Here is a 120083-nt window from a genome sequence, read left to right on the forward strand (position 1 = left end):
AAAAAATAAAGGAAAGCAGGAAGACACTCTGTCCTGGGCTTCTCCTTCGCTATGGAAGGCCTTTTTCTGCTGTCTCAGGTACACGAAATCCCTCTAGGACAGACCTAGTAGTGAAGCCATCTAAAAAGCTCCTCATGGGCACCCAGTGCTGAGCACAGGGAGAAAGATGCACAGCAGCCACTTGACTGTTCACCTGGCTGAGATGTCCTGGCTGCATCTGAAGATGGTTCTACCATCCTAGCTGGTCTCCTACAGCACTTTCTGATCCAGTTTACACTGCCTCAGTACCAAGCACACAGAGGCAGATACGCTGTACCTCCCCGTGCTGCTGCAGCTTCTCCTTGACATCACAAAACAGAGACAAAAATAACATGAAAAGTGCCTGAGCACTTCACTCTTGCTGCTGTCATATCCTCTTCCCATAACAAAGCAGCAGCCAAAATTAGATGCCTTTTAAGGGATTACAAGTAGCAAAAAAGTTCACCAGAAGAAAAATAGCCCAGATCACATTAAAGGCCAAAATTACGTCACTGAGTCAGTTATTAGTCCAAAACTCTTCCCTTTACAAGTCATGGGGGACAGCCCAGCAGCCTTGTGGAAAACATCACCAGCAGGCAGCCAGTCTGACAGCAGCCAGGCCTGGCCTCATCCCTCACAGGGGAGAGAACAAGGAAGGCTGATTTTTGGATGATGCAAGTCGCTCTCCTACTGTGCATAAGCTCATTCAAACAAGAACCATGGAATGGCTCTGGGTAAATTCACCAGCAAAAAAGATGCAGGGAGGAAAAATGAAATATGTCTTTGTGTATTAATTAAACAAAATTGTGGGGGCTGGGGGGGGGGGGAGGGAGAGCAGAGTAGAAATATGAACGCAATGAAGGTCAAGGTATTGAAGTGCTTTCACAAATCCTCCTGGTGTAGAAAATAGTTCCTTTTCACCTCATAGGAAATTTTGTCATTAGTTTGTGCTGCTCCCACTGCAGCCATGCATCTTTCCAGCTACTTGGTAGGAGCAGCAGCTGCACAAAGGAAACCAAAGGGTGGATGAAAGAGAAAGGCGCAGGGTCCCTTTCCAGGAAGGATTTTGCCAAATTTGCAATCCCTTTGAAAACTGGAAGGCAGCATTTTTAGAGCCTTATGAGTTCCCTTCTCACTCTGTCGTGCCTAGAAAGGAAGGGCTGAAACCTGGATTTTATTCCTTGGGGAGACAGCATGGGAAGGGTTTGCAGGGATGTGGCAAGTCATCCTTAGCACACCAAACCTGACCCACTAAGCCCTGCTCTCCTCCCCTGGGCATCAAGCAGCCCTGTTGGCCTCAGAAACAAAACACAGGGGTAAAAACGAAGAGCCCTGCAAAAGCAAAATTAAAAAAAAATAACCCAGAGCCCAGCTGCCCCTATGCGAGGGACGGCGGCGATGGCGGCGCCGTGAGCTCACATCCTGCACCGCCCCTTCCCCGCCCGCCTCATGGTGCCGGTTCCGCCGCCCTGAGTCCCGCCTCGCTCCATCCCGCGGCCGGGGAGGGGGGTCCCGGCTCTGCCTGGCCAGGGCGAGCCGTGCCGGGCCGTGCCGAGCCGTGCCGGGCCGGTGAGTGCTGGGGAAGGGGCTCGGCTGATGGTGGGGGACCGCTGTGGGGGACAGCCCCCAGTGGCGCAGCCCGCAGCGGGGCCGGAGCGGCGGCGGCGGGGCCCGCTTGGGGTGGGGGGGGACACGGTGGCCGCCCCGGGGCTCCGTGGGGGGAAAGGAGCAAAGTTGTGAATGCTGCCGATGTGGGCCAGGTCTGTTTGGTGTGAAATAGTGTGAATTGTGTTTTGTTTTTATTTCCTGAGGCTGGGAGGTGCCGCCCGCCTGTGCGCCGTCATGGGGAACCAGCTGGCTGGCATCGCCCCGTCGCAGATCCTGTCGGTGGACAGCTATTTCTCCGACATCCACGACTTCGAGTACGACAAGAGCCTGGGCAGCACCCGCTTCTTCAAGGTTGCCCGAGCCAAGCACCGGGAGGGCCTGGTGGTCGTGAAGGTGTTTGCCATCCAGGATCCCACCTTACCCCTGACCAGCTACAAGCAAGAGCTGGAGGAGCTGAAGATAAGGTTGCACTCGGCGCAGAACTGCCTCCCCTTTCAGAAAGCGACTTTGTCCGAAAAAGCTGCCATGCTTTTCAGGCAGTACGTACGGGACAACCTTTACGATCGGATTAGCACCAGGCCATTCCTCAATAACATTGAAAAAAGGTGGATCGCTTTCCAGATCCTTACCGCGGTGGACCAAGCCCACAAATCTGGAGTCCGCCACGGGGACATTAAAACTGAGAACATCATGGTGACCAGCTGGAACTGGGTTCTTCTCACCGACTTTGCCAGTTTTAAGCCAACCTATCTCCCCGAAGACAATCCCGCTGACTTCAATTATTTCTTTGACACGTCGCGGAGGAGAACGTGCTACATCGCTCCCGAGCGCTTTGTCGATGGAAGTATGTTTGCTACGGAGCTGGAGAATATTCGGGATCCTTCGACCCCTTTGGTGGACTTGGCAAATAGCAATCAGCGAACGAGAGGGGAGTTAAAACGGGCAATGGATATCTTTTCTGCAGGTATTTGATCCGGAGAGATCAGTGTGTTCTTCATGGCTCTGTGTCAGGGGTGCACAAAAAGTTTTGTGTGTTTTTCTTTTATTTTTTTGGTTGTTTTTAACCAATTTTTAACTTCTTTTTTTTTATTATTATTATTTTTTCTACAGTGGGCTTAAGAGAACAGCATATGGGAAAAACTTGCTTCTTTTAAGCATTAAGACTGAATGCCAAACCTTTCATTCACAGAAAAAAGTATAGACACAATAGAGTAAGCCACAAAACTTAAGCACATCATGCTGAGGTGGCTGAGGTCCCAGGGATGCATACTGTATGTCTCATGGGACCCAAGAGGTGGAACCAGTCAGTGGCACACCTAAGATCCACCTGCCTGGGGACTGTCCCAGTTTTCAGTGCAATTTGGCGATGTTGTTTTTCAAAGCCCCTTCTTGTTTGATTTTTTTCCCACAAGTACGAAGCTGGATAACTCAGTAAGCTCCTCTCATGGTGCTTCTCACAAATATTTGATAGAGCCCCATTGTAGGAGCCTGTCCTGAGTCTTGGGCTTGTCTTGAGTAACTTGAAAGCCATATGTTTGGCCTATTTAAAATAATAATAATAATAAAAAAATAAATTAATAATAATAATAATAATAATAATAATAATAATAATAATCTGGATGTAAAGGTAAAGGTAACTGCATTTTCACCAGCTGCTCTTATGGCCAAACTTCCAGGCTGCTCCACTGATACAGCAGGATGCTGACCATTGGGAGTAAACTGCAGGAATGGGACACGAGCCTTTGAAGAAGACATGTATCATATACACAACAGGGGGGATGTGTTTGGCAATCTTGTCACTTCTGACTGAGCTTTTGAGCTTGTTTGAGTGAATGCACGCTGTCCCCCAGCATCACTGCAGAAGTAGAGGTTATTCCTTTGCCTTCTGTAAAAGGGCCACTTAGTTTTGACCTCCTGCCTGGTCCACACTTGATTTACTGCAAGACTTCTTCCATGTGACAGTGATGTGCATTCCTTTTCTGGTGTTGTATTTTCCAGCTGGCAGGTGGTTGAAATCAGTGCCTCATGTTTCCTAATTGCAAACTCCACTGCTGTTGGCAGGTTTGAAATAGAATACCTGGGAGATGTTTCAGGGATCAAGTGCAAAAGCCAGGTTTTAGAGGTGGAAATGCTGTCCTACTTCCACGAGCTAATTTGTCAGTTCCTTTGCCTCATTTTTAACTGAGTTAAGATTCACGTAGGTTCTGAGCTTATCCACATATAGGAAACAAAGTTAAAATGTCTGCTTATAATCCTCTGATATCTTTGACTATTTTTTTCCAGGCTGTGTAATAGCAGAGCTCTTCACAGAAGGTGTACCCATGTTTGATTTATCTCAACTTTTGGCTTACAGAAATGGCCACTTCTCCCCTGATCAAGTTCTAAACAAAATCGAAGACCGCAGTATCAGAGAACTGGTAAGGATGGACTACAGCAGTAGAATCATTTGTGTAATCTGTGTGTATTTTTTCACCTACATTGGTGACAAATTGTTTGTTGATTTTTTTATTTTTTTTTTTTCATTACAAATGTCTAAACCTTTAATCTTTCTCTCCCACTTCCTCCTGCTTCTGCCTTTCTCAAGGTCACTCAGATGGTCCATCGTGAGCCAGATAAACGTTTAGCAGCTGAAGATTATTTGAAACAGCAACGTAACAATGCATTTCCTGAAATATTTTACACTTTCCTTCAGCCTTACATGGCCCAGTTTGCCAAGGAAACGTTTGTATCGGCAGATGAGCGTATATTGGTCATACGTAAAGATCTGGACAACATCATTCACAATCTCTGTGGGCATGATCGCACAGAGAAAGCCGAGGGAGAGACAAAAGAGAATGGGCTGGTTATTCTAGTGTCTGTGATAACTTCCTGTTTACAGACTCTCAAATATTGTGATTCAAAACTGGCTGCTTTGGAACTGATCCTTCATTTAGCACCAAGATTAAGTGTAGAGATTCTTCTGGATCGTATTACTCCTTATCTGTTACATTTCAGCAACGACTCTGTGCCCAGGGTGAGGGCAGAATCTGTGAGGACACTAACTAAAGTTCTTGCTCTTGTCAAAGAAGTGCCACGCAATGATATTAACATTTATCCAGAATACATCCTGCCGGGCATTGCACACTTGGCCCAAGATGAAGCCACTATCGTCAGACTTGCATATGCTGGTAAGAGGAAATCCAGTCACAACTCCAAATCTTTTTTTTTATTATTTTATTTATTTTTTTCCCTGTATTTCCTTAACTGTCTTCTGGGCTACTCAAAATGATCCCACAGCTTGCTGTTTCTGTTTCAGTAAATCTCCCCAGAAGTTTCAGAAATTCCTGCAGGTAAAGATACCCATATTCACCTAAGCTAACTGATTCAGGGGGTGGCAGCAACTTAATAATTTCTGTGAGTTGGCTTGTATTATCAAATGAGTTTCTAGTGTAGGTCTGTGCCCAAAGTGAATAATTACATGTAAAATAATTGGCAAAACTCATTTGCTCTTTGCTAGATTATTTTTTTGTTATATGTATAAATTAACATTCATTCTCCTCCGTGGTTCTGCATGTGAAAAGAACTTGCAGAATGTGTATATTCATTTTGGGTTAGGGCCTGAATGTAGCACATGGCAAGTCTGCTCACAGCTAAGGGAAGGAGTCAGAGTTTAGATCCTCATGCTTAGGGAAGCAGCTCTGCATCTCTTCCCTAAATAAAAAAGAATGTAACAAGTAAAGCCACGTGTCCAAGCAGCCATGTGTATCTAAGTATGTGAACTGGGCTTTCTGAGCTTACCCACCCTTTGCAGCTTTTATAAATTTATTTTAGTTGATGTTTCATTAGCTCAAACTGTTTGCTTGGAGCAGCCCAACTGGAACGAATAAATATGAAACTCGATTTAAAGCATCAGTTTGTTATTATGTTTCAGACTTATTTTCCCACAGAGTGAAATTTGATATCTGGAGCTGAAATCATATTATTTTTTATGTAATAGATTGACTTAGACCTTAGCAGATGTATTCTTCATATTTTATTTAGATATCTGATTTCTGGTGGTTCAGGAAAAGTTTTGTAATACCTGCATTTTCTATTTACTAATTACCCTTATTTGCTATGACTAGCATGTTTTTACTTTTTTTTTTTAATTTACAAATCCATACTTCAGTTGAGGATGATGGCTGGCTGGTTTTTTTTGTTTGTTTTTTTTTGTTTCGTTTTGTTTCTTTTTTTAACTAAATAAACTGATAAAGCTCGTTATTGAAGGCAATGTATAGTAGTGAATAGAACCAGATGATTTTGTTCACCTTGGTCTTCCGCATTTAGGGCTTTATAAAAGAAACATTTTTCTCAAGCCTCACTTTTATTTGTAGACTAGGAAAAAAAAAACAACAACACAACAAAACCAAATCTTGTAAAATTCCAGTCTATTCATAATAAAATTCCAATTTAACTAATGTAAAGCTGAGCTTGTTAAATAAACTGAAATGGACAAAACCAAAATGCTATCTCTTTTCCTACAATTGCAAAAAGGCTGCAGATCTCACTGCTCAATAGATTCCAAATGCATTTGCTTAAACAGTTTCTCTTTTTATGTTAAGTGTATTGCCTTTATTTTCAATGCAGCTAGAATATTTTCTGAAATTTGACAGTTATTTGAATTGTAGATGGATATCTGGCTAAGTTGCCTTCAATTCAAGTGGCTTTTCTTTTAAGAAAGCAATTATCTTTCAATAAGTAAATAACAAAATATGTTTTTAAAGGCAGCTTAATGCTTGAGCTAACTTGTGTTACCATCGGCCACTGTTTGAAAGTGGTCAGACTGGTGACTTACCGGATTTGATCTGGGCTGTGTACAGTCTCCATCAGCATGCTGGTGTTGTCTTGGATGAGACTCAGAATGACTGCTTAAGTGGGACTAAAGCCTTGACGGGATTATTCCTGTGCCAGCAGCGGCCTGACCCATATAGCTTGGGTTGCTTCAGCAGCTTCCAAACACAGCAGAATGGTGCCAAATCCTGTGGATAAATATGGGTACGAATGTCCTAACATTGGAATCCAGCCCTCGAGGGTAGCCCTGTTGTTATTCCCTAGGGTACATGTCCTGGCGTGCTGGTTTCTTGTTTGTTTGGGTTGTTGATTTGGGTTAATTGGCCTTTAAGTTCTATCAAGTAACTGAGTCATTAGCCTGAGATTAGGTAGTGGTTAGGGCTACTTCTAGAAGACTAAAATTAGTTGTTACATTTGATATCCTTACAGTTTTTCCACTTGCTTACATGGCATTACTGTGTGATGTACTCAGTAGCTTCTCTGTGGTCAGGGACACGAGTCCCTGAAGTGGGTTAACAGAACATGTTGTGTAATTTCAGTGCTGTTTGCCTATTGTGACTGGTGTTCTGAGTGGTTTTAGTCTCTTGTAAGGGATCATCAGAAGGGTGTAAATTGGCAAAACAGAACAATTCTTAACCAAAATGTTTTCCTCTGCAGAAAACATAGCGTTGTTGGCAGAAACAGCTCTGAGATTTCTGGAGTTAGTCCAGCTGAAAAACCTGAATATGGAAAATGAACCAAATGGTGAAGAAATGGATGAAACATCTCAGCCTAGTGATAACTATGACACAGGTACTGTCACGCCTGCTTACCTTGCCTGCTTATAACAGCAAATCATAGGCCAAAGCTCCTGCTTAGTACTGATTTCACTCAACGCTTGAAGCTTTGCTTTCCTATTAGATGAGAAGAGTGCTTTGCCTCGACCAGTATCAAAGTGTGTCTGATACAGCTTCATGCAGAAACTGACACCTCTGTCCTGAACACTGTGAAAGACAAAAATAAATAAACTAGCACACTTTTCTTCTCCAGAAATTCTCAAGGTATTTGGCTCTGATGCTGACTGACTGGCTGAATATCCTGCTTCACTCATGGCCCCATAAATAAGTTAGATGCGTAAAGGTGGCTGTGTTCCAAATACCACTTCCTTTGAAGCGCCAGGCAGGGTTAGCTTTGAAAAATCTGACAAGTTCTAGCGTAATCATAGTACTGTATTGTTCAGTCATTCTTCCCCTTCTATTCATACGCCTGGCAATTTTTGTCTGTCTTTTGTCTGAAGATGCTGAAGATGTTGATGTCATTGGACAGTAACATGGCAATCTGTGGTATAGCACAGAAAATGAATTAAAATTCTAAGGATGGCTTTTTTTTATTTCTCTTGGAAAGGAGGGTTAAGAAATAAGTGGCCTTTGTGTCAGCTTCAATGCCTTTTAGTGATACATAGTTTTCTTGAATAATGCTGGGCAACTTTTCTAAATTGGGAAGAGCTTTTTGGTTAAAAACGTGTCATTTTAATCTACTTAGTCCAGAATAGATCTGTGACTAATTGTAATGATAAATGTCTCGTGCATACTCCATTTGTCAGGGAAAAATATGTGCTTCAATTATCTTTTAAATAGTTGCAGAACAATGCCTTTAAAAAAAAAAAAAAGGGCTCCTTTCAGTTCTTCATGTAAGCCATTCCGTGTTGAGAATTGCTTAAGTGTGAAAGAAAGGTAGGTCCATCTCACAGGCTACGTTTCTAAGAGATACTGTCCTCTATTCCTCAAAATAGCTTGGAGATAAAAGAAGTAATGCAAGGAAGAAAAGTTTGATTAGTTCTATTCTTTTCATGCTTGCAGAAACTGAGCCTGAGAAATCTGAACCCAGAAGGCAACTTTTCTATGTGACTGACAGTGTTGTAGAAAGCAAATTAACTGGTCTTGTGACTGCCTGTGGGCAAATGGTAATTACTCCTGCAAAGCTGGGATAGCTATCAGAAAATTTTGTGCTATATGCTTGAAAACCTCCCTTGTATGGTTTTCAGTATTAGCTTATGCATTAACAGTATTATTACTGCCACTTAATGGAGGTGGTTCATTTTTCAGTTGCATCATGGAATAGAAGCCAGGGGTGAGGTCACTTTCAAAGTGTTTTGTCAGTGTTGTTAGGGTGACTGCTAGTATTGAATGAAATTGGAAGTACTTTTTGGAGTATTGTTTATTTCTCTCTGACCTTAATGAAGCTAATCTACACACCTAAGTAAAAATATAGCCTTGATCTGTTGTCAGTTCACAAATTTGGAAACTGACAGTCAAATAAACGTGTAAAGCCAGAATTGTCTTGAAGTACTTTGTTTACTGTTGTAACATTGCTGCTAACTTGTTCTAATGATTCTTCACATCTGCATTTCACCTATATGTGAGATGAGTTGGTTCATCCGAGTTGAAGTTATGACAAATTTAGAATTACGTTTTTCTGGGAAGAATGTCTCTCTTTTCTGGGAAGAATATCTCTTTTCTATAGTCTTTGACTTTACCCTCACTCTATTGCTTAATCTGAAGGTTTTTGTATGCCAGTCCTTGGAACTGTTGGGATCCCGTGGCATTGTCGATCTCAGCAAGTTCTTCAGGGAGTTTTTCAGGATGGTGTATCAGTGTAACTCCTTTAACAACAGGCAGTATATGTGCACATGCTGTTTCTCACCAATCCAAATGTTCGCTCTTGCAGAGTTACAAGCGTTGCATGAAATGGTGCAGCAGAAAGTCGTGACTTTGCTGAGCGACCCAGAGAATATTGTGAAACAAACACTAATGGAAAATGGAATAACACGTCTCTGTGTCTTTTTTGGACGTCAAAAAGCCAATGATGTTCTTCTGTCTCATATGATCACTTTCTTAAACGATAAGAATGACTGGCATCTTCGAGGAGCTTTCTTCGACAGCATTGTAGGTAAGTGTATGTTTTCAGCCAGCATAGAGAGGTAAAATGTAAATTTTATTTCTGCATATCTTGGAAACTGTTAAGTCATTTCTTATTAAAGATTAATTGTTAGGAAAGATTTAGATTTAGATTAAAGATTAATTCTTAGGAAAGATTTAGATTAATTAAAGATTAATTCTTAGGAAAGGACCTGCTGCATTATTGTGTGTAAATGTTTCTTGATGGAGTTCACAAGAGACAATGTAAATATAATTATACTTTTTTTTGGTCCAAATATTTCATACAAATGAGACTGACACATTTAAGGCTAGGTTAGATTAACATTAAAAATAAACTTTATTTTTTAAAAATCCTTTCTAAAGCCACTAAGTGAAAAATTAAAATTACAACAAATAAATGCTAGATTTCTGAAAGCCTTCGAGTGGATGCATTTCTTTACATGTGTGCACGGTCCAATTAACCTCAATAGACCTGTTCATTTGATGAAAACTATGAACTGTTACAGGTTAAAATTATAATTTGAAAACTTTTGCGCTTTAAAACATCAATGAAAGATTTTAATCAGTTCATACAAATTAACAATTTTAAAAACCTTGCCAGTGACATGATGGTTTTTGTATCAACTGTCTAGTGTATTTAATATTCCACTTATGTTGGAAATTATTCCATATAACTATTGTTCAGGATTTTCAGGCCAGGAAAACTTTGCCACAGCAGACTACAGTATTTGAGTTTAAAAAAAAAAAAAAAATGGTAGTGCTGGTGCATGGCAAGAAAAAGGAGCACAGCCAAACTTCCAGCAGGGCCATTATGATATGCACATGTTCCATTACAAACAGAAGCTACAGAATGCTGCACCGGCAAACCCTGCCAAGATGTGATGCTGATAGCTTGTCAGAATTAGTTTAGAGGGACCAATGGGGTAGCCAAAGCACAGGTCACAGTGCCCTGGTTTCTTGCAAAAGGCATGTAGAGAGATGTAGTACAACTGAGTGTAAAAACCAAGACATGCAGCCTGCATTTTTAACCCCTCTTATTTCCAGTATCTCTTCAAAATCTCCACAGACGTGTTCTAAATTTGTATTTTTGTCTTATGCTGTGTTACCCAAAGTTTGTGCACTTTTAAAAAAGTGAACTAACTCATGTTTAATTATGTGCAGCCAGTGCATATAAGAGTTTAGAAGCCCTTTTTTTTTTTTAACTTGGGGTTAGTAGAAGATGTAGATTTAGTAATGTTAAATCATTTAACTTCCCATGTTATATTGTGTTATTGCAAGGTGGTGCTGGTCAACCTAAAAGACTGAAATAAGATTAGAAATAAGTATGCGTCCTTCCTAGTCTTTAACACTTTTTTTTTTTTTTAAATCTCTGATTATAATCTGTGTCCCCGGTCTTATAAAAAATTTTAATGCACATCCTGCGTTTTGCACATTCACGGTTTTGTAGGACTGAGGCCTTGATGTTTGTTTTCTGCATTGCTGTCTCAATATATGCACATATTTCTTGTTTTGATAACTTTCTGGAAAATGCCCTTGCCTTCCAGAGAATCAAGATTTCAACTTTGGTGAGGAAAGGCAAGGAAATGCTACTTTGGATTTTTATGTGTTTTCTTTTTGTTTTGTTAATGTTTCAGGTGTTGCTGCTTACGTTGGCTGGCAAAGCTCATCAATATTGAAACCTCTGCTTCAGCAAGGTCTCAGTGATGCTGAAGAATTTGTCATTTATAAGGCCCTCAATGCTCTTACTTGTATGTGCCAGTTAGGCCTCTTGCAAAAGCCCCATATTTATGAATTTGCTTGTGATATTGGTAAGTTGGAATACTGGAGATTACCTTGTTTTGATATTAAAGAAAATTTAGTACTGCATAAAGCTTCACAGTCAGCTTAGCTGTCCAATATGCAAACCTGTTGTACTCTTTTAGAGTCTACTTGAAATTAAGTTAATAAATTGTTGCTTGTTGGACTCTGTTAGTGCTCAGAACTCTTTAAAAAATAAAAAAAATCATTTTGGTGGAACAAATGGAAAACATCTTCTCTGACTTTATATAGGATGGCAAAAAAAAAAAAAACAATACTCAAACCTTAAGTCTGAAAACTTTCTGCTTTAAGATCTTTTCTTCTTCATGTCAACCTCAGATCACTAGTTCCTTTCTGAAAGTTGGTCAGGCACATATCTGGCAAACTGTCTTACCCATTGGCCTTTGATGAACAGGGGAATCCAGTCTTTCAGACAATACATGATCCCTTCTCATCCTGTTTTGAAGACCATAAAATTCCATCTCACTCATTTACAATTTATTATAGAACTTTAAAAAATGAGTTGGCCTCTACTTCCTCATCAGGCTTTTCAGCTTAATTTGAGCATCCACCAGCTATTTGTAGAAAAGAAAAGACCAACTCATCTTTGAAACTGTGTGCTTCTTCCTGTTACGACTTTTCAAAAGCATTCAGAATTTGAGGCAGATGATCCGTGGTTATATCTCATGACTGGATACTGTCCCTTGATTATAACTTCTTAAAACCCACGTAATTGAGACAGACTTTTTAGTCTAACAAGGGAACTGAGAAGTAATCTTATGATATAAACAGTGACTGCGCAAGGAAAAAAGTGGAAGAAGGAAGGAATAAAGTATTTACTTAAAAATTTAAAAATTTAAAAAAATAAATCACTGTTATTTCAGTTCTCTGTAACTGCCCAGATTAAGGTTAGCATTTATTTTTGGCTTAGTCTCCTTTCCAAATCTAGAGTTGACAATTAGGAAGTGAAATGAATAAACAGGAAAATCAAGCTTTTTGGCAACAGCAAGGAAGCTGAGCACCACAAGCCCAGTAAACTCTCTGAAATAGTCTTCTCAATCCATTTGTCAACGTTGGTGCTCTGCAGGACAAAGGGTTGAATTTGGGGGGTGATTCTAGGGAAGGAAATCATATCACAGACTGCCATATACATGATGATCCTCTCTCTTTAATTTGAATGATGTATTCTAACAGCTTAATTTTCTTTCAGCGCCTTTCCTGTGCCATCCTAATCTGTGGATACGTTACGGTGCAGTGGGCTTTATCACTGTGGTAGCACAGTATCTAAATATTGCTGATGTCTACTGCAAGCTAATGCCATACCTCAATCCTTTTATCACACAACCAATAATACAGGTAATATTTCAACTATTAATATGAATGTACCCCAAGCAGTCATAATTCTTAGGTCTGTCATTCTCATGCTTCTGGTTACTAGATTTATTTATTTTTTTCTAGTAAGTGTAGAGGTGATACAGTTTTTTGATCTCAGCAAACGTTGACTGAATGGCCGTTGCCATGCATGTTTGAAAGGCTTGTCTCAAATTTGTTGTTTGCAGTAACACTGCTGCGATGTTGCACTACTCTGCAGAAGTCTAAAAGGCATGGAAAGTTGGCTATGACCCAAGTGTTTCTGTGCTCTGTGCTTTCATCTACAAGAGTAGTTTGCCCCGCTGGCTGAAAACATGAACAGTCTGCTAGTGTTGCTAGCTTGTGGTTTTCACAGTGCTACTTGTGTGCTTTGCCCAAGACTAAGAGCAGAGTGCTCAGCATGAGTAAGTTGAGCCATTTCCTAACACAGTATGTCTTGGAATGACCTGCGTGATGCTGGTAACGTGAATTACCTTGACATCTTTGTGTACAACTTTAGGACCTGTAGATTTCCTCTCAGGTCTTTAAATAGATAAGAAACAGTCACAGTACTTGCATTGAAAAGTGCATCATGTGTTTAACCTTTTTTTTTTTTTTTTTTGAAATCATGGAGCTGGCACCTTAATTAAAATAATATTTTTCTCTGTTTACCTCTCCTTGACCAGCTTTTGCTGTGTTTTAGGCATGGGTTGATAAATATCTGTCTTGTTCGTTACTTGCTTCATTTCTACTGTACGAATCTTTTCTTTGCTACGCAGTACTAAATATAGTAAGCAAGCAGGGAGTTGGGTTGTAATGAAGAAATCCTCACTTTGGACTAATGTTGAATTTGTATTTCGTATAGACAGCCTGTTATGAGGAGTAAGTCCCAGACGTTGAATCACCACCTGTCAGAATCGAAAGTTGTTGTTCTCTGTCTTAATAGTAACGAGCAGTCTTTATAAGGACTTCCACAGTTAATGATTCTAAATTATGCCCCAGCCCATTGGTTTCTTGTGACTTTACTAAATTCGCAACATGCTTTTGATTATTACATAATTACATTCTTGTGCATCCTTATGCCATTGTATACACTGAAGGAAAGTCAGTAATCTGACTGATCCGGGAGCTCTTCTATTTAATACTTTTAGAGGGTAAATGTAAGACAAAGAGTGACACAGTTTGAAATAGTGTTGCACTACTAGTGGAATTCTTAATTCCACTTAGCAATGCCAAACAAAAATTCTGAGACTGCTGGGAGAACAGGGAAAGAGAATTGAGAAAATCTGATATATCTGGAATGAACAACACAGGGAGAGATTTTATTTTTGAGAAAGGAGAGAAGTTGAATTTAGATTATTGGCATAATCATGTGCAATAATTTTGATGTGCTATGTGATCATTGTGTTGTTGTTATTGTAAGCTTAAAAGTATCTCTTCAGGACAGAGTTTAAAAGTAACTTTTAGAGCAAGCCTTCATAGGAAGATATTTTTATTAATATTTGTACTTGTCCAGTTACCGATTTGTGAGTTAGGGAAAAAAAAACAAACATAAACTACTGTAGACATGAAACTACAGCACTTACTGTTAGATTTCTCCATATCTATATGGATATCCTCCGTGTTGACTGGTTTCTCTTTTTGAATTGCAGATAGATAAAGAAATAGTTCTGCTAAGTGTACTTAAAGAGCCTGTCAGCCGTTCCATATTCGATTATGTCTTAAGATCAAAGGATATCACAAGCCTCTTTCGACACCTTCAGATGCGTCAGAAGAAGAGGAATGGTGCTCTCCCTGACTGTCCACCCCCCGAGGACCCTGCCATTGCACAGCTGCTGAAGAAGCTACTTTCACAAGTGATTGTTTTTCATTTGTAATATGAGAGTCTTGGGCTCTGTATGTCTCTACAGTAACCCTGCAGTTGCTCTTAGAGGCTTCTGGTCTGAGGTTCTGATCCTTGAAACTATTGACTTCTCTGATTTCAGTATACGCTTGCAGGACAAAGAGTTCAGGAGTCATGGAAGTGTCTTACAAGATCTACCAGAAATAGGGCGGCCTTATGTCTGGATTTCCCAAATATATCCTCTTTTTATAGACTTCAGTTGTATGTCTCAATTTCTGACGTACACAATATGTCAGTATTACAGAGTACGGGCTGTGTAGAGTGCTGTAGAGAAGAGTATGCATTTGTTGAAAAGACAGACATGCAAATAACAGTGCCAAAGCCAAAGGGAACTGAAAAGTTTTGAGGTTTACATGTGAAGAGGGGAATGCTAAGAATCACCCACATAAAGTAGTGAGAAGTGGGAAGAGGAAGAACTGCAGCTAAGTGTGTGTGGTTGGGTTTTGTTTGTTTTTCCTATGTTTTGTGGGCTGTAAGAATAGCTGAGGTGGCAAGTAAGCAGATTGCACCAGACAGTGATCCAATATTAAATGCAATTCTGCTTTTTCACCATTCCTAGGCATTTACCTGAAGAAGAAAGATGTACTACAGCAACTTACCCAAAGCTCGTATCATATGAATGATAGACTGGTGTCTTGAGTTCTGGGGATGTGCTGCTCTATCCCTTTGCATCTGAGCCAGTCATTAGTCTTGCTGCTGCTTGCATCTTCATGCCTTGATTCATGTTCTTGCTCAAAAAAGAAATAACATCTTTTCTCTCATTCTGCAGGGGATGACTGAGGAGGAAGAAGACAAACTGTTAGCACTGAAAGACTTTATGTTAAAATCAAATAAAGCTAAAGCCAACATAGTGGATCAGAGCCACCTACATGACAGCAGTCAGAAAGGAGTGATCGACTTGTCAGCTCTGGGAATAACTGGCAGACAAGTGGATCTTGTTAAAACAAAACAGGAGCCTGATGACAAACGTGGTTGGTATATTTTGTGGTCTATATAGATAAAGTATTGTTTTTCCTTCAGAGAACGAAGTCTTTAGTTTACTCAGCAATTCATCCTACATAACTTTCACCATCCTTACAGTTTGCAATAAGGAAATCTAGTGAAATTTCTCTGTAGTTTGCTGCTATTTGAAACATGAGGGGCTGGAATGCTCTCTGCAACAGTGAAAGATAAGAATATTTTGCTTTTAAGAGTACTTAAATAACATTACATTTGCAGTAGCAATATGCACAGGTTGTATGTGCTGATTGCAACAAACAGGACTAGAGACCCGTGGTAAGTGTAAATTGTGAAGGATACAATTCTACTATCTTTGTTTCCTCTTAAGAAGTGATGAGATCTTTAAAGTTGAAAATCCAGGATGCTTTCTTGAGGTGGTATGGGGAAGACTGAAGCATAGGTGTGAAACAGGCTAGCACTGAGGAGTGTTGTCATTCATCCAATTACATACTTTTTTTGCTTTAGAGTTCATCTCCCTCTCCACCCTCATTTTACTTTGTTTCCTGCTTTCCTTTATGCTTAAAAAATAACAACAAAAATAAACACACAGAAAAACGCCTCTCGTATTCCCTGGCTCACCTTTTAAATCCACTTTCTGCTAACCTTTTTCCAGTTGTCTGTATCCTCAAAAGTTTTTCTTCTAAGTGGTGTTTGATCTTCCTCTTAGCTCTTTCAAACTTGTAGGTCCCTTCTCTGTATGCCACTGTTAAGTTCTGTGGTTTTAGATGTAAAATACAGAAATATCTGCAAACCATGTAACTATTGCCATCTTATTTCCATAACTAAGAAACTCTCTGCAAACGTTTTGCATCTAATTTTAAAGGAAAGTACATGAGTACAGGATTTTTAATTTTTGTGCATCCTCTGGAGTCAGGAGTGGGCAGGATTTAAAAGTTAGTAGGTGGAGCATGTGCTTGGTGTGATTTCTTTTATGCAAAACTCTTGTCTGCAAAGTCTTTGTGCCTTCAACTTTCCTTCACTGATTTCATCCAAATCTAATTTGTCATGTTTTCATTTCACTTTCTGTATTTTACAATTTTAAGTGACTCCAAAAGAATGATGAAAATACATTTCCTGTTTACAGATAACATTCTTGAATCTACAGATGATGTGATTTTGATAGAAAACTGATTGTATTTGATTTATTTACTGTTCTATTACAAACTTATCCCAGACTTATGCCAGTAAAGGAGTAACACTTGCAAGGAAGCATTTTTCACGTGGAGTCTAATTTTGCAGCTTTATAAATAGAAAATTTCATGATACTGGAATGAGTCAACTCTAGGTTTAATAAGGTGTAAACAGAGCACTTGTCACATGTTCTGTTTGCTTCATAAAGCTCTGTTAGCCAACTTAAACCACCTACCAGTGGTTTTTCTCCATTAACTATATACGTAATAAATTGGCATGCAGACATTAGTCTCACATGTAGTCTGAAAGCAATGACCAGCCTAAATGAATGTTGTCATCATTGCATTTATTCTCTCTCTTCCCTCCCTCATGCCCCAACTGCTTATAGCTAGAAAACACGTAAAGCAAGATTCAAATGTAAATGAAGAATGGAAAAGCATGTTTGGGTCCCTGGAACCATCTAACATCTCCCAGCCAATACCCAAAGGACACGGGCAAACAACTGATCCGGAGTCTATCCAAGCTGGGAAACCGCTTCGTTCAGAGTCCTCAGCTGGCATTTGTGCTGCTTTATCGTCCTCTCCACAGGTACTGCTGAAAAACACCATCTTTGCATCTTTCATCTTAAACTGCAATGATTCAGTTGTTTTAACGTGGAGTGGGACTACGGGGAAGTGGAATTCTTGTTTTGTTTGGAACTCACTTTAAACTGTTGCTGTTCTCTGGTGTTTTTCTCCAGCAGAGTAGCAGACTTTAAGCTTCTTATATTAAGCTTCATATTTAAAATATGAATCAAAAGAGGAGGGAAATAAGTTTAGTGACTTGAACAGAAAAGCTTTGCTAACAAATGCATGCTTTGCATGAAGGCATGGAGCTTTGCATAACAGCCAATTGTTAGATAAGCTGTTCTGCCAGGAAAGACTTCTCCTCAAGTTGTATGCTTGGGTACATGTTGCGAGGAAGAGATGAGATACCATGACTTTAACTTGGAAAATAGGAACTGGTGTATCACATCATAGCTGCCTTTAGACATCCTGTACCTGTAATACTTGATACTGGCTACAGAAGGATGGGTAGGGAGCCTTGCAAGCTGGGGAAGCATCTCTTGAAACTGAGCTCTGCTTTCTATTCAGTTTCTAGTTGGAAATTAACTTCTGCTAGCTTTAAATGAGTGTCCGCTCTGAACTGAGGTGGAAACACTTCACACTTTTATTTTTCAAGCCAAATATAAGCATTTAATCATTTGGGAGCTAATCTGTAATTCTGTCAGTCTTAAGAATGATAACTGTTCCTGTAGTCATCACATGGAGGTGTGTACAGCACATTAGCTTCCACAAGTAGAACACAGAACAGACTAGGCAAATGGGGTAGGGTAACTGAATGATTATGTTTTTCTATAATTTTCACTCTTTAATTGTTTTCAAAAGTGATATGTTTGATTGAGTTCATATCATGATGGATCTGAAATATGAAACTGTCAGTAATGTTGTTGCAATTGTATATTTGTATTAAAACCAATCACTTCTGCAAACATTTACCATTGTAAAATGTAAGGCATATACTTTTAAGTGCTTATCTGTTACAGACGTCCGATGGAACAGTTGTTCAACCCAGGAAACCAACGATACAGGTACCGAGCAGTTCAGTGTCCCCATCTGCATACCAGCTACGTATCACCACTTGCAAAACCGAGCTTCAGCAGCTGATCCAGCAAAAGCGAGAACAGTGTAATGCAGAAAGAATTGCCAAGCAGATGATGGAGAATGCTGAGTGGGAGAGCAAGCCTCCACCTCCAGGTAAATCACAGGTCACCGAGGTCATTAGGCAAATAAAGAAAAAAAAAAGACAAAAAAGAAGAGTTAAAACCTATTAATCTCAAGGAAAAACACAAAACATTAAGAAAACAGGAAATTTTAGGCAATATGCCTGCTATGCAGAACAGCTATTTAGCAAAATGTATCTGTGACCTATGGAAGAGGATATGGACCCTAGATCTTTACTTTTCCAGTAATGGACCCAAACCACTGTTGTAAAGCCCAGGGTGTGCTACCTCTTCCAGAGAGTTTTATGAAGCAGGATGTTTACAACAGGGTTGGTGGCAGATAACTTGCCATCCTTTAGCAGCCTGTAGCTTGGTTTCAGGAAGGGGAGAAATGCTGTTGGAAGGTGAGAACTGTGAGTATTTTTACCCAGGGAGTGACTCCAGATTTTCAGCCATCCTGTGTGAAAGTTTTAAACTCTCAGCCAGGTTTTCTTAACCAGTGGCACACATACTGGAGTGAGCTGTTTGAGCTGCCCTTGTTTACAAAGGAACCTGTCACTTTCCATGGTTGTAATGGTGATACAGGTGCCTAGCCATAAACAGATGTGTTCCCTCACTACACTTGCTTTCAGAGAGGAAGGAAAGCCGTTTTTACCTCTTCTTCCTTTTTCTTTACCAGAAAGGAGCAACGCCCAGGTTTTGCTGAACAGGGTTTTGGCGGCAACTGTGGAGGAAATGTGCACAGTTTTAAATTTGCCACCTTCCTATGACCCCAACTTAAATTTTGATGCTCCAAATTAAGTTTGTAATTTACCCAGATTAGCCCTCAGAATTTTCTGCTGGTATTGTCCACTCCATGTGCTTGTTACTGGGTATCCCTTATGGAGATTCCAGGCTAAGGGGAATTCATGTGCTTAAATTCCAGATGTTAGCAGAGTCTGTACTAGCTAGCCGTGCAGTGATCAACACTATGATGCTAAAGTCTCTTGGTAAATCTAGCATTAAGGTACATAGCTAGGTGTATACAGCTTCCACATCAATTTAAGGGAAGTTGTTGAAAATTACAAGGAAACTGATCAAGCCAGATAGCATTTTAACTTAGCTAACCTTGACTGAGCTTGGTTATGTTATGTGTTTGTCTTTTGAAGGGAGTTTTAGGACTTATGAAATAATGTGTCCTAATACAAGCAGCTGATTTGCTCAGCCACAGAAGGGATTGAGTGCCAGAATCATAAAATCATCAAATGGTTTGTGCTGGAAGGGACCTAGAAGATCACCTCATTCCAACTCCACTGCCATGGGCAGGGTTGCCACCCACTAGATTGGGTTGCCCAAAGCCTCATCCAACCTGGCCTTGAACACATCCAAGGGTGGGGCATCCACAGCTTCTCTGGGCAACCTCTTCCAGTGGCTGCCACCCTCATAGTGAAGAATTTCCTCCTAATATCTGATCTAGATCTCCCCTCTTTTAGTTTAAAACCATTCTCCTTGTCCTATCATTATCTGACTGAGCAAAAATGTTGCTCTCCATCTTTTTATAAGTCCCCTTTAAGTACTGAAGGGCTATGATGAGGTCTCACCAGAGCCTTCTCTTCTCCAGCCTGAACGTCCCCAGCTCTCTCAGCCCTTCTTCACAGGAGAGGTGCTCCAGCCTTCTGATCATCTTTGTTGGCCTCCCCTGGATCCTCTCTAACAGCTCCACATCCTTCTTGTGCTGGGGGCCCCAGACCTGGACGCAGCACTCCAGGTGGGGCCTCACGAGGTCAGAGCAGAGGGGCACAATCCCCTCCCTCACCCTGCTGCCCACCCCTCTGCTGAGCCCAGACTCAGCCCAGACTCCGTTGACTGCAGGCTTATGTCGAGCTTCTCATCCACCAGAGCCCCCAAGTCCTTCTCTGCAGGGCTGCTCTCAATGAGTTCTTCTCCCAGTCTGTCCTCATGTCTGGGATTGCCCCAACCCAGGTGCAGCACCTTGCACTTGGCCTTGTTGAACCTCATTAGGTTCACGTGGGCCCACTTCTCCAGCTTGTCCAGGTCCCTGGATGGCGTCCTGTTGTATCGACTGACCATTCACCGTGGTGTCATCTCCAAACTTGCTGAGGGTGCACACAATCCCAACAACTTCCAAATGTTTAATCTAAGCTAAATCTTTAGTTTAGTCTAAAGCCACTACCCTTGCCCTATCCCTACACTCCCTGACAAAGAGTCCCTCCCCAGCTTTCCTGTAGGCCCCCTTTAGGTACTAGAAGTTCTCTATAAGGTCTCCCCAGAGCCTTCTCTTCTCCAAGCTGAACAACCCCAACGCCCTCAGCCTGTCCTCACAGGGAGGTGCTCCAGCTCTTATCGTCCTCATGGCCTGCCTCCGTACTTTCTCTAACAGGTCTATGTCTGTTAATAATTTTTATATTTAAAGTTTCTGTGTTACTCTAAAATTTGCTGTTTCTGTGTTACTCTAAAATTTGCTGTAGTGTCTACTTCATTAATCTTCACCTGTTGTTAATCCTTCACTGAAGCAGACACCTGTTAGCAATGAAGCTCGATATGTCTCCTTTGCTTATGTCAGAGGAGGAAACATCACACAGATCTTGACAATTGCCTGGCAAGAGTTACTGCATGGCTGCTCAAGTCCTCAATTTCTTTTTGAAGGACTTGAATAAAGTTTCCTTGGGATTTAGTAGAGCTGTAACTTTGTTTTATTAGGTACATAAAGCTGATGTGTAGCATGTGCTGCAATTCTGAGCCTGTCACTTCAAGCACTACATAGACAATCATAAGCCTGCTTAGATGTGTTGCTCACTATGTGCATTTGGGGCATTTAAGGGATTTCATTTCAGAGCACAGAAGTATGCATAGGCTGATTACAGGTGATCTGTGCACTAGTTTCTTTTTATAAAGAAACCACTTGCTCAGTTCTGCCCATAGACTTCAGTTCAGAATTGAAAAAGCTTTTGCCTTGAACTTTTAAAATGCATTTCCTGTGTGTTTTCAGTGCCTTCTATACTTTGGAACTATAATGACTATCATCCACCAGAAGACATACTGGGATAGATCAGGGAAATTTTCTTGTTCCTATTAGGTTACAAAATTAACCCCAAACTTTCTGGTTTTGTGTTTTCCCTGTAGGATGGCGTCCCAAAGGGTTATTGGTAGCTCACCTCCATGAACACAAGTCTGCAGTGAACCGCATTCGGGTCTCTGATGAACATTCCATTTTTGCTACTTGTTCAAATGATGGCACAGTGAAAATCTGGAACAGCCAAAAAATGGAAGGAAAAACCACTACAACCAGGTAGTTTTAAAACTCATAGGACTATGGGGGCTACTATTTAGAATAAAAAATGGAGTAGAGCTCAGAGGAAATACGAATCACTTGTTGCTATGTTGGAGATTTTATTATTGAAATATACTGGTGTTTTTCTTGGCATGCAAGCCTAAGATAATAGTTTGCATTTGCAAACCTTTTTCTTTCATTATTTAATTGAAACAGCAGAGGGAGTGCTTCACAGTTGTAATTACAGGCTCTTCATTTCTAAGCATAAACAAAAATATTTTGGTGGTGCTGTTTAAAGCCATCTGAGTTTGTTTGGCGTTTTTGTTTGTTTGTTTGTTTTGTATTGTTTTGTTTTCAACAAATTAGCTTTATTCTAAACTGTCTCATCCAGATACGTGATGCGGGAAAGCTGTATTGTTGATTGAAACAGAGATAGGAGGATATGAGGCTGACAGGCTCTGCAAGAAGTTATCTTTGGAAGAAGAGGATATGCCTGAAAATACTTTTGAAAAAGAGGCAGTAGACAGCAGTATCAGTTACGTAACAGTAACTACAGTATGCTACTTTGATACAGATCTAGGTTAGACTGTTATTTTTTAGTAGACAAATGTGTGCTGCTGCAATTGGAGAGACTGTCATAGCCTAAAGGGTCAAAGATGGACAGTTAAGCTTGCAGAAGCAACTCTGGCTTTGTTGCTCTCTAGTTTTGCAACACTTAGTAAACATTCTCAGAGCTCTCTCAGGAGCCAGTGGTTTTAAATAGGTATTTGTGGTAATGTAAATAAAAATTACTTCTCTTAAAATACATTTCCTCTCTTTCTCCCCCTCCTCATTTCCTGTTCAGATCAATTCTGACATACTCTCGAATTGGAGGACATGTCAAGACGCTTACGTTCTGCCAAGGCTCGCATTATTTGGCTATAGCTTCAGATAATGGGGCCATCCAGCTTCTTGGTATTGAGGCTTCAAAGCTCCCTAAATCTCCTAAAATTCATCCAATACAAAGCAGGTATGTACTTACAGCATTTAAATCTCACCACGCAGCTCAAGCTGTTAGTTTATTCCTCACTTAACGCGTCTTTGCTCTGTGCTTCTTGCTGGCTGATCAATCCTAGGCTGTCCTGGAAGGCTGTAAGCAGTGATCATATCCTGCTTTGTAAAGACAGGTTGAAAAGCAACAGTGGAGGGATGAGGATTTACAGCTCTAGGCTATTCGTATCTCCCGTGTCACCGGTCTCATTATGAGCTTCAACCAGTCACTCAGTCTGAATATTTCTCAGTTCTTTTATTTATGCACTGGGATTGGTAGTTTCTTACCTCCGCCATTATAATGTTAACATTTATAAAGTAATTTTGGAGATTCTTTTTAGAGGTCATCAGATGGTTATTCACAAATGAGCAATAAATGCTTTGGCCTTAGGCCTGCAGTGTTTTGTCCCAGGCTTTTAAGGTGAATAAGGTCACAAATATATGAGGGATTAGATACTATTTAGCAGAATGTTTGGGGATGATTTAGACCTTTCTTACCTGTCTCCATGTACGTGATTTTGAATAGTTGGCACTCATTCAGCAGCTTAATCTTCCAGCATGAGTGAGGAACACATCCAGGCTCCATCAAATCTAGCCTTTGTCTCAAAGACTGTTTTTTGTCCAAAGTAAGGTTTTTGTTTCAAATGTCTTCTCTTACTGGGATTAAGTTTGTAAATGAAGTAAGCAAAATCTAACGGAGATGTAAACTACAGACCAGAGACATGTTTCCCTTTTGGTGTACGCTGTGTTTGTGCCTGAAGAAGGTCCCATTTGCACACACAGTGCGTGGCTGAGTACAATTCTGGCAGTATGACAGTGGAGAGGAAAAAAATAAAAAAGGTATGCGTTCCTGCCTGTAGACTCTGGGTAGATTCATATCTGATAAGCATGGAACGTGAATCTGAGAGAAATATCTGAAACAAAGAGAGCCAGAGCACTGCAAAGAACATGCAAAGAGCTCTTGACAGTATTTTACTAGCCTGCAAAAGACTTGCAGGTTCTTCGAGCAGAGAGTTTTCAGAGAGTGTAAGCATCCGTTGCACTAAGAGTGGAAAGTTGATCCCAAGGCAGATGCCTTGAAGTAATGTGAAGACAATGCTGGTTGGCCTCAGCTACCAAAAGGAGTCTTAAACTTGGGAGTAATATTTTTGGCAGGGGGGTTGGACCAGATGATCTTTCGAGGTCCCTTCCAACCCCTTCAATTCTGTGATTCTGTGATCTGTTTCTAATTTATTTATTTATATTTTTAACCCAGGTCTCTTGATTTGAAGGATGATGGCTGCGTGGTAGACATGCATCACTTCAATTCCGGAGCGCAGTCAGTGCTGGCTTATGGCACAGTTAATGGGTCTCTGGTTGGATGGGATTTGCGATCTAGCAGCAATGCTTGGACGCTGAAACATGATTTGAAGTTAGGCCTCATAACTTCATTTGCTGTGGACATACACCAATGCTGGCTGTGTATTGGTAAGCCTGTATTTCTTATGAGCTGCTTTTTGTGTCCCCACTTTGGTTTTCTTTTACAATAACTGTAGCTCAAGTTTCTGCTTGATTTGATTGACTAGAATATGTTGTTCTCTAAGGGGAAGGAAATACCTCCTGATCTAATTGTGGGAAGTATTTTGTTCTATGATTATTTGAGGGTGAGGTCCCATCTCTCTAGAAACAGAGCACAACAAAGATGTTAAAACTGTGTAAAAACGCGTGTAATTGTCCCTCTGACTGTAGACAGCTGTCTCTCACCAGGCACAAGCAATGGTACCATGGCGTGCTGGGACATGAGGTTTCAGTTACCAATCTCCAGCCATTCTCATCCTTCCAAGGCCCGAATCAGACGCCTGCTCATGCATCCTGTCTATCAGTCCTGGGTAATTGCAGGTAAAAGATCTTAAACTTACCCTCATAGTTGCCATGGGTTGTTATTAAAGAAGCTTCTGTTACAACTTCTGCTTCAATCCCTGGGTCTTCTTTTTTTGTTTGTTTGTTTTCTTCTCTTGTAGTTTTTCTTGTGCTTTGCTTGGGGAAAGGAAAAAGGGGAAGTTCATACTTGTATTCTACCACTGTGCCCTTCTTGGCTTTTTAAATTTAAAAAAGAGAGAGGAAAAAATAATAATTAGTGCTAAACCATTATGAAAACGACAGCCTTTCCAATTCTCATCTTCTGGAGCATTACAACTCTTGTGAGTGTCCCTCCCTGTGTGCTAACACATCACTCTTTGTGGACAAAATGCAATAAAAGACAAAACCCAATCTTGTGCCATACATCGAAGTTGATGGGAATTCTGCCACTGCCTTCAGTGCCTTTGTACAGCAGAGACTGGAAGGTTGTTCCATGTCCAACTGCCTATCGAATCAGATCCAGCTGTGTCATGGGTTAGAGCTTTCTAAAAACTTCTGAGAGTCTTCATCTGGTGTACTCACAGCTGCTTCATCCTCACCGCATGTAGCCCCATCATACGCTGTGCGTAAGGAAAGGGCTTTTAAGTGTTTGTGTCAGGAACATTCTGAAGTGGATAAGTAGCTGAAACTAATCCTACAATAACAAAGCTGATGAAGTTGCTACAAAATGAGAGTGATTTGAGTTTCATATCTTACTTAAACTTGCTTCTTAGGTTTGACTACTTTTAGTAATGAATCACCCTGGGACCTAAACAAATTTCTTTAAAAACATGTAAATAAAGGAAGCTACTCTGTGCTTTCTATTTTTATTTTTTTTTCTTCTCTGCTAAAAAATAACTTAGTGACAAAATTAATCATTTTGGAATATTATTCAAAATCCTTGCCTGCTAAGTTGATGCCAAGCATGTAAATAGTCCCTTTAGCAGGATTCTTTGCCTGTCTACACTAAACGTGGGTGTGAAACTTCATTGTAGTTACTGAACTTGATAACTTTGGATTGCTGTCTTAACTGCCCAGGAGTAATCTCCGAAATCAGCAGTGCTGAACAGATCATCTGTCATTCCTAAAGAAGTGTGTGAAGTTATCTAGGGAGGAAACAATGAATTTTTAATACCTTTTTTAAAGGGTTGGAGATTAAAGTTCTCTTAAGGGAGGCACTGTAGTGCTATCAAGGGATGAAATCGACAAAATGCATGCATGGCTGATAAAGCAAGACTAACAAATGCTGCAGAGAGCAAGTGAAGAGCATCTCTGTGCCATCCTCTCTGTCATGTTAGTAAAGTGAGTAGTGAGAGCCAAGCCACATGTTTTATTTGTATGCATTGGCATTATCTTCCCTGTAGCTGTTCAAGGCAACAATGAAGTCTCCATGTGGGATATGGAAACTGGTGATCGACGCTTCACTTTGTGGGCCAGCAGCGCACCGCCTCTTTCAGAACTGCAGGTCAGGTCTTTTTCTCTTCCCACTTCTGTTCTGTAGCTGGGGCCAGAACAACCTCAGACTCCGTGCTGTGCGTCAGTACGGTTACCTGTCTCCATGGCCTTGCCAGTTGCACCAGCAACTTGCCCTGGTATTTATTTTGGCACCACAATTGTTTTGCTGTCAAAATTAAATCCCCTTTGTAAAACAGTAGTGTAACTTGAATCTTCATTGGTATCTTCCCCTCTCTGTGGAATGTACTTGTGACATTCTCTTTTTATATCCAGTCACATTCTCACAAAACCAGTGAGCCAGGCAGGCCTGTATAGATTTTTAGCAAAGCCAAAATTTATGGTATGGCATTTTGTACGTACTTTTACTTGTAGTTTCTGGGATAGTGGGTACCTCCATAAGCATGTGTTCTTTTCTATGTTCATTTTGTAATATAATGCCACTGCTACGCTTAACTGGCAGTTTAGAGTGTGAAGTTCCTCTGCTTCCAGGAGTTAATTGGGGAAGGATCAGTCTGGGAGATCTTTATGTACACAAAAATAACCCCATGTTCTTCTATAAGCATAGTAAATGCAGATCTGGAATCCACCTAAACTTGAATTTGTATGTACTAGAAGGACTGCAAGTTCAGTTCATTTTGGTCACCCACTTTGCAAAACCAAACAGGAAACTTTGTGATTCAGGCTAGTTTTCTGCTGTTATATTCCTTCCTTAACGCCTTCATCATGTAAAAGTTTGAGCATCCATATGCTTCTCGATATGATTCACCTGCCTGATTTTGTTAGAAATATTCTTTCTTATTTGCCATCATTGAGAATACTTCTTGGTATCTTGGAAATTACATTATGAAGGATTTAATCCATTGCATTGATCTGTGAACTGTAAGAAACAAAATGAAGCAATTTACTTTAATATTTTAAGATGTGGCCTGTTAACAAGGTAACTTGGCATTTGTCACAAATATTTGGAAATTGTATGGATGAATATGGTAAAGAATGCATTTACTTTGTGAAACACAGCAACAGCTTTTGATAGTACTTTTTTATATGTTCCTTTTTCCTAATAGCCTTCCCCTCACAGTATCCATGGAATATACTGTAGTCCAGCATCTGGTAATCCTATATTACTGACAGCAGGCTCAGACATGAAAATAAGGTAATGAAACCTACACCATTTTTGTTTGACACTCCCCCTTCTACCCTTGCCAGTGTATTAAGTTCTGCAAAGCATTTCCAGTAAGCTCCAAGAAGCCAAAACAATAATGCTGAAGATGCATTCACTAGCAAGCATCAGTGAGCAGCAAAAATTGTTCTCAACAAAAGCAGTGCAAAACTGTGCTTCCCTGAGATGCAGTGTGTACCATTCTGTAAATTAGTTGATAGGCTGCATGTCAAGAAACAGAAAAATAGCATGTCTAAGCATGATATGAATATTGATTTCTCTACGTCTTTGTTCCACCAGTTGTGGAAAGCATGCAGTATTTGGTCTCACTCATTTTCACCATAAGAGTAAGACGGGTTTCAAACAGCCATATTGAGTTGATTAAAAATTTTAACAGCTTTTTTTTCTTCTTTCTGTTTAGGTTTTGGGATCTAGCTTACCCTGAGAGATCATACGTTGTTGCAGGAAGTTCTAATTGCCCGTCTGTTTCCTACTACAGAAAGATAATTGAGGGCACAGAGGTGGTTCAGGTATTTTTGCTTTGTTTGATAGATACCTATTCAGTTTGCCTTTGGGTTGGCCCTCTGGGTTACATTAATTTCATGATGCCTTTAACTACAGCTCTCTCTTAATTTTTATGGATGGTGTCAGCATTGGATTTTGACATAGTTAGGAAGAAGTTATTTTAAAAGAAAAAAAACAGTTGTTTCTGAGAAAATTAGGCTTACTAAATAACGCATGCAGGAGCCACATCATATGTTTCTTTTCTTATTTTCCTTCTGTTGAACAGGCTTTTATAAAAACTATTGGAAAGCTCAGATGTATGTGTTGCTGTAACCTTTTTTTTCCCTTGAGGAACATCAAATCTTATTAGTTTGTGTCATTGAAATAAATATGACAAATGACCATGATTTTCCCTAATGAGCTGTTATGTCAGTTCAAATCAAGACTTGGGTTGTGTATTATGAAAAGAAATGAACCAAGGAATAATCATAAGAGAACCATCAAAAGGTGGAAGGTTTTGGGGTTTTTTTGTTATTTGAAGAGGGGTTTTTTGGTCTTCATATGCTGACAAACTACTATAAGGGACAATAACTCTTTGCAAATCTCACCTTTCTCTAAATATATATATTTTTTTTACTTTACAGGAAATTCAAAACAAGCAAAAAATGGGGCCCACTGATGAGACCCCTCGGAAGGGTCCAGAGTCTCTACCAGTTGGACATCATGATATTATCACAGATATAGCAACTTTCCAGACCACTCAAGGGTTTATAGTAACTGCATCAAGGGATGGGATTGTTAAAGTGTGGAAATAAAAGTTGTACTAATATATAGTATGTAAATATTTGTAATAAAGAAATAGTGTTATAATGAAGTTTTCAAGGACTACTTCCAGATCATGGAATAGAATGGACTTTAAAAGACTGTAAAGGGGGTGATAAAATCAGTTACCAGTGTCCTACCACCCTGTTAAAAGCACTTCTTAATCACTTTTTTATTAAAGGTGTTTAGTATCTATGGCATTTGCTTGAAAGGCTGAGCAGTTTTTGAAGAAATTGTTTAGCCTAGTTTGTCACCGTTCTTCAAGGATCTTTCAGAAGATGATTGAAAGAAGTCCCACACATCTAAATGCACAAAAAGGAAACAGCTGGTACAATATTTCAACATCTGACTGCTGCTGCATTGAATCTGAGAAATGAAATACCAACCAGTGCACTAATGTCCCTGTATATTCTAATAACTATAATAAAGTCCACTTGAGCTTCCCTGTTTGGTACTCGGTTCTGTTCATATCCATTGTTCCTCTGCAGTAATTCTGTTATATTGTGGCTACAGTATAAAAAGAATTTGTGTTATAAGATCCATCTCTACAGTGTTAAAACACTTTACGGTGATCATTAGAAGGTTAAAAACTGGGGCAAGCAATGATGCTTCAAAACCTGTTAAGCATAAACTCTATGTCTGTGTGTGGCTCTTGGTAGTATATAGTAATGTGGGATGACAAAATCACGGTGGCCATTTTCATAAGAAAACTTGTTGGATTTCATCAGCGCTACTTGTAGGGAAAATGAGCTTTGGCCCAGCCTTTAGAAACGTCACAATTGTCAGGCAGCACAGCTGTCCCAGTAGTTCCTCTTTTGTAGATGCTGTAACATGTCTTCTATAGACTTCTGATTTTTCCTTTTTACTTTCATTTCGTTTCATTCAGTGAATCAACTCATAACATGTGAGCCAGCTGCAAGTATTTGGAAACCTGGGTCAAAGCAATGAGAGCCTGTGTTCTCTCAAGGTGATAGCTTTTACCACTAGTGATTGGGGGGCGGGGAGGGGGAGGTGTGATTATTTAACACTTTCCATCTGCAACACAAATACACAGAAGAAATTGTGTCTCACAGAAAACACAAAGTCAAGTAGCTTCTCGTCACAGCAGCAGCTATGTACTGAAGTGAGGAAGGAATTTTTATTACTTCCTATCTGGTAGCAGTTTGCTGAATGAAATAAGACAAGATACTGCAGTATGGGAACACTTTGTTCTTCCCTTTTTTGTATGTTTACCAAAGGGAACATTCATATATTATATTGGGGAACATTCATATATTATATTGTTAATTATTATATATTATATTGTTAATTGCTAACCACTTGAAATCAGAGTCTTTGTCTTACTAGAGTGGGGTGTGCATATATAAAATCACTAACTATTCCACTAAGACTATACAAAAATCCAAATAACTAGAAGCTATGGAGCAGCTCCGAAGGGGTTATATAGATCAAAACTCCCACTGTGTCTTAGTACTGTCAAACAATATTTCAAGAACAAAAATTTGTAAGTTCACTGTTTTTAAGTTAGCACCTCTGCTTGTTACTGCCTGCTGCAGTCCAGCTAACTCACCCAGCTTGGTCTTTGGCTGAGTCAGCAGGTTCTACGAAATAATGATTGATCTGAATGGAAACATCTTTCTCAAAGGAAAAAAGGGTTCCTACTACAAAAAGATTTCAGCTTTATCCTAGTATTTTTATACGCCTGTGCATGTTTCAGCAAAATGTTGGGCAAACAACATTTAAGACAAGGGGGTACTTAGATAGACATGGTCTCTGTGTCTAAGAACGATGAGGAGAAAATAATTTTTCTCCTAGTATTTCCCCCCATATCACTCACTACCAGTTTCACTCATCGTTACGCATTATTTGTCATAAAATTAGATTTGAAAGGTGGCCCAATGTTTTCCTTGGATGCTTTGTGGTAAACAATTGTCTTCCAGTATCAGATACTGGGGCTTCTTCATAGCGTCGTTCCTTGTGTAGTTCACTCAGATTTTTAGAGGTTGATCTTTCAGACTACAAATTTTGTAACCACAAAACTTGCAAAATGTCTCTCTGTTTCTGATGTAACATTGTTACTTCATATTGTTTTTATTCTAGTCCAGCTATTTTTGAAGCAGTTCATGTAACCTACCTTTATAGAAGAGTTAAGAGTGTACTACTTGCCCTGGTTTGGGGCCCAGGAGGAAAGAAGGATACCATGAAACAAGTAAATTAAGGGATAATACTTTAAAACATGCATGATTGAGGAGAACTAGTTTAGGAGAGATCTAATCAGCAAAGCAAATGACCCAAAATGGTCATTTTCACTGTCCTACGATTCCACAGATACAAAAGCTACATGAAATACAGCTGTTCTGGGCTTCGAGTTTCAACACTAGCCTAATGGTTCAGTATGCAGTAAGCCTTGCTGCACAGAACAGAGGATAAGAGAGAGCATTCTTTCAAATGTGCAAATATGCTTCATAGGCCAAAAAGAAGCGCTGATTCCACTCAGTATTGTTTTGAGTGTGAAAATCTAGTCAGAGAAAGCAGCCACCGAATTGAATTCTGAGATAGGTCCTCGTGTGAGTAGCAGTTGTGTTTTTTTTTTTCGGAGTACCTACAGTATGCTCCCAGGCAGGGTAAGTGCTGACCCTGGCACAATATTTTGTGAGAGCATTGTGGAAAGTGGAAAGCCTTCATGTTTACTCTCTGTTGTGAGAGGGAAGGCTAAAAAGAGAGACACGACAGCACCACCACCAATTTTTTCCTACTTCATCAGCCACACTTCAAAGCATTACTCTGGGAAAAAAAAATGTTTTGTATTTCGTCTTTTAGAGCTGCAAAGGTTGTTATGGTTCTGAATTGAGGCTGTGAGGAGCAGTTCCTTCTACGACCACTAAGTTCCTGCAGAAGATCACAGCATTAAGCAAAACACCAGCTCTCAGGTTTTGTGCTGGCAGGTGCGGGAGGCTGTGAGCTGCTCTGTCAAGGCAGAAGGCCACCGTCTGGCCTGGTGGTGTTAGAAATGGAATCTGGGTATAGCTGTCATGTTGGTGCACCTGCAAACCTATCTGTGATGCACCTTGGACTTGTCTGGATGTTTGTAAGGAAAGAAGAGCCAGGGGAGAAGAGATGCTGTGCAGGGTACAAGGTAATGAGCATGTAAATACTCAAAGAGTCTTTCCTTCAGGAGAAGCAAAGAGTCAGAGGACAAAATAAAGCTATGGCTGCTCAAAAACTTTAGGTGAACTAGCACTCCAAAAACATGAGCTGCCCATTTAGTTAGCTGTTAGAGGCCTCCAGCATCAGTGTTGATAGCTGCTGAAAAAGGCAGATGAGAAGCAACATTCATTAATGAGTGACCACTCAAGGTGTTTATCCGCAAGGGCTGGAAACATCAGGACTGTATATGAAGTAATGTTTCATTTACTTAAGGGACATTCTTTCCACCATACGTGAATGCCTGGTGGTTGCAAAAATGTCTGTGTGATAGAGAATGTTTTATTTAGAATCAGTGTACACATTTGATAGAACTCCCTCAATTATGAAAGTTAACAAAACAAGTTTACTTAAAATTAATTAGAATTAAATATTACACTACTTAACTACAGCACAGAATTTCTTTTTTTTTTTTTTTTAATTTTTAATTTTTATTTTTCACATAGGAGAGAGATGATTGTTCCATAACAGAGCTCTCAACTAGGATGACAATAACTGTAGGGACTGAAACACAGAGAATTTAGTTTGCTGCATTGCCTTTCTCTTCTAGAGCCATCATATAGTCAGATACTGCAACTGTCGAGAAATGAGACTTTCAAAAAAAGTCTGAACCTCAGCTAAGTTTGCCAGTGACCACATATCTAGAAAAGGGATGCCTGCACATAGGGAAATCTCTGCAGTTGATTGTACGAGGCCAGAGCTAACCAGATATTCCAGCAAGTGTAATTCCACTTAGCAACATAAAAATGAAGGAGAGAGGGACTAAGATATAACCTCTATCTTGCTGCTTTGCCTGCTTACACCTACGTCACTCTCTCCTGCACATGAGGCTGTTATGTAGTTAACATTTTCCAAGAATGTGAGAGATTACTGTTAGATGAAAAACATGGAGTAACGGGCTAGCAGGTAGACTGCCAGCATAGGAAATTCAGCAGGAAGTGCCACAGGAAATCATGTTGACAGGAACTGTATAAACAGGGCATGACTGGCAGCTACACAGCCTCCTGGCATATCTGTGGGCAGGGGCTGCAAGGCAGGCTCATGGCAGCTCCCAGTCTCCTGCACCCTATTCCCAGGGAAGGCTGCACTCTGGAAAACAGCCAGCCTTGCCTCGTCTGCCCTCTCCTTAGCTCACACCGCGCTTCATACCTCACCTCACACCTCACACTTCCATACCTTGCACTTCACACTTCAGCTCACATCTCATTCTTCACCTCACCCCAAAACCTGACCTCATACCTCATACTTAACTCACCTTCATACTTCATACTCACCTCATCTTTCATACCTCACCTAAGCACTCACTCCTTAAACCTTGCCTCACACTTCACACCTCAACTCAGACTTCTTCTCAGCCCTCACCTTATCACTTACACTTCACCTCAACTTTCCTTACCTCACGCTTCACCTCACACATAACCTCACTGCTCACCCCACCTCCCACCTCCAACTTCACCTGTTCACATCCAAATCAGCTTCAGCTACTATGCACAGATATACCGTGCACTAAATACTGAGTGTGTTTACTGCAAAGATGTTGAGCAAAGATTTTTTTCCTGTTAACATTTGCATTAAAAAAAGAAAATAAAATAGCAGTATGCTGGGGCAGAGACGTGTATGTCTAGATAAAGAGGGTGATGAACAAAGTCAGCAGATTCTTCATCTCAAGGCAAAGTACTCTGTGCATACTCAGTGAGGGAGGTGAAAAAAATGTGGTAGTCAGAAAGTCAAATAAGTGTTTTTTTTAAACATACTTGTCCATGAAGAAAAGCCAGATCTTCTGAGGTGTAAATACATTCTGCAGTTGTTTTGTTTTGTTTTGGGAGGGGATACTGGAAAGCATGTAACTAGTCATCCATTAATCAAATGATAATTATTATTAAAATCAAGAGAAAAGGGAAAAAAAAAAAAAGGACTGAATTCTGAACAGCTATTTACCTTTAATGAAAGGGCATGACTGTATATTAGGAATGCTGGGTAGATTATATTTAACTGATACCATTTCCCATAAAAGATTTTAATCTTTTATTTTTGTTCTCTTTTTAGTAAACTGTGGTGAAAAGATGTTCACACAATACTAATAGATAATCTAACTTCTGATTTCAGAAGAGGTATTATGAATTAACCTGAAAGACAGTGAACCACCTTGCAGCCACTTGTTCACTCCTTTAACCTCACAGTGGGATGGGGGAGAAAACTGAAGAAAAAAGTGCAAGAACTCATGGGCTGAGATAAGGACAGTATAAGAAAGAAAGAGACAGAGAGACAGAGAGAGAGAGATGGGTGATGCAGTTAGAAAGTTACATCACTTTTTGCATTTCACTGTTGATGAGGACACAACAAGAAACTGAGGAACTACTTATCACCCGGAAAGGTGGAAAATGGCCAGAGACAGTGGGAACGTGACTGAGAAATCTAGGGTTGTTTAGAGACAATCAAGAAACTTTCCCACCTCATGGCTGTTTCAGAAAGACGATGGAAATGAGCAGCGCCTCATAGGTTATGTGAAGTGGTGGCGTCCTACGCCATCTTCTGTGTCCGTGGTACAAGAAGGGCCAGTTTTTGACTCAGAAGGAGGCTCACGGAAGGGATGGGAAGGAAGGGACCTCTTGAGGTCCTTCCTGAAGGAGCTTCCTTAAGTCCCATCCTAAAGGATGCTGCAGGTTGCAAGGCCCGGTTCCGCAGCTGGCAAGCATTCTCTGCTGCCAGGCTTTTAGGAGACTTTTGCTGTCAGCTTTTTTTCCAGTCGGGCCAGGTCACCTTTGTGGCTGCTCCCATCCCCAACACTTTCCCATTACCATGACAACTCCTCACCCCCCAAATGACTTCTCACCCCCATGTCTCCCTCAGGGACCTGCCACCCACAGCTGCTCCCCATCAGGAGCAGACATCCCCAAACTAATTCATGGCGGGGACAGCAGGAGAGGGCTACATTCAGCCCCCGCTGCCCAGCGATGCGGGAAGAAGTGCAGGCAGAGGCTTTGCAGGGTGGAAGAGTGGTAATTTATTCTTCCTGGGGGAATCGTGGCTGCCACCCCCAGCCCATCCCCAGGCGAGGCCCGGCCGCCTGCTCAGGCGGGGGGCCCGTCCTGCCGGCCCGCGTGGTCCCCGCTTCCCGGCTCCTCCTGCCGCACCCTGTGCAGCCAGGATGTGTCCCCGACTTCGGCGTCCTGCGGGGAGCTTGGCAGTCTGCGCCCGACCTGCCCCGCGTGCCAGGAGAAGCTTCTCTCCAGTCTGCGCCCCGTGGAGGGGCTGCGCGCCCTGCGCCGGGGTGAGACGCTGCGGGAGCGGTAGTTGGAGGGGCTCCTCCCCCGCTGCCCCCTCTGCTGCTGCTGCTGCTGCCGCCGCCCCAGCCGCGCATTCCGCTGGAACCTTCCCCGGGGTCTTCGGGCCAGGCGCACCACTGCTACGATGGGCCCGCGGCACATCGGGCAGGTGTCCCTTCCCTCTGCCCAGAGGTGGATGCACTCCAGGCAAAAGGAGTGCCTGCAGGGGTCCACACGAGCTGCGCTGGACAGCGGGCCCAGGCAGATGGGGCACTCCTCGGGCTGCTCCTGCCGCCAGCTCATGGTTCCTGCAGCTGCCGCAAGGTGCAGATGGTCGTCCTGTGGGGGAGGCTGCCCTGGTGCCGGGCGCTCAGCAGCAGCCCAGGGTCTTCAGCACCTCGATGTCTCGCGGGTCGCCGGCAGGAACTTGACGCCTCACGTGCCACCAGGAGGACAACTGCAGAGAGAAGCAGGAAGAAAATATTGTATAAGCAGCAGACATTCGCTTTCTAGGTTCAACCAAGTTGTCTAGAGCACTGTAGCAGTAACTTTTCTGTGTATGGATTGGAAACATGGCTGTTAGAGCAGCAAATATGCTTATGATCGGTTATACTTGGCAAGACTACGCTGAGGCCAGATGAGGTACATGGATGTCTGTGGATTGGAGAACGTTACCGGAGGCCCTTGATGATGGCTTGCGTACAAAAAGATTGGCTTCGCGAATGCCTCTAGCACCAGTTCCGCCCGTCTCTCTCTTTCCAGCCGTGGAGACTCGAGCTCTCGCCTACCACCAGCTGGACTGGCCGCAGGCGCCCCGCGCAGGGCATTTATAGGCAGCCCCCTTCTGTGAGGCCAGAGGTGACATCAGCAGGGTCTGGGGTGTCCTCACAAAAGGGGGCTGCCTATAAAAGCCCTGCGCGGGGCGCCTGCGGCCAGTCCGGCTGGTGGTAGGCGTGAGCTCGAGTCTCCACGGCCGGAAGGAGAGAGAGAGGCGGAGCTAGTGCTATAGGCATTCGCGAAGCCATTGTTGTTGCACGCGAGCCATCAAGGGCCTTCGGTAATGCTCTCACACCTACAGACATCCATGTACCTCATCTGGCCTAAGCCTAGTCTGTGTTTGCAATCCATGCACAGACTGCTGACAGCTACAGCACTCTAGACAACGTGGTAGAACCTAGAAAGCGAATGTCTGCTTGCTGATACAACATTTTCTTCCTGCTTCTCTCTGCAGTAGTCCTCCTGGTGGCACGTGAGGCGTCAAGTTCCTGCCGGCGACCCGCAAGACATCGAGGTGCTGAAGACCCTGGGCAGCTGCTGAGCACCCAGCACCAGGGCAGCCTCCCCCACAGGACGACCGGTTCCACATCGCGGCAGCTGCAGGAACCATGAGCTGGCGGCAGGAGCAGCCCGAGGAGTGCCCCATCTGCCTGGGCCCGCTTGCCAGCGCAGCTCGCGTGGACCCCTGCAGGCACTCCTTTTGCCTGGAGTGCATCCACCTCTGGGCAGAGGGAAGGGACACCTGCCCGATGTGCCGCGGGCCCATCGTAGCAGTGGTGCGCCTGGCCCGAAGACCCCGTGGAAGGTTCCAACGGAATGAGCGGCTGGGGCGGCGGCAGCAGCAGCAGCAGCAGAGGGGGCAGCGGGGGAGGAGCCCCTCCAACTACCGCTCCCGCAGCGTCTCGCCCCGGCGCAGGGCGCGCAGCCCCTCCACGGGGCGCAGACTGGAGAGAAGCTTCTCCTGGCACGCGGGGCAGGTCGGGCGCAGACTGCCAAGCTCCCCGCAGGACGCCGAAGTCGGGGACACATCCTGGCTGCACAGGGTGCGGCAGGAGGAGCCGGGAAGCGGGGACCACGTGGGCCGGCAGGACGGGCCCCCCGCCTGAGCAGGCGGCCGGGCCTCGCCTGGGGATGGGCTGGGGGTGGCAGCCACGATTCCCCCAGGAAGAATAAATTACCACTCTTCCACCCTGCAAAGCCTCTGCCTGCACTTCTTCCTGCATCGCTCAGCAGGAGAGTGGTTGTTGGGGGGGGAAAGGGGCTGGACACAGCCCTCCCCTGCTGTCCCCGCCATGAATTGGTTTGGGGATGTCTGCTCCTGATGGGGAATGGCTGTGGGTGGCGGGTCCCCAAGGGATACGTGGGGGTGAGAAGTCATTTGGGGGGTGAGGAGTCGTCATGGGAATGGGAAAGTGTTGGGGATGGGAGCAGCCACAAATATTTAAATTGCTTAGAATCAGCCTCACATTATAAGACGATTTATCTCTACCCATCAAATCCAGGCTGAAAAGAACACGGTGCCTAAAGTAGAACTTAATTAAGTTAGCTGAATTTGTATAAGATCGAAAGTGTTGAAGCAGTTAAACCATGACTGAGCATGCGCAAAACAGAAAGAAGTACAAGATGAAGAAGACGATGAACCTGCATCAGAAAGCCCCGAAGTGCAACCACCAGAGGTTACCTGACCTGCAACAGCAGGAGGGACAATATGATAATTAGTTCTGAGAAACCATTAGCATAAATCCTGCCTTTTCTTGTGAACTGCATAAATATGGATATCCCCGTACCATAAATAAGTACTCCTTGTCTTGCTTAGCTGTCCGTGTTGGGTGGAATTATCCCCCACATACCCAGTGTTGTTCATAAAGAATACCTGCTTTTTAATTCTCCCAAAGGAGTCTTGGAAAGTTGCATTGCGTTTTGTGTTTCACCGTTGATGGGGACACAACGAGAAACTGAGGAACAACTTATCAGCTGGGAAAGTGGAAATTGGCCAGGGACAGAGGGAATATGCATGAGAAACCTAGTGTTGTTTAGAGAAAATCAGGAGCATTGCCAACTCTTGGCTGTCTCAGGAGGATGATAGAAATGAGCAGTGCCTCATTGGTTATGTGGTGGTGTCCTACGTCATCTTCTGTGTCAGTGGTATAAAAGGGCCCTGTTTTTTACCCAGAAGGAAGCTCCCAGAAGGGCTGGGGATGGAAGGGACCTCTGGAGGTCATCTGCTCCAAGCCCCTGCTGAAGCAGGGCCACCTAGAGCTGTCCGGCCGCTGGGCACCGCTGACAAGAGCCTGGCTCCGTCTTCTTTGCATCCTCCCTTTGGGGATGTCAAGATGTTGCTAAGATCCCTCCAGCCTTATGTCTTCCCTGATAAAGAGTCGGAGCTCTCTTAGTCCTTCCTTTTTGGCGAAATTCTCCAGGCCTTCCACCAGCTCATCAGCTGTTCACTAGACCCTCTTCAGTATGGCTTTGGATGGGGGAGCTCAGGACTGGACATGGTCCTTCAGGTATTGTCTATCCTAGTCTCAGGAAAGGAGAAGGATCACCTCAAGATGCTGGTAACGTCTTTCCTAATGCAGACTGGGGAAGAGTGATTGCCAGTTAAAACTGAGGCCAAAATGTTGTTGAGTACCTCTGACTTCTCCATGTCTGTTGTCACTAGTTCTCCTGTCTTATTTAGTGGTGGGCTGGGTGTGTGCACTGCCTTTAATCTCACTTTTCTCACCAATTTATCTGTAGAAGCCCTTCTTACCATTCCTCACCTTCCTTGCCAAAGTCACCTCCTAGGGCACTTTGGAGAGCATTGTTGGCCCAGGGCCTTTTGTGCAGAGCTGTTTTCCAGCTGGACACTCCCAGCTTGCCCTGCAGCCTCTGGCTGATCCTTCCCAGGGGCAGGACATTGTGCTTCCCCTTGTTGGACTGCATGAGGTTCCTGTCAGTCTGTAGAGGTGCCAACAGCAGAGCAAGAAGATGTGACCAGAAGGAAGCTGCAGCCTGTGAAGTGGACCCACAGGATCTGATTCTTGGAAGTGCGGCCTATGGAGAGGAGCCCATGCCAGCGCTGTTCTTGAGAAACTGCCGTTTGTGGGAAGCCAGAAAGAATCATGCATTGGAGAAATGCTGCTGAGGGTTAGAACAACTGTAGGTGTCTGCAGATGATCGATAAATTCCAAAACAGAGGAGAAGAAGGAAAGAGGAGCAGTAATTAATTGTAAAGTTGTGGTGGTCAGGGTGTTCCCCCATTCAAGGGCCATGTCAGCCCCTTATCCTGAATATGTCTGAATGGGGAACCCGAGTTTATAGAAAAAGCAAAAAGATGCAAGTCCAGGCAGAGCCTTTCCTGATCAGAAGAGACCTGAGTCTCTTCTAAGCCTCTCTGCCACCAAGTGACCCAGTTTCCAGGTGTCCACCAGACAGGTACACACCTCCAGCCATTCGCTACACACCCCCAGCCAGGTGGAGGGAGGGGACGACCAGGTTTATCTGACTGCGTGGATTTGATGGCCTGGCACATCAGACCCACAGAAGTATAAGGCTCTAGTGGGCACTGGTGTATAGTGTGCCCTGAGGCTACCAAGGGGCAGAACCCACCTCCAGTGTTTATGGAGTGACACGGGGATCCCAACAGCTAATGGTATTGGAGGCCGAAGTGAGCCCAGCTGGGAAGGAGTGTCAAAAGCACCTCACAGTGACTGGCCTGGAGGTTCCGTGCATCCTTGGCACAGATTGCCTCAGGAGACAATATTTCAAAGACCCCAAAAAGGAACCAGTGGGCTTTTGGCATAGCTGCCTTGGAGATGGAGGGCATTAAACAGTTGTCTGCCTTGCCCAGTCTCTCAGTGAAGTCTCCCCTTCTCTTGTGGGGTTGCTGGGGGTCAAAGAACAGCAGGTACCAATTGCTACCATGACGGTGCATCGGTGGCAATATCATACCAAGTGAGATTCCCCAGTTCCCCTCCACAAGCAGATTCACTAACTGGAGAGCCAAGGAGTGATCAGCAGGACTCGCTCGCCCTTTGACAGTCCCATATGGCCAGTGCAAATGTCTAGTAGCAAGTGGATCCTCAGGATCAGTGTCCTGGGGGTATCAGCTCCATCTGCATGAGTGATATGCACTCTGAGGCTTGGTTTGTGTGAGCATTTTTAGCTGATATTCATTGTCCAACATTCAAACGATGTGTGTTTATGTTAATAAACTAACAACCAAAGGAACCAGTGCAGTCCTGAATGTTGGAACTTCTTTTGATAGCCAGTATAATAGGAGAAGGAAATATCCCACTTAAGAGAGAAGTTTTCTATTTGTACTACACTGAATTTGAAGAGTTGCCAGGCTAAGCCTATGCCAAATAAAGGCTATTTCCACATGGGCTGTGTTGTGCTTCCAGCCATCTACGGGAAATGGCTCTTAAAATGTCTCTGCGAGTGATGATTCACTGCTGGCCCTGTCTATAAAGTTAAGTCCTCCACATACCAGTGGAAAATACAGATAGTTAAAGAATCAGGACTGGGTGGAGGTCTGGATGTTCTCAGGAACTCACAAGTCGTACTGTCACAATGCAATGTGGTTTAGGAAACCTTTGGCCTTTTTCTCCGTAATGAGGGGGTGTAAGGTGAGAGTTTTTACAGAGACATAGAGTGATAGGGCAAGGGGTAATGGCTTTAAACTAAAAGAAGGTAGGTTTAGATTAGAGATTAGAAAGAAATTCTTCACTCAGAAGGTGGTGAGGAACTGGAGCAGGCTGCCCAGAGAGATTGTGGATACCCTATCCCTGGAGGTGTTCAAGGCCAGGCTGGATGGGGCTTTGGGCTACCTGATCTGGTGGGAGGTGTCCCTGCCCATGGTAGGGGGTTGAAACGAAGTGAGCCTTAAGGTCCCTTCCAACCCAACCCATTCTCTGATTTTCTGATTCTGTAATACTCAGAAACACAAACATCATGTCAAAAAGTGACAGATAATACATGCTTTATGTGTCCAGATATTTTATATAAGAACTGATGGATATATATATGGCTTCAGACAAAAGAGACTGATTTTCAGTTGTAGGCTTGGTCCACCACAATAACAGAAAACAGTATTACCCATTATTTTATTTAAATAAGAACCATAACTGCCTTCTTGGGACAAAGATGCTGACTTTACTGAAAGTAATATGAAAAGTTTTTCCCCTCCAGGTAAATAAACTAAAAAATTGGTATGTTCACAAAAGCTATTGATTTAATTGACGTCTATGGCAACTGAAAAGAAACTTGAAGGATACAGGGAAGTACTGCTCTCAGAGAGGAAGATACTCAGGAAAAGAGGCTGACAAAGTAGTGCTGTCTGTCTTTACAACTTTGTCTATATGTATTAGATGGGATCCCTCAAACCTCTCACCATAGTTTAAAACTAAAGTGAGAGACCTGCCTTGTCCAACAAACTTCCAGCTTTGTCTTGCCTGTATGCTCAAATCATCAAGCTGAACAACATGACTGCCCCATGTTAAACATTTTCATCATTCATGAAGTTTAGGTGGTAATGTAGATTAGGAAAATGTGTTTCTTTACAACAAGAATCATAGAGCACTAAGTATATTGTTAGCTGCTGTGCCTGGGGCTTCTGTAGGAAATTTGTGATGGAAGACAAGCTTCTATACACATCTGGAGGAAAAGCCACTCCTGTGGTGGCAGGCTGGTACCTTCCAGAGCTGACATCTCTCACTTGGGCATAGAAGGCAGAAAGAAAACAGTTGACACAGTGGTCAACCGTCAAAAAACACTTTCCAGCTCATCCTGAGAAGTAAGTTAATTATTTAAGTTCAAAATCCACCACCATTTAAAATTTTCTCCAGTACTAATTAAGTTTAGATTTGCCTATTATATAAATACTATATATACTATGAAGCAGGAAAAGGAAAAGGAAAAGGAAAAGGAAAAGGAAAAGGAAAAGGAAAAGGAAAAGGAAAAGGAAAAGGAAAAGGAAAAGGAAAAAAGGGAAAAGGGAAAAAGGGAAAGGGAAAAGGAAAAGGAAAAAAGGGAAAAGGAAAAGGAAAAGGAAAAGGAAAAGGAAAAGGAAAAGGAAAAGGAAAAGGAAAAGGAAAAGGAAAAGGAAAAAAGGGAAAAGGAAAAGGAAAATAGGGAAAAGGAAATGGAAACAGAAATGAAAAGGAAAAGGAAAAGGAAAAGGAAAAGGAAAAGGAAAAGGAAAAGGAAAAGGAAAAGGAAAAGGAAAAGGAAAAGGAAAAGAAAAAGAAGAAAAAAAGAATTAAACCCTGTGTTCTTCCTTCATCCCTTACTGTTGGCCTCTCTTACTCCCTTGCACAAGAAACAATAATGAATAATGAATAGTGAATAATATTGCAAGCTTAGAATTACAGGACTTTAAAGTTTTTGTCCACATTATCATTTGGCTTTCACTTTATCCTTTAGGAACTGAGTGCAAAAAAGCACAAGCTGAAAACATCACTAAAAGAGATTTTTACGTATCTGAACTCCTAATTTGAATAACCATAGGAGTTCAGAAAACAATATTTTTGTATTTCATCTTTGATATTTTTGTAGAAGTTCATTGCTTGCTGAATACAACATAGCTCCAATGAAAGTCTGCAATTTCTAGATACATGAGCACTCTAGAGAAGGTTAGATAATCAGTTTCTGTCTCTTGATCTCTAAGCATTAAAAAAAGTTTAAAAAGGTATGCAACCTTTTACAGCATGACTGGGATCCAAAAGATGTTGTGCAGCTCTTTCATGCAGAGATTACCTCATGAATGTTCGTGACTGGGAGATCAAGAATGCTTCAGTGCCTCAACCAGCATGAATTAGCACTGAATTTGTGAAATGACACCCTCTGATCTGCTCTTCACCTTCCTTCTCAGTTCTTGGAGAGCCAAAGGTGACATAAATGTGCCACAGGCTTCAAGAGCAAGATACTGAATTAGGAAGGGCCATGCCAATGCCAAGGGTTGGGCTGGAGAAGGTGAAATGTCACAGACAGCAGAGAAGACAGTTTTCAGTCTTGCGACTTGCAGAGTGAAATTTCATTTTGCAAACAGTTTAACTGAGCTAAATTCAATGGTAGTTGCTAATGATGTCCCTTTTACTGTATGTCACTCCAAAAAATACAACTGCAAGAGTTATATCATGTTTGCAAACAGTTTTTGTATGCTATGGAACCAGTAATGCTAACACCACATACAAATGACCTTAATTGTTGATGTCTCTTCATCATTAGTCTCAGAACACAATGTGAAAGAGAATTAAAGTCAAGTTTAGTTGCCAGTTGGCAGAAATACTTCCCAGTCGTTCTTAAGAAATGTTATGCTATGTTTTATATATTCCCTCCACATTTTTATGCTATGATCTGTCCATGCCAGTAAATGTCCCATTTGATGGAAATGCTACATTCCAGCAATTCTGCAGTTTCTCCCATGCCAACAGCTGTCCTTGCTTGGAGTTGGAGCTGGTGTCCACATCTCAGCCACTCAGGCTTCTGGGAAAACAGCTCAGCTGCAAGGAAGAGCCAAGTAAGAAATGTCTTGGAGAAGCCTTGCCTGGATCTTCTGCCCTTTCCTTCAGGGGGCTGCACTGCAGCATGGTCTCTTGCTCTCAGAGAGCTAGTTCTCAGTCCCTGTCTCCTAAAGCAGATCATTGAAAAAACTGATATTGACCAATCTCTTTAAAATTCATGGCAGTAGTCACTGCCCAGCACCAGCAGAAAATGGGCATCTTTGAGTGCCAAGTACAAAAAGTTTTAGCAAGTGGCTCTGTAGAAGATCTTTGTCAATTCAGATAGCTGAAACGGGGTATTGTGTTTTATGTAACTTGTTATTTGTCTTTTACAGCTATTCCACTCAAGCAGCAAAATTCCAGTGTTTCTCCAGCTTTCTCTGTAGATCTGCTCTTGATTCACAGCATAACTGATAAAGTTGCTTAGGCCAAGCTTACTCTAAGAGTGTTCTTAGTATCAATGAAACCTGTAGTAATAGCTGAAATCATGACTATAAAAAGGGCTTGATTTCCTTTGCTTTCATTCTATCTGACAAGTCATAAATGTTCCATTTATTTCATCTAGAGCAATTAGTTTACTTATTAAATAACTGAATTGAAATTCTCCCACACATAGCAGAAGCGTAGCAACTGCAAGACTTTTAGAAAGAACTTTAAATTTTCTCTTCTGTGAGCTAAGCTAATAATCAAAGTATTCAATAAATAATGTTACTGAAAAACTTCAAAATAATTGTGCACAAGTGGCTAAAAAGTGTAATTAATTAGGAGTGTCTGCCTCTCTCAATGGACACAGAAAGAGCATTAATTCTATTGCTCTTTCAAAAGACTGGTGAAGGAGAAATTCTGTATTACTGAGCAATGTTTTTAGAGACTATGAAAATAAGTATAAAGTTAGTTTTCTTATAAAAGTAGGCTGTTTATAAAACCCTAGTTAATTCTGATGAACAAGGTTTTAATAAAAGTTATGTGAACTTCAGAGGAAAGACACAGAAGCATGCACATGGCACACCACAACAACCTTGTTCAATAACAAACCCACAGAAACCTGCTCTGAGTTGGCAGCAGACAACAAATGAAAAACAGCCCACACAAAGGGAAAAAAAGTTGTCATGGAACAACAGCTGTGTCTCTTGGTCAGGCAGTTGGACTCAATGATCTTTCTAAGTCCCGTCCAACTATCCTATCCTGTCCCATTCTGTCCCGTCCCGTCCTGTCCTGTTTCTTTGTAATTCTATATTTGGGAGTGCCCACGTCCCCTTCCTTGGTTAACCATAAAGGATCACATGTACAGTATTTCTGCACAACCAAGATGAACTTCCCCATAGTTTTTGCATGAGGAATTTCAGAGAGCTGTGGGACTGCATTCAAGATGCTTCTTCCAGTAACAGAGAGGAAGAGAAACAAGAAGCACCACACCAATGCTGCTTTGTGCCCCTGCTGGGACTGGATCCATCTTCCAGGACTGGAGTTAGCAAGCCATCCAGAGAGGTAAAGAAGCTTGGGATTGCTCTTCTGAAGATCACAGCAAGCAGGTAGCTGTTCAAACAAACAAACAAACAAAACACCTAACCCAATATTTCTGAAGCCCTATCAGTCACAAGAGAACACAAGTCTCTATTAGGCATATTCAGGAGGACATGGTCAACATATTGTATTTATTTCACTGCTACTTGTAAGTCTAAGGTTCATTGATCAGTTACATTTCTTTTACACTTTTTTCATTCAACTGTCTTGGAAAGTGGAACTCAAAATTGATTTTCAGGCATTAACACAAATATGTTGATTATATCTTGTTCCTCCCACTCACAGAACTAAATTTTTTCCATTTATCAAATCCAGTTGACTTGGCTTTTAGTTAGATTTTAAATATGTGAATTTCAAGAAAAGGATCACCCAGCATAGTCCTCATGCCTAAGTCTTGACAGTAAACACAATTAATACCAGTAGGAATAATACTGTTAGAGAAGATCAGGTTTAAGACCATCTAAGGAATCTGAAGGTGCACAAGTCCATGGGACCTGATGAGATATGTCCACAGGTCCTGATGGAACTGGCAGATAAAGTTGCTAAGCCACTATCTATCATATTTGAGAAGTCGTGGCAGTCTGGTGAAGTTCCCACTGACAGGAGAGTTAAGAAAACTAAGTCTTATATATCTTAACATATATTTGTGTATACATGCATATATATATTAATGTGTATGCATATATTATAATATGTGAAAAGTATATGCATGACTGAGGTGTTCTGCACAGGATTTTGTTGATTTTGTTGTTGTTGTTGTTGTTGTTTTTTACATTGGGGATACTGGAAAGCATGTAACTAGTCATCCATTAATCAAATGATAATTATTATTAAAATCCAGAGAAAAGGGAAAAAAAAAAAAGACAGAACTGAATTCTGAACAGCTATTTACCTTTAATGAAAGGGCATGACTGTATATTAGGAATGCTGAGTAGATATATTTAACTGATACCATTTCCCATAAAAGATTTTAATCTTTTATTTTTGTTCTCTTTTTAGTAAACTGTGGTGAAAAGATGTTCACACAATACTAATAATAGATAATCTAACTTCTGATTTCAGAAGAGGTATTATGGATTAACCTGAAAGACAGTGAACCACCATGCAGCCACTTGTTCACTCCTTTAACCTCACAGTGGGATGGGGGAGAAAACTGAAGAAAAAAGTGCAAGAACTCATGGGCTGAGATAAGGACAGTATAAGAAAGAAAGAGACAGAGAGACAGAGAGAGAGAGATGGGTGATGCAGTTAGAAAGTTACATCACTTTTTGCATTTCACTGTTGATGAGGACACAACAAGAAACTGAGGAACTACTTATCACCCGGAAAGGTGGAAAATGGCCAGAGACAGTGGGAACGTGACTGAGAAATCTAGGGTTGTTTAGAGACAATCAAGAAACTTTCCCACCTCATGGCTGTTTCAGAAAGACGATGGAAATGAGCAGCGCCTCATAGGTTATGTGAAGTGGTGGCGTCCTACGCCATCTTCTGTGTCCGTAGTACAAGAAGGGCCTGTTTTTGACTCAGAAGGAGGCTCACGGAAGGGATGGGAAGGAAGGGACCTCTTGAGGTCCTTCCTGAAGGAGCTTCCTTAAGTCCCATCCTAAAGGATGCTGCAGGTTGCCAGGCCTGGTTCCGCATCTGGCAGGCATTCTGTGCTGCCAGGCTTTTAGGAGACTTTTGCTGTCAGCCTTTTTTCCAGTCGGGCTAGGTCACCTTTGTGGCTGCTTGCATTTGAGCCATTCCTCATCAGGAGCAGACATCCCCAAACTAATTAGTGGCACAGGTGGTGGGAGAGGGCTGTGTTCAGCTCCCTCCCTCCCTCCCACCCTCGCCCTCCCCCCCAGTTAACCGATGCAGGAAGAAGTGCAGGCAGAGGCTGTGCAGGGTGGAAGAGTGGTAATTTATTCTTCCTGGGGGAATCGTGGCTGCCACCCCCAGCCCGTCCCCAGGTGAGGCCCGGCCGCCTGCTCAGGCGGGGGGCCCGTCCTGCTGGCCCGCGTGGTCCCTGTTTACCAGCTGCCGCCGCCCCAGCCACGCGTTGCGCTGGAACCTTCCGCGGGGTCTTCGGGTCAGGTTCACAATGGCAATGATGTGTCTGCGGCACATCGGGCAGGTGTTTCTTGCCTCCGCCCAGAGGTGGATGCACTCCAGGCAAAAGGAGTGCCTGCAGGGGTCCACGCGAGCTGCGCTGGACAGCGGGCCCAGGCAGATGGGGCACTCCTCGTCCCCGGGGGCCTCCTCGGGCTGCTCCTGCCGCCAGCTCATGGTTCCTGCAGCTGCCGCGATGTGGAACCGGTCGTCCTGTGGGGAAGGCTGCCCTGGTGCCAGGTGCTCAGCAGCAGCCCAGGGTCTTCAGCACCTTCCTCGCCTCGCGGGTTGCCGGCAGCACCTCGACGACTCACATGTCGCTGGCTGGATCTTGACGCCTCGCGGGACACCAGCAGGATGACTGCAAAAAGAATCAGAAAGAAAATCTTCTAGCAGCAAGTAGACATTAGCTCTTTGTGTTCAACCAGTTGTTTGGGGGCACTGTAGCAGTAACTTTCGGTGTATGGATTGCAAACATGGCTGTTAGAATGGCAAATCTGCTTGTGATAGCTTCTACTTGGCAGGGCCACGCTGAGGCCAGATGAGGTACATGGATGTCTGTAGATTGGAGAACATTACAGAAGGCCCTTGATGATGGCTTGTGTACAACAAGATTGGCTTCGCATGTGCCTATAGCACCAGCTCCGCCTGTCGCTCTCCTTCCAACCGTGGAGACTCGAGCTCTCGCCTACCACCAGCCGGACTGGCCACATGTGCCCCGCACAGGGCATTTATAGGTAACCCCCTTCTGTGAGCAAAGTTACATTGTTTTTTGTGTTCCACCACTGACAAGGACACAACAAGAAAATGAAGAACAACTTGTCACTTGGGAAGGCAGAAATTAGCCAGGGACAGTGGGAACATGCATAAAAATGTGATGTCATTTAGAGAAAATCAGGAACATCGCCACCTCTTGGCTGTCTCAGGATGATAGAAATGAGCTGCGCCTCACTGGTTACTTGAAGTGGTGACCAGTCCCAGTCCCAGTCCCAGTCTTCAGCACGACCCCATAGGGTATGGGACATGGCTCTGGCCAGTTTGGGCCAGCTGTCCTGGCTGCGTCCCCTCCCAGCTCCTGGTGCACCCGCAGCCTCCTGGCTGGCAGGGCGGTGTGGGCAGCTGGAACGGCCTTGGCTCTGTGTAAGCAGTGCTCTGTGACAACTAAAAGATCGGTGTGTTGTCAGCATCACTCTCTTCTGAAATCCAGAACCCAGCTCCATACCAGCTACTGGGAAGACAACAAACTCTGTCCCAGCTGAAACCAGGACAGCCTCATGCACATCCCAGTGTTCTTCTACCACCTTCTCAAAAGCATCCCGGAGTGCACGTTTTACAGAATCCCGCTTCTGACAACAACGAAGTTCATGCCGTGACCTTCCAAAGGGTTGAGCCCTTCAGGGATGCCCCCCTGCCTGCGGGTGTGGAGAGACGGCAACTGGGAGTTGGTAGGGTGCTGCAATACACGGAGGCTTTCTTTGCTGTAAAGTTCTCGTTATTACACGTGGCCACAAACCACTCCTGGGCAATATTCTGTGATTCAAGGCAAGCATGGAGAGAGGTGTCGGGCTAATTAAGAAAAGCCATCTTGGAAGAGACCAAACCCAGGAGTGGGCCCGGGGGTGGGCCCCAAGGAATCAAGAACAAAGTGTCACTGCAAAGACGTGAGGCTCCCATCAGAGAGTTCAGAGTCATCCGGGCATCCCCAGCACAGGTTCACTGGATTAAGGATGTCATGTAGGCAAGAACCATTTGTGCAGCACAAGAAGTTCTGAGGGGGAGAGGCGCTCCATTTAGGGTGGAGAAGGAGTCCTTTTTCTATTAAGAGAGACAGAAGAGAGCAGAGGACACCACCTCCTTAGAGCAGCCAAAAGCTGCTGCTAATTTCTGTGTTTCACCTGAGACGAGTGATAGACACCGATGCTTCCTAGTCTCTGGGAACGGCGCCTTTCCCAGAGCCGTTCCTCCTTCTCAGACAGCCCATTGCTCTTGTAGTTCCCTGCTTTTGCCCTTGGTGGTGGCACCTGGAGACAGTCTCTGGTCCTCAGGTACCCTTAGGCTGCACTTGCAGGAGGCCAGCAGCGCCTTCCAGGGATGCTGCAGGTTGCCAGGCCCGCTTCCGCAGATGGCAGGCATTCTCTGCTGCCAGGCTTTTAGGAGACTTGGGCTGCCAGCCTTTTTTGAGTTGGGCTACGTCACCATGCGTCTGCTCCCGTTCCCAACACCTTTGCACTCCCATGTTGACTTCCCATCCCCCAAATGACTTCTCACCCCTAAGTCTCACTCACGGACCCGCCACCCACAGCCATTCCCCATCAGGAGCAGACACCCCCAAACCAATTCATGGTGGGGACAGCAGGGGGGGGCTGTGTCCAGCCCCCTTCCCCCCCCTCAACCCCCCTCCTGCCGAGCGATGCGGGAAGAAGTGCAGGCAGAGGCTGTGCAGGGTGGAAGAGTGGTAATTTATTCTTCCTGGGGGAATCGTGGCTGCCACCCCCAGCCCATCCCCAGGCGAGGCCCGGCCGCCTGCTCAGGCGGGGGGCCCGTCCTGCCGGCCCGCGTGGTCCCCGCTTCCCGGCTCCTCCTGCCGCACCCTGTGCAGCCAGGATGTGTCCCCGACTTCGGCGTCCTGCGGGGAGCTTGGCAGTCTGCGCCCGACCTGCCCCGCGTGCCAGGAGAAGCTTCTCTCCAGTCTGCGCCCCGTGGAGGGGCTGCGCGCCCTGCGCCGGGGCGAGACGCTGCGGGAGCGGTAGTTGGAGGGGCTCCTCCCCCGCGGCCCCCTCTGCTGCTGCTGCTGCTGCCGCCGCCCCAGCCGCTCATTCCGCTGGAACCTTCTGCGGGGTCTTCGGGCCAGGCGCACCACTGCTACGATGGGCCCGCGGCACATCGGGCAGGTGTCTCTTCCCTCTGCCCAGAGGTGGATGCACTCCAGGCAAAAGGAGTGCCTGCAGGGGTCCACGCGAGCTGCGCTGGCAAGCGGGCCCAGGCAGATGGGGCACTCCTCGGGCTGCTCCTGCCGCCAGCTCATGGTTCCTGCAGCTGCCGCAAGGTGCAGATGGTCGTCCTGTGGGGGAGGCTGCCCTGGTGCCGGGCGCTCAGCAGCAGCCCAGGGTCTTCAGCACCTCGATGTCTCGCGGGTCGCCGGCAGGAACTTGACGCCTCACGTGCCACCAGGAGGACAACTGCAGAGAGAAGCAGGAAGAAAATATTGTATAAGCAGCAGACATTCGCTTTCTAGGTTCAACCAAGTTGTCTAGAGTGCTGTAGCAGTAACTGTTCTGTGTATGGATTGCAAACATGGCTGTTAGAGCAGCAAATATGCTTATGATCGGTTATACTTGGCAAGACTACGCTGAGGCCAGATGAGGTACATGGATGTCTGTGGATTGGAGAACATTACCGGAGGCCCTTGATGATGGCTTGCGTACAAAAAGATTGGCTTCGCGAATGCCTCTAGCACCAGCTCCGCCTGTCTATCTCCTTCCAGCCGTGGAGACTCGAGCTCTCGCCTACCACCAGCCGGACTGGCCGCAGGCGCCCCGCGCAGGGCATTTATAGGCAGCCCCCTTCTGTGAGGCCAGAGGTGACATCAGCAGGGTCTGGGGTGTCCTCACAAAAGGGGGCTGCCTATAAATGCCCTGCGCGGGGCGCCTGCGGCCAGTCCGGCTGGTGGTAGGCGAGAGCTCGAGTCTCCACGGCCGGAAGGAGAGAGAGAGGCGGAGCTAGTGCTATAGGCATTCGCGAAGCCATTGTTGTTGCACGCGAGCCATCAAGGGCCTTCGGTAATGCTCTCACACCTACAGACATCCATGTACCTCATCTGGCCTAAGCCTAGTCTGTGTTTGCAATCCATGCACAGACTGCTGACAGCTACAGCACTCTAGACAACTTGGTTGAACCTATAAAGCTAATGTCTGCTTGCTGATTCAATATTTTCTTCCTGCTTTTCTCTGCAGTTGTCCTCCTGGTGGCACGTGAGGCGTCAAGTTCCTGCCGGCGACCCGCGAGACATCGAGGTGCTGAAGACCCTGGGCTGCTGCTGAGCGCCCGGCAGCAGGGCAGCCTCCCCCACAGGACGACCATCTGCACCTTGCGGCAGCTGCAGGAACCATGAGCTGGCGGCAGGAGCAGCCCGAGGAGTGCCCCATCTGCCTGGGCCCGCTTGCCAGCGCAGCTCGCGTGGACCCCTGCAGGCACTCCTTTTGCCTGGAGTGCATCCACCTCTGGGCAGAGGGAAGGGACACCTGCCCGATGTGCCGCGGGCCCATCGTAGCAGTGGTGCGCCTGGCCCGAAGACCCCGCGGAAGGTTCCAGCGGAATGAGCGGCTGGGGCGGCGGCAGCAGCAGCAGCAGCAGAGGGGGCCGCGGGGGAGGAGCCCCTCCAACTACCGCTCCCGCAGCGTCTCGCCCCGGCGCAGGGCGCGCAGCCCCTCCACGGGGCGCAGACTGGAGAGAAGCTTCTCCTGGCACGCGGGGCAGGTCGGGCGCAGACTGCCAAGCTCCCCGCAGGACGCCGAAGTCGGGGACACATCCTGGCTGCACAGGGTGCGGCAGGAGGAGCCGGGAAGCGGGGACCACGTGGGCCGGCAGGACGGGCCCCCCGCCTGAGCAGGCGGCCGGGCCTCGCCTGGGGATGGGCTGGGGGTGGCAGCCACGATTCCCCCAGGAAGAATAAATTACCACTCTTCCACCCTGCAAAGCCTCTGCCTGCACTTCTTCCCGCATCGCTCGGCAGGAGGGGGGTTGAGGGGGGGGAAGGGGGCTGGACACAGCCCTCCCCTGCTGTCCCCGCCATGAATTGGTTTGGGGGTGTCTGCTCCTGATGGGGAATGGCTGTGGGTGGCGGGTCCGTGAGTGAGACTTAGGGGTGAGAAGTCATTTGGGGGATGGGAAGTCAACATGGGAGTGCAAAGGTGTTGGGAACGGGAGCAGCCCAAAAGTTTAAATTGCTCGGTTGTTGTATCGGCCTCACGTGGTAAGAAGATTCAGCTCTATGCACAAAATCCAGGCTGAAGAAGGAACATGGTGCCCAAAGTAGAACTTAATTAAGTTAGCTGAGTTTTTCAAAGACTGAAAGTGCTGAAGCAGTTAAACAATGACTGTACTGGGTCTGGCCGGAATGTTAACTTTCCCGGCAGCAGCCCATACAGTGCCGTACTCTGTACTTGTAGCTGGAACAGCAGTGTTATCACACCAGTGTTGTGTCTACTGCTAAGCAGCAGTGGCACAGCATTGGGCCTTTCTCTAACCCTCCTAGGGGGTGGGCAAAAAGTGAGGAGAGAAACATCACTAGGGCAGCTGACCTAAACCAATCAAAGGGATATTCCATACCATGTGATGTCACACTCAGCAATAAAAGGTGGAAACAGGAAGAAGAGGGGAGGGGTGGGCACTCGTTGAGAAGACGTCGGTCCTCCTCTCGAACACTGGCTGCGTGCGTTGAGGCCCTGCTTCAAGGACGTGGTCAATCATCGCTCATGAGTGGGAAGTAGAGAGTAATTTCTTTCCTCTGCACTTCCATATAGCTTTCATTTATTTTGTTTGTTTGTTTTCCTCCCTTCTTTTTATTTTCCCTTTTCCCCTCCCTTTTCCCCTTTCCCTTTTTATTTCCCCTTAGTTAAATTGTTTAGTTCATGGTAGTCTTTATTTAATTATTATAATTATTTCCCTTTAATTAAATTATCCTTATCTCAACCCATGAGTTGTTCTTTGCTTTACTTCTCCCCCTCCTCATCTAAAGGAGGGGGAGTGAGAGAGCGGTTGTGGGGTTTAGCTGCCCAGCACGGTAAAACCACCACAATGACTGAGCATGCACAAAACAGAAAGAAGTACAAGATGAAGAAGACGATGAGCCTTCATCAGAAAGCCCCGAAGTGCAACCACCAGAGGTTACCTGACCTGCAACAGCAGGAGGGACAATATGATAATTAGTTCTGAGAAACCATTAGCATAAATCCTGCCTTTTCTTGTGAACTGCATAAATATGGATATCCCCGTACCATAAATAAGTACTCCTTGTCTTGCTTAGCTGTACGTGTTGGGTGGAATTATCCCCCACATACCCAGCGTTCTTCATAAAGAATACCTACTTCCTAATTCTCCCAAAGGAGTCTTGGAAAGTGACACTGCTTTTTGCGTTCCACCATTGATGAGGACGCATCAAGAAACTGAGGAACAACTTTCCACCTGGGAAGGTGGAAATTGGCCAGGGACAGTGGGAATATGCATGAGAAACCTAGGATTGTTTAGAGAAAACCAGGAGCACCGCAACCTCTTGGCTGTCTCAGGTGGAAGATAGAATTGAGCAGTACCTCACTTGTTACGTGGTGGCATCCTACGCCATCTTCTGTGTCAGTGGTATAAAAGGGCCCTGTTTTTTACCCAGAAGGAAGCTCCCAGAAGGGCTGGGGATGGAAGGGACCTCTGGAGGTCATCTGCTCCAACCCCCTGCTGAAGCAGGGCCACCTAGAGCTGTCCGGCCGCTGGGCACCGCTGCCAAGAGCCTGGCTCCGTCTTCTTTGCATCCTCCCTTTGGGGATGTCTAGACACTGCTACGATCCCGCCGAGCTTTCTCTCCTCCAGGATGAATGCACGGTGACGCACAATGCAATTGCTCACTGCCCACTGAGTGATGATGCCCAGACAGACCCCGCGCGGCAGTAGCCACACTCTGGCCAACCTGCTCAGTCCCAGTCTTCAGCACGACCCCATAGGGTATGGGACATGGCTCTGGCCAGTTTGGGCCAGCTGTCCTGGCTGCGTCCCCTCCCAGCTCCTGGTGCACCCACAGCCTCCTGGCTGGCAGGGCGGTGTGGGCAGCTGGAACGGCCTTGGCTCTGTGTAAGCAGTGCTCTGTGACAACTAAAAGATCGGTGTGTTGTCAGCATCACTCTCTTCTGAAATCCAGAACCCAGCTCCATACCAGCTACTGGGAAGACAACAAACTCTGTCCCAGCTGAAACCAGGACAGCCTCATGCACCTCCCAGTGGTCTTCTACCACCTCCTCAAAAGCATCCCGGAGTGCACGTTTTACAGAATCCCGCTTCTGACAACAACGAAGTTCATGCCGTGACCTTCCAAAGGGTTGAGCCCTTCAGGGATGCCCCCCTGCCTGCGGGTGTGGAGAGACGGCAACTGGGAGTTGGTAGGGTGCTGCAATACACGGAGGCTTTCTTTGCTGTAAAGTTCTCGTTATTACACGTGGCTACAAACCACCCCTGGGCAATATTCTGTGATTCAAGGCAAGCATGGAGAGAGGTGTCGGGCTAATTAAGAAAAGCCATCTTGGAAGAGACCAAACCCAGGAGTGGGCCCGGGGGTGGGCCCCAAGGAATCAAGAACAAAGTGTCACTGCAAAGACGTGAGGCTCCCATCAGAGAGTTCAGAGTCATCCGGGCATCCCCAGCACAGGTTCACTGGATTAAGGATGTCATGTAGGCAAGAACCATTTGTGCAGCACAAGAAGTTCTGAGGGGGAGAGGCGCTCCATTTAGGGTCGAGAAGGAGTCCTTTTTCTATTAAGAGAGACAGAAGAGAGCAGAGGACACCACCTCCTTAGAGCAGCCAAAAGCTGCTGCTAATTTCTGTGTTTCACCTGAGACGAGTGATAGACACCGATGCTTCCTAGTCTCTGGGAATGGCGCCTTTCCCAGAGCCGTTCCTCCTTCTCAGACAGCCCATTGCTCTTGTAGTTCCCTGCTTTTGCCCTTGGTGGTGGCACCTGGAGACAGTCTCTGGTCCTCAGGTACCCTTAGGCTGCACTTGCAGGAGGCCAGCAGCGCCTTCCAGGGATGCTGCAGGTTGCCAGGCCCGGTTCCGCAGCTGGCAGGCATTTTCTGCTGCCAGGCTTTTAGGAGACTTGGGCTGTCAGCCTTTTTTGCAGTTGGGCTACGTCACCATGCGTCTGCTCCCGTTCCCAACACCTTTGCACTCCCATGTTGACTTCCCATCCCCCAAATGACTTCTCACCCCTAAGTCTCACTCACGGACCCGCCACCCACAGCCATTCCCCATCAGGAGCAGACACCCCCAAACCAATTCATGGTGGGGACAGCAGGGGGGGGCTGTGTCCAGCCCCCTTCCCCCCCCTCAACCCCCCTCCTGCCGAGCGATGCGGGAAGAAGTGCAGGCAGAGGCTGTGCAGGGTGGAAGAGTGGTAATTTATTCTTCCTGGGGGAATCGTGGCTGCCACCCCCAGCCCATCCCCAGGCGAGGCCCGGCCGCCTGCTCAGGCGGGGGGCCCGTCCTGCCGGCCCGCGTGGTCCCCGCTTCCCGGCTCCTCCTGCCGCACCCTGTGCAGCCAGGATGTGTCCCCGACTTCGGCGTCCTGCGGGGAGCTTGGCAGTCTGCGCCCGACCTGCCCCGCGTGCCAGGAGAAGCTTCTCTCCAGTCTGCGCCCCGTGGAGGGGCTGCGCGCCCTGCGCCGGGGCGAGACGCTGCGGGAGCGGTAGTTGGAGGGGCTCCTCCCCCGCTGCCCCCTCTGCTGCTGCTGCTGCTGCCGCCGCCCCAGCCGCTCATTCCGCTGGAACCTTCTGCGGGGTCTTCGGGCCAGGCGCACCACTGCTACGATGGGCCCGCGGCACATCGGGCAGGTGTCTCTTCCCTCTGCCCAGAGGTGGATGCACTCCAGGCAAAAGGAGTGCCTGCAGGGGTCCACGCGAGCTGCGCTGGCAAGCGGGCCCAGGCAGATGGGGCACTCCTCGGGCTGCTCCTGCCGCCAGCTCATGGTTCCTGCAGCTGCCGCAAGGTGCAGATGGTCGTCCTGTGGGGGAGGCTGCCCTGGTGCCGGGCGCTCAGCAGCAGCCCAGGGTCTTCAGCACCTCGATGTCTCGCGGGTCGCCGGCAGGAACTTGACGCCTCACGTGCCACCAGGAGGACAACTGCAGAGAGAAGCAGGAAGAAAATATTGTATAAGCAGCAGACATTCGCTTTCTAGGTTCAACCAAGTTGTCTAGAGTGCTGTAGCTGTCAGCAGTCTGTGCATGGATTGCAAACACAGACTAGGCTTAGGCCAGATGAGGTACATGGATGTCTATAGGTGGGAGAGCCTTACCGAAGGCCCTTGATGGCTCGCGTGCAACAACAATGGCTTCGCGTATGCCTATAGCACTAGCTCCGCCTCTCTCTCGCCTTCCAGCCGTGGAGACTCGAGCTCTCGCCTACCACCAGCTGGACTGGCCGCAGGCGCCCCGTGCAGGGCTTTTATAGGCAGCCCCCTTCTGTGAGGCCAGAGGGGACATCACAAAGGTTTCGGGGTGTCCCTGATGGCAGCACTGACTTGATGGGAGTCTCAGGTATTTCAAGTGACACTTCATTCTTGATACCTCAGGACCCACTCCTTGGCCAGTCCTGGATTCGGTCTCTTCCGAGATGGCTTTTCTTAATTAGCCTGATACCACTCTCCGCTTGGCTCCTGTCAGCGTGGAGCAGCCATCTCAAGTCTCACAATGCTCAGGTCACCTCTGTCAGTGCTGCCATCATCTGCCTGAACATGTGCAAGGATTTCTACACTGTCCCACATGACATACTTGTCTCTAAATTTGGGAGGCTTGAATTTGATGTACGGACCACTTAATGGCTAAGGAATTGGCTGGATGGTCACACTCAAAGAGTTGCAGTCACTAGTTCAATGCCCAGGTAGAGATCAGCAATGAACGCTATTCCTCAGGGGTCATTACTGAGTCCAGTGCTGTTTAACGTCTTTGTTGGTGACGTGGACAGTGGGATTGAGTGCACCCTCTGCAAGTCTGCTGATAACACCAAGCTGTGTTGTGTGGTCGACAGACAGGAGGGAAGGGCTGCCATCCAGAGGGACCTGGGCAGGGCTGAGAGGTGGCCCTGTGCAAACCTCATGAGGTTCAACAAGGCCAAGTGCCAGGTCCTGCATTTGGGTCTGAGCAATCCCAAGCATCCCAAGAAACAGGCTGGGCAAAGAATGGATTGAGAGCAGCCCTGAGGGGATGGACCTAGGGATGGTGGTTGACAAGAAGCTCAACATGAGCCAGAAATGTGCTCTTGCAGCCTGTAGAAAACCAACTGTGTCCTGGGCTGCATCACTAGCAGTGGAGCCAGCAGGGTGAGGGACGGGATTCTTCCTCTCTGTTCTGCTCCCATGAGACCCCACCTGGAGGGAGCACTGTGTTCAGCTCTGGGGGCCCCAGCACGTGAAGGACACAGACCTACTGGAGAGAGTCCAGAGGAGGCCACAAGGATGATCAGAGGGCTGGAGCTCCTCTCCTGTGAGGAGAAGCTGGGGGAGTTGGGCTTATTGAGCCTGGAGAAGAGAAGGCTCAAGGGAGATCTTATAATGGTCTTCCAGTAGCTAAAGGGTCTACGGGAAAGCTGGGGAGGGATTCTTGTTCAGGGAGTAGAGTGAGGGGAATGGGAAAAACAGGAGAAAAATGGCTGATGACGGGCATAATATAAGTCCTCTCCAGAAATGAGAAAGGGCAGAGATGATCTTTGGTCAAGAAATAATGAAAAATAAAAATTAAAATTAAAAATTAATTGGTTGCAAAATATTTGAATTAGAACTTGCTAGCAAGTCCTTGTTATTGTGCAAGTGATTTCTTTGAATCAAAACAAAGAGTACAATTTTAAATGGTAATGTAAAATTTCAGGAGAAGCTGACATTTTTCTGTATTCCGTGTTGGTCATTTTTGTATATAGAATATACGTAATTATTTCATTTTATTTCTTCAGTAGGGCACATTTTGTACACGATTTTTACTGCTGTTTTTTTCCAGTGTATTGTTGCAGGGTGATTTTTTTTTAGTATTATTTTTATTTATTTATTTATTTTCCAAAGAAGCACAAAGGAGCTGCTGCTAGAAGTATTCCTGTCGTTTCTAGTGAAATGAGGTCAAGCCTTCTATTAATCTTTTCAGCATTACTCTTTGAAAGCGAGTTTTCCCAAAGAGAGAATCAGTGCCCTCATTCCTGAAAGTGAAGCAAACTCAAAGCAGCTGTGTTCTTACATGCCCTTTTGTAGATGTCCATGATTAGTTCTTATTTCTTCTCCTCTTCTCCTGGGTAGCATAACACTGGGTGTGGCACTACTCTGCTGTGCAGGCTTACCAGGCTTAACAACACATTGTTATGTAAATGCATCCAATCTCAGGGGAGGCTGACAACCCTTCACTTCTGCCACTGACTCCATGCAGCCAATAACCCAGCATACCCCCTGCAGATTCCTGCTGACTTAAGGGAAAGCTGAGGTTTGTCACGGTGCTAGTGGCATTCCCTCAACAAGCACACACTGAGAGGGCCACACTGCTAAAGTCACAGTTGAAGACTTTGTTTTGTCTGCCAACAAAGTATAAGAGATCCAGGGGAAGAGATTCAGGGAAGGGAGTAGCTCCACGCATCTGCCAGCTAGGCTTCCATCTGCAGCTAAGCTGCCTTCACCCAGGAGTTGTGTGCATGGGGTCAGTCACGTCCCTCCACTGCCATCTCTGAGTTTAGACTGTCACACTGCACTAAAATCTTGCAGCCTCATGGATTTTGTGATGTGTCCGGCTTCTGCCTGTTCAGTTACAGAAAGTCCTGCTACAACCAATTGATTTGGCAATGTGTGCAGAACATTTCTTGAGTGAAGAGGAACCAAGTAATTTGAATTCTTTGCTGGCTGTCATTAAAACTTCTTATTTAACAAGAAATTTATACATTTCTTTTATGGCAGCGAGCTAGTGCCTGCTTAGAGTTGCACACATAGAGTTGCTGCTGGAAGCTTGTTTTCCAGCTGGATTCACTCATGCAATCTGACTGCAGGCAGCAGTCACACACAAAGGTTTACTGTAGCAAAACTAAACTGCTCCCTATGTAGATTTGTGCGTGTGTGGCTTGACTCTCTAACCATGACCTCTGGCATCATCCATAAAGAAGGCGCTTCTTTGTTACTTCTGAGAGATTCGTGTGTTTTCTTTTATACTTTGGGAGGAAAGTGGGATTGAGCAGGTAGAGGTTGTATTCTATTCACACACTTGAGCAGTAGGTACATCTTCAGAAGACTTTAATCCTTAGAGGACAGGATGTTATCTCAGGACAAACAGCCATATCCCAGTACAAATAGTCACACCTCAGTTTTTATTCTGTTAATGGGCAGCTATTCCTATATCAACTATTCTTCTTTAAAATGCTGAGCTTATTAGCATGCACAGAAAGGCCTTAATCTGCAGTGTCTAAACTGCTTTCAGATTGAAGCCAGCTGTAGGTGCAAACATATGGCTTACATATGCAAGCATAGCTGCAGAAAGGCAGCTGGGGAATGGGGGTGGCAGGAAGGCTGATTCCTGACCTAAAATCACCACAAGCAACACAGACCACCAGAGATCCTTGTACAGATCCACTGTTTGCTTACACCATGGCCATTCAAAAGAATGCCAAGGGCTTAAAAATGTAGGTGCTCCATTACCTAGAACAATGTTTTGAAGTTTAAGCACCAAGAACACCAAAAAAAAAAAGAAAGAAAAAAAAAAAAGTCTAAATTCAGACAATGTATGCCATTCAGAATCTAGATTGCTCACAAAAGCTTGTTAAGTGCCTAGAAATAGCACCAGCACTAGAACTAGAACTCATTGCTTTACCGAAACATTTCACCATCTGCTGAACACTGAAACTCATTCCTCAGTGAAATGCAGCAGCCAGAGAATTATGGTCGGTTGCCTAAAGAATAATCCTTTTTATGGTTTATTTGTGTAACTGCTCCAAATTTCTAGAGTATTCCATGTGCTTGAAAAGGGGAAAAAAAATAGTCAGCAAATGCTACTTGCTGGATCATCTGACACAACCAGCAGGATGAGACAGCCATTAGACATCTAAGAAAAAAAAAAAAAATAGGAGGCTTTGAGAATCATTCTTTGAGGAGGGCCAGCTGGTTGGTCTTACCCTGCATTGCTCTGGAAGGAGGTTCATCAACCAGCCTGTCTGATGGAAGACAGCTCGTGCTTCTGTGTGAAGCATGAACAGTTCAGTCCACACAGGCATACACATTTCCTTATCAAGGAGCAAGGATCCTACACACTAAGGCTCTCCCCTTGCTGAAAAAAAAAAAAAAAAAAAAAAAAACAACAAGAAGTTTGAGCCAGCATCAAGACTAACTAGCCCCAGACAGCAAGCAAGAGCCAGCTGAAAGGAAGAGATGGATTGCAAGCAGCTGAGATCCCCCAGGGGACTCCACGTATCCTGGGCCAAAGAGAATGAGAGGTAACAGAAGCAGCCTTTGCTACAAAGAGTAGATGTTTGACTGTTGACTTCTGTCTTCCAAGAAAAGTAATTATTTACTTGCCTGAACAAAAACATTGCTTCTAAATATATTAGGAGTTCAGATTGCCAAACTGTCCTGTATTAGAGGCAGAATTTCCGTCAGTCTCTCATAAAAAAACTGAACCAGCTTTCCAAGCAAGGCGAATTACCTTCCCCACGTACACCTGACTTAAGGAGAGGAAACCATTCATTTTGGAAGAGGAACGAAAGCACTGCCAGCTGGCAGCATATGTAAAGAAATACCCATTACACAGAGGGAGGCAATTTGGATGTCAATTATTAATCACTTCAGAATTAAAACATTGTTCATACTGTGGCAAAAAAAAAAAAAAAAAAAAAAAAGTAAATAGTTTCATCTATTACTCCAAAATTGCTAGACCATCCACTTTAATATCTTTATTGATGATTTGGGTGAGGGAACTCAGTACATCTGCAGATGACACCAAGCTGGGGAGAAGTGTTGATCTGCCGGAGGGTAGGAAGGCCCTGCAGAGGGACCTGGACAGGTTGGGTCGATGGGCAGAGGCCAATGGGATGAGATTCAACATGGCTAAGGGCTGGGTCCTGCACTTTGGCCACAACAACCCCATGCAGTGCTACAGGCTTGGGGCAGGGTGGCTGGAAAGCTGTGCAGAGGAAAAGATCTGTGGGTGCTGGTTGATGATCACTTGAACATGACCCAGAAGTGTGCACATGTGGCCAAGAAGGACAACGGCATCCTGGCTTGTGTCAGGAGTAGTGTCGCTAGCAGGAGCAGGGAGGTGATCCTGCTCCTGTACTCTGCTGTGATTAGGCCACACCTCAAGTACTGTGTTCAGTTTTAGGCCCTTCTCTACAAGGACATCGAGGCCCTGGAGCATGTCCAGAGCAGGGCTACGAAGCTGGTGAAGGGCCTGGAGCACAAGTCCTGTGAGGAGCAGCTGAGGGAACTGGGGTTGTTTAGTCTGGAGAAGAGGAGGCTCAGGGGAGACCTTAGCACTCACTACAACTATCTCTAAGGAGGTTATAGCAGAATGGGGATTGGTCTCTTCCTCCAAGCAACAGTGAGAGAACAAGAGCAAATAGCCTCAAAGTTGTGCAGGGGAGGCTTGGGTTGTATATTAGTAAAAATTCTTCACTGAAGGGATCGTGAGGCACTGGAGTAGGCTGCCCAGGGAAGTAACTGAGTCTTCATCCCTGGAGGTATTCAAAAGATGTGTAGATGTGTTGTATAGGGATGTGGTTTTGTAGTAGACTTGTCACTGCTAGATTAATGGTTGGACTTGATGATCTTAGAGTTCTTTTCCAAACTTTTCAAAGAACCAATGGCAGAAGTGAAATCTTTGAGAAAGAATGACTTTATTTATATGTTGGATTATTCAGGAAAAAAAAAAAAAAAAAGAAAAAGAAGAAAAAAAGCTGAAACTGTTTCAATGGTAGAAAATCCTCCACACCAAAGTGAAGTACATTCTGGTAATTCAGTGACTGCAGAAAAAATTAACTCCATCCCAACCAGACCCAGCAGACTCTTGCTTTTTGGTATTATTCTGTATATAAGGCAAATACAAACAAATTAACTAAAACATTTTGACTTTAGTGTCTCGCATCTAACATAATTTCATCAAAATATCTGAAGAGTTATTTCATTTTATTCATTCAATTTTAAAAGTGCACATTTTTGTGTTTTAGAAGAACACTTACAATACTTTAAACAGTAGGGTGTTGGCTAACAGAAGTTTCTCAGTTCTCAACATCTCAGATCAACAGAGCAATAATTTCAATTTTCTTTTCACTATTAAGTTACTAGATAAGAACTTCTCTAACAAGTATTTTTTTCAGCTGAAATCTGGGGGCTGAAATGCTGTGTAAACCTTTCCCTTCAATGTCTTTTGCTCATCATCTTGATAGTGTAACCAAAGATACAAAGGAATTTAAGTTTCTCTGCACTAAAAAGACTTCATACACAATAATTCACATTCCTTTTGAGTTTTAAATCTGTTTCTGTTGCCTCCACAGCCTCCATACCAGAACCAAGTACACATTTTCTGCTCTTTGTTGTAGTACCACTTCAGATCATAATTCTGACATTCTCCGCTATCTTGAGGCAGGTCGCATGCATCTGGAAAAGGCAAAGAAGAGAGAGTTTTAATGAAAGGTTCCACACTGTCGTTGCAATTTCAGGGAAAATAATGTTCAGCACAAATTAGCAGTTGAGAGAGGTAGTCAGTGCTCAAAGTCTTAAAAGGAGTCGCTAAGTATCCACACACAAACCTTCAGTGTCAGTGTGGCCAGAGGCGCCACTTATGATCAATTTGATAAGAAGGAATGTCTGAAACTCGATTTTCAGAGGCAAAAACAGAAGAACTGCTAGAAGGTGTTTAGTCTTCTGACATGGACAATTACCAACATTGTTGTAATGTAATTATACCCATTCTATAAAGCACGGGCAAACAAAGTTAGCACAAACCACTCTTGAAACTTTTCTGAATGTCCCTCTGCTTTACACCAGTATCCTTCAGTAAAATTTCACAGTTGAACATACGCAGATAGTTAAATTATCCATAAGAGTCCCTTAGCCAAATCATAGAGCAATACAGAGTTGAACTGCATAAATGAGCCAAAAAGTAGATGAAAGTTGCACACTTTGTAGCAATATGGTATTAGGTGAGTACAGATCACTACAAAGCACATTTCTCAAAAAGCAAATTCTCACACTGTGCTACATATTTTTAGAAGTAAATTGTTGGGTCACTAATTACAAATCAGGATTGAGAACTGCAGTTCACACCTCTCCTGTAAGTGACTTATGTCACTGCTCCCATGAGTGCAATGAGCCTGACTGCTTTGTCACAGGAAACACTTCATTTGCAAAGTGAAAACAGTAACATATCTTCATTATTAATGGAGAGCAGTGATCCAGGAATGTAGACAGGTAGTTAGGCCATGGGACCAATTCTGTCTGTGCAGAGCAAGCCAGTCATGCACTGTGGATGTCTGGGATTTCAGAGGTATGTTAGCTCTTCATTCAAAGATCCATTATTTAAAAAGTTTTGCAAAAGCACTAGCCATCTCATTCGGGATGGGGCTACCAGACGTTCTGCAGAATCCTTTTTGACCAGAAAGATGTAAAACAGAGGGATGGGAGCTGTATTAATGAGCAACAACTCCCAAAGTTATGCAGACACCGTTGGATTTTTCCACAGAAATTATTTCCAAGTACAGTCTACACAATAGAAACACTTAAAGGATGTTGTTGCATGTTGTTAAAAGGATGTTGGTAAGAAAACTGATCTCACAATCAGATGCACATACCTGTTGAATCAAATGGCAAATCTAATGGAAAGAAATGTGTAAATAGAAGGCAAAGTAAAAAACATACATATATATACATATATATATATGTATGTATTACACATGTGTGTATATATATATACGTATATATATGTATATATATATCTTGACAGAATACCTCTGGTGAGGAATCCTGTTCTTCCTATGGGAACAGATTGTAGCAGAGACATGTAATTAGTTTTTCCATGTTGAGCTAAGTTAGCAGCATGAAGTAATTTAATATTTAAAGTGCAACTTGGGGATTTAATGTGATAGTTGTTCTAGTAAAGTGGATTATAACTATATATTTTATTATCAATGAAAATTTATAAATCAAAGCTAAAGTTTAAATGACACCTGCAGTTCAGCCTTTAATTACAATCTCTTACTGTACAGATCTGGACCAAATACAGACATGGCAACAAAAAAGTTTGGAAAATGTAATTAATGGAAATGCTTCATACTGAGTAAATATTCAACCAAGTACTTCACAATTTAGGGTCTTTCTACAGAATTCAAAGAGACTTTTGTACTCTAAAATCATACCATAAATGCTATAGTCAGCTCCAGTTTCCAGTGTTGCCTCTAGGTTTTCCTTTTTCTCCTGAGCTCCTCTATACTCTTCTGGGTTTTCTCCTTTAGCTTCTTCCTCTGTGAAATAGTCCATCTCAGAATGATATTCCGTTTCCGGAACCATGTGTACAGGATCTGTGCTAATCTTTCTAACTGTTTCCAGGACTCCACTTTCCTTTGTTTCAATGTCTTTTAAATAGCCACTGTAATCAGTTTCATCAGTTTTGGGAAAAGGCATCCTGTGAAGGAGGGAGGGGAAAAAAAAAAAAAAAAAAAAAGAAAACAAAAAAGAAAAAAAAATGTTTAATCACCAGTACAGCTATTAAAACTACCCATGGCTCATTCCTTCTGAATATTGCAAGATTTTTTTTCTGTCAGTGATGATTTGAATATATCTAGTAATCCAAAGGGAGATTTTATGTTTGGAGATAATTGTAAATATACCATTTTATCCCATACCCATGCAACAGGTTTAATAGGCAGTTCCAAACCTTTCAATGACAGGCACTCGCACTCCAGTGTCACCTCGATCTAATCTTTCACACTCTTCTTGAAGTTCAGGAGGAGGATAAGCGTTAATTTGTTCTGTGGGGAAAGATGTGTCACAGGTAAATTTTAAATTCCTCCAAACCCTAGTAGGCTTAATGGAATGGAATGGAATGGAATGGAATGGAATGGAATGGAATGGAATGGAATGGAAAGGAAATGTTTAGTCTGAAGAAGAGGAGGCTCAGGGGAGACCTCATTGCTGTCTACAACTACCTGAAAGGAAGGTGTGGGGAGCTGGGGGGTGGCCTCTTCTCACAGATAACCAGTGACAGGACTAGAGAGAATGGCCTCAAGTTGTGCCAGGGGAGGTTCAGGTTGGAAATCAGGAGACATTTCTTCTCAGAAAGAGCAGTCAGGCATTGGGATGGGTTGCCCGGGGGGGTGGTGGCGTCACCGTCCCTGGGGGTGTTCAAGGAAAGGTTGGATGTGGTGCTTGGGGACATGGTTTAGTGGGTGACATTGGTGGTAGGGGGATGGTTGGACCAGGTGATCTTGGAGGGCTTCTCCAACCTTAATAATTTTGTGATTCTAGTGTCCAGCATCTGCTGCAAACTATAGATGAAAGAGTTAGATTATGACTAGAAAGAATGATAGTGCATACACTGACTACTTTTTTCTACACAGCATTTTCTCATTCTTTCTGTAACTTATGCAAACACCATTGCATACTACTTACGTTGTAGCTGGTTTAGAAATGCCCGGCTAAACCTCTGCGCATATGCCATCTCAGATGTAGAAACCCTGCCCAATGTCAGTAAGTGCTGATCTGTGGGGAAGCTTGACAGTTCTATCAGCTCATTGTCATTTACATTACTGCCAAGCGCAAGAGTGAACACAGTAAATCCTTTGCACTTGACTCCGAGTGAAATATCTTTCAGCTTCTCTCTGTCCCATGTGCTTGTTTTGCTTCCAATTATTACAAATATGACTCTGTGTCTTCTTTGTCTGGGATTTTTAAAAAATACATTTTCAACTGTCCACTGTAGGGCAGAGGCAATGGCTGATGGCCCTTCCAGTTGGCGAACAGACTCCCGGATATGGTTCTTCATCAAATTTTTATTACTGTAAGTTCCTAGATTGAACTCCAAGGCCACGGGGGTTTTTCTTCTGTCAGGCAGGAAGCCCCTGGGAGCCTGTTGTACCAATGCCACTCTGATGCCTCCACGTGATTCACTTGGCTGTGAGGCAATATCAAACTGATCTAGCATGTCGCTCACAAAGTCTTTGGCTCTCTGAAAGTCTTCACTGGTGATGCTGTGAGAGCTGTCCACAACGTAAGCGATATCCATATCCATCTGAAGAGGTAGAGAAACGGGCACTTCACATGGCGTACTGGGCTTGCATTTATCTAGAGAAGAAGAGCCAATATCCAGCAAACTATTTAGCAACATAGCAAAAACAATAGTTTAGAAAAAGACATTTTTGAGTCCTATTTATCTACTTTTTCTTATATATTTTTTTTTATTAAATAAATCAGTTTAGCAATCAGAAATCTTGTTGTTCTTATTAGAAATAATGGATGAATTTTGTTAAACAAGGTTTTGAGATGCTATGGGAAATTACTCAAGTATGAAATCAAAAAGTGTTCAGGAGGTAAAAACAGATCAGAGTTCCCCTGAGAATTTTTCTATCAAAAACTAAACACGGCAAAGGACACTGGAGCAAAATTCTATTTTTTACATCAGACCACTGTTCAACATTCTGAAACGTTATCATCATTTCGCAATTTCCCCCCACCTCAAAATACAGAATTTATAGTAAATGAACATGTTTTCCTAGAAATATGACATTATTTCAAGTGCATTTCTGTTATAATTAAATAGCAATTGGATAGCAATTAAATAGGTTTTGTGGTATTGAGACTCTAATTCTTACTATTCCTATTGCCCAGAAGAATTATTTTATTCAAAAACATAGGATATGTCATTGAAAGTGTAAAAAGACCAATACAACAGCTGGAATATGTAAAACGTCTTACCAAAGCAAAGTACACAATATATGATGTTGTCCAAATTCTCATTCTGTTGTCTTTCCCAAACAAATAATTGAAATCTTCCAGTATTATCAGTCTAGGTTTTAAAGCAGACATAAAAGTAATGTTAAAATGTATATACAGCAAACACAGATCACGTTTTCTCTTTGTTCTTAATTCTTAGTATCATTACTACAATAGATTTTGTCCCTAACTGGGTGATTTCACGCTATTGTAATACTGAACAGGTACACAGAATACTTCAGTTGCCACCTGGAGCATTGTATCTGCCCTGGAGCATTACAAAAAGGTCTTCATGCTCCTCAAGATTTAGTACCATGCAGTACAGAGATTGCTAAACCTTTGCAACTCCTAAGGACAATCAACTGGTATTAATGCTTTTATTAGCCAGTTTAAGACAGTCATAATAGATCATTCAAAGCTAGCTCAAATATTTCTGAATGGTGTTGAACTTAACTCCTATGTACACATTAATTTTATACTTTGCCTTTCTACTCTTCATAGAATCTAGATTAGGTAGGGATTCAACTTTTATTCTCTGTACGCATAAGGTGACCCATATCTTGATTAGGGTGACTGTGTGCTACTATACTACAAATGAGGGGAAAAATGAGACATCGTGTGATTGCAAGTAAATGAAAGAAAATGAATGAAAGAAAAATTTCAATTCCTGTCATAAAATCTTTTCTGTGCAGGTCACCGTAGCCTCCCCTTGACAATGAAGAGCATATATTCTGGCCTGAGTAACACAGTCTTTCAAAAAATAATGTGGGAGGAAGCATCTTTATAGATGTCAGTGGAAATCTCAGCACAGGTAAAACATACTATCACTTTTTGCCAGTGAAAGACCATAATCTTTTTTCTTTTCTTAGTAGGTTGCTACAGAGAAAAAGACATGATTTTCTGTCTCAGCTCTTTTTGAGAAAGAAAAATCCTCCTTAGGATTGCTTTCTTGGGAGATAAACTTCTAGCATTAGAACAACAAATGTTTTGCCTGTGACCAACTGAAGAAATATATATTCTCCAGCAGAAAAAAAGTTCATCACACAAAGGCTTGAGGAATCCTGAAGAAGCTTCACCAGCATCTTACCATTTCACTGACCATCCAACCCCATCTAGATATGATTCAAGAGAAAATATACTTCCTTGTCGACTAAGCTAAATAAAAATGGCTGTATGATAGCATCTCATTGCAGGAAGCATAACCTTCTATTTATTTCTGGGGGAAGTTTAAAATGCCCAGTCTAACTGTTCTTCCAGCCAATGGGAAATATGGATTAACTGGAAAATGTGGGTGTTCTTTTTCTAATCTTTTCTACTCTTAAAACTGACTTACAGAAAATTGGCACCTTTGTAAGTAACACGTTATATGCATTCAGATTCATAATCTGCTTGTACTAGTAAAACAAAATACTGATGTTTGCTCTTATTTAACCAGTGAAGCAGCCCAGGGAATAATCTTCCTTCTCATATGCCAACTGAATTCTTTCATTCAGATTAATTAACAGTCAAACAAATATGTGAATTGTCTAATAGATAAAAGGCTACATGAGAAAAATTGCAATACAAAATATTAAAGGACTGACTTAGATGCTACTAAATCACAATTTAACCTCCAACTCTTACATTTTTCATTACATGTAACACAATTTCCTTCTATAAGGATGATCCAATTTTTTATAGTCAATCTACTTACTGAAAAGGCACGTTTCACATTTGGCACTTCACTGAAGGCAATAACCACTGGAGTGATATCCAAGGCACTCAACTCCAGTGCAGCTGTGTTGATAACCATATCATTCTGAGATGGACCATTGGCAAAAAATATAGCAATTTTTCTTGTGAGGATACCCTGACGAACCCGTTTGAAGACATTTCTTGCAACAAATCTCATGGCTGCCCCAATATTACGTTTGCCAGTGGATCTCTCCAGTGGTATTTTCTGGACTGCTTGGACCAGCAAGTCATTTCTTTTGAATTCTGAGAAACGGATGAGATAACGCGTGTTGGCATTGTAAGAAACAATGGAGACGCGAGCGCCTGTTGGGCAATTGCTCTCGCTGATCTTAATGCTCTTCAGCAATGACATAGCAATGTTTCTCATTCTTTCAAATGCAGCTGGAGTAACATCTTCAGACATATCAAAGGCAAACACCACCTCAGTTGGATAAGCTGGACATGTGCCTGTATCTTGAGACAAAATATTTGTGTCAAAGTATTTCCACAACTCAAATTTTGTTAGTATTTTTCAAGTCTATGAAGAATGGGCATGCAGACGCCTGATGGGCTTACCTGATGAGCAAGCTGGAATGAAGAGATGGAGAGGAGATTGATTATTTTGGAATCACGTTCATGAAAATAGAGACATATTCACTCACTTTAAGGAGCCCAATCTAAAGCTCAGACAAGTATCAGAAACCATCACACAGGACAACAATTCTCTTCAACAAACACTCAAAACAGTACAATTTGACTGGATTATATTTAAAGAGGTTGTTCTAGGTTCTGCTAAGCAGAGAAGGCTGAGAGAGAACAAATACTTCCAAACAGGAGAACAGATGATATAAAAATATTCTCTTCTCTGAGAAGTCACCAAAGGGGGATTGGCACAATGCCAAATAATTTAATTGTAAATGAAGAGAAATTTGTTACAATTTTTGTAATTACAAGGTAGGAAAAACAAGCAGAAAGTGTAAATCTGCTTTACATACCTGCTGAAAAATTCTGACAATTAAAAGCTACTAGTCAATATCAACCCAAGCCCTGATACAAACAGTTTACAGGGCTTCCAGTGGGGGCTTTTTCTTTTAAGGGTGACTAGGTGGAGTCAGAGTAAAAGAATGTGCTCCCTACTTACGGCAGTTTTTTCGTGAAAAATTCACAAGATCACAAGGCTGCAGGAGCAAAAAGAAAAAGCAATTAACAGCAAATCCTAGACCATCCCAGACCGGGAATCTTACTTCTAGTTTGAGTTGAAGGTCAGATCTAAGCTGCTGAACTTGGACTTGGAGTCCAGATTCATACATTCCAGTTCCTCTCTGTTTCAAATTGTACAGGGACTTTGTCCCTGATGCCTGATGCAGAATTTATTTTTTTTTTCAGACATGCTCTGTTGGCATTTAGCCACAATTTGGAGTATGAAACAACTATTTAGCCATTCTTTATTTTGTGTAATAATCATACCTAGGAGGTCACTGAGCAATGACACTTCCAAAGGAAAATGAGCAGCAACTTGCAGAGGAAGAGGGAGGTCTGTGAAGAAGGAGTGGACTTGTCCTCCCCTCCTTGGAAGGCAGAATATACCTGCAGTAGTATTGCCTGCAGTTACTTGTCCATGCAAGGGTTAGATGAAGCCTTTGCTTAGGAATGTTCATCCTATATGGGTTAGGATTCTGAAGAAATCCTGCCCTGCTATTCCCAGTTAAAATAGCTATTGCTGAGGAAATGTCTTTCTTTACAACAGGGTGAGAAATAACCCTAAACCTGAGCTGGTGTTTAAACTGATGTGAATAGGGTAACAAATAAAGGAATATTACTGGCCCAAAAGTTTGTAAATAGCGTAAATCCATCTGCATATTTTTTCCTTATTTGCCAAACAGAAGGATTGACTGCGCTCACTGTACTCTGACCAGTATTTGAGAAGGATACTGTTTTCTAACAATTAAATGTGCTCATTGCATTCAGTGCATACAAATAGACGATGACTAAAACTTAGTTCCATGTACAATGCAGTTAGCTGTGAGGTAATTACTTACTTCCATAAAAAAGGAGCCTCTTGGTCCCTTCGCGCCCTGAAATAAATTAAATACAGATCCAGAAAATCAGACTCTGATAACATATTTCCATCTGTGACTCTGTAGGCCAAAGAAAATGCAGGCATACAGTGTTTCCCCAATAATCATTTGCTGATTTGAAATATGAGGAGAAAACATTGCTCAGCACAGATTTCTCTGGACCTGTTTATGAAAGACTTGCAGACCACTAGTCTGACATTTCTCAGCACATTTTCCTTCCAGTTCTTTTAAATATTCACTACCTGTTGCTCTTGAGGATCTCCTTTCTTGTGCCCCCAGGCTAATTAAGTATTGTTTATCATATGAAACTATCAAATATTCCATTAATCTAATTGCAAGTTTAAGATCAATCTAAGAGCAATTTATTATTATTATTTTTTAATAAAAGTACATTACCATAGGTCCTGGTGGCCCTCTGTCCCCTGGATCTCCCACGGAACCTGCTCTGCCAGCATTACCCTGTAAATAGAAACAAAAGTTTTATTCTTTATAATCCTACATTCAAGTGTAGAATTTCAGCACAGAAAAACCTCTAAAACTGCACTGTGAGCTGGAAACACTTAGGACATATGGGCTTTACTTACAGAACTCTTCACGGAGTTAACAGATTTATCATTCTTACCCTTCTACCCCTAATTCCTTTGGGTCCTTTAGCTCCTGGAACACCTGGGTTTCCATCTTCTCCCTAAAAATTAATGAAATCTAGAACTTTATATGAAGGGAGAAAACAGACAGATTTCAAATGAGAACAATGTAAAACAAGAAATAATGAGAGCAAGCATGTCCATTTAATCATACCTCTGGACCAGGATACCCTATGAATCCAGGTTCTCCCTGCCAGAAGAAAGAAAATAAGACTTCATTAGAATCTAGAACTTTGTGATCTGCTTAGCATATGATTTCTTTAAACCAAAAAGAATTTCAAAATTATTCTTGGTGTTCCAGCCCATTCAAGTAGCAGCAGCGACTCTCAGATGACTTCTTTTTAGATTAACAACTTTTTCACATAAAGCAAGAGCATTGTAAATCATTCCAACAGTTTCCGAATTTTCAACAGCATCCCATTTCTCAAAAAAAGTGTTTTAACAAAAATTATTTATGACTCCTAGCAAAATACAGCAGAAATCTTATTCAGTGATCATCACTAAAACAAAATATTCAAAGCAGTGTTTAAAAGCAGTTTCGGAATGTTGTACGTTCCATACTGAGCAGTGATAACATATTTTTGGCATATGAGAAGCCACTTCATTAATTGTTTTGGGTTACTTCAGTTCTTGGCATACTCTTTGACTGTGCATCAAAAATGAGAACTCTCAGAAAGACTGATCAGAAGGGAAGCATATCTTTCCTTGACATTAGAGTAACTAGCAGAATTCACACTACTTCTGTATGTCCTTGTTTTAAGAGTTCTTTCCTATGAAACTAGACATGGTTGTCAAACATCACAAAGCAATCAAGGTTTTCCCAGCAGATTTTTATCACATGACTTTATCTTATTATTTCTGGAAAATTACATGCACATAGATCCCCCATTATAAATAAGAGTGTAATTTATCTTGTGTACCTCTGTGATTTATAGCAACATTAAGCCTATGCACTTAGCTATTAGGGGAAAACCCATTCTTTCTGGATCATCATACTGGGCCGAATTATTTTTATTTTATTTTTAGTTTTTTAATCTAAGCCCTGCCAAACCTTGGGCAAAAATATCAGTGTTTAAGAAGGGCTTTAAGTCAATCCTTAAAAACAATTAATAACAACAAGGAGATTTAGCAGAAACCTTTTCTCCTTGCTTGTAACAGGGAGGATCTTCCCTGAAATAAACAAGTACTCCTATTTATTTTATTTGAAGAGATTAAAAGAACTAGTCTTTTATATAACATATGTGTAACCTGTGGAAATCTTCCATTAAAGGAAATTGTTGGGGCTAAGAAGGCAAGAAAACAGATTTTTTTTTTTTTTTTCTGCATAGCAAGAAGTATCGGGAGTTGTTTTTATAATAAGCCATTTGAGAAAAACAAGAGATCATCAGTTGGAGAGCCTCCTGGAAAGCCTTTCATACCTTTTCTGCAGCTTCTGCAGCATTATTTTTCTCCCACAAAAAGATCAGAGAGTGAAACAGATGGACCTCCAGTGAATCCACTGGTTTGCTTCTGTTTCCCAAACAAGAGGAAACAACTCAGTTGAAAACAAGAGTGGCTAGGCAAGCAGACTGGAGCAGGGAGAAAGCACTGTGTACTCCAAAAAAGTTCAACTTACACCTCCATATTCATACACACCAAGGAAAGGGTGAGTGGATCTCAAAAGAGCAGCTCCTTCCCATTCTTTTTCATGTGTTACCATCATAAGTCACCACTTGTTCAGAATGGGAGCATAATTCTCTCTCCAGTCTTCAGTGATCACCAGAGTCAACCTGTGTTTATATCAAACCACATTCCTAAACTCTCATGAAACAGAGTTGGAGGTCACAGCCACATTTGTTTCAGTTTCAGATAACCCTTTTCAGAATTTCTCACAAGGATGGATATGGGAAGGCTAAACCTTTTCCTGAACCTCAGGAGCACATTGTGGCCACATCTTACATCCCCCTTGAATCAACTTTGATGGTCCCATTAAAAGTGACCTTGTGCAATGGAGACTGAGAGACATTCTGACTCCCAACACTTACCTTTGCTCCTTTGCTCCCTACAGGACCAGACACGTGTCTGCCATCCATGCCCTGCAAAGGTTGAATATAATCAGTAAGCTTTTAATAAAGGATTGGATTTATATCCAGTTCCATTTTGGAAAAGAGACCTCCCATTACAGTGCTGTGTCCAGGCTGCTGATACTGACGAAGTAGGACAAGCTATCATGACACCATCTAAATGATGGCAAAATCCATACAGAGAAAAAAGGGATTAAGGCCATTCTCCACTGTGTGACATACCTCTAGCATATTCTCTTTAGTGCATATAGAGAACTTGAGTGAAAAGATATTATCTCTAGACAACAAGGAATCTGGTTTCCATCAGGAAACTGAGAACCAAATGTGAAATTATTTTAACTGTGTCAAACAGTGAAAATAGAATAAACTGAACTGATCCAGCTGAATGAATATTAAATTACAGGGGTCCAGAACTAGGGCAGAAATACTCACTCGTACACCTCTCTGTCCAGTTGGTCCCAGAGGACCTTTCCTTCCAGGATCACCAGGTTCACCCTGTCATAATTGAAATGTAACAAACATTATTTTGGCTCATTCAGGAGAACTTGTTTCTGAAATGTAAACATGTCTGCTAGATTGAAATGTGCTTATACTTTTTACAGGCTACGTGATGCAGATTAAAACACTGTGTTACAGATGATATTTGAGAGAAAGTTTCTTGGGTATGTAACTGGAAAGTACTGGGCATATCAGAAGACAATGAGAAAACCTCATGGGCTTTCCTCAAAAAACCTCCCATTGTTACACAGAACTTCTTATTGGCAAGAGTGTTTTCTAGGAAAAGTTATATTAACGTAGGCGGGACATATCTTGGAATTTTACCAGCATGAAAGTATCTGATGGTAGCAGAGGATATTTCTCAGGAAGGCTGTTTTCTTTTCTTTCATTCCTTTTTTTTTTTTTTTGGTTTTCACTTTCTTATTGAACAAGAACCCCAGATGTAAAGAGCACAGAACCAGACTCTGACTCCAGTGATTCCAGTAAAAAACAGTTAATATGGTGGCTACAGCAAAAGACAGGGTGATTACATCCAGTGTTTCAGTGTTTCTTCCTAACTTTGTCACTGCATCTTTTCACACAGCGACTCTTTTCACAGCAGCACTCTGACATTCTGACACCTCTCTATACTGAACGTAATAATTCTTCAAAAAGACTAAAAAGGCTTTGTTAACTGGTATTCATTATGCCTTCTAGATGCAGAAATACAACAACACCTAACATCACGTATTTTTATTTAATACTCTCCTGTATCAATGCACATTAATTACAGGAAAGCAAGGAATAACATTTATTACAAGTAATTGAGCCATAATATATGTGGACCATGCATTCAGGATAAGCCTTTATGTTGAGAAGAACTAAATTAATTAATTTCTTTATAATAGCCATCCTAACAGTCAGGGGTCTTTGAACTGGCTAGGAATCTTCGGAACAAAAAGGTTAAAATGAACAGCTGTGCTTCATTAACTGGTACTTATTTTCAATAGGTTGGACAGAGTTTAAGAATCTTAAAACAAGCTCAAGGGTCGCCACTGCCATACCCCTACTACAGTTTGTGAGAAGCCAGGTCCCATCAAGAACCATGATCACAACAGCAATTAGAACAGCTGTCATGCTGACTAATAGCTTCGTAGTGTAGCTCTGACACTGGTAAGTGACCTTGAACATATCGCTTGCCTTCCCATGCAATCTAAAAATTCTTACAAAACTTAACAATTTTTACATATTCCACATCAACAACACAAGTATTAGTTCATGCTTTTTCAGTCAGATTCTTGAATGATGCACTCATATTGCTGCAATCACGTGCTTTAAAAATGTTTACCTTTGGTCCTCTTGCACCTAGCCTTCCAGCAGAGCCAGGTAGACCTGCGGGACCTGGACTACCCTGTAATCAGAAATATCAGTAAAATGGTATACGATGAAGAATTCAAGGCTTCATTACACTCAAGGTTCATTCACTGCCACTTTAAATTATTGTAGAATCAATATACACACTAGAACATAAACAGACTTTGCCAAAGCTTTTGAGGACCACAGTAAGTTATGGATCAAGCTATCATTCAAGTTATTTCCTGGTGTCTGTGTGACTACTTTAAAATTTCCAAAATGTTATTAAGTATGATATAAATATTTTCTATCTACATAGCTATTACAAGTATGACAGCGAAAGCACAAGCAATATGAATATATATATATATATATACACACACACATATAAATGGGTACATAAACTTGAACATGACTAAAGTAGATATCCAAAACTGACATAGTCAGATGTTCTAATCCTGAGTTATACTGGTTTAATTCCAGAATAAGAGCCCCAAAATCAACAGCATCACACAAATGCAAGAAAGATCAGCAGTCAGCGCTCAATAGCTAAAACCTCATCATACCTTAGCATTAAATCTTACAGGTCATATTTTAATGAAACCACTGACAAGCTGAATATCTAACTATGCCCTCAACTCATCCAGTGTACATCTGGACCTGTAGGTTCTGCAAGCCATGGTGTTATTCCTGATACTATGGAACTGAGAAAGGAATCTAAAGCTAACTCTGAAGTTCTCTTCCTACTCACCCACCTAAACTTATTTCTCGAGATTTGTAGCTTCATATGACCATCAGTTTGCTCAAGAAATATACTGAAAAATCTTCAGTTTCTTTGCTCTTTTACATTTGTTAAAAACTCTTTAGAAAAATAACACAAACATTGAAAAATGAAAAGCCCTAAGGTGTGCAGCAAGGATATATTATTTATTTAAGGCTAACCTGAAGGCCTGGCATGCCCTGTGGTCCTGGAAGTCCTTTGATCCCTTGTGGTCCGTTTGGGCCCTGACATAAACAGGCATTGAAAGAAAAGTCAGTTCAGCGTTCACAGCCTTTCAACGAAGATTAGATTACTGCAATGAGCAGAATTCAAGGGCCTGTTTTGCAAGCCTCAATGCACAGGTGAAACTTCTGGCTGTTTGTTTGTAGGAATTAGGTGAAGCAGCTGAGAAGGTCACTGCCTGAGGGCTATACTCAGAGAGCCTCTATGGTGTCTATGAAACCAATAAAGCATTACACAACACACTACTAGGCCTGCTTTCTCCAGATGCTGATATTATCAGTGGATGGAGAATATTAAAGCTGGAATCTATAATAAGCATTCTACCACTATGGTTCTCTTTAAAATAACTCCCCAAACACTATTATTATTTTTTTTTTTAACAGAAGGATTTTCTCATTGTTTTTGTCAGTAAGTATATCATTTTCACAATTCCAACACATTTTGGAAATAGAGTACATTCAAAAATGCAATGAAATTATGTACTTATTACTAGCAATTTCTAATAAAAATCTTCATTTTGAAGATCTGCTTGACATTATCCTGGAAGCTGGAGACATCTTGACTAAATTATTTATTCTGGCTACTCGTTTTCCTCTTGATTTCACTAGAAGACTCATTTGCATAAACAGAAAGAGAAACTTGGCCCATTTAATTCCTCAGGGCCACAGAGGAGATCTGCCAAGGATTTTTCCTCATAATATTCACTAGTTGAAGAAAACAAGGCGTTCCAAAAGAAAAACAAAAGATTAAGACTGACAACTCATTTTCTCCACAGCGAACATGTAGACCATCTCTAAAGTTCTTTTAGCTACCTGTGGGCCTTTAAAACCAGGATTTCCTGGGTAACCTGCTTCCCCCAGATCTCCTTCTCCACCCTGCCAGAACAAAAGCAAACATTAAAAACAGAAAGGGGGGAGGGGGTAAGAAAAGAAATTAACACCTGCCATATGCATATCAACAGGTAATCATTTCATGTCTGCACAGAGTATTAGCTGACAGAATGTTTTCCAGAGTTTCCAAGCAGCTTTCAATCTGCTTCAACTTCCAGTTAAAAAAACTCAGTTGAAAAGCAAAAGAATTTAATTTTTTTTTTTTTTTTTTTTTTTTTTTTTTTTTGGTATACGGTGTGTGATGAACACTTGAGGTACAGAGCAAAATGTCAGTTCCATTTGCTTCACATTTTACACCACAATCTCAGAAATATTCCTGCATTTCTGTAGCCTTTCCGTTCATTCCTCATCTTTGGCAAGTCTCTCCTCTACTTGTGTTCCCAAATTTGCCTTAAAAATAAAAGAGACTGTCCTTTTATTTCAACAAAAGCTGTCTTTCTCTTTTCCAGTTCTAAATCTTTCAAGCCAGGAGTGCCCCTAATACATTCACCCGAGGCTGTCTTGGCTTGAAATAGACTTTTTGTTGCTGAATACTTGTGTTTTGGATCACACTGAATTTTTTCCTGTAAAGAGGAACAAATGCTCAGGCTGGACATGTAAACAGGCAGCAGCAGGGTTAGCCACTCACCTTTGGACCTGGAGGGCCTGCATAACCTTTTGCTCCCTAAGAAGGAATGGCATGAGATTACATCCAGAACACCAAGCAATGTGAAACAACAACTTATAATTAAGTAAATACATTCGGCTTACAGAGACCAGAACTTACAGAGACCAGAGACTATTTCCAAAGAAATAAAAATCCCATTTGTTTAAGGCAAAAATGAAAAAAAAAAGAATGGATTTGGGACAGAAATCCTTACCCAAGTATTACCCTCATCAAAGAAAAGGCCCTTAGTGAGTGAAGAGGGAAGATATCTAAACAGAATTCTGGAAAACATCTTCCCAGTCAGCGGCTCCTTGGCTAAAACAAAAAGAGCCATCTCCTCTACCTCTGACCTAAAAGATTTGCACTGCTTCCTTCTGCACACTGTTCATAAGCACTAGTGAACATGATTGTTAAACTTAACACCACTAGCACCCTTCAGAATGCTTCTGCAGCTTGGATGAAAAGCGATCACAATCTTATACATTAGCATTAGGAACCTTTCTAACAGACTAGAAGAGGTGATTTCACAGGTTCCAGTCCCCAGTGGATGAAAAAGAGCAGCAGGCATATGGAACTTACTGTCACAGGGAGGAAGGAGGGATAAAAATATCTATGGCAAAATTACCAGGCTATTAAGCCTCACAGAAAAGTCTGCACTGAATTTAAGGCTTGGAATTTCACATGAATCAGACCTGAAATTAATTTTATAGCAAATTCCTGATTAAAAAACAAACAACAAAAACAAACAAAACAACAACAAAAACCAGTACAATGCATATAAGATAGTAAATTTGAAGCCAAGTATATTAAACTATGAAAATTGTAGAAGATTTATGTTCCCTCTCATTGCAGGAGTTTGACGTGTGGGATAAAAGGAAGAAGAGAAAAATTGGTTGTCTGAATGGGAACCCCACTGCATCTTAGATCAGTTATTTTCAACATGTATTGATTACTATTCTTACAGGAAGGCCTTTATGACCCTGCTCTCCTTGGAGTCCACGTGGTCCTGGTTCTCCCTACAAAACAAAGTAAAGAACAAGCATTTTAAATACTGTTTCTTTTTTCTTGTAATTCCCCTTTTTTCTTTTTCTGATCTTTATTTTATTCTTCTCCTAAGTAATTTCACTTCAATCAGCGAAAACACTAAACGTTGACTTGTTTTCTGCAAACAATTCCTGATCATCAATTATAAATGAGACAGACTACGCTTGTTTTGAATTTCAAACCATCATCCACCATCAACTACAGATACTTCCCTACTACTTATTTTTGTTTATTGTTCTAAGTTAAGTGTGACAGTCAATAGTCTGTGCTCTTGTGTTAGACTTACCTTCTTGCACTATGGCTCAAAAACCTAGTAAAAATTCAGACATCACTTTATCTGCACATAACTAAGTTCTTATGTTCTACAGGTCAAAATGGAATTTATCCATCACCACAAGAAAACAGCAGTTACATAGTAAAGTGGGTACAGCATGGTGATATCCAACACATTTTTCCCAGTAAGATTTTTTTTTTAAATTCCTGCAACTCATAACCAGGAATCTATTTGATGATATAAGATTGAGCTAGAATGATACATTTATACTAAATTCATATCTTCCCTTAGCTCAAGCCCAGTTTGATGGTGTACTCCATGAGAATATTACCACAGTCTTCATTAACTGTTTTTTAAAGCTTTTTTTTTTTAAATAAAAAAAAAATAAAACAAAAACCAACATCATGTGCATTTTAAAGCTTTCTGTGTTGCATACATACACTGAAGGCAAAGTGCAACATGAAAAAAAAAAAGAGCTGCTTTGTCAATGGACAGCCAATACAGCTTGGCAATTATCCAAACTGTTGCTCTTAATGCAGAATTACTTGCTTACCTGCCATGCTGACTTTCCCTTTTCACCCTTAGGACCACGAACATTATTGTTAATCCCAGGATCTCCCTGGAAAAGCAAAGCAGAAAGTTCAGCATATTCAGTGACTATACCTTTGTTACTCTAACTACAGGCACAAGATATGGAAATAAGATTAATGACATTTATCTTTGCAGCCAAAAAGGAATATAAATGTTATTCTGAATGAACACACTTGCAAGAACACTATATAAGCACTTCTGCAAAGTCCACAGGTTTCTTCTGCAAAGAGGTAAAAATAAATATTTCCAATGGGCAACAAAGCAAACCTTGAAAATGTGAAGCTGTTCTGGTTGTTTGGGTATTGTTAACTGAATTAAGATCACACCTAGTCACCAATTCTCATATGGGGTCATACTAGAATGGAGTTTCATTTAGCCACTTAATGCTAGACACATATGAAATCCCAATCCCTCAAAGAGGCCAAGTTACCATGGCACCTGATCTCTTTTAAAAGCGTTAGAAGACAGGAGTCATCACATAATCCTTGACTCTTTAGAACAAAGATCTTTGGAATACGTATAGGACAGTTGTGATACAAGAAGATAACATCTCCACTGAAATTTTAGCCCTCAGAGTCTGCATTTATATAGGGAGCTCTAAAGCATGCATAGAAGAAATGTCAGCATGAAAAAGTAATTTGCCTTTGCATCATTATAAATTTATAACAAAGGGTCAGTTCACTTGGGTTTTAAGTGATAGAGAAATCCCTCTATTAGGTGAGAACCACAAGGTAGGACTAAACAGCTCCAAAAGGAGTTATTTGTCCATGGTAAAAAGAAATAAATAAAACAAAAATGCAAGGAACAAGTTGGAGACCTGAAGCTTAAACATCTACTTCCAAGCAACGCATCAAAACACACAAGTCCATCTGCATCTGAAGAGCAGATGGAATATGCCATACTCTTTGGAAAGTATTGCACCATCTAGGATCATGAAAAACTCTTCAAATAACTTATATCTCAGGCAGCTCCTTCAGAAAATACAGGCACAAATCAGTGCAACCTAACAAAAATGAAGAAATACACTTACATGATCCCCTCTTAGACCAGGTTGTCCTCGTTCACCTGGTTCTCCTCTGGGGCCTTTTCTGCCCTAAAGTTATAAAAAGAGTACAAACAATTCTGGTGTGGGTAGAGACAGTATCTGTGGTAGAGAGAAGCCAGACAAGATAACACATATCTGTTTAAATCAGTGGAGCTACACCAATTTGCAGCAGAGGCCTCATCATGTATGAGAACAGGCAGCTATATATATTAGATATTATTTAGAGAAAAAATCACAAGCATTACACTTCAGAAAGACATTTTTGTAAAATCTTGTTACTATAAATGATACTTCACCCGTATTCCAGGGCTGCCTTTCTCTCCAGAAAGCCCAGGAGGTCCTTTGTCTCCCTAGACTCAGAAAGAGGGAAGAAAGAAATTATAAAAAATAATGAATGTTCTTTCTGATAAATGCAGTTCACAAATTCTGTCTGACAGGATCCAACTTCTATCAGACATGCAACTCCAAACACTAAACTGATTTTCTGTTCAGGTTTAAAGCCCACTCAAAGAGACAGAAATCTGTGCTTTTGAACCTTGAAATGGATTCAAAATAGGTTCAAAATTAGGTTTTTAATTGAACTACATGTTTGAAGCATAGCTTACCTGCTCTCCATCAATGCCATCAAGTCCACTGTCGCCGTGTTCACCCTATAGCAATAAGCAAAAAGCCATCATATTAGCATCAGTCCACTTGTGTCCTTGATTGAGGAAAGAAGTGTTGACCCTGCTTTTGGATACTTGAAAAAGAGTAGTTTTTTTTAATGGCTAGCAGGAATAATTAAGAATAATAACTAGGAACTAATAATTAAGAATTTTAAAAGAATTATTAACTTCTAAAAGAGTTCATAGTTAAGAGCAGTTAATAAGAACAATTGTTAAAACTACAGATCTTATCCAGGATTTAAATTGTGCTTTGCTATATGCTAGTTTTTCACAACTGCAGCACCTTCAAAACCTAGGTATATTCTGAAATACAACTACCTTAGATGTCTGAATTGTTGGTTTGTTTTTAAGACTCATTTTATTACTGTGATTGGTGTAATGAAAAGCTAAAAGGAATAACCATGATAAGAACAATTATAGAAAATATATCTTAGGCTTTGGGACATTTAAAAAAAAATCATTGTTTTGGCAATGCAATGCTTGTTTCCATCAGGATCAGTCCTGACATCTGTGATATAAAATAGTATTATTCAAAACGTTAACACCTCCAAAACTACTGAAGGCACTATTTGCCAAGGTGTTCATGGAATCAATGAAGCAGCTGTACAATTAGCACAAGACTAATTGTAGTCTTGCATAGCAAGCTTGGGAGGACAACACTATAAATACAAGTTAGAGGGCTGCTTCTGGCTGAGCTAAGAAAAGAGTTTAAAGAAAAAGTAGGTCTATCTTGCCTTTTGTGCCGCATAAAGAGCAACCCTGTTCCCATGCAAACAAGCCCTGCTCTTCTCTTCCCTTTGCAGAAATCAATCACCACATTGCAGCCATTTATGGAAGTCATTTTCTCATAAAAATACCTACTCAAACCCGAGGGAGTTAGTGATGTTAACTTGCTCTGGAAATAAAGAATGAAGCTGCTGAATAGAGTTACAGCTGTCAGAACCTCCCTTCATTTATGCATCCTCCACAATGTTTCAGATCTGGCCATGCAATATATTCATTTTTAAAGATATTTTGAAGTGTTTCCCTCTTTCGTTGCTGGATATAAGAAAAGAATTAATTGTAATGTTTTTATTTTTACTAATAAATGAAATTTGCTGAGGCCACAGTCATTTTACTACCTGAGAGCTGAAAAAGTATTCAACAAATCACTGAATGTGACACAACAGCATGTTCTAAATGTCAGTTAAACCAAATGGAGTCTCAGTCTGACAGAGTCTACAGATACAATAGTTTTGTACGTTTTGTTGTTAAATTGAATTTTCAAAACCACCAACGTAAAGTTCCTGAGGAAAAGTGTTATTAATTTTTAACAGTTTTAAATGTACTACAAGGAAAATCAAGTGGCTGTACCTTCTGGCAAAATTAACATCATAAACAAAAATTTATTAAATAAGTATTCAGCAAGCCTTGGCTCTTGAATCCAAGACTCTTGCTCAAGTCTAATTTTCTCTCTCACCCATTTCCTACCTCAGACAGCCTGATCTAAACTTCATTGTACTAAATATTCTGTATTGCCTTTTTTTTTTTTTCAAATAGTTGTACTAAAATGTCTTGCAGACTTCAATAAACATCTTCAGCCTTACTGAGCTAACAGTATTGGATTCATTTTTTTTATATGCTGAAAGTTTAGTATTTTTAGTTGAAATAAAAAGTGGATTTGATGACACGACATACTGAAATATTCACATTTTTATTAGATTTCAGTAGGGTTTTTGCTCCTGGTAAGCCAATTCCCACTGTACAATTCAAGTTGAACAACTCAAAATCATCAGTAAGTACTCTCCCTTCTCTATAATGAGATGCTTCAGATACTTAAAGGAGGACAAATTATTTTGAATATAAATGGAATAGGAAAGAAAAATACGTAGGAGGATTTAAAAAGTCAGTTGAGAGCAGTACTTTAAACAGAGCTGAGGTATCAAAAAACACACTCAGAACTTCCTCACGCGTGCAGATTCTCAGGATGGAAGTAAATGTTTTCCAAGTCTCTGAGGCTCCTAAATCTTTTCTAGGAGTGTTTTTGTCATGAAAGCATGTCATAAAATTTAAATTCCATTTAAACTGCTCTAGCTTGGAACCTAATGCGGCCATTCTGATCACTGTCTTCCAGAATTCACTTTTTATTAACAAATTGGTAACAATCTCTCTTTGATGAACAGGTATATTTGAAAGGTTAAATAAGTAGACTTGCAATATCAGTGAGTGACAAAAATAGCTGAAAAGAAGTTTGGATACTGAAAAAGTGTCAATAATGACTGAAAAATACTGCCTAAATCCGCAATAAATATCAGGCAGTCTTCTCCCCTCCCCTTTATTCTCTGCTTCCTCAGCATTTAGAATATGAAATTCAGCCAATCTGAATTACTCCCTTGACAGATGACTAAAATAAGAAGTAAATTCCTTTCTTGTCAATTAGAGTAAATCAGTTATGACTGCAACCATCCTAAACTCTCAATATAAATAAGACTTAACATCTCATACTTAAATCCACTCTTATACAATCATGTCAATAGTATATTAAATACTCTAAGATTTTTATGCTATTCCTCCCTTGGTTTAGTGTTTATCTTACAAAGTAATAATGAATTAAAATTAAGCAGAGCACAGTTGTCCTGAAAGAAAATTGATTACACATGAAAACACATACCTGACTTCCCCGATAACCTCTGAAGCCCTGAAATTGAAAATAAACATGAATGAAATTTGGTGACAATATTTTATTTTTGTCTTTTAAATCAAGCTTCAGAAGCAGGGCACAATTTTGCTATGCAGAGGCCTGATGGGCTCAGTATTTGTAACCCTTATTGAAAACCATCCCCCTCCTACCACACAGGGGATTGACCCCCTTCCTTTATGAAGATGGTACAGACTTCATTTTCATTCTCTTTCTGTAAAGCTTAGTAGTTTTACCTGCAGCCAATCTGGAGTTTGTGATAGTAAAGACATTGGCAACTATTGAGTCAACAAAATCCCATTCCGTTTGACCAGACTTTGAATACACAAAGAACCTCTCAAAAAGTTCTTTTGAGACAGCAAAAATTGTCTGTTCTTACAGCTGGATGTCTTGCTCTCCATCTGTACCTCAGGAAGACAGCACAGTACAAAAAACAGTTCAGTGGAAAACAAGATTAGGAAATGTTTCCAAGTGGCATACTTGCCTTAAGGCCTCTGGCACCTGTACATCCCCTGTCTCCTCGAGTTCCGTTGATACCAATTGGACCTCTGCTCCCCTTAAGAAGCAAAAGGGAATGTTAAAATTCATCCATACGAAGATTATTACCAGTGATAACATGAAATCATGTATCTTAAATATTTCTGTGGAAATTTTCTGTAGAAATTAGTTACAACCAGTGATTTCCAAAGAAATTGTTAAACCACCATCCCAATGAAGTTTCTGGATAAACTTGGATGACAGCTGCTTTTCTCCATTACTGTCCTCCTCTTAACGGAGGGTTGGCTTAGGTAGTTTCACCAAAGGCAAATTCAGGCTGACTAATCTACTGTGAGAATTGGAACTACTCCAATGCAGACTTTACAATTAGGTGCAGACAGAAATCCTTGGCTTGCAGGCTTCTGACCTGTAGTTAGGAGTGATATTTATGTAATGGGTGCAGTGCTGTAAACCTAGTTCTGTGCTTTTAGTGCTAAGGAAGTTACTTATCCTTCATGGGATTTTTGTTTACTTTTAGACAGTGAAAGAAGAAATACTCCCAGGGGACTGGACTTTGGCATATGCACATTATGCTAAATTCTATGAAAGGAACAGCACACTGCAAAGGATTTAGAATGTCACCAAAACACTACAAAATTTAATTTTGTTACCCAGTTATAAGATACTCAATCATGCTAAGAAGGGAAGAGATGGCTCTGAGATAATCACACAATCTGGGTAGAGTCTGTCACGGAAAATTATCATATAAACTACTCAAAAATATACCGCATATGATGCTGTTGTATGTTTCTTTCTAACTGATTCTGTTCTTACATAAAATGCTATTAGAAAATGCTATTAGTTATTATGGTGAAGTACAGATACATAGAGAATTAAGTCCATACATTTACCTTAAGATACACTTTGCTTAAGTACATTTTAGGTTATTATTGATGATGCTGTGTGAATGAGTAAATGCAGACAGATTTAGGCACCAACAAACATGATTGCAGAAGGAAAGAGTGTTTACTTACCATCCCACCTTCCTCGCCAGGATGACCAGGAATTCCTCTGTAACCTGTACTTCCCTGAAAAAATGGGAACATACGAGATAATAAACTGTTCTCCAAGCACATGGGTTCATTAGTATTGGATTAGTCTGCACATGCAGATAGAAAACATTTATTGGAAACTAGATCTGGTTATGCTGGAGAGGGCAGGCTTCTCCAATTGCAGTTATACTGCCACTCTGCACAATTCCAGAATACTTCACGTGGTTGTGGGAAAAAAAAAAAAAAAAAAAAAAAAAAAAACAAACAGTGCAACAATGTCCAATATAAGAGTTCAGTGTGCCATTTCATGAAACTGCTTAACGAATTAACAAAGCCCAGCGGGTTTTTGGTCAAACTAAGTATCTTTCTTTGTGATTTTGACATGTAAATATTATACAGTAATGAAATTCTAAGGTGAAATGAAAAATATAAGGAAGTATATATATATTGCAACTTTGTATTTGAAGTGATGCAAGCCTCATATCCTCAGGTTAAAAAAAAAAATCTCTCAGGGAAATTAGAACAGACAGAATTTCTAGGAATGAAAATGAACAAGAATGAGACAAATTTGTGCTGCGAGAACGTGCTTTTAAAATTGTAAATTGTGCAACCCAAGGCATCATGCCTGTCTACCTGCAGTACAATTACATGTGCATTCTGAATACTGCTTTGTCTGAGCACTATAATCCAGACATTTCAATAAAGCAGGTGTAAGAACGTCAACAAGACTAATAGAAGAGATCAATAAACTGTTTTATGAATACCTATTGCAAGACTATACCCTTGCTAAGAGATAACCAAAAATGGATTTAACTGAAACCAGATAATTGAAGAGTGTAAACTACAAATACAAGTTATGTAGTGTGTTACTGGAATAAGCTGAAGTAAAGGAATGAAAAGAACACAAGAGAAATGGTAACTACATACATCAAGAGCTTTAATAATGAGGTCTACTATTATGCTGTAGAAGTGGTGAAAAATGCAATATTTAAAACTAACAATAAAGGAGACAATATAAAAGCTTAAAGGAAATACTGTATATTAGTGCAGTATTGATCAGTAGAAACTCACAATAGAGAATATTCAAAATAACCAGAACACACAAAAGGACGAAGTTCACATCTAGTGAAGAAGAATTATTATTTTCTGCTCTTAGCTTGGAAACTGTTTATTATTTAAAAGTTTATTATTCACAGTTAGCTAAAAAGGCTTGGTTAATCAGAAGCCATTTTGAAATCTCTCTCTGTCTTCTGCTGAATTCTGCAAAGAAGAGTGCTTAAAGACTTTTATGTGTCTGAATGATTTTCATTACAAAAATACTTTTGCAATAGGAACATGCAGCAGAGAAATGACCACATTGCATGTTTCTTCTTCATCTATCCTAATAGCAAGGGCTGTGGGCACCTGCATGCATGCTTCAGATTACCACAAAAAAAAACCACAAATAAACCTTGAAATAATAAAGAAATTCTTATGTAGCATCTACTGCAGCTCTCCTACCTTATTTCCAGGAATTCCCCGGGCACCACGTTCACCAGTTTCTCCAGTGCATTTACAAAAAACATCACAGCATTTTCTTTCTGCTATAGTATCCTGAAAAAATGGCAAGTAACGTAGCATTTGTGTAAAGTTGATTATATAAAAAAAAAAAAAGACTGTTTCCCCCTTTTTGTTTATATCAAAAAAGGACTTACAAGGTTTTCCTGCAAGATGCGTGGAATATCCTGAAGTTCAATACTAAGAGGTTCATTGTTTTCAAAACCTCTGCCAAACTCTATTTCTCGAAGTTCATTCAAGTTCTGTGTATTGTCCAGCCCAACTAGTAGAAGTGCATCAAGGCCTTCAACATAAGCATAGATTGAAGTTTGTGAATGCCTGGATTATATTATTTAACCAACAACATGATTGTGAATAATAGTAATTCTCTAAAACTTAAATTTTATAGCATGTTGAAAGAAATCAAGCCATTGAGAACAACATATGAGACAAAAACTAAGATTAGTTGTCTTCCAGTTCTCTCCCAGCTGACAAACTAAACTGCTACTTCTGCTCAAGAGCTAGCCTCAGTGTCCAAAGAGAAGTGTAAAACTGTTCTCTTTTGTAGAAGACAGATTTGGGTCTAACATCTGGCACTACATTTGTCAGTAAGAGGGACTGCTCTAGCTGCTGAAGCTGCCCTCCAGAAAGCAGGATAATCTCAGGCCCTCTGCACCCTTGGAAGTGTTTCTTCAAACATCTATCAACACATGAATGGAATGGTTCATGGGTGTAACAGTGGGAAGAGGGAACTAAAGCTTGCTCAAGCCATTTCTTCAGCCGGAGGCCAGTCTCAGATGATCTGTCTAACTTTACCTACTAAATTATATATTCATATAGATTGATTTCAGGGTTCCTCAGCTTCAATTTATTTGATCTTTCCTGCTGACAAATAAAGTCAGGATTCCTCTTTAGGTCACAAGAGAATTATATTCTATTTTACATCACACATTTTAATCAGTCATTAAAATTTCCTTCTTATTGTAGATACATCTTTGGCCTATCTTACGGTAGAATGAAGTTCAGTTCTTCCCTTCCTCAAAAGCTATTTTTTTTTTTGAGGAAATCTCTATCCTCCTGTCTTCCTCTTAGGTGGAAATATTTTTTCCTCGCTTTCCACTCTTTCTACCACTTGCATTTAAAGTAGTGGGTATCTTGGAACATGCAGTGGTGTGATAGAAAAGGTTCTGACCAACAGGCTCTGTTTGATGGCAAAGCTACAGAAAAGGAACACAGTAAAAGGAAGGTATTTTGTACCGAAAGAGTAATTTTCTGCAGTGGAATTCATCCTGAAGTACTTCCAGAAGCTAAGTGTCTATCCTATGCTTAGAACCAGCCTCTGCATTATTTCTGCTTTAGATCAGTAGTGAAAAAATTTTTTGACATAGATCAAACCCAGAAAAAAAAATATCTGTAGCTTAAAATAATAAATAATAAAAATAATAATGATTAAAACCAGTCTTCATTTACTACATTAAAATATTAGCTCAAGAGTATAACTGAAGATGAAAAACCCCATGCAAATACCCTAGAATGGATAATAATTCTGAACTTCACAAACATTGATGCACATGGAGAAGCAAACACTCTCACAGTGACTTCCAAGGAATACCCTCAATGTGGAGAGTCATGTTATTTAGGAAAGTTGTAGTGGCAGAACAATACATTGGTTCATGTGTCAGTAGGAGCATTGATGTAGTGCTCTCATACCTTTGATGTAAAAGGAATTGGCTGCTTTTCTGAGATCTTCAGGGGAATCGTCCAGTCCATCTGAAAACACTAACACAACCTGTCAGGAAAGGGAATAACACTGAATCACTTAAGAGATATTAAAAGCTGTGCCAGTGTGAAAAGTACAGTTTGCATTGAAAACTGACTACAAGGTAGTTCAAATTCCACTACTTTGTGGTAGACCTAAAACATGCACGGTGGAAAAAGAGCAAGAAGAATAGAACACAAAACTCTCTTTTCTCTGACAGCACTCCTATGTGAGGGATCTGTCTTGCCACCCATTTCCTAGCATTGCTATTACTGTATTATATGTGTCGTTTTCTTAGTATGCTAGCCTGAAGACCAGCTCTGCTGTGACTTAAACAATGAAGAGTTTTCGCTGGTGTCAGAGGAGTTCTCCTATATGTGAATGTGGAAAAAAAGTTTGAAGAAGCAAAGATTTTCTTTTCTGTAAGATCACCTTCAGTTGAATGCCATATGAGCTGCATCTACTGCATCATCTCTGGGTAACAGCTGGGGCAGCTGAGCCTCAACTGGCCAGAGGGATGTCCCATACCACAGAATCACAGAATGTTAGGGATTGGAAGGGACCTTAAAAGACCATCTAGTCCAATCCCCCTGCTGGAGCAGGAACACCTAAATCATGTCATACAGGAATGTGTACAGGTGGGTTTTGAAAGTCTCCAGAGAACCAGACTGCACAACTCCCCTGGGCAGCCTGTTCCAGTGCTCTGTCACCCTCGCTGTAAAAAAGTTTTGTCTCATATTAAAGTGGAACCTCCTATGTTCCAGCTTACACCCCTTGGCCCTTGTGCTATCATTGGATGTCACCGAGAAGAGCCTGGTTCCATCCTCCTGACACTTACCATTTACATATTTATAAACATTAATAAAGTCACCCCTTGGTATCCTGATGTATTTACCCTTACAAGGGCAAACATGTCCTTCCTCAGTAAGGTGTTCCTCAACAGAGACCTTAGCAAGTGAAAGTATTCAAACAGCTACTATACAATGTTCCCAGTGCCTTACTGAGTCAGCACTTTATTAAAGGTAAACTTTCAAGGCAATGATCCTGAAACATTCCAATGAGATATTTTTTTTTCTCACTTAAATGGAATGATTCCTTTCACTTCAGAAGATATTAGGCCAAGCCTTTGAGACCACCAATTTCTGAGCTACCTTTTTGCTTCCCTGCAGTAGTCAGCATCAGAGTCAACAAATTTTACACTACGTATTTTTTCCAACTTGTATATTTACACCATTAAATTACCTTTACTTTAGCAGAGGCTGCACTAAAGAACTTCTCTTGAAATGCCTCTAAGAAGTCCACATTCAGGTACGTGTCCACTGTGGCCTGTGCATCTAAGAACTTCTGGATGATCCCTTCATTATAGCCCTCAAAATCAGACTCAAAGATTATTTTTTTGGCCTGTGTCAATACTTGAAATTTGAACCTAATGTTGACTGGAGTGTCAGCTTTACAACGGACACCTGGCCGTGATTTCATATCTTGTAAAAGTTCAGGGAGGAATGTTTGCAATTTCTGTTTCAGAAGCAGTGAAGATGCTGGCCGTGTATGCCTTGATATATCAATTGCTATAAAAAGGTCGATATCGCAATCTGTGAAGAAAGCAGAGGAAGCAGGAAATTATAAACATACAATGTTTATGAACTTTGTCTCTCACCAGGATCATGGGAGTGGAACAAAAATCAACATCGTAGATTTAAAAACAGAAGTTGTAGTCAGTGAGATGGTGTTTTATATTTCCTGAAAACCTGTCAGACCACCAGCTTCAGTGGGGCTACATAAACTTGCAGCTACTAAGGCCTGATCCTATATTACCGGACACATGTACACACAAAAACTGCAAAACAGTGAAGAAGAGCTTACTGTTCTTCTTCAGCTGCCAAATGACCTCAAAGGTCTTAATTTTGCAAGTATTTCCATATGCTTTGCTACCAACAGAAAATACACAGTACATATTCCAATTGCAATGGTGGCTGACTGTGCTTTATCATTTTGCCACAAGATCAGATACTACATGCAAACGTAGAACAACAGGCCAAAGAAACAAAAGATATAGTGGCAGCATCCTCTACAGACAATATCTGATAGCCACCATGATTAACAGCTGCTGTAAGGTGAGGGCTACCTCAGTTACAGAATTGCTTGCATAGTTCCTGATAATAACAGCAAATGTTGTGATGTGGCCTGTTACTCCTCTTGCCCTAGTTAAGCAGCCCAACTACTTGGCTTATTTCTTCTGTACCTTGATTCTTCATGTGTTATGCCGGATTTTATTGTGTCCCTAGATGCATCACCATCCATCACTCTGCAAGGTAGTCTGTGACATGCAATTTTTCCAAATGACATTCAGACCTTGGAACAGCATAAGAAATCTACACAGCTTTTCTGTGTAGTTCACAGCAAGTAAATATTTTTCTTAAACAGTTAAATATATCTACACACACATACATATAAAAACACAACACGGTCATGCCCCTTAGCCAGAGTTTATGAGGTTGCCCATCTGATTTCAAGATTCACAGAACACCTGTGATGCAAAGGCCACCATCAGCTCAGGAATGGCATTTTTTCTAATTCTGTATGGATTTTCTCATGAGACATTTCCATGGGCATTAAACTTACAAGATGTGTTCCAGTAAACTTTGCAGTATGTGTTCACATCCAGCACACAGAAGATATGTGAATCTCATTTCAAAATGAGATTTTTTATTTTTTTTTTAACCACATCTTTTGGAGGAAACGCAAAGGGCAGTCATGGACTCACCAGTTTAGCCCTGATCATCCACACTGCTTAGCTCTTAGAAGCGTTACCTGCAAACTCCTCATGTACCAGCGACAACAGTACCAAAACAGCAGTAAAGCATCCACTTCTGTTTTGTTGTGTTGCATATGAGAATGCATAAAACAGCTTCCATACTCTGCCAATAGTCCGTTTATTTGCAGGGCTAAGTACTTCTGTGTAGCTAACCTGTTTTCCTAATCACCTGTTCTCCCCACACACATCCACTTTGTTAAACTGGCCTATCTTTGTGCTGCAAAGGTATCTTTTTCCCCTCTGTTGACTTTTCATACCTGGAATACAGTTCTTAAATTAAAAGTCTGTCAGTTTAGAAGATGGTGACTGGAGAAAGGGGAGTTAAGAATTGTTATGGGAAAGAAGATTAGTGAATACAGGAAAACAGATTCCCAGCCAAGATAACAAAGGCTTCATAGGAAATACATCATTGGTTTATGAGACAAGTTGATCTAAATCTTAAAAGCATATAAATCATTAAGATCAGAACCAACATGCTTTCCTTAATTTTGTTCTCTCTAAACTTAAAAAGTATGTCTGTAGATATATACATTGAGTTTACTGTTCCATCTTCCCTTAAATCTCCCTGTTCTCTGGCCATGAGACACCAGGAGATGCTAGTGCCTCACTCATGGTATTCCACATCCGTGCACTCTGCTTCCCCAGCAGCCCTTTGTTTGTTTTCAGGAGCCAGGGGATGCCTTTTCAGGTGGAGGTTTGCTCTGTTTTTGATGGGGAAAAAAGGGCTAGGGCCACGCTATCCTCTCTGAAAACCACCTGAGCAGACAGCATTAACATAGACAGCAGCTTCTGGCTTTGGGAGGGAAGATTCAACACTTTTTTTTGGACCCCACCATTCCAGCAAACATCAGCCAGTTTTGCTGTGTTTAAGATCTCTCAAGCCCAGGGTGCAGCAGAGTTAACTTTATTTGTTCAATGATTTTGTGAAGTTATTTCTATTTGTTTAACCATTGTTACAAAAAGCCTTAGACAAGGAGTGTGGTCATCACAGTGTGCCTTCCTCACAGTGAGTTTCTGATCACTAGGGGAATTAAACGTGGAGAGATAGGTATGATCAGTTTTATGGTATAACAAAGACAATAAACAGCGTGTATCTGACTCTTTTAAGATGTTATCTTTATGGTAAATATGCAGGGAAGAGGGGCTTTAAGGACAGTCACAGTCCCTGTAAAAATGGGATCACAGAAAGAGAACTGCTCCAGCACATTTTCTTCCCGCTGTCCCTAATCAATCTCACCCATTTACACCCCAGCAGGTCCCTTCTTTACATTCAGTGGAAAAAAAATCATCTTTTTGATTTGTCATTTGCCACCTTTTCTATTGCAATTTAAGAAACACCTACAGTATTATCCTTCTGTGTAACTGGAATGAGTACCTAATTTTAAAGAACAATTTTGTGGGTTTTCTGCCTCCATCTTCCCACGACTAGGTGACTGATACTGCAGCACCATATTAGAATAAATTCAGATACAAAAACAGGATCCAACACCTGATAAAAGTTGCTACATTAATCAAAGGCACAACTGAACCTTTTGCTCGATTTAGGGTTGAGAGCTTCTCAGGCTGTGCAGCATCCCTGGAAGGGCATCCAATCTACCCTTGCCACCAATCAGATGTAGTAGGAAATACTGCCTCCTGTTTCTTATGTAGGGAAAGCTTTTGGGTAGCATCTCAGCATTACTGTGAATTTGCTGCTCACACCATGCCAATACTTCCTGCATAACCAAGGCTGGATTTTCCCACACTCCCTTCTCAACAGTGCCAGTGTAGGACTTTTGTCAACAGCTGCTACTGACAGACCCTTTGGAGCAGGATGGTCATGGTCAGCTGTAGACGGAAAAGTTAGTTTTTTTGAAAGGCTCTTTTATAAATATCACCAAACTGTATTTTTTTTCTTTTCTTTTCTTGTGATTAGAATGAGGGCATGTCTTCTCTGTCTCCTTTTAGACACTGAGGAGCTATGAATGTGAATGCTAGATGTGAAGCATTGTCTCACCTCAGAAGCTATCTAGCAAAAAGCATAATAGTTCTTGACTGAAGAAAGTGCACATTTAGAAAGATACAAAACTGAGTAACCTGAGCAGAGTTCTTTGGTAAAACAGCTGCATTGCTTCCTAGATAGTTTTGTTACTTCTGACAGGGTGTGCCTGCAGCCATGTAGATATTTACCATTATATACCCAACAAAACATTTACATTGCTTACCCTCGCTAGGACAGTCTTTGGATTCACAGAGCTTATTGACAACAGTCCTCTTGATGTTTTTCAGGGCATCAAAGTTCTCCACTGTGAACACTCTCCTTGCATCACCAGCTGTTCGAAGCAGATCAAAGGCATTTATAAGCCCTATGCCAACTGCAAAGACATGTACCCCATCACCTCTCAAAGCCACAGCTGCATCCTCCACATCGTCATGAGAGTTCCCGTCTGTAATCACAACGAGGTTCTGTGAAACTCCTCTCTTCTTGCGGCCTCCATGGGCAGGCTCAAAAAGACTATGAACAAACCTCAGTGCTTTCCCAGTGTATGTAGTGGATTGCATTTGTTCGATTCTGTCGATGCGTTCCTTTATGATGATGTTATTGTAGTACTCATTGAGAGAAAATTCTTTCTGGGGTTCAGCACTGTACTGGACTACCCCAACATGCACTCTGTTCTTAGAAATAACAAAACTGTCCAAAACATCTTTCATGAAGGTCTTCATGACAGAAAAGTTACTGTTTGATATGCTTCCTGATCCATCCATCAAGAACATCAGGTCTGCCACTTGTTCGTTGCAAACTTATGGAAAAAGCAGGGAAGGAACACAAAACAACAACAAAATTATTGAGGAACATAATTTTGGCACTGTTTAACCTTTCCTTTTTCTCTTCAGTGTAAGCTTTTACTCACAAAAGCTGTTCACAGAGAGGTCATGCAAAGACATCATCTATCCATCATCTAACTTCAACCCTGTGACCTTCCATGAGATAAAAGCTGGTGAGGGGCCTGGAGAACAAGTCCTATGAGGAGCGGCTGAAGGAGCTGGGCTTGTTCAGCCTGGAGAAGAGGAGGCTCAGGGGCGACCTTATCGCTCTCTACAGATACCTTAAAGGAGGCTGTAGTGAGGTGGGGGTTGGCCTGTTCTCCCATGTGCCTGGTGACAGAACGAGGGGGAATGGGCTAAAGTTGCTCCAGGGGAGTTTTAGGTTAGATGTTAGGAAGAATTTCTTTACTGAAAGGGTTGTTAGACACTGGAACAGGCTGCCCAGGGAGGTGGTGGAGTCACCATCCCTGGAAGTCTTCAAAAGACGTTTAGATGTAGTGCTTAGGGATATGGTTTAGTGGGGACTGTTAGTGTTAGGTTAGAGGTTGGACTCGATGATCTTGAGGTCTCTTCCAACCTAGAGATTCTGTGATTCTGTGATTCTGTGAAAAGTAATTTTTTCCCAGCATTAACTTGCAGAAGGAAACACAGTTCTTTACATAACAACTAAACGACTGCCTGGGGGAGTCATAACAAAACAGAACTTGTAACCACTGTCAACCCCTCAGCTGAGGTATGTCAGATTTTACCTACCAATAAAGTTAAATCAGTATGACTACCTCACTCAAAATATTCATCCTCTCTTGGTACCTGAAAGGCCACTTTGGGGAAAAAGCACTTGAATTGCATGACTTCTGTGGAGAAAGTTTCTCCCTGAAGTGGAGAAATTTCTTGCCTGTCATTTTCATTGCCTAAGCAGAGTTCCAAATATGTTATAAGCAGAGTTGCAAATATGCAAGATTTATTGGCAGCTTCTATTCAAGGTGTCAAAGGTGTATTTCACTGGATCTAATTGCTTGGTAGAGAGAACCTGATACTGTTTGTTGTGCAGCAAGAAAAAAGGATGGACAAGAAGCCATCTTTCCAGCCATCGTGGACAATTATTGAGCTGGTCTGCCTGATTAGCGGGAAGTTTACCCTTCCAGCATAGCCATGGTGCCTGTCTTTACCCTGGAAGCACTGCAATTTGTGTCCTTTACATTTTTTTCCACACAGAATAAAGCAAAAGTTTTATTACAATAGCTTTCCCTTGCTGGGACCTAACAGTGTACCATCTGAATGCTGTATCATATCCATCCTAACACTTGAGGGAATGCATTACTGCACAGAATCTTACTGATTTGGGTGACTACAAGAAAGAAATCAGAAAAGGGAAATGAGTGGAAGGAAGTGGAAACTCTTTGCCTTTAAGAAGTAAATCTATCATCAACTACTTTTCCATGCATAAATCAAAAATAGTTAACTGTGCCCCATAACAGAATAGATGCAGGGATAAACACCATCTCACTTTTAACGAAGCTTTAACAATAAACTAAAGACTCTGACTGTAAACTACCTATCTTCTAGACAGAAAATGAGAGAAAGAAGAGTAGAAGGGATCACAGAGAAACAGGATCCTCAAGAGAGAATGGCCTCAATATATGGGGGAGCCAGGGCACTGCTCAAGTGTAGAGAATTGCATTGTGTTAAAGAAAATTAGTTGCTAGGACTTAGACGAAATCTGCCTCCATTTATCAGTGTAAGAAGCCTCTTGAAAATAGCTGATGGAAGCCCATCAGTAGAAGGTAACTTTTGAGATTGCATTTAATATGTACTGCATTTTAAGGAGAGAACTGTCACCAGACTTTTCCACTTATCCTCCTATTACGTCCACAAAATATATTTAACACCAATCTTTGCTTTTAACAGTCTGCATAAGTGGTAGAAAAAGACCTAGTAGATCTATCCAAAAGTATCTTTACCTGGCTTAGATTTCTCACACACGATTTGAGCAAGGTTTTTATGTATGCTTTCCAGTGCATCATAGTTCTGTGCAAAGTATAATCTTTCTTGATCTTCAGTAATCTCTTTAAGTTCTGCTCTGTCTGCTTTGCTTATTCCAACAGCAATTAAGTTGATTTCATCCTCCTTCAAAGCTCTTATGGCCATAGGAAGGTTGGCTTTATCTGATGGTACAGTTGGTTCATCAGTAATAAGAATAAGGATCCTAGTGACAGCGAGATACGATGGACGTCCACCATGGTTCACATCAAATCTCTGCCGGGCAAAGTTCAAAGCTCTTGCGGTAAAGGGCTTGCCTGGCAGAGGCTTCAAGTTGAATATTTTTTTTCTAATCTGAGACTTGGAGGCATATGAATTCAATGAAAAATACACCTCAGGCGTAGAGCTATAGACCACAACACCAAACTGAACTTTGTCCACCCCAACCACTGAGGTATTAACTACTGCTTCTATCAGATGATGCACATTTTTAAATTGCAGGTCTGTAACACCAGATGATCCATGCACTAGAAAGATGATATCAGCAACTTCTGCTCTCTTGCACACTGGTAGTGGAAACAAAAACAAAACAAAACAAAAAAGTTATAATTCTGTCTCTCTTCCTCAGCCCCTTTCTTGCATACTATTATTGAAAACAGAAGAAACAAAGAAACAAGGTTATAATTCTGTCTCTCTCCCTCACCCCTTTCTCTCTTTCAACCCTTTGTGTAGGGATTTTTGTTTCCATATTCCAGCTGTAATCTTAAAATGCAAAGACACTGCAGAAGCCTGAAAGCAAAAGCTTGGGTGTCTTCCTTAAAGAAGGGGAAATATTTACCTACCTTCTCGTAAGAAAAAGAATGAGATCACACCCTATAAAAAGAACAAGTCTATGTTTTTATACTGCTTTTCATTCCACTGCCACTGTGTATCATTATGGAGAACAGAGCTTTATATCATACCAGGAACAGAAAAAAAAATGTTGCCTTACAAAGAATTAACAGGAAAGAAAAAGAAAAATAAAAAGGAAAAGACAAAAAAAATAACAAAAGAAAAATACAGAGATGGATATCATCACTACTTACAATCCTGTTGATTACAAATTTCAAAGAGAATCTGCTTTTGTATGAAGTGAAAGTCATTCTCAAAGAACACTTTGTCTTGACTGCCGGTAATCTCCAAAAGCTGCGAATTGTTGGCACGGAGCATGTCGATAGCAAATATAGTTACGCCTTTCTTCCGTATGGCCCTGGCTGGTTTTACTACAGAATCGTGGGATTCCCCATCAGTGACCACTATTAGGTATTGTTTCAATTCAGGACGTCCTCCTTTAGGTCGATCAAAGTAAGGGGCAGCAAGGTTCAGTGCTTTCCCAGTCTGTGTTCCTGTTCTAATCTGCTTCATTTTCTGAATGGCTTTCCCCATATCATCTGCAGTGTTATATCTGTCAAGCTGGAACTCTTCTCTCATTTTAGAGCTGAACTGAAGCAAGCCGATTCGAACATTATCAAGCCCAACATCTACGTTGTTCGCAAATGACTGCATGAAATCCTTTACCTTCTGAAAGTCATCTGAACGGACACTCTCTGAGCCATCCACGAGGAAAACAACATCAACTTTCACGTTTTTACAGACTAAGAAAAAAGGAAAAAAGAAAAAAAAAAAAAGAACATTTCAGCAGGATCAAAACCCAAAAGACAGTAAATGATAGAATGGGTGGGTAGATGTCGTCAGTAGATCTGTCAAAAATAACTGACTGCAGAAGGTGAACTGGAGGCTTAACAGCTAACATGTAAACAAAGGCTGGAGAGTGCTCGAGATGCCTTTGTTCATCCCCCAACTTCAAGAGAAAGAATTCTGCTACTTGATACAGCCGCTTTCCTCCAAGCTATTATGTGGTGCAGAAAGAGACATACACAATCCCTGGATAAGAGTAGCTTGCACATGTCGGAAAAACATCCCCCGACTTGGGTATTGAAAAATCAGAATTTATCTCCTTGTGAAAGACAAGTGTTCTGCAGTGCTCAGACTGCTTACCTGTTCAGAACCACAAGTACCCGGTGTTAGACTGCAGGCAATTATCACTGGGTTCTTTGTCTCTTCTCACAAAATGTGGTTGGGTCAAGACAAAGAACAAGTACTTAGACTTTTACTATAGGGCACTTTCCCAGTTGAAGAATTTCAATTTCTGCTACTTAGCTTTATTTTATATTGCTCATTGACTAGTAAAATCTGTACATTGAAAGAAGGTTACCTAGTCTTGAAATGGCAAAGTACGAGATTACCAACACACAAGTCTTTATTTCTGATATGTAGCAATATCATTTTCAGTATTAACAAAACATGTAAGTACATTCTAACACTAGCTGCTTGGAAAGGATCAGGCTTAGGAGATGCTCTTACCATTTGTTGAACAGATATTTTGCACAATTCCTTCTTTAATATTTTTCAGGGAATCAAAGTCATTCACGAAATACACTCTTGTTTCTGCTATTTCCTCCAACTGTTGTTGAACAGCTTCCTTGATGCCGATGGCATAGATAGTGATCCCTTGTTGCCTCAGCTCACCTGCTGCTTGCTTCACCTCATCTTCAGATTTACCGTCTGTAATCACTACCAGGATCTGTGGAACATTTTCCCTAGACGCCATTTGGAACAGACTTTTCATATATATTAATGCATCTCCAGTTCTTGTACCTCCCCCTATTTGTTCAATATTACTAATTGCCTTTATTAAATCATCCATTTGGTTGTGCTGGCCAATCACGAATTCTTTCTTTGGCGCAGATGCATACTGAACCACACCAATACGAACATTGTTGGCACCAACTTGGAACATTCTGGTAGTCTCATTCACAAATGTTTTAATGTCTTCAAAATCATTGCGTTGTATGCTGCCAGAGCCATCGATCAAGAAATAAATGTCAGCTTCCTCTGTGTTCACGCAACCTAATTAGTAAGAAAAAAAGACGGGGGGGGGGGGGGGGGGGGGGGGGGGAGGAGGAGGGTAGGGGATGGAAAGGGGGAGTTACAAAAGTTTTGACACTTCCAAGAGTGAGAAAAATCACTTAACAACTTTGCAATCCTCACAAATAGGTACCTAAACAAAAGTAATTTTATTTGAGAAAAGCCTTTCAGTCCAAAAATCTTGTAAAATCTTGGGTGTTCAATAAATAGGATAAGAGATGTCCAAACTTCTCTACAAAAATAAAATATGTCAAGAAGATAAAATGGAGTAATGAAACCCATTGTTACTGGTACTGTTACTTGTAAAAGGATAGCAAGCAGGATGAAATAGAAGTCAGGACTGCAACAGTTATTAATGTGAGAAAAATAGAATAAAAGTAGATAAGATGAGGTACAGTAACAGTGTGACAGCCTGAAAAGACAAAAAAAAGGAAGTGTATCTAGAAACAAAGCTAATTTGAAAAAGAATGGTAAGAGACTTTACTGGGAGATACTGGGTAGAATTTAGGTGTGAAAATAAAAATATTACTAGGATTTGTATCATGAGACTAGCCTCCTGAACTGGTATTAACAGCATGGCCTAGCTACTCCTAGAGGTGAGAGATGACAATATTTCATCAGTGTCAGAATTCAGAATTACTATAAACTTCACATGGTTTTGACAAGTGCAAAGAACATTAAAGGAGAGATGTCATGGAAAAAATAACCTGGATTCAAGTAACTGAGACGTGACTCAGTCTACCTGTAAATGTTGTTAAGCTGTTGGAACCACTACAACTAACCTGAAGAATCCTGAGCAGAATCATGTTCACCTGAATGTGAGGGAGACTTGGAATTTGCTCAAGTGAAAGCAGCAAAGGCTTCCTGACACTTGCTTCCCCCAAAAGGCAGGAATAAATAGGGGAGGGTTCCAAGCAGGGCAAATCTCAGCTGGAGGACATTCAGGTCCATCAGCAACAGAATTTTATAAACATCTCTAAAATCTGTCTGAATTTTTATTTCCTCTTGAATTAAGTACAGATGGTGTACATATCAGCAACAAGCCTGGCACCACTGAAATGGCATTTTTATGTGTGCTTCTTACCTTCTTTCACATTCTGCGATTGTAATGGGACTACAAATGTACTTTTCACAATATCATTACAAAGCCGTTTATTTATTTTCCATCTGATATTTGACAACTGTAGAAAATTCTTCAGGGTGGTGACATGATTCTTTGGGGGATATGTTGCAATTTTATCAAGCTTGCTGCTCTCTGTGGTATTCTGGATGCCCACAGCATAGACAGTGACACCTTTACGTCTTAGTTTAGATGCTGGTTTAGTATAATCGTCCAAGGACTGACCATCAGTGATAACCACAGCAATTTGTTGCACTCCTTTTCTCTTCCTGCTGCCTGCCTCTCGAGTAAAAACCTTATTCCTTAGAAATTCAATGGCTGCTCCAGTGTATGTTCGTCCACCTCGATATGGTAAATTCTTTAGGTAGTTCAGGATTTCCAGTTTATCCTTGAATGTGTTCAGGGTGAACTCTAGTCTTGGTTCATCACTGTACAGCACTAGCCCAACTCTTACATTCCTTGGACCAATATCCAGGGCATCAACAACTTTTAAGAGAAATGCCCTGATCAGCTGGAAATTTTTTGACCCAACTTTGCTGGATTCATCCACAAGAAATGCAATGTCTGCAATAGTTGCACTGGAACACACTAAAAGTAAAATAAACAAAAGGAAGATAAGATTAACGTAGGTCACACTGTGGGATAGTTGGTGAGACAGTCAGAACACTGTTACAGATGAGACTCAAGGTAATATGCAAGATGCTGCTACAATAGCACATTAAATCCAAATCCTAAAAGTGCTGAAGAGCAGAGATTTATGTATTGATTTTCAGTCAAGAGATCATGTTTATTTCAGTGATTTCTTTAACTGCCCCCTTTTGCCCACTACAGCAAACTTTGCAAGACAGGTGGCTTTCCTCACTGTACTGTAGAGTGACTGCAAATCAGGAAAACTTGGGATATTAGGGAAGTTATTCTGTGGTTAAATTCAAACTCTCCTATGGCCATTTTTTGGAAACAAAACCCAAGGAAAATCCAAGGAAAATTGTTCCCTCAGTCAGAAAAGGCAACTCCAGTGCAGCCAACCCTTCAAGACTACCAAAGTTTTGCTCTTTTGATGCACCATACCTGCTGGCACCGTTTGATCAAGTTCATAAAGATTCTGGACTGAGGCTTCCACACCAGTAACAATTCTCTGTTGCACAAACTCAATGTTGTTTGCTCCATAAACGTAAGTTGCATTAGAGGGGTAGATTTCCATTGTTTCTACCCTGTCAAAGTCTTCAACTTCAACTGTGAAATTTTTCACTCCCATCTCCTCTAACATCCGGATTGCCCCCATGATATTTTTACTGGATCCAGAGGACGTGAAGATCACTACAGTCTGTGGAGTGCCTTCGTTGATCCGGCTTCCAAAAGTATCCGTAAACAAGGTTTCCAGCAAAGACTCCAAGGCAATTCCATCCTGTGATGAGTCTCCAGTGAGAACGATGCGCTGAATGTGGTCAAGGATCTCTTCTTTCTTTTCATAAGAGTTCAGCGCAAACCCCACCTCTCCCACACCATTAAACTGGGCTAGGCCAATCCTATACTTGTCAGTCCCAACATCTAGCTGTTCGACTATTTGGGAGATGAAATGTTTTACTCTGTCAGATGCTGAATGCTTCGTGGTCGCAGTGGAGTCAATGAGGAAAATAATATCAGCATATTGTTTTGCAAATGCTGCAGAGAGGAAAAAAAAATGTAATAAATGAGTTGCTGAAATACTGTCAACGTATATCCAGACCTGGCTTTGAATGCAATCTAAACAAGAACCTTTTCATTGATCTTCACAGTTTTAAATTTGGACTTAAGCTCTACATCTACAACATACCATGAATCATGCTATTCAATTACTGTTGAATTATATTTTGAAAAATTAAACAAAGAATTCTAAAGAAAGCAGCCATCTAAAAAATGGCTTTAAAATGTCTTGAGAAACCTTTACACCTGACAGTATTTATACAGATAGAAGTTTCATCTGCCTCCAACCGAATCTTCTACTTACTACTTTGGGAGTGAGATTGTATGTTTTATCATTCCATTCTAGTGATATTCCATTAAACAAGGTCCTCTATATCAGCTGGAATCTAGGTTGCGTTTAAGACTTTAACCCAACTGAACACTTCAGAATAAACTCACCTTCCTAACAATCCCATGAGGAATTGTTCCAAAAGGCAGACAGACCCTTTAAATATCAGAGGAGGCACCAGAACATTAATAAAATTATTCTAACTTCACTTACAGTCATTGGAAAGAGACACACATTTCAGGAGGGCAAGTCAGGTGGAAGTCAGATGACACTGGGCCTAAACGCACCCTTCGGTATAACAGTTTATGATGGAAAAGGGGATTAAAACCAACTGCCTAAATACCAGCACAGCCTCTAATCCCTAACTTTTCTCATTGAGAGAACCACATTGACCTCTGCAAAACTAAGAAACAATATAATGTATTTACAAATTAAATTTTATATTTTAAATATTTATAAGTGATATAAACACCATTTTTTGTTTTGATTTTAGTTTTGCTACCATGCCTCTTTATATATATACATATAAATTCCTTCAAAGTACATTTTCTGTGAATTCTGCTGTTCAGCAAGTATACTGAAAGGATGGGAAAATATGGCTCCCCTTCATTTCTGAACATTCTAGGAGTGACAATCTCTTAACTAGGTTTTTGGAAGAATTAAGATAGTTACAAAAAACATAGCTTGACTGAGAAATAATTCAGATAAACTGTTCAATGACATCAAAACAAAACATTTTCTATAAAAGTCTCTACCAGCTCTAAAAACATCAAATTGAATGCATTTCAAAGAATCTGTGAATCTGACCCTGGTTTTCTTTGCAATACATTAAGGCTCTGCTTACAGAGAGCACCAAGTATAAGATTAATTTCCTTTGTTAATAATTAAACCTCAATGACTTCAACACAGGCACTGAAACATGTTAAAAAGAACAGGGATGTCCATCCTGAACAGTGACCTAATTAAAATTATCCCCATTATTTTCAAGTGTATTATATGACAGTATCGCTGGTGTAAAATAACATCAAAACCACATCCACTTTTCTACACCTTTTCTCACAATTACACAGTATGAACAACTGAAATGGTACCACTATAAGGACAAATGCTTACCTTCAACCTGGCTTTCAATTGTAAAGCAGAAGTTTTTCAAAAGCTTTGTGGAGAGAGCAGGAAGGTCATCGAAACTTTTGATGTTATACAGATATTTATCGAAAGGTTTGCTGGCTATTTGCTGAAGCTCAGATGTATTCCGGACACCAACTCCGACAACATAAATGGAAATGCCTCTGTGTCTCAGTTTCTTGGCAGGCAATTCTACTTCATCACTGGATTCTCCACTGGTGATAAGAATCATTAACTGTGGGACATAAACCTTAGCTCTGCTACCAGCAGATTCATTGAAATATGTTGTGCTGACAAAATCCAGAGCTTTCCCTGTGTACGGTTCTCCACCGTTATATGGTAAATCCCCAATCTGCTCCAAAACACGAGTTTTTGATAAATACTGATTCAGCAAGAACACTTGGTAAGTTTCATCACTGTATTGTGCCAGCCCAACTTGGATTGCATCATGGCCGATGTCAAGATCTGAGACCAGTGAGGAGAGGAATTCAATCACCTTCTGAATGTTTTCCTGGGCAACATTTGTTGAAGTATCCACTAAAAAGACAACATCTGCCAACGTGGCTTTTCTGCAAGCTGCTCAAGGAAGATGACAAAAAAGAATGAATTATTATAGTTTCTTTAGCTTTGTTCATGAGCAAGGAAGAACCAAATGTACATTTTATTTTTCATGAAATAAATTCTGTGTTTTGTGTTTCTGCCTTTCCATTCTTCCCCTCACCTCTTCCCTTCTCTCCACCCCTCACCCCCATTATTTTAAATATTTTATAGGTAGACGTGTTCAAAATTCATCAGTTAAGAGTTGGTATTATTGACAACTAGTTAACAACATATGGAAGACACAGGAAGTTAAAACCTATATTTTGGCAACATAATGCAATTCTATATGCTTTATCTAATATCTTCCCTATGATATTTTAAGATTTATCTAAGATTTATCTAACATATTCCCAAATATCTTCCCTAATATCAAACCCATTGACCATTGTGCACAAAAAGCCTTGCAAAATCTTGGAGTTCTTTGTCCCTATACTCCAAGATCCACCTGCCAGGAAGATAACGTCTGCTATAGAAGCTTTCCTACAGACTGAAGAAACATTGTTTAATTTCCCTGTTTTCCTACAGAATGTGTAATCGAATAAAATTGCAATATTGCTTCCTGTTTGCTTTTCAGAATCTGACACCTTTTGGTCTTTTGCAGAAAAATCTTCCATCTATCCTAGTAAATTTTCAGCATTCATTAACTCCTTCTTTTCCCCTGTTCTTCATATAGAGTGTCTGAGGCTAAAAACAAATTTTAATGAGCTATTGCACATTATTTTTCTGTTTTTCAGACAATTCTCCTAACCTAGTATAAATATGTGCTTCATAAAAATATATCATATCATCCCTAGTTAAACAAAGAATAAACTGTCACCAATTCTTCATCTTTCTCTTCAGAACTGGATGCACCTGGGAAAAAGAATTGCTATGAGTTTGAAGAGACTTTTCTTTCATGTATTACCAGTCTGCTGTGCATCCATAGAGCAGAAGGTGGATACAAAGAGAAGAACAAGAAGAGGTTTCCAGTTATCCATTTTGAACGTCTCCCTAGAAAAACAAACACAGTAAGAAATACAGAGCATTATTTCCTCAGAAGAAGTTTATTAATTGTGGGGAAAATGTAAAAGCACATTTTATTAACATCATGGAGGCTTTCTAGCTGTATACATTCAAAGCAACACTTCAAATTCATGTTTTCTTCCCTCAGGTTGTAACAAACATGTTTTGAACACAGAGCTGTTAGTTTGGACACTGATGTACAGGATATAACTGAAATGAACCGTTCACAGACATACCGTGTTCTGATTTATACAGCCATATTTACCGCAATCCCAAATTCAAGTGAAAGCAAGTTATTCACAAGGCAAGATTAATGGGAATTAAGCTTCCAAGATTCCCTGCTAGCCTTGGAAATCCCCACCCACACATTATTTAAAAGAAAATTTTGGTGGCTGCCTCTGTATAAGATAGACTTAGATAAGAACAAGCATTCATTTACAAATTAAACATGCCAGTTGACCGGTAATGAAGACACATGGCGTATAATAGAGCAAAAACTCAATGCTAATGGAAATGGGAATGAAAAATCTCAGCAAGAAAGTACAAAATTAAGCCACACTAAGCTTAAGAATATTAAACAATGAAGAACACAGTTTTGAAAGGCTTTCAATTGTAGAACACATGTATACTAAATAGTTTAAAGAATAAAATAAAATAAGCCAGGGCATAATGATGGTCTCTGTTTCATTTCTTATGTCTTTCTTTATAAAAGCTAACACTTGCTTGTATTTTTTTAATGTTACTTAGCTGACACGTTCATGGGAATACCCACCCTAATCCTCAGGTTTTTCTTCTGGGAAGAGGTCTTACATCCTATCTGTCAACTGACATAACTCAGATATCATGATCAAGCATGTGTTTGAAAAAGACATTCCATTAAATAACTGAATTGACTGAAAAAGGCATTCCAGGCATTGGGGTTTCACTAAGAATCTCATACTTAATATACAGCTTGCACTAGAGGCATATTTGAAAAATGCATGGCTACTTATCTTCACGTTCTACTGTTCTACCATATGTATAGAACAAATTTTATACCAAGCACTGCTGAACTACTAGAAGTATAGAATGATCCAAACTCTGCTTTGTCTCAGGCTATTGTTTGAATACCTTGGCTCATCCTGGCAGACACTCAGAACAAAGAGATAGCTTGAGCTACTTATATTTGAGGCTCAAGTTTGACACAGAGTATAACTTCAGTAGACTCTGGATCCTGCCTTTTTTTTCTTTTTTTTTTCTTTAAAAAAAGAAAATCAGGACTTCTGGAACTCTGATGAGAACAAGTCATCTATGATCTAATTTCAGAGTTGACTTGAACACAAATTTCTCCAGCATCTGTCTCTCTGACATTGCTTTAAGGCCTAATATCTATGCTGGATTGGATACTGCCTAGACTTATTAGTAGCAGAGACAAAAATGTATGAGAAATTACACAAAAGCAATCAGACAGCAGGCAAAAAAACAAGCCAGATCATCCTCCCAGCAGCTGGAGGGATTCCTAGGCACACTCGTTGGAATCAAAAAGCATCTTTCTCAGAAGCAACCCCTCTCAGTCATGGGTAAATTCCTGTGGTGAAATGATGAGGAACTGAATCTATAAAGAGGGAGAGGATATCCAAGATATTGCTACAGTATAAGCTGTTATGGATATCCAAGATATGGCTACAGCATAACAGCTTAATCCACACATTAGATTTCTCAATATCTTCAGGGTATGTGCTGGGGGCAGGATATGTACATTCCCACGCATATTGTTTCTCTTTATTTCTGTCACTTTTGTTTGATGAACATCTGCTTGCCACTAGTGTCCAAAAAGTCATATCAGAACAAAGATCCATTTTGACCAATCCCTTATCTTTGACAATGGCTACTACTAGATTAAGGAAAGTATAAAAAGAAAGTTAAGCGATGCAGGGATATTCTCCCTTCTCCACAGACCGTTTCAAATGTTTTCAGGTTACGTTTGGGTGAAGAACACACTTTCCACAAGTTCTTCTAATTTCTTTTGAAACCAGCTGCAGTTTTGTATTGCTGAGCCAATTTGATTGTTTATCATATTCTCAACATCAACATCAGTTATGTTCTACTGGAAAAGCAAGTCAAGTATTTGTGAAGATAAAGTTAATGACCAAATTCTGCTGTTAACACTTCATTACACTGGGCTTTAAATTATATCTTGGATCTGCAAACACAGTTCGTTGGAAAAACCGCAGCTGGTCTTACATCATAGCATGAGATTAAGTTCCAAGTTCCTAAATTAATGGCATGCAGTACTATTGTAAGTCTTGTAAATAACAAAAAGCAATGAATACAAATAATCTGCTTGAGTTTGTGTTCTACCCTTAGGCAAGGACAGAACATCATTTCCAAGTATCATGACATTAAGCCACGTTCTAGTTCTTGGAGGGTTCTTTGGAATGTCTTGGAGGAGGAAAAAGCCACATCTGCTGTATTTCAAGGAAGATATCACATAGGGACACTTTACCTCTTACTAGTACTGCAGTACTACACCAGCAGGTGTTCCAGGTACCATACGGTCCTTAAAAAGGACAAGGGGAAAGCAAAACTTGATTTTGCACTTTGTGGAAAACTTCATCAATGTCTCTGCACATTGCAGTTTTCTTTAATAAGCACTTCTAAGAAAAGGGAAAACTGTGATATATACTGTCATATACAAAACCATACCAAATAAAAATGTTTTGCCATCAAAAAGCCATCTTCATATTTAAATTTTACTTAAATTTTCTATATATATCCCTAATAGTTACAGACCCTCTTGAGTTCTCCCTGATCACTTTGACAGACTTTATTACTGGTTATCTATGTTCACTACTTTTCATCATTACATCAGCCTTTTTTACATGTTAATCAGCAAAAATCTTAAATGGAGGTAGATAAATATTTTAATGACTTCCAAAATAAAAAGAATTGGTATTCATTAGTGTATTGTGTATACCTCCTTTTATAGCAAAGTAAATGCACCAAAGCAGTAAGCATCTAGAACTATATGATTTCAACAAAGCGTAAACGTGTCTCTCAACACAGCCAGAAAATACCTATTCAAGGGCAGAAAATTAAAATGCTGCCACTAATTCCAAAGTTTTAGTTTCCTGTAACAACAATGGTAGAAATTTTTAGAGCAAAATACTGAGTTTGTGAAAAACTCAAGGGCACTAATATCACTGTGTTTTGGGTGTGTAAGACTGCCTGCAGTCATATATGCAAAACAGAGTTGATGTTTTAGCAAGGGGCTTGACTTTCCACAGTAATGTAACTATTTAACCATTCAAATTTTGTACCAAAGTCTAGCCCTTGCTGTTACACAGTAAGATACACAGTAATTGGTGGCTATTGAGCTATGCAACTATTTCTACACTTCCTAGCAGCTTTAGACTCTGTTGAAATCCTCCAGCTTCTTCCAACTTTGTGACTCACAATCTTCCCTGCTCTTACAGTCAGATACCCTGTCAGTAACCCATTCTGAGATCAGTCCACTACAGGCAACTTCTTTAAATACACAGAGAAACTGCAATTTTAAAATACATGCAGACTGATTTCCCTACTTGCACTGTTTATTTGGCTTTATCTTCATAAAACCACATGAACTTCCAGTCATAGGCTACATGCTGCATAAACAGAAGTATTTTTTGCCTCTTATGTGCATTCTTCAATATTCGCTAAACAAAAATGAAATTAATGTAATGGAAACCAAGTCATACAGCTCAGACACTGCAGTTCAAACCTTAAATTACTCAGAGACATGCAGTGCCACAGAGCATTACCAATTCTACATATTAAGCTAGCAAAATGTTAAGATGAAAACGTATTTGAACATAACACTGCGTATCTTTGGCTACCTAAACACATATATCAGTAGTTAATTATATAAATACATATAGGTATAATCTATATACGATATTAAGACAGCAATTACCACTTTAATGTTATTTTGTGAAAAGGCAAGGTGACAATTATTAAAATCCCTTAGAAACCAGCATAAAAAGTTACATATTTTACAGCATAATTTAATGTCATCATTTTTCCTTGTTTGTTCTCAGACACCCACCCATACATATACAATAAATCTCAGAGGAAGAAACAGATCAACAGTGCTTCTAAATTCTTTAAAGTCTTCATGAGGATTAAAAAAAAAAAAAAAAAAAAAAGAAGAAAAACAAAATATAATATAATCAGCTACTGTCCCAGTTTAATCTTCAGTTGCTTCAATGTTTTAATGTTTTATGCACTTAAAGAAAACCATTCTCTAGATTATTGCTGCCAGAGAGAAATGCACAGTTGGATGTAAAGATACACCTGAAGCACATTATCATAGATATTTTGAGGCAACATGTCTTTCACCTATGATTTATAATAACCATGCTGCATGCATGATCTCGCTGAACAACCTGATGTAGGGGTATTTTCCCTCTTCTGTTTGCATATATTAAGAGAAAGAACACAATTTTCTTGTGACATCTTCAAATCCCACCTCTATCAATGCAAATTAATATGATCATGTAGCTTTTTCTTACCTACTGAAGCACCCCTGTTAGATTTCTCCAGATTTTCACTCTGGTTTCATTTCTTCTGAAGTCTTTTGGGAAAAAATAAAAAAAAAAAGAGAGTCCTGGAGTAGAGCAGACAGACAGCTTTGCCTCACACACCCCTTGGTTATTCCTTTCTTCCTAACCCTTTTCTCTCACTGAAGAGAATTTAAAGCCTACTGATCTGTATGAGTTCCCAGTATCACCAAACAGCAAAGCCAAGGGAAATTCATCCCGCCCCCGCACCTGACTACTCTCCTCATATATCCACATACTGAATGAACTTTAACCATTAAGACACAGTAATACCAGAAGAAAGATAAATGTGGTTGTAGGAGTTATGTAAAATATTTACAGTGAGCTGGCATTTGGAAAACAAATAAATCTTATCAGTTTATCAGTTATTTCCTCTCTACACATCTTTTTTTTTTTTCTCCTAGATCTTTTTGTTAGCATTGAAATGTCTCAGGAAAGATGCAGCTTCACCTATTCTAGATTTTTCATAGGAAAGCTGGGTTTTCTAATGATTCCAGCTACAGTCCCATGGCTAGACACTGATTCAAGCACAGAGTCCCAGGGTGACTTACCTGACTTTGGAGGTTAGTGTGATCAGCACAAAGTTCAAGATGTTCCAAAAGGTGCTTTCATTCAGGGCTTAGAAGCCACAGCTGTAAAAGATGTGGCTATAAGAATTGAATACCTCCCATGTACACACACACAGGGTGCTAATTTATGGTTGTAATCAATAACATCCATATATATATGTACATGTATTTCATAGCAAGGTGGATTTGTCTCCTACTCCAGGATTTATTAAGAGAGAGTAAAGGAGGTCACAATAAAAAAGCATTAAATTGACCAATAAAAAAGCATTAAAGCAGGAAACTAAATTTGTCAGGTCTTGTAAAACATGCCAGCTAAACTCCAGGGATGATACAAATAATTTGTAATATCTTTGCCAGTTCCTTTGACTGGAAGGTAGACAAAGGTGAACAGCATAAGGACTAAAAATATCAACGCTTTACCTGCACATGCTTCACTAACTCATTTAGTAAAGGATATTAAGCGATCTAAACACAAACCTTTCATTCATAAAAGCAGCTTTGCAAAGCCAAAAGTGCTTAAGAGACCTAGCAGATGTGACTCTTGCTCCCAAGAATACTGAGTGGGAAAGTACATGGGACTAAATACATGGGACTAAATACTCAAACCCAGTCTCAGCTGGAAAAAATTACTTTTATAAAAAGTCTTGCTTTGGAATAGCAATAACATAAGTCACCTCACGTCAAACTACCACAGAGTGGGGAGTTCAAAATCAAGGGCAACACTTGATTTCAGTTCAGAATGCTAGAACACTAGCTCAGTTCACAATGAATGCTACAGAAGTCTTTGAGCCACCAATACATTACCCACTAACATGCGTACCTTTGAAACAGGACCCTACAATAGCAGGATGCAGATCCTTATTTTAAAAAAGCTTTAAGCAAGAAAACTGTGACCTTACAACAGGCATAGATGTAAAACTTACGTATATATCACATGGCTTTAAAAAAAAAAAAAAAAAAAAAAAGTCCAGAAGTCCTTTCATTTCTAATTATGGAAATCATGTTGTTTTTACCAGAATCTACCACTTTTGATAGGAGGAAAACACAAAGCTAGAGAGAATCAAGACTTGTATCTTCACAAGATCTGCCCTGAAAGCAACTGAAAAACTGTTGTTTTGTAGCTAAAGATGTGAAACGTATCTCATCTTTCTCGACTGTTCTAGGCATTGATTTTAAAGTAAATAAAATGTAAGTAAAACTTTCACCAAGATGCAAAAAATGCATACGCTGAAATAGGAAACAAAGTAGAATGCTGTTAATTTTAATAGCTCCTCTGCAACTTTTCAGTGTTTTTCTCATTGTAACAACTCTGGAAAGCTGAGAAAGCAACACTCCTATTTTTCCTTAGTGCAAACCACCAAAGCTACCACATCATCTGTAATTAGTTCAAAACTCATCGTGTCTTGCCAAATGAAATGTCTTTCTGATAGCAACAGAGATTTTAGCCCAAAGATATTACAAATGCATTGTCCACTTTTTTTTTTTTAAACATTTGTTATACTGCAAAGCCAAGCTTTTAAATGCTGAAATAAGCTAAAAACAAACAAAAACATTACTTCAAAGAGATAAAAATATATATCAGTGTTCTCTAAAAAAACATATAAATGTTCTCATTCTCTTAAAAAAAAAAAAAGGAAAAAAATAATTACTTGAAGCATTTTTATTTAAATGGAAGATGGCATTCTGACAGCATATAATCCTGCCATGCTTCTTCCAATCTAGTCTAACTGATATTGTCTCCAAGAGTAATATAACGAAGACAACACAGTCTTAGGTCTCCCTTTCTTAGAGAAAGGTCAGTACGGTGAGTCAGGGAAACAGAGAAAGCTCACGTGCTCCCAAGTTATCCGAATGAGGAAGAACAGCTCTTTTACCTAAAAGTGAAAATCCTTGGCCCAGAGCATACTCCACATCTACCTGCGTGACTTCACAGCGGCTCGTAGCTGCTAGGTGATTAAGTTAGAAACCAGAAGAAAGAGCAGACCCTGCCACAGACTTTAAGAGAAAAGATGTGCTCTGTTAAAGTTTGTTCCAATGATACATACTTGGCAGGCTGACCGTAGCATAGGATCTGACTCCAAATGCCTTGTAAACAATTAGGGAAAGTAGAGTAACTCAAAGGCAGGAAGTTGCTGATAGTCAGCACGAGCCACAGAGGGTGGCTTAAAGCAAAGAAGCGCGCCACAATTTGGGCTACTTGGAACGTCTTCCTGCTCCCTTTTAAAGTCCACAGGAGTTTTAAAATTTGTTTCAAACTGTAAATACAGAATCAATATAGTATAACACTATAGGGTTTGAATACAAGAACTCAAAATTACTCTGATCTCTGAACCTTACATAAGAAACCCGATCCAATAACCTGCCAGGGCAATTAATGTGTTGTTCTAATATGTTGTAGTATAAAAGTGCCTGATTACTTGACATGCATCTCCCTGCTGTTTTGTTTAGAATCTAATGACTCTGTACTAAACATTTTCACCCAAATATTTAGACTTCCATATAACACAGCACTTATTTGCCTGGAAAACTACCTAAACAGTGTATCTGATACCTATCGTATCTAAACTACCTAAACAGTGTATCTGATAATTCTCCTTAGCTGCAGGTTATGAACTTCATTCCAGAACTCTGAAGTCTTCCCTGCACTGTAATTCAGGTACAGCCTGCTCTAAGGTCAAATCCTTTGGAAAGTCAATTGCATGACCACTTTAGAGTTTTGTTACCACTGAGCCACACATCTAGATATTGCTGTTCTTGTTCCATTCCAGAAGGGTTCTTCTGCATGGCTTAGACTTAAAATATATAAATTAAAATGTATACAAGCACTAGCCAGCCCATGTTATACTTTTTGCATAGATTGCCAAGGTTATTACACATGATCCTATACACGAATTTTCCTAGTTGGAAGATAAAATATAATATTGAAGGACAGATGCGAAATCTTTTCTTGCAAGTACTTTACAGTACCAACCTGAACTACTAACCAAAGACTGCCTCATCTTATGCCCACTGACACCAACTAGAGTTTCAGTCCTATATAGCAGAAAGTCAGTCTTAAATAACAGAAAAGTCCTGAACACTTCTCAACGAATAAAAGCTGTCTTTATGCCAGCCCCATTTCAACTGCAAATAGGCCCAATTCCGTATTTCCAACATTGTAACACTTTGGCATTGTTGTGAATATGTAATATTACATTAAAGTGTATTTTCTTCTTCCCTTTATAGGAAAAGTTCTGCAGCAGTGCCTTACAAAAGCAGTATCCACAAGTACCCTAGAGGTTCAATTCCTGGAGATTTGTTCTAAAGATATAACTAATAGCTGTGAAACATGCCATTTCTTTTTTCCAAAGAATGATAGAGGAAGTGTGCTATGGTTGAGAGTTGTGACATTACCCAATACTGAAAGTTGCAAACATGCACAATTCAAAGCTTACTTTTTCATGGTCCTTCTCTTAGGTAATATCATTTTAGAGTCTTCTTTTTTTTTTCTTTTTTCTTTTTTCTTTTTTCTTTTTTCTTTTTTCTTTTTTCTTTTTCCTTTTTTTTTTTCTTTTTCTTTTTTTTTTTTTTCTTTTAAATCTAATCTGCATATCTATAGGGCTTTTAAAGCATCATTCTGTGAATAAAGCAGATGTAAGCATCCTCTGGAATCACTAATTTGTAATAAATGGCAGTTACTAAATTTCCACGTTCATTCAGAAACAACAGAGCTGCTGCTCTCTCCTTTGTTGAAAAAGAGCTTTGAGTTTTTCACAAGTTCAAGCAGAGATGGATGTGTGCTTAAATGGAATGATCAAAATGATCAAAGGAGGTTGCTTCAGTTGATTTTTGGAGGTAAAAATAGGTATTTGTTACTGAAGAACTCGTGTGAAGGGGCAAGTGTTTTCTCTTCAGAGCACTTATTTAACTCAAGAAAGCTTACATAGCTTATGCAGAATTGTCCAGCATGAAATTAAATTAGTGGATCATTTCCATTTATGCCAGTTTTGAAGTTTCCCCGTGCAATGTTTCCAAGAGTCTCTCTTTGAAACAATATTATGTAAGTGGGATCGTAACTGCTATAGCGATGTCATAGATTTCAGTATGGTAACTCTTAGGAAGCAATATTCTCTAGAGTCCAACTTAACTAGAGTAAACATTATTCAATGATTATGATACATCAATTATAAATGTGTGTATGTTTGTATTGCAGGGAATCCAGGGAGAAAGGGAACTGTATTCTACAGTATTCAATAGTCAACCACCAGCGATAATGGTGTTTTCTCTGCATGTCTTCTTGCAGCCAAATCATTAGTGTTATTAATGAAACTAATAAACTGAGAACATTGTTTTAGTCCCATAGTTTTAATCAGCATTTAATGATAATATAGAAAGTACCTAAAGGTGATCGTGTCTGTGGCCAGTTTCACATGCATCTCTAGAAGGAGTTAAGTGGATAAATCATTCCTGTGGATGAAAAAGAAGTCAGACTAGACTAAACACAAGCCAAGATGCAGCTATATTGGAGGAAAAAAAAAAAAAAAAAAAAAAGGAACAGACTGGGACATGAAAACATTTGACTGTGCACTGCATGAGAAAAGTGTAAGCCTCCAGGATACAGAGGATGGAGCGGATAGCAAGAATTTATGAATAAAATACAGTGAAAAAGTAGATTAGGGCTAAGTGAACAAGGGAGAAAGACACAGACAAGGAACAAAATCTACTGAAACCAGTGGGACACCTAACTGTGGACTGGAGAGCTGTGGTGGTAGGGAGAATATGCTGACAGGGATTTAACTTATGGAGTGAGAACTGGAATTGACTGGGCAAAGAGAAGGACACAGACAAAATGGGAGAAGAATGAAAACCAGAAGAAACTGCATTTAGGAGCTAATAGTGAAGAAATATTTAGCTAGGACTAGAAGAATGAGGTGAGAAGGGGAATTTGGACAAGCTGGATAAGGAGGTTGAGATAATCAGAGAGGTGGGGAGACGGCTAAATCTGGTAGCTGCAGGGACAACCCAGAACACAGAGATCTCAGTAGGCACAGAACAAGAAAAAAGGGTTTAGAATACAAAACCATAAAAGAAGAAACTATATCTAGGTGAAGAAAGATAAATTAGGCTGGTTAGGTAGGTAGAGGCAGGAGAACAACTCAAGAAACACTTCTCATTGTATACTTACAAGAAGCAAAGCCTGATTCCTGAGCAGTTGTTTAAAAAATTGTCTCTGTTGTTCAATGAGTGATTTTAGGCCTTTTTCACTTCTTTACTTTTATTTAAAGTTACATTCTGCCCTGAATACTACATTATTTACGCTTCTAGAAGCTTTACTGCAGCAGTGCTTTACAACAGGAATTCGTAACCATCCCTTTGTCTTGCCACATCACTTGCGAAATGCTTTTTGTTTCATTTTATAGATGGGAGCCAAAGAACCAAGTTGTTAAAGACAAAAATATCTGGCATTATGGTGCACCCAACTTCAATTGTGACATTTCAGAATACCTAGCACTCAAAGCACAGCTCTTACTGACCTCAGTTACAGTCAGACTCCAGGGTACAAAACCAGGCATGCAGAGAAGAATAAACAAAAAAATACCCAGAACACACAATTGATGACTATCTGCAAAGTCTGTCATATATGATTTGTCAGGATTATTCAGGAATGCCTTGGCATATACCAGAACATCATTGGAGTCTCTAAAGTAGCACCTAAGATGCTGAACTCTCCTCTTTTAGAGCCCCGTTTCATTTGCAGATATAAATGAAGCAAAAATCGTGCACATAACCTCATTTTCTACATTTTTTGTGTTAATCTTCAAAGCAAGTTCTTCATGCACACTGAAATTTCTGTACAAAAAACATGTTGAGATAATGCACAGTTATACACTCACTGCATATGTAATTCATACTGCATATGCACATGGAGTCAATCATGGAAATTTGGCCTCTACAACACCACAGACAAAAAGAACAAACCGTTGCCTTAGGATCACACAAAATAAAACAATAAATTTAGCAATGTTGTTTTTCCTCCCAAGTTTTATTAAGATTTCTCAGCCAAAGATTCAATTCAAGCTTACCATATGCCTTTGTTTATTGTCCATGTAAGAATTCTAATCAGTAAATTATGTTTCTACATTTTGATTTTGCTTTGGAAGGCTGTAGGTTCAGTTCAGTTGCAAAATGCCTTCTAAATAAATACCTCTATTACTTCTCATGCCAGAAAAGCTTGAAAAAAAAACCACCATGTGAAGTCACTCTCTGTATTGCCCCAACACCTTGACATACAATGTCTGCAATCCAGCCCCTTTTCACAGAATGCTAATTACCTCCAAACACTGAATGTTGAGGTAACGGGATTCTCTGAAAGCTGAGCATGAAAGTGGATCCCAGGACAACTTGGTCTCAACAGGTAGTGAATATCCCTTCAACAAAAGACAGAAGTAATCATGTAGCCAAATCTACTGGAGTTGTTCTGGGTAAGAAAAATGCTCGCACATGCTGTGAAAATGTTTGAGATGTCTCAAAATCAAAGAATCATAGAAGATCCAAAGTTGGAAGGACCTCACAAGGATCATCAAGTCTAGATGCTGGCTCCGCACAGGACCACCTGAAAATTAAACCATACTATGAAAGCGCTGTTGAAATGTTTCTTGAACTCTGACAAGCTTGGTGCTGTGATCGTTTGCCTGGGGAGCACACACAAATTTTTCTCCTACAATGGTGAATGGCATCCCTGTAGCCCCTCTGTGTCATCTAATCTTGCTTCCAACATCCAGACACTTTCTTTTTCCACCTAAGCTTTAGGAGATCCCTGTTCAGCTAAGCCGAGTTTCTGCCCCACCTGACTTTGGAATTGCCTACTCCTGCACTCTTAAGAGGTAACCAGCACCGATGGACCCCAATATCTGCAAAAAGTTTCCCAGGGGACCTTACTAACCAGTTCCCTGAGCAGCCTGAAGTCTGCTCTCTCCATAGCCAAGGTCAAAGTTTTGCTGCCAGTTTTTCTCCCATCACCAAAAATTTTAAACTCAGCTACTAAATGGTAGCAAAGACAGCCACCAATCACCACTGAACTCACTGCTCACATCCAACATATCTATGGGGACACAACACCTAATCAGCCCCCTTAGTACCTGTACCAAGAAGTCATCTTCAACGCACTTTAGGAATTCCCTAGACCTATTTGTATCACTTGTATAGCATTCCCAGTTAACACCTGGAAACTCAAGTCACCCATAAGGACAGGACAGCTGACAGAGCTTACACCCATCCACCACAGCACAGTCACAGGACTCTTCCCAACAAGTCAGATTTAAATTGGAAGGAAAATGCTGAAAGTTCACTTGCCCAGATCGGAGATACTGACTTAAGACAAAAATCCCTGAGAATAACCAAAGGAGAGGGAGCACAAGCCTAGATCTTCAAGAGGAAAAAATACATTTAAATTGGAAAAAAATAAAATAAAAAAATGCTTCGCCTTGTATAGTATCAAAAATAACTTTCTTCCTATGCATCTTATCACTTAGTTGCACAATACCCCAAACTTATGCTCATCAGGTATATACAGTACATAGGACTTCTCTTTCTGATTCTTTAGTTAATGGATTTGGGATGGAAAATAACAACCCTTACATTGTTTCCATTTGGGTTTTATTTTCCCTTATCACCTTTTTACAATGTGCTCATAAAATGGAACATTTAAAAGGAAAGAAGTCCTGGATTCCCACTCCCTTCTAATCATTCTAGTCCCAGGATACAAAGTGTTTTGAGTGTTTTATGAAGGAATTCAAGGTTCATTTGCTTGTTTTTTTTTTTTTTTTTTTAAATTACTTGGAAAACCTTAAACAGATTGACCAGCAGAATGGCAGCAGGCAGTGTCTATAACTTTATGCACATCTGTTATAATAGGCATGAGTTAGCAAAGAACAGTCCAACCTCACTGCATTCTTCTCCTTCATGCTCCCAGACTGCCCCCCTCTCATTACATCTAAAAATTTAGCAAGTTTACGGCTTTCATAACAGCTAAGAGATATCCTTCCAGGATATGTCCTCTGGACTCCTCTGCTTTTTACAGTTCCAAGAACAACACACAAGTAAGAAACAAATCAACTGTGCCAGCTAAGCTATTGACATTTTTTCCTGAGCATTTAAGATACCACTAACTCAAGATCAGTCATATGCCTGATCATTGGGACCAAAAGAATACAAAGATGTTTCATGCATTGTCCTGAGCCTCACATCACCATATCCTTATCTTGGGGTACCTAGGATTAGGCTCAATTTTGGAAACTGTAATCATAAATAGAAAGAGTTGGGAGGGAACCTTCAGTCTCAAATCTTCATTTCGTACTGTAAACACTGAGCGTAGTCTAACACTGCCCTATAAATACACTTAGGGGATTCTAATGAATGTAATACATCTACTCTGCTATGATGCAGTGATATGTTTATTATAACAACTATGCAAATACTTGCACTATTTACTCCTAAGCTAAATTGTAGTCAAAATAGAGTGCAGATGTCTAACATGCAACACTAAAACAATCAAGCCTATCCATATTGTTTTTTCAGTGCAATTCACGGTCAGTTTTTCTCTAGTATCCGTGAAGATCAGCAAGATAAGGGACATCTTCAGTTTTCACTTCTCTTGTACCAGTATTGACATTCCAGAGGATTACAAATCCTTACAAGAATATCTCTGAAATCTTAAGTTCAGGTAAGTATCATTTCAAAACTCACGGTCTCCCCCACTCCAGTGATGTTCTTTCCTCAGCTAACTAAAAAGAGCAAGCTATGACAATGCTCTACAGGACTGCTTGACCTTAGGCCCACCAAGTTCAACTTGAAAGGGTGGGAGTGGGGAGCTGTACTATAGAAGTAGCCTTGCAGTCAAAAATCACCTTTTTTTTTTTTTTTTTTTTCTTGTGTGGGTATTTCTCAGCTTGATCACTTCCTTAAGCCAGTTCATCACAGAGCTGCGAGATAATGAGACAAAGAAGAGAGGAACTGTGGGTACCTGTGAGGAAAGGGAAGCTTTTATTTTTTTTTTAAATCACAATTATGCCAAAAGTATCTCTCTAAAGTAAAACCTTCTGCGACACAAACTATCAAAGCTTTACTTATGTGACACATTCTACACATCGCCATAGGAATAAAAGAGAACACATCTCTTAAAAAAAATACTGTAAAATGTTACAACAGCTTGATAACAAGGTTAATTACACACTGGACCTCTTCAGAAGGCAGTGGCCCTACCATATGATAGCCTGCCATATTTTCTACTCCCTGAACAAATCCACATCTCAAGCAGCCTGTGGTGCGACTTCTGGAATCTAACAAAAGCTTGTTTTCAATCACCAAATGTTTTGAAGGATGCAATTCTTTCTACAGTGAAAGATAAAGCTATTGATACTTCATAAATAAGTTTAAGAAATTTATATGGTTGCCTTATACAGCACTCTAATTTTGAAATTGTGCCAAGAATCCAAGCATGCTGTCTGAATACAGCATTTATACAGTGCATAGAAGAAGGATGGAAAACCCCTGACTTTCTCTCTTCAGTTTTTCATTTTATTTTCAACTTGCTTTAACCTACAGCTGTGTCATCTTTTTTTCCAGGAATCATCTTCTGGGTCTCAAAGCTCCCACACATTTTGTTCTCTTTCCTTTTATAGCAATCAGCTGTCTCAGGGAGGATCATTAGCAGCTTTTTTTTTCTTTTTCTCCACAATTATTTCCGATCCAACATATCCCTGGGGATATGAATCGGCAAAGCACCACTGACTTTAATGCCACAGTTTACAGTAGATGAGGATCTGGCCTTCAGATGAGGCTTTTATCTCAACTTTTGCAGTAATCTTTCCTTGGAAAGAGAAAAAAAAACTATTGGAAAGGAAAAAAAAAAAAAAGAAAGGACTGCCTGGCTGCTGATAATGAGTAAGTACTGTACAACAAACTCTACTGCTCACATGATTTCAAGGAAATAGAGAGATCTTTTAGTCCAGTTCCAGTGGAATAAATATTTAATAGAAAAGTCCATCCTTCCTGAATGCAGTTTCTGAAAAAGGTTTAAGAAACAGGGCTAGATGCA

At 41.2% G+C, this 120083-nt stretch overlaps 2 protein-coding genes and 1 long non-coding RNA gene across 5 annotated transcripts; 1 reads left to right on the top strand and 2 right to left on the bottom strand.

Annotated features, from left to right (window-relative positions):
- The first annotated feature begins 1460 nt into the window (after positions 1-1460).
- PIK3R4 (phosphoinositide-3-kinase regulatory subunit 4) lies at positions 1461-28856 on the top strand. Its single transcript, XM_027451137.3, has 20 exons — positions 1461-1587; positions 1830-2590; positions 3910-4043; positions 4211-4793; positions 7093-7227; positions 9142-9363; positions 10988-11161; positions 12361-12506; positions 14153-14356; positions 15173-15374; positions 16922-17121; positions 18119-18329; positions 21419-21584; positions 22411-22575; positions 23851-24062; positions 24342-24473; positions 25838-25938; positions 26993-27081; positions 27509-27617; positions 28236-28856. The coding sequence occupies exons 2-20, from the start codon at positions 1861-1863 to the stop codon at positions 28404-28406; spliced, it is 4086 nt and encodes a 1361-aa protein (XP_027306938.2). The 5' UTR covers positions 1461-1587; positions 1830-1860; the 3' UTR covers positions 28407-28856.
- Positions 28857-42756: 13900 nt separating this feature from the next.
- On the bottom strand, positions 42757-46362 carry LOC113842704 (uncharacterized). The gene is made up of 2 exons (XR_003495319.3): positions 46077-46362; positions 42757-44680 (listed from the first exon to the last, which is right to left on the bottom strand). It is a non-coding gene; the product is annotated as an uncharacterized lncRNA (long non-coding RNA).
- A 15266-nt stretch (positions 46363-61628) lies between these two features.
- LOC101802198 (collagen alpha-6(VI) chain) lies at positions 61629-112019 on the bottom strand. Of its 3 annotated transcripts, XM_013106489.5 has the most exons (41): positions 111883-112019; positions 109991-110071; positions 109392-109453; positions 104762-104847; positions 103246-103833; positions 101190-101783; positions 100086-100709; positions 98438-98983; positions 97120-97668; positions 96016-96600; positions 93454-94029; positions 89677-90026; positions 88386-88464; positions 86834-86979; positions 86640-86732; positions 85122-85175; positions 84095-84166; positions 83584-83610; positions 80874-80918; positions 80565-80618; positions 80254-80316; positions 79186-79251; positions 78277-78330; positions 77297-77332; positions 76591-76653; positions 75718-75780; positions 74771-74833; positions 73378-73440; positions 72907-72957; positions 71037-71072; positions 70861-70923; positions 70635-70697; positions 70200-70235; positions 69302-69338; positions 68737-68748; positions 68141-68634; positions 66430-66520; positions 65128-65799; positions 64394-64487; positions 63876-64141; positions 61629-62118 (listed from the first exon to the last, which is right to left on the bottom strand). In XM_013106489.5, exons 4-41 carry the CDS (start codon positions 104832-104834, stop codon positions 61946-61948), a joined length of 7614 nt encoding a protein of 2537 aa, XP_012961943.4. In that variant the 5' UTR covers positions 104835-104847; positions 109392-109453; positions 109991-110071; positions 111883-112019; the 3' UTR covers positions 61629-61945. The 3 variants fall into 3 exon arrangements, with proteins under 3 accessions (XP_012961943.4, XP_005027132.4, XP_071889530.1); XM_005027075.6 differs by lacking the exons at positions 109991-110071; positions 111883-112019 and having other exon boundaries at positions 109392-109608; XM_072033429.1 differs by lacking the exons at positions 109392-109453; positions 109991-110071; positions 111883-112019 and having other exon boundaries at positions 104762-104882.
- Between the last annotated feature and the right edge of the window lie 8064 nt (positions 112020-120083).

Source organism: Anas platyrhynchos, chromosome 2 (assembly GCF_047663525.1).
Source record: "Anas platyrhynchos isolate ZD024472 breed Pekin duck chromosome 2, IASCAAS_PekinDuck_T2T, whole genome shotgun sequence".
NCBI lineage: Eukaryota > Metazoa > Chordata > Aves > Anseriformes > Anatidae > Anas > Anas platyrhynchos.

Bases quoted from the DNA above. Each gene is read 5' to 3' on its own strand.
- PIK3R4 (XM_027451137.3), top strand. From the start codon at position 1,861: ATGGGGAACCAGCTGGCTGGCATCGCCCCGTCGCAGATCCTGTCGGTG. The intron at 7,228-9,141 runs GTACTGTCACGC...TCGCTCTTGCAG, and splicing joins TAGTGATAACTATGACACAG to AGTTACAAGCGTTGCATGAA. The intron at 25,939-26,992 runs GTCAGGTCTTTT...TTTTCCTAATAG, and splicing joins CGCCTCTTTCAGAACTGCAG to CCTTCCCCTCACAGTATCCA.
- LOC101802198 (XM_072033429.1), bottom strand. From the start codon at position 104,882: ATGCTCTGTATTTCTTACTGTGTTTGTTTTTCTAGGGAGACGTTCAAA. The intron at 101,784-103,245 runs GTAAGCATTTGT...TCCTCTCTGCAG, and splicing joins AATTGAAAGCCAGGTTGAAG to CATTTGCAAAACAATATGCT. The intron at 80,619-80,873 runs GTAAGCTATGCT...TTCTGAGTCTAG, and splicing joins ATGGCATTGATGGAGAGCAG to GGAGACAAAGGACCTCCTGG.